The following is a 143,002-nucleotide window of genomic DNA, read 5'->3' as shown; positions in this document are numbered from 1 at the left end:
TCATTATATTAGTGCATGAAAATTCAGCTTGTATTTTATAGTGATATAATGGAGGTGTCCATTGCATTGTATGAGTTGATCTCTCAAACAAGCCTTATTCCATTATTTAGGTGATGGAGGAGAGGTGGGTTTTCTGTTTCCTGTGTTCAGAGTGCAGTGTTATCCTCTCCCCCTCCCCACTACCCTCCACAGGCCTCACTTCAGTATATAAGGGTAGAGCACTGGAAATCAGGTCATGTGCCCTTCCTATTGCCAAAATATCAGAAAGAACATTTGGCTTTTGGTTTGGGGGATTGGCTTACTTCTCTTAGCATGATATTCTCTAACTCCATCAATTTACCTGCAAATGCCAAAATGTTACCCTCTTTTAATGCTGAGTAATATTCTATTGTGTATTTATACCATAGTTTTTTTATTATCCATTCATCTATTGAGATATCTAGGTTGGTTCCACAGTTTAGCTATTGTGAATTGAGCTGCTATGAACATTGATGTGGCTGCATCACTGTAGTATGCTGTTTTTAAGTCCTTCGGTTATAGACGAAGGAGTGGAATAGCTGGGTCAAATGGTGGTTCCATTCCAAGTTTTCTAAGGAATCTCTATACTGCTTTCCAGATTGATTGCACCAATTTGCAGTCCTACCAGCAATGTATGAGTGTGCCTTTCCCCCCTCATCCTTGAAAACACTTATTGTGTATATATTCTTGATAAACTGCCATTCTGACTGGAGTGAGATGTTGAACATTTTTTATATATTTGTTGATTGATTGTATATCTTCTTCTGGAAAGTATCTGTTTAGCTCCTTAGCCCATTTGTTGATTGTGTTGGTAGTTGTTTTGTGTTAAGTTTTTTGAGTTCTTTATATATCCTTGAGATTAGTTCCCTATCTGATGTGCATGTGGCAAAAATTTGCTCCCAAAACGTAGGCTGTCTCTTCACCTCATTGTTGTTGTTGTTTTTTTTTTTTTTTTTTTTGCTGAGAAGAAGATTTTTAGTTTGACTCCATCCCCATTTATTGACTCTTTTAGGCCCCAACATGCACACTAATAAAACTATTCAGACAGATGTATTGTTGTAAAACATTCATGTTCAAGGGAAGGTGTATTATTCATTGAAAAATCCTGAAATTGGACCTCTTTATTATTCACTTCTTGACTGCTTTTGGAAGGTCATGAAATTACAATAACCTGTGCAGTCACTTATCATTTTATGTTTGTGCAATGTGGTGGGTTTCCTTCAATCCTCTTTCTCAGTCTTTGTATCATAATCTCCCCCAAGAAGTTTTCAAAATACTTGTTCCATTTATGGCACCCTTTTGTTTTATAGGGCTATTGAGTTTTCCTTTAACAAAAGGAGCATTTGTGCCAGTTTACAACAAATAGTCTTGGAGGAAACTAATGTTTTCTCTGTCTTCTGTCTGACCCAGTATTTGAAATATCAAATTTGAATTCATAAAATTAATGTATAATCTTAGTACATAGATGTAGTCTTTGGCATTGATGGATACACGACATCGGCCCATTGGACACCTATTCCAACTCCTTCTAGTGTGCTAAAATATCGTTTCCCAGATTTTCTAAGTTCCTGCATCAGGTTTGTCAACTAGATGGATTACTAAGAAATTTGAATTTGGAAATAAGCTAAATGGAGTGATGAAGTGAGAGATGGACAAATCATCTATTTGTTTGTTTGCTTGCTTTCTTTCTTTTGTTTTCTTTTTGTTTGTTAGTTGCTACCAAGGAATTAGCAACATGGTTCTGAGTGGAATATTCTGGAGGAGTCTTCTTAATTCCTGGTTATTGCTGTAAGACAGTGTGCTCTTTGGACATTTACTTGCAGTGGTGAATTTCTGTTCTTTCAATTTTGTGATTGTGACAGAGGTTTAAGGAGTCATTCCCTGAGCTTAATTAATCTTGAGTCTGTTCTTATATACCATTCTTTTGACATCCTTAGAAGTATTAGAACAGTGCCTGACACATGTTAAGCACTCAAAAAACTTAAGATATAATCATTAACTGCATTTTCGCTTCCTGCTTACCATATACATAGCCTGTATAAGAGCAAAGGACTAAATCTCATTTAGTATTCTACACAGACATTGTCTTGGTGAATTTTAAACACAAGAAACATGAAAGCTGACTCAGTCAAAATAATTGGCTTTACTCATAAATATATACTGTAAAAATTATTCTGAGTTTAAATTTCATATTCAAAATATACAACAGAGCTTTATTTCTCTGGATAACTTTGAAAGAATGTGTAACTTCCATTTCTGTAAAAGTAACAATATACTCATAAGAACAAACTATTGATCTAAAGCCCTGTAATAGAGAAAAACTAAATATCCATAATTATATTCACGCCAAGATAACAAAATAATTATCAAGTCAAACACAACGTGTATCATTTTTAGTAATGATAAACCTGTTGTAGAAATTTAAAAATCATTTTTCAATGATAAAAAAAATTTTAATAGAGAATATTTACAATGTTCTTGCGCTGATTAAACTCATTACTGGCAGCATAAGTATGGCGATATTTTAATTAGATTAAGAAAATTGTCTTTTCAAAGCAACTGAAGAGTAAAATATGGAATTGAGAATGAACCACACTTGAGAGGGCTCCTTGATCTTTAACTTTTCTATACTGTACATGTCTTCAGTAATTACAACCACATTAAACATTAAAAATAATTGGGGTGCACCATCAGTAAAGCTACTTCAGCAGTCTTTTACTGGGTACTGAGCCATGGGAGACTTAGGTCTCTCCTTGGGAAGGACCCTGCATTCCCATATGTAGACTTCTCTGTCTTTGCTCTACCAATGGAACAGCTCCTGTAACTCCAGAATTGGCATAACTCATTTGGTTTGGACAGCCTACTTCCTGCCCTATTTGGAGAAGAACGTTGTGAAGAAAACCTTTGAAATTCCCTTGTATAAATAAACCAAATGTTGGCTCGCTCTTTCTCTCTCTCCTCCCCCTCCCTCCAAGTATGGAAGCTGCACCCCTAAGATGGTAGAGCCATCCTGCCCTCGCTTTTCAAAATTACTTTCTGTGTAGTGTGGTTTCTTCGCCACCTTCTTTTTTCTTAGCTTTATTTCTCCACCATCCTGCATCATGAAGAGGAAACCCAAATTCCATCAACCATGAAGAACGTGGGTGAGAAATCAGATGCTTTAAAAGAGTCATGTAAAATTATAAAAGTGAGCAAGTTTTGTTGAAAAGTCAAGAAAGTTTTTTTTATTCCTTACACCTTTTGATCCTTTTATTTGTTTTGTGTATATATTAGTTTATAGGGGAAGCCTAACATCAGCTCAATCATAGCAAGATGTGTGTGCCAGGAGCAGGGCATGATGATGACATGTTAACTATAAAATATTTGTTATTTTCAAACACCTTGTAAGGGTGTGCATGTATATGCTCATATAAATGAATGGCTACAAATATCATATATTTGCACAGGTACATACTTAGATATTTATAGTTCCTCATTGCTTAAAGTTCGTCGAATAGTACAAACTATGCTGCTTGGGAATCTCATGTAAAAAAATGCATTAAAGTTATTATTATTATTTTATTTTTGCCATATGGTGGTGGATAAGAACAAAATTGCAGTGGAGAGGTCAAATCCAGCTCCATAACCTATGCATGCCTCTAATTCCACAAGGTCAGGCCTATTTCTATCTGTTTTGAATGTTGAGATTCATGGTAAGTTTTCATTGGAGAACGGTATTCTCCAATGAAAAGCGAAAAAATGAAAAAAAAAATCAATGAATCAGATATTTTAAAATGACCTTGATGAAGCTTTATATTTTCAGGTGAAGTAACTCAAGCCTAAAAGTATTCATTCTTTGATTAATGCCAACGTCACAATTTAAGACTAATTGCTCATTCATGAGCCATTCCTTGTTCTGCAATAATGCCACTTTGCTTCTCTTTGTGTTTTTCTTTATTCATTCAGGCTTTATTCAATTTATTTCAACAAACATACTGAGCTCCTCCCATATTCCATGTACAGTGTTAAGCCCTGGAGACAGGAAGATGAATAACACACACTTCTCTCTTACACATTCTCAGTTTACTTAGGAGATGGGCCATAAATAAGAATTTTCAGAATACAGAGGTAAATGCTGCTATGGTGTTCAGCATACTCAAGTAGAATTAAGATTTTTTTTAAAACAATTTTTTTTTGAGAAAGGGCCTTTATTGTTGGTTTTGTTCACTCTGATATTGAAATATTGATTCCAAGGTTCAGAAAATATTCACAAAGCTTATATATCAATATGCGACATACCTGAGTATTTTCAGTTTTGTTTTAACCCAGAAATTTTTAAAGTTGACAGAAGGATTTATTGAACATGATTAAATCTACATTCATTTATGAAAACTATATGGAATTTATTGGACCATTATTATATACAATGAACCCTAAAGGATTATAGTTTTTGTTATTAATTTCTAGTTCTTCTTCATTAAGTAACAAGTAATAATATTTAGCCTTTTTGTAAAAAGGAATCTATGGTCCAGATGATTTTAATTCCCTGCTGATGAACAACATGATGTTCTTTTCCACATTTTCTGGTTGATCTTGGAATGTTTATGTTTCAATTCAAAGCTCTTGTTACCAGGTTCTTGCAATGTTTGTTTTGTTTTCTGCTGTAGTAATTTATCTCTGTCTCCAATCAGAATAATTATGACTCTGGGGTCTCCATCAGCTGTATGTATCCCTCCAGGATTCAATTTCAGTCTGGTTGCTAGAGATGGGTTGTACTTCAAGTCCCTTTGGGTATAAGACTTTTTCTGCTCAACTGAAAAGGGAGCCTCACTTATCAGCTGATACGCCCATGAATCATCATGGAGAGCTCAGGATCTGACTGTTTAATCATGGACCAGTCACTGTCACATGCCTCATGCACAAGGAGAAGCTCGGTGTAAGTTTAAATTATCAGAATTTACAGCCAATTTCACTGGAAACTATGTACTACCAGGAAATCTCACAACCTGACAGAACTCTTTTTTTTTTGTTTTGCATTATATATAATGCTAGCTTCAAAAATCTTTAAGAAATTACTGAACATTTATTTTACTACCAGAGAGTGACTTAAGGCTTCAAAACCCATGGCTTAATATTTACTTATGATTGATTTTTCTTTACAGTGTTTCTCTGCAGTCATCTTTACTACTAGTATTTTTATGCCTGAAAAATTATTTTTGTCTCTGTAGCAGTGGTCATTTAATCTTTTCATTGAATAAATCTATGATCTCTTTGATGAGAGGCTGCTATAAACATACTAGAGCTGATTATTGTGAGACTGACATCTTCATTAAAAAATTCAGAAACCCTGAATTGAATATGTAATCATAGAGTCCAGTCAGTGAACTCACGAATTTAATAAATTAATTAGGACAAAGAAAAAACATTAAGATGATTTCTTTAAATTTAAATGGGAAAAGTTTTAGTTATTTGAGTATGCAAGTCCCAAATTTCTTTTATGATTAAAGAAATCAATGCTTTTTTACCATTGATATCCAATTTGCAATTTCCTTCTTTGATGTTTTACAAGCATCATGTTACTTAAATGAAGCAAATGTGCTCTTAGCTTTAAGCAGCTACTTAAATCTTTTGAAGTTCAGTGGAAAACAGTAGGGTGCTAGACTTGGGAAGTCCTGAGATTGAAATATCAGCTTTGCCATTTGGTGCTGTGTAACCTTGGGCAAGTTATACAACTTCTCTTAGTCTCCATTACTTCATTTATAAAATAGATGCAATAATATTAAACTAGAAGATTTCTAGTGATTAAATGAAATGATAAATCTATGTAAAAATGCAACTTATTTCTATTAAAATTAATAGTTAACTTAATGGAAACTATTATTAATTTTATTGCTGACATTCTCAATTTGCATAGGCAAATTTTTAGCATAAATTTATATTTAAAATCAACAATTTTTATTTAAAATATTCTACAAAATTTTAGTTTGTCTTTCAAATTCTTTTCTTCCCACGTCTCAATATTTTTTCAGTTGTGAAGTCTACTCCTTCCTCTTCACATTGAAAAATATTTGACTAAGAAGTAAAATCATGAATGCTGAACCAGCATCCTTAAACTACCCCAGGCTTAGGCAAAAGACAGAAAAAACTCCCAACTATCTCCTACAATTTAAAATTCTAGAGAATATATTTTCAGAAATACTCTTTATTATAATAAAATTTCTTTTGCTATGTATAAAATTCTTTTATTATAAAATGAAAATGAAATGAAATGAAAATGTGTAACTAATACTGATTATTAACCATACTTCTTAAAGATTTTCAGATGGCATAAAGCTCTGAGAATTTCTATGGGAAAGAAATCTAAGTCTCCTTGGACCAGCATTTTCACATTTTTCTAATCAGGTAATTATTTTTTGGAATAATTTTTTGGCATCAATAAAAACCTATGCAATTAGTGAGGTTTCCTTCCTGCCTTCCTTCCTCCCTCCCTCCCTCCCTCCCTTCCTTCCTATCCTCCTTCCTTCCTTCCTTCCTTCCTTCCTTCCTTCCTTCCTTCCTTCCTTTCACACACTGGAAACCCTGTCATGAGGCTTTGACACCAGACCATTTTTTTAAGGCCTTGAGATTGGATAAACAAGGCTGGACTACACAGACTTATGTCCCAAGTTTTTCCTCTACACTAGATTTATATTTATGGAGATGGAGTCCCAATTTTATCACTTTTAAGAATTAATAGCCAGGTGTGATGGCACATGTCTATAATCCCAGAAGCTCAGAAGGCTGAGTCAGGAGGATCTCAAGTTCAAAGCCAGCCTTAGCAATTTAGCAAGGCACTAATCTACTCAGTCAGACCCTGTCTGTAAATAAAATACAAAATAGGGCTTGACATGTGGCTCAGTGGTCGAGTGTCCCTGAGATAAATCCCTGAAACCAAACCAAACCAAACCAAACCAAAGCAAAACAAAACAAAACAAAAAAAGAGTTAATAGAATGAAAAATGTTCTCAGAGACATGTTTTAGCTTCCCTATTCTTGTACTTTCCTAAATGCTTGAGTATATCCAATTTAATTTACCTCAGAGATCAAAGCATAAACTAGTAAAATGGAGCCAAAAAGTAATTTCATGCATTGTGTTTTTTTTGGGGTATGAAATTTTGTAATTTATGCCTTAAACCTGTGCTTTAAAAATACAAATACAAATAAATAAATAGAACATAAATAAAATATAAAAACACAATTGTTGTTTATCATCATTACCAAAAATTGAAGACTCTGTCAATGAAGGAATCTCTGAATATATATGCATACAATATGTGAGGCACACACTTATGTAATTTACATATCTGTTTAAAAATAAATTTATAAGCTATTCCTACATTTTAACAGCAATTCTTACTCTTAGATTCTTGTTCTCTAATCTCTACCTCTACTCAAATTTAGGGACCCTTCATTCTTCACCCATGCAATTTCTTCATCTCAAGAAATGTAATAGCATTTAATTTTCAGAACAGAAATATGTATTGTGCTAGCAGTTCCCTTCATTTGAGTGTATCATTAACTTTTTCTTCTTGTTGATTAGATCACAGGAGCTAAAATGAGAACTGTGAATCTGTAAGAAAGAATCTGAGAAAGTAACTCGATTAACTCCAACTTAAGACCCAAAAAATGAAGACAAAAATCTTGGTGACAGAAATACATGTAGCCCAACCCTGTTCATCCAAGCTCAAGGTTTTACGTAAGGGTCTGGTGTCAAAGTCTTATGGCAACGTTTCCCAGTATGTTTTACCAAAAACAAAAAAAAACAAGGAAACAAAACCAAAAAACTCATCTCATTCATTTCATATTTTTAAAAAATTGATAGTAAAACATTTTTCCAAAAAACAATTATTTGGTTAGAAAAATAAAAAAAATACCAGGCCAAAGAGATTTATTTCCTGTAAAAATTTATCTCCATAGGAACCTTTGCAGAGAGAGCTATCATATTTGCTGGTGATTTTGATTTCTCATCTTTCCTCCCAAATAGCATCAGTTTCATAAATGGATCTAGCCTCTTAGATGGTTTTTTGTCATCAGAGATTTTTCGCTTGTCAATGTTTCTCTTAAAGTAGGACACACAGAATTAAAGTAGTCCAAATAAAGTTTGATTACGTGTGCATACTATAAATGTTGTTTTCATGACCTTTACAAAAGGCTTTTATTAATTTAAATTTTGATGGGGATTCTTGTTTTTAGATTACATAGTTGAATGATGTGAAAAACTTTGATTATGTGGGTGCATAAATCCTATATTATTCTGACTGCCCTTTCACTTAGATTTTGTTCATACTAGTCCCTATTTTTCTATAACTGCACAATTATATTTTAATAAGTATACACTTTTGTTTAAGACATAAGAAGCTGCAAAGAATGTACACACTAAAAATAAGAAAAAGATTAATAATTTACAAAATTAGTGCTTTTAATGAGCCCATCAGAGGCCTAGGTTTACAAGATAGCTAAGTAGAAACTAATTTCTAAAGAGGATTAATGAGATAGAAATAATCATTTCACTTTTGGCATAGTACAGAAGGACAAGGAGATCATGAGACAATTGGCTAAGACAAAACCATTTAAAAGTTTGAGAAATAATTAGAGGCTGAACATCAGTTAATGTGTTCATTTGGAATAGCCAGGAACTCCAGGAAAAAAACAATAGGAGTTCATAATTATTAGAAAACTTTGCTTCCAAGATTGTACCTTGTTCCCACAGGAAAGTTTGTGGACAAGCACAAGCTGGAGAGAGTCAATTTGTGGTGCAGATGTATGTGAGCTCTGGGATGATGGAGAGGCAGTGATGAGCTCAGAGTCCTGTTCACCTCCCTGGATTCTTCTCTCCTCATAAGAAGAAGACAAACCCCACTGTAGGAAGGGCATCAAACATCCATGCTGTGGTATAGGAAAAGATGTATTACTTCTGAGAGGAGAATCTCAAAAGGTTCTATCCCTCAGGGAAGGATAAGTAACAAACTTGGTTCCAAAATTTTGTTATCAATACCAAGCCGATATCTAGTAACTCTGTGAAAGACACAGGAAACATTCACCTAAGACCAATACAAGACTTATGGCAAAGTTTGGTATCCATAAGCCAGAGAAAAATAATGACAGAGAAAGACGTGTTCCAAAGTCCCATCTTGCATGGTAAGTCTCAGGCTCGGTCTGGGCTACAGCACCCCTCCCCGAACAATGGTCCACATACAAAGTACAAACTGTAAGAGAAAAGTTGATAACTGTAATGAAAATCTTTTAGACAGTGTGATGAAAATGAAAAGATAAAGATATGGACTTGGAGAAAATAATTTAAAAATCACATATTTATTAAAAGGATTAAACCAGAATGTATTAATAAGCTCTCATAATTTACTACTACTACTAATGAAGATAATAATAATAATAATTCTATTAAAATGAAAAAAAATTCAACAGATTACCAATAATAAGAGAGATGGATGGTAACTAGGTACACTTAAGAAGTTCAACAGTATTACTTATCAGGGAAATGTGAATAAAAACCAAAAGGAGCTTTTATTATGCACATATAAGCATGCCTAAAAGAATGGCAATGCCAAGAGTTAAATGCAGATGCAAAGCACTTCTTATGCATTGCTGCTAGAAATGTAAAACACTGATCATTCTGTAAAACAGTTTAGTATCTCATATATAACACATAAAATGTATCTATGTATGTAATATAATGAGCAACCATGCGATCAGCCTTCCAGGCTTCTTCCCAAGAGAAAGAATGCATATGTCCACAAAGAGACCCATATGCAAAAGTCTGTAGTAGTAACTGGAAGCAAGACAAATCTCAATAGAACACTAAAGGAATAAATAGTTATTGTGACATCCATGCAATGCAGCACTTTCTAGTGAAAAAGGGAACAGTATTTGGTAATATCTAACAAAAAAGAATCTCAAACTTATTATGCTAAATTAGAGATACATACACATAAAACTGCAAACTTTATGATCCTACTTATATTACATTCTGGAAAAGACAAAATATATGTGGAAAAAATCAAGTCTGTAATTTCTAGGCATTGGTTGTTTGGATGGACTACAATTATCATGTGAATTATTAAGTTAATGGAAATATTCTATATCTTTATAGTGACAGTGGTTACATAGCTGTATAAATTTTTAAAAACCCATGTAATTGTATTACAGGAAAATATTTACCAGTTGTGAATTATATCTCAATAACTATAATGTAAAGCAACCTAAATGTTCTTTGTACTCATTCCGGTTAAAAGCTTTCTCTATTACTCTCATGTCTTTCATATCTTAAAAAAATAATGTCTCTTAGTCTAATTATATGGTGACATTACTCAATTCAATCTATACAATTTTATTTTATTATTTAAAAAACTTTAAATCCACATAGACTATAGCTCTCCAATAGAGTGAAGCAATATAACAAGGGCATTGAAACCATAACCCTCTACCATGCATGGTGGCAGTAAGTTCTAGCAGTGAAGTTAACTGAACTATGGAGAGGATTGATGAAGTTATCTCAAACTAGCAACCTGTATCTTGAATTTCATTAAGAAAAAAAAAAAAAACCTCTGAGGCTAATCCATGTATACACTAATGTGAAAAATGACATCTTTTGACCTTGCGTCTTTGTCACACTTCATTCTTTTTTATTCTAAGGGTACATAAGTTCTTGATAATGGCACTTAGATTTGAAATTTAAATGATGCTGTTTGTGGTCTAGGATAAAGGTCAGCAAACATGTAAATCCATGGTTTCTCATAAATACCTAGGACATTAGTTCTTAATCTTTGAGGGAACTCTTAAAGGTAATCAAGTATTTGCTGAGTCAATAAGAAAGACATGGAACCTCTTTCCAGACACATAAAATACACACACGTTACTTTTGTAAAAGAGACTATGAATTTTCTCCACTCTTTCCTTAAGAGTCAAAAAAAATTAATAGAAAGCATATATATATATATATATATATATATATATATATATATATATATATATATATATATTGGTATATGAATACTTGCTAAGATCTAGGCAATAGTTTCATATTTTTAGAAAAGAGTTAAATTTAACAAAGCAATACTAAATTTGCTTATATTTTCATTGAAAAAAAATACAGATTGAAAGTATTTTGCTACCATATTTGCTACTAATGGTATCAAATACAGGTCTACACAAACTTTATGTAAGGATCTTGGGAAGCTTATTTAACATAGATTTTTCAGGATTTCACTTACTGGAACTGAATCTTTTTGTACAGTGTGGTAGAATTCACATTTTTAAAGGTTCTACTAGTTTCTGTTAAACAACCAAGTTTGGACATACAGTTCAAAAGTAGATAACATCTGGGCTCTCTTTTCAATCTTTATAAAGGCATATAATTACCTAACATGTTCTTAAACTTCTTTTCAGTGAAAAAATTACTGATAAATTTATTCCTAAGACCATGGAAGATGATTCCATGCCTTCCTAACTATTTCAAGCAGTGGTTTAGGGGAGAATAATTTATGAACGCCTTTAGCAATAATGAAGAAACCATTACCAAGTGAACTACTAACTTCAAAGAAATAGTACTGTTGTGCTAAAATAGAATTTAATTATCAGAGAACAGCACACAGCTCTTTTTTATTCTTGTAGTGGGGAAACATAATTGAAATTTACTAGTTATAAATCCCTCTAATAATCAGTACTGTTGATCAAATATTCAATTTTGTATAAATATTTACAACATTATGCATATGTGCTGTGTAAATCTTTAGATGCTTTCTCTTTATCCACTCTACAAACTATTTTAATGACTCTTACCTCATTTGACTCTGTGCTTCTGGTTTATGTGCCCCACAATGTTCCAGAGATTCATTGCCTATACTCCTGTTCTTTGTCACTACGCTAGACTTCTGAACAGATATTTGCCATATTTTACCTATGAGATATGACACAATTTCCATGATTACCTTTTATGTCTGACTTTGGTCAACAACAGTGCAATATAGTGTGATTCTGAAGGGTTCAATTTGCAACATACCCTCAAATCATCTCGGTTTTGAATGAGAACTCTCTTTCCATATTAATTTTTATATAGTCTCATCCTGTGTACCTAAATCTGTTGACAAGTCTATAATTATTGACAGACATGTTATAATTATTGACAGCACAGAAAAATAGACATAGTTATGTTATGGTTATTAATGCATATTTGTGAGATATGTCCATAATGTTTTAATATGAAAAAATATATATCTTATGTTGTGGATCAGTACATAAAATTTTGATTGTTCTCCAATATTTAAATGCCAATATTCTTGGAGACTCTGTAATTTTTACTCTTATCAGAGCACTCCTTACCTTTGCTCAAAATTAGCCTTCTGTATGTATGATTCAAAGTCACTACGGGTGCATAAGGACATCAGCTGTACAAGATAATTAGAAGTGAAGGGATAGAGAGCAAGGACAAGCTGGAACCTGGGGTGTCTCTCATAAATTCTAATGCTGACAAATTGAGTAACTTGCAGAAGAAAATGACGTCCTTGGAAGGGTCCAATTTGATTGCTACCAGTTGATTGGTTGAGATGGGTCCTTCAGAAATGGTGCTATTTTGTGAGCTAAACATTGGAGTCTGCTATAGACTGGTTGGATGCTCACCAAGTCAGACTGTACTTGTTGAGTAAAAGTCCACTTATTGAATCCATGCATAACATTCATCCATGCTTTTCATGTCTACATGTTTAAGATCACAATATGTAAAGACAGGGGGGGCTGGAAAAGAGGCTGATGGATAACTATATAACAGATCATCTTGTTTACCTTAATATGAATATCTTACTCTGTCAAAGCTATCCTTTGTTGAGAATTCATAGATTGAAGCCAAAGTATCTTTATGCTCTCTGTCCATTTAAACAGGTCTGTCCACATTTTTCTTTTCCAGCTCTTCTTGTCACCAGTTTTCTAATTGTATTTCTTCTCAGCCTATGACCTTTAGCCATAACCAATTATCAATGTGGGTTCTATCTCTAAAAATCTCTCACTTCAGAAAAAAATGAATGAACAACCAATTATCCTACTGAAAGATCTGCATATTCACCATTTTATGGGAGGTAACCCTTGAGTGGGATTATGAATTGTAGTTGTCAACTATTGGATGCTTCAGCCAATCCTACAGAACCATTTCAAAATAAATTTAAGATTTTCTTTTTCTTCCACAGTGAAGTAGTCATAGGAAACATCTAATGAATTTTTCAGGGTGAGGGTTGAAAGATAGGGGCAAGGTAGCTGGGGCAATAGCTGTAGCATCTGAAGCACATCCTCATATGACTTATATATGTCTTCAGGCACCATTCAAGACTAAGGGCATATGTGTTACTGTCATTTCCTAATGGACTCTTCAGTATACGCCTGATACTATGGTGTGTTGGTCAGACAGTCTCAGTTTGTGAAGGGTAGCTAATGTTGCATGATAACTTAATGGCTCGTGAAAAATGTTTAGTCTCTACTAGAGACCCATAGCAAGCTGGAAGCTACTCCGAAAAAGGAGAATAACCTGAAAACGTTTGCATAGTTTCACTCTCAAATATTTTGTAAGATGCAATTGTCTGTGATTATTACATACAATACAACACTTTTTAAGTACATATACATTATCAATCGTGGACTGGTTAAATATAATCAACAAAAAGTCTACTGTAATGTTAATAAAAGCCTGCCCAAAGTGTAATATGATATACCTATCTGCTATGATCATTTTAAACATAATTGGATTTGCAGTATCTTATGGTGCAAATGGTAGAGCAGCTTGTACAATATTCTGAACCTATTGCAGAATTTTCTCTTTTTCTGAGTCCTAATAAAAAATAGTAAAAGTTTATTTAAAAAAAATTTTAACAATGGGTTGGAATAATAAATTCTAAGTACATACTGTTTTCAAAATCCAGGGAGATATTATATTTCTCCCTGAATGTCAGGAAGGAACTGGTGCAGCAAATTATCCTTTATCTTCCCAGGGATATCTAGACATGCCCAGAAAATTGATCCCTTAGAAATTTCATCAAGTCCCTTGAATTTTCATAGAGATTTTTTTAAAACTTCATATATATATATACATATATGTATGTGTGTGTGTGTGTGTGTGTTTTACTAAGGTGTTTAGAACAATTCTGTCTTCTGTTCAGTAGGTCCAAACAACATATAGCTAATGTTATGGAGCATCATGAGATCTTGTGAAACAGAGGGGGGTGATCAAGGTCTCTTTAGACTAGATTATGTCACAGGGCTGGATATTTGATTTAGCCTGAGATATATGTGCATTTTTACCATTTCAGCTAAGAGTAAATGCATGTAATGTTTTGTTTTGTTTTTTGCAGTAAAATATTTACTACATATCAGGTGCCAGAGGATTGTTGATTAGCTCTAGCATTAGAACCATATTCAGGACAGTAGCTGCAATTAGATTCATTAGTTACTTATGTTTTTGATAATCCACTACAATTTGCGTGGATTCATCTGCATTCTACATAGGTCAAATAAGCAAGACAAATGTGCATGGGGTGAGAAGCACCATTCCCATTTCACCTTTAAACTCCTTAATGAACAAACATGTTGTGTTGTCTATTGTTTATTATATTGATAGATGAAAGTATCACTTGTTTTTTCCTGACAGTTTAAGGAAAAAATCCATATTATTCCTATTTTTATTATATCCTTGACAACCTTATATTTCATAATTGGAACAAAACCACATTTTGGGTTCAGGGTACTTAGGCTTGCTGTGAGATAGACCACAACTATAAGCCCAGTTATCCCTATAAGGCCCTCTAGTATGACCACTGCACCATAGTTGGTATTTTGGGCTCCCAGGAATTATTGACTGAGTCAGGGCCTCTACGTCTCTAAGTTCTGGTTATTCTCTTTTTACAATATCTAGTCACCCTGATAAGTGATGGCAGGATTCCTTGAGGGAAGACTAGGAAGTAGATTTACACATTAACTTTTGTCTGTAGAGTCGCAGTCTTCCTGAAGAAAACTCAATTTCCCCCACATTAGGAGTCTCTGGGCTTAGGAGCTAGATCAAGTTTTCAAATCGGTTAAGGAATCTGGATTTTGTTATGGTGATGATTTGAGTTGTATCTGTCTTTACCAGGACTAGTGAGATTTTTCCTATACACATCAATAAATCTCAGTGGACTGATCATCTACTCCAGTTCTAAGGACACATGATCAATTAGCAAACTGTCTTAGTTTTTATTTCTATAACAGAATAACCGACTGAGTGGCTGAAACAACACATATTTATTTCTTACAATTTTTTTAGGCTGGGGATTCCAAGATCAAGAGGCCAGCAGATCTGTTGTCTGGTGAAGGCAAATCTAGTTGTATCCGCAAGTGGCCAATAGAAATTCTATCTCTCCTGTTTCTTCTTATAACGGTGGTAATGCTATTCATAAGGGCTCCACCTTGAAAGCCTAATTATTTTCCCAATGCTCTGCCTCCTAACACCAACAAAAGAAGGTTAGGCCTTCAACTTCAACAAATATGAATCACAAGAAGTCATCAATGCCATAACATTGACTCAAAGGATCTCTTTAGGTCACACGTTAATGGTGTGTGTGGGTTCTGCTGTCCATTATTGCAGTCATACTTACCTTACCTCTGGTTATTCTGCCCCTTGGCCTCTGTCATCCTAGAATTTCACTATGCCCACGAATACAAAGATTCCATGGAAATCCATTATCCATATTGAATTTTGGGATCTGTTTGATAGCAATCTTTACCATTGTCATCGTTGGCCTATAGGCAGTGGCCTCAACACAACTCTTGAAGGATACAGGAGTCTCCTTCATGTATTCATTAAGGTTTAAAGAATATACATGGACAGATTCAAGGTCACTGGTTGTGGTTGGTTAGCAGGTCTTATAGGACCAACCCATTCTGATATCCTTTCCTTCCTAAAGCTGTGGATAACTACTTGGCAGTGCCAAGTACATTTAAAATTCATCACTGGAGGTTACTTTTGGTAAAGGTTTTGTCAGCCAGAAAGGTGAACTGGTATAGATGCTCTTACTTCCTTTATTTAATGTATCAAATCAGAATCTTTATTTAGTGTACTCACTCATTTCAACATATTTTGACAATCTGACACTTATAATTCTTCCACCCTGACCCAACATATTTAGAACCTATTTTCATATAATCTCCTTAGATATATGCCAATAGACTGGGGACTCTTTGGGTGTGTCTGGTACCTGCTTATGAGGACAAAATGAGACTTGATCACTATGAATGGTTTCCAAATACTGACATGTAGGTGTAGTGTTCTTTGGGGGACCAAAAGTTGTGGTGAGACAAATGAGGGAAGAAATATGCAAATAGAAGGAGGTTCTCTCTTTCCCTCCTTTTGAAATCTAATGGCTCTAGGAAATTATATTATTCTTTAGCTGCTAGTCAGTCATGTAAGTAGACAAATTATGGGCTATAAACTGGATGAGTAGGGAGTTAGGTATTGGATATGACCCATTCAAAGATGCCCTGGGGGCTACTATTTCAAAGGCGGTTCAGCTAGCACTGCATTTTAAAAATAAAATATATTAGGCTATATATGAGGTGAGTGAGTAATTGATATAATAAAGTTCCATCAAAACCTTGAGGGTTTTCATTAAATGTCAGGCTACAATAAATCTTCACGTGCTGGACCTCTTTCCTGTAAGTGTCTCGTATCTCAAACAGTGCTATATACCTGTGAAACATGGTTGCTTAAGGGTCATTCTTCAAAAATTCTTTCCCACTTTTGACATTTTTATGGGATGGCTCTTTAGAGTGAAATATGAAAGGTTTTCATGATGATGATACCCTGGTAGGTAGTCACAGAAATAACTGTGTTAGTTAACCTGAGAAGGAAAAGTTGGTGTTGGCGGAAATAAATCAAATTCATATGCAACTCAAAGGACACTGTCACATAGCAATTCAAAACATGGGCTCTGAAACCTAATGCTCTAGGTTCAAATATTACCTCTTGTCCTTATGTACTGTGGGACCTCAGAAAATTACTAAGTGGTAGCTCTTGATAATTGGATTTCTGTATCATGTCTTCTTTAATTGCTGTTATTTTGTATGGATCATCAACATTATTGAAAATAATATCAATATATAATATTTCTACATCACTTACTAGTCTACAAAGTGTTAGGCAAAAGTTATTTTGTTTGACATTTATACTAAAACATTTTGATAAGGGAAATGAAGGAAAAGGGGGAGACAGAAAAAGAAAAGACAGTGGAAAGACTCCTAAGTAATTTTCCAATGTACATATATGAGTATATCATAGTGAATTCCACCATTAGAATGGAGTCCTATTTAGAATAAGATATATTCCATCCTTGTATAATTACATGAAAATGAATTCTATAGTCATGTATAACTAAAAATAACCAATAAAAAGAATAATTGTCAATAATTATCATCTTCCTTCTGAAACTGAGAAATGTGAGATTCAAAGTGATATAATTGCCAAAATCAGGAAAAAAAATCATGCAGTAAGGATATAAGTTTATATTACTAAAATCTACTTCTGTTTCCAAGTATAACAATTATATCATTTAATTATAAAGGCATATTGCATAGTGCACATTTTATATACCTTATCTCATTATGTTACAGCAACTCTGCAAATTCCATACTAAAACTCTTTCTAGTTGGGTGCCCTGGCACAAGTTTGTAATCCCAGCAGCTCAGGAAGCTGAGTCAGGAGGATGGTGAGGTCAGCCTCAGCAAACGCCAGGTGCTAAGCATTTCAGTGAGACCCTGTTTCTAAATAAAATACAGAATAGGACTGGGGATGTGGCTCAGTGGTTGAGTGCCTGTGAGTTCAATCCCTGATACCAAAAAAGAAAAAAATAAATAAAATTCTTTCCATTTGCAAAGAAGATATTTCAATTATAGGAATGAGAAAGGTACACTCAGACATTGCTGGTGGGACTACAAATTGGTGCAACCACTCTGGAAAACAGTATGAAGACTCCTCAGAAAAAATGGAATGGAACCATCATTTGACCCAGTTATCTCACTTCTTGGCATATGCCCAACAGACTTAAAATGAGCATACTATGTTGACACAGCCACATCAATATTTATAGCAGCTCAATTCATAATAGAAAAGCTATGGAATTAACCTAGGTGCCCTTCAACAGATGAATGGACAAAGAAAATGTGGTATATATACACAATGGAATATTTCATTTACTCATTAACAAATGCCTATGAAGAACACTTTGTCTGTCATTAAGAATGAAATTATGGCATTTCCCAGTAAATGGATGAAATTGGAAAATATCATGCTAAGTGAAATAATCCAGTCCCAAAAAAACTAAAGCACAAATGTTCTCTCTGATATGTGGGTGCTAACACACAGTAAGGTGGGAGGGAATGTAAGTACAGAAGTTCATTGGATTAGACAAAGGGAAATGAAGGGAAGGGAGAGTGGATGGGGTGAGGAAAGACAGTAGAATGAATCAGACATAACTTTGCTATATTCATACATGAATACACAGCCAATGAAACTCCACATTACATAAAACCACAAGATTGGGATCCTAATGTGAATAAGTTATACTCTATGCATGTATAATATGTCAAAATACACTCTGATGTCATGTATATCTAAAAAGAACAAACAACACCCCTGTAATCCCAGTGGCTTGGGAGGCTGAGGCAGGAAGATCATGAATTCAAAGCCAGTATTAGCAAAAGTGAGGTGCTAAGCAACTCAGGGAGACCCTGTCTCTAAGTAAAATACAAAATACTGCTGGGGGTGTGGTTCAGTGGCAAAGTGTCCCTGAGTTCAACCCCTGGTACCCCCTGCCCCCCAAAAAAGAGAATGAAATATAATGTTCAAAGTATAGAGATAGTAAGTAGTATGGATATATTGTGATTTATTCCTTCTTTCATTTACTCATTAACAAATGCCTATGAGGAACACTTTGTCTGCCATTGGAGTGAGTATGGAAAAAGAAAGAAAGGAAGGCAACATCTTCAGGAGAGAGAGAGAGGGAGAGGGAGAGGGAGAGGGAGAGAGAGAGATCACACACACCCCTATAGAAGAAAGCAACCGATAATTATAAAAATATTTTAGGAGCAAAAACCAAATTTATGTTATAAAAAGTCTGATAGAAGGCCTTTTTTGTTGTTTATTTTCCTATCTTTGGTATGTAGAAGAGTGCTTGAAGTCCAGATGTTCTATGAGTATTTATTAAAATGATTAAATCAATGAATTATAAAACAGAACAAGTGTCAGGAAGGAGATGTGCTGAGTGCTATTAGATGTTGTAATTGGGCAGTTCATTTCAATTGGGAAACAAGGCTTCTTTGAGAAGTGCCAGTTAAGATGAGACTGAAAAGCAGACAAGAAGATCGCCCAATGAAGGATGAGAATTGAGGTGGCGTATTTCAGGTACAGAGGAACTATCTGCAAATCCATAAATAAAGAGGGGGCATGACGGTGAAGAAGTTAACGGAAGGCATTCTGCCTGGAACACCTTGAGAAGAGAGAGCTGTAAGGAGGAAGGGGGAAGGTTTAAAAATCATGAAAGTGCTATTTCCTTTTGTTCTAAGTGCAGTAGGATGTCATTGAGTGATTTAAGCAGAACAATGTTTTAGATTTTTCATTTGGTAAAAGGCCATTCTCACAGTTATGAAAAGAATAACTAAGAGACAACATTGGAAATGCAAAGTGATTGTAGTGATTGCCAGCCTTCTCACTGCTGTGACCAGAAGACCTGACAAGAACAATTAGAGGAGGAAAAGTTTATTTGGGGGGTCACAGTTTCAGAGGTCTCAGTCTACAGAAGGCTGACTCCATTCCTTGGGGCCTGAAGCAAGGCAGCATATCATGGTGGAAGAGTGTGATCCAGAAAAGTTGCTAAGGAAGGTGAGGGATGGAGGCTGGGAGGGAGGGGGGGAGAGAGGGAGAGAGAGAGAATTTTTTTTTCTCTTCACCAGGACAAAATAAAAACTCCAAAGGCATGACCACAGGGACACCCACCTCTTCCAGCCACACCCTTTCTGCCAAGAGTTACAAGCAAATTAATCCCTATCAGGGGATTAATGCACTGATTAGGTTAAACCTTTTATACCCCAATCATTTCATCTCTAAACTTTCTTGCATTGTCTCACACATGAGCTTTTGGGGGCCACCTAGTAAGCTATACCAAGCAGTCAACATAAGATTAGATGCTCACTTGGATTAATTAATGGGCAGTAGAGTTAGAAAGAAGGCAATTTACATAATACTAATAGTTAAGATTAGCATTTAGTGGCTGGGGTTGTGGCTCAGAGGTAGAGCGCTCGCCTAGTACGCGCGAGGCCCTGGATTTGATCCTCAGCACTACAGAAAAATAAAATAAATAAATAAAGTAAAGGTAACGTGTCCAACTACAACTAAAAAGTAAATATTTTTTTAAAAAAGATTAGCCTTTAGTATGTGTCAGGCACTATTCTAAGTATTTTATATATGCTAAATGATTCAGTTTTCCCAGAAACCATATGGGCATTAAGGTATTAAAAAGAGAAGTGAGCTTTCTATCATTACACAGTAAATAGAAGATCTTGGATTGAACACAGCCTGTCTTACTCATGAATCCATGGGTCCTATAATCCATTCACACTGGACAGATCAGAAATATTGAAAATACTTGGTGATAGAGTAGAGCATATGTATGTTGAGGAATATAATGTTGAGGTCTCTGGTTTGATGAACTGACTGATATAAATTTCCTGAAGCCCCAGAGACATTCCTTGACTACCAGTATCATTTGAGCAGATATGCTTAAGCTTTTACAATGGTACGTATAGATTTGGGACTAGATAGGGATGCCAAAGGTGACAGTGTGTTAGAAAAGAAAATAACTTATGTATGAGGAACACAAAATATTGAGTTTAAAAAGATAGGATAAAGACATAAAAAAAAAAGATTGAGAAATTTGCTAAAGGCTACTCAAAATATACAGGAGCATTTAACAAAGGGGATGGTCAACTGGAAGAACTGCAGATGAGGGATCTCACAAGATAAGAATCGAAAGCCTCTACTGGATTTAGCAGCATGGCAGCATTAATGGTGGAAAACACCAGAGCAGAGAGTTTGAAGAATGAATGAGAGATAAAGAATCAGAGAAGGATGGCTATTGAGGAAGGTGAAACTTAAAGGCATAGAAAACAGGGAGGTCAAGGAAGTTAACAGAACATATTTTAATGTTAGACATAAAAGCATATGTGTGTGTTTGTCAGAAAACCAGTAGAAAGGGGAAATAAATGGAGACGAATAGTGACAGAAGTTCAAATTCATAAAGTACAATGGTAATTATAGAACTTTCCCCAATCTCCAAAGTATAGCTAATAGGAGTCCAGAATTTGGCTTTTGATGTTAAGCAGCAATGGATCTGCAGCTTCTTAGGGCCTTCTCTTTTTTTTTTTCTTTTTGCTTCTGGTGGTTAGTGAGTCAGAAGCTATAGATCCATTGCTACCTTACATCAAGAACCATTTACTGGACTCATCTCGGTTATTTTCTAGAGGCCAGGCACAGGATTAAGAAGACTGACAGTTGAGGAAGAAGGGGTAGACAACTTCAATCTTTTGAAATCTCTATATGTTGACCCTCATCTCTGTTTTACTTTACTAATAAACTGCATAAACTGAAGTGGCTTGTTCATTAATTTTAGTCTTGGATATATATAAGTCAGAAAAATAATCTTTGTGATGTGATGGGAAAGAAAAATCACGAAGCAAGATCTGGAATTTGCCTACTTAGCGATGGGTACTTGAGACCTAAGATGAGGAATAGAGATCCCTATATAGCTCCAGAAATATAGAAAAGGATTAAAATCATTCATTTGCATATTCATTTAATTGTGCATTGAATTCTTATTCATTATACAGATATATATTGAATGTCTGTTTCATATAAGTAATTTCTTTGGACAAAAGGTTCACAGTAAAAATGAAATGGAAAAAAAATAAAGTGCTTGTGTTCATGAGGCTAAATTCTAGGGGAAAGAAGTATTAATCAAATACATACATAATAATGTGCATGATGTGTTATCATATTTGATAAGCACTAAGTGGGGTATCATATTTGATAAAATTTATCAAGCCTTCATCTATAAAATTTGAAAACAGAATTGGTGTTTTGGATAGGAAAACAGTTAATTTCTTAAAATATGTTTTTGTTTGTCTATGAAACAGATATGAAGCAATTGTTTTAGGAGAGACCACTACATGTACCATAATCTAGGGTAGACAAGCACTATACCTGATGATACATAATTAGCCCTCAAAAGTGGTAACTATTATTACATGCCATACATGTAACAGACTAGCATATAGTGTTCAATTAATGAAGACTTCTTAGAAAACAATGACCATAAACTTTTAACAAATTTTTCTTTTTAGTAATACATAGAAATAGAGTATATTTTGACAAATTTATATAAGCATGGAGTATATTATTCTAATTAGGTCCCAGTCTTTGGGTTGTACAGGATGTGAAGAATCACTGTGGGTGTATTCATATGTGTTCATAGTAAAGTTATGTAAGATGTATTACACTGTCTCTCCTAATCCTGAACCCCCTCCCTTACCTTCATTTCCCTTTGTGCTGAACTTGTGTTCTTCCCCTGCTCCTTGTTGTGTGTAAGTATTCACATGTCACAGAGAATATTCCACCTTTGGGTTTTGGGGATTGGCTTATTTTGCTTAGCATAATAATCTTCAGATCCATCATTTACTGACAAAACTCATAAAGTCATTCTTTCGTGGATGAATAATATTCCATTGTGTATATATACCACACTTTCTTTATCCATTCATCTGTTGAAGGGCCCCTAGGTTGCTTCCATAGCTTAGCTATTGTCAACTGAGCTGCTATAAACATTGATGCGACTATTTCACTGTGGTGTAATGAGTTTGAATCCTTCGAGTATATGCAGAGGAATGGGATAACTGAGTCAAATGTAGTATGAATTCCAAGTATTATATTCTAAATTGATTTCTGAGCAACTTTGAGAAAAAGAAAATTGGTGTGCACTGTGAATTGATAGTCATTATAACTAGATACAGAACCATTTAATAATCAGAAAGCTCCAGCCATCCAAAGGAAGAGGGAAGAGAAAGGTGACTTCAATAAAGTACAAAAAATAGTCGCCTGCTATGGAATCTGCCTACCTAACCCCTTCACTCACGTCAGAGGGCTTCTTGGTGGTGGCAATATCGTCAGTTTGACTCTGTAATTCTACGTCATGGGAGGACTTTTCTGTGAATTTAAGGTTATATCCACAACCCTTGCCTATATTCACTAGATATCATAGCTAACCCAATCCACAAGTGTAGCAACTGAAAATCCCTCCAGACACTGTCAAAATCCCATGGAGTCAAATGGTCTCCAGGTGAAAACTACTCCCACAATGGAAGTCAGAGAACTTTCTCCGGTCCCTTACCTACTTAGCAACTTTTGTAATTCTAACCTAGAATCCTGTAAGAAACCTGATATATTTTCCTAGATGTGTGCTCCTGTGAAACCCTGGTTTGCTTAATAAATATAACATACCTTATTAGCTTTATTCAGAATTTTCTGTACATAGGTTCTCCATTTCCTATTCCATTCTACCCCACAACTACAATTGGTTTATCAAATCAAAGGGGATAGACTGCTGGAATCAAGATATGGCTGATATATAAACTATCATTGCTTTTATCAGGTTCCAGAGAGATTAGATCTCTTTTACACAGTTTCCAGGAAAAAATAATTTAACTGCGACAGCAGAATAGGGTCCATTTCTGGGAAGACATATAAGAAGGAAAAATATGTATCAGATGAACATAGAACTAAAAAAAAATCAAGTAAATGTACGTAAATAAAAATATTGAAGAATATTTCAGCACAAAGTTAGAAAAACATAAAGATTTTTGGAAAATATAGGGAAGTTTCCTTTTTTCCAGTTCCTTATATTTATTAGAATAAGCAGGCACTTTGTTACTCCCCAAGGATATCTCCTTCACCTATCTTCTTCATTAATTTCTTTTAACTGTCCTCTGCATCTTCCAGTTACATATGAGAAGAGTTAAGAGCAAAACCTCATTAAGAGTTATTGATGGGAAGACTATCAACAACTGTTTCAAAACATTAGTGTTATATTCCCATCAATATGTGCCAAACCCTTACCTAATTTTAGGAAAATGCAAGGGGTGACTAGACAAATATTTGTTATTCACAATGTACTTCAAGTGAATTAATTCCTACTGAGTGGCTAATCAGATCAGTGAATTAGTGTGTGCATCCAATGAAACATTTAAATAATTATCCAGAGCACATTTTTAATTGAAATAGGAAAAAGGAAAGAAAAGAAAAACCCAAAACCCAGGTTTATATTTGCATTACATTTCATCTAAATTGCCTAAATTTATTTCTCATAGTATATTAAAATGGACCTTTATTGTTATGTAAGTAATTTGATATGTGCTGCTTTGATTAACATGCTTTATGGAAGAGAAAGATGCTGCTTAATTAACGTGAAATGGGAGAACAGGAACAAGGAGGTTCAACGAGCATCTTTCAGAAAAGTAAAAGGATGATGAACAAGAGAGGAAAGAAAAGTGTAGCTCTGTAAAACATCTGTTTATTCCAGGAAAGAAAAATCCCTAACCTTGTTATCCCCATCCAATTCCTTTAAGTGATTTCAGTGAGTGTAGCAACAGTTCCCTTACCGCTATGCACAAACAGTTACTTCTGGCTTGAACTGTTTGCTGGGAGACAAATATTCTCAAGTAACTAGGTGGTCAATTTCAGTTCAGCCATGAATCTGGCCAATTCCAGGTGGTTGTGGAGTGATTAATGAGGCATCCAAAGACCCCAACCTCAGGCGACTTCTGTGGGAAGCAGGGATTTAGCAAGGCGTAAAAGCAGAAGATGGCTGGGCACAGAGCCTGCTTCTCCACCACCACCACCACCACCACCGTCTTTGCCCGTACAGTTGTTCCAGCTGCCAAAGGCTTTCTGGTTGCCATGGCAACCCTGCGGCTCTGCTGGGAACTCAGAGCAGATCCTCTGAAGTTAGATACCACACACTGGAGCTCAATAAACGCCACGGCAACTGGGAAGGATGAAGAGAACGAGGACCACCCTCCTGAGGCTAAAGGAACCTTTCCACAATCAGAGTTTTTTTTTTTTTTTTTTTTTTTGAAATGAGATAGTTTCTTGCCTGCCATTAGTGTCATCCTTTGGTGCCTGGCGGGAGGAGCTGACTGTAAATCCTGTGGCCGGGAGGGGATAGGAGACATTGTCACCCGGAATGTGACAAGCCCTCTCACTCATTCATTCAATTACAGATTCAGCATCTCCCGAGAGCTCTTTTGTGCAGAGCACTGGGTCAGGTACGAGGTGTGCAAAAAGACGAGGCACCGCCCCACCTTCAAAATAAACAAATGATAATTAACCAAAATGAACCGAATTCTCCCTAGCCCTGGGGTGGGGGTGGGAGGGACAGGCGCTGCCTGCTTCCCCCGATCTCTCTTGGAAACAGATTCAGAAGCCAAACTCAGGAGAGGAAAAGAGGCATTTTCTACACACAGGAGGGAAGGCTGGGGACCGGGCGGCGGGGGAGAGGGAGGCAGTCTTTCCCTAGGGAGGAGGTCTGTCAAGGCCACTCAAACGTTTCTCTGCGGCTGGGAGGAAGTAGAGGTTTATTTTCTTTTAGAAAAACGGAGCCCTTTCCCCTACTGGGCTCGGTTTCTAGTAGGGGAAGCTCCGCCCCTCTGGGTCACTGATTGGTTCAACTCTTTTTAAGATAATTTATGCCAGCATCCTCGGGATTTGATTGGCTTCCCGGCTTAGTTCCGCTGGGAGTCGCATCCTACCTGGTTAGGAGGTGTATTGCCCTTCCACACTCTCCCAGCTCCTACTCTCTGGGCTGCTGCTGAGGTGGGAGGCAAAGTCCTGGTTCTGAGATTGGGCAGTGTTAACAGAAAAAGAGATCCCAATGGGTTCTTGGAAAGCTTTTCTCTTCTTCCCTTTTCTTCTGTGGAGTCAAAGTAGAGGGGTGAGGTTGATGTTCTTATTATTGACCCTGCATTTGGGAAACTGGTAAGTAAATTCAAAACTTAAAACTATTTTTTTTTAACATCTAACTCTTTCCCTGTATTTCTCTTTCTTTAAAAGAAATCATTCTAAAGAAATTGCATTTCCTGGGGGAACATGTGCAATATTTACCATCATTTTATCTTCTGATTGTATCTGCTCACTCTCAGCATGAAATTAGCTTATTTCTGAAGCACTGAGATTAGTTCAGTTGCTGCTTTTTTTACTTCAAGACAGTACAAACTAGTAAAGGTTCAGTTACTGGGAAGGGGTGTGGAAGAGTAGAAATGACTTTGCTATTAAATTTAGTGAATGAATGCCATTGATGAACTTTCTGGATGATTCTGCATTTTAAAGACAGAGCTATCTCACAAACTTCTTAACAGCATGCATGGTTTGTTTGTTCATTTTTTTTCCTGTATACAAATACTGTTTTTCTTCCTTATTATTTAATAACTTTCTGGAATAAATCAATGTTTTATAAGATTATAAATCTGGCTAAAATCTCTATCAAGGTTGAAAATGTGTAAATTTCAAGTCAGAAGTGACCCTGTATATTTTATTGAAACCAGAGTTGAGTGGGTTTTATTTTAGTTGGCTGTCCACTAGCAATTACAAAATGTAAGGTGATATGAGTATCTTGGCTGTATGTGTGCATGATATTACCAATCACAAGGCTCAAGCCTAAGAGGAACAAGATTAGGCGGCAATAGCTTTCAATGAAACTTTGAAGTTATTCTGGTAAGGAAATGAAATGCTCAAATGTCATATATGGATCATTTGAAAGAATAGAGGGTGAAAAGAATTAAAATGTATTCATTAAAAAACATAGGCACTATATATGTCTGGTCCACAACACTAAGATCATGTAACTTATTTTAAATAAGTGTATATATTTAAAGTTATATTATTGTATTATATAATTCCTCTTAGAACTTGACTAAGGAACTATGAAGATAGAAACATGTCTTTAAAACTGTAGCATCGCTAAAATGAATTATTATTATAATTTTAGTGTATAGCTAGAGTATTTGCTTTTGCCATTACAAGCAGATAGAACAAATACATTTTCTTTCAGAAAATTGAGATTGGATTAAAGTATAAGTAATATCAGCTTTACTGGAAAATTTTTGTCATTTGGTATTTTCCTGATTTCACAGTTTCAGTTTATATATACATTTCCCTTAGACTGTCAAATGTTCTATATAACAAACATGTTCATCAATGAATCATTCCTTATGTATGTTGCATCATGATGATTTATTTCTTTGACTATATTACAAAATTTTATAGAAGCTATTCAAATAGAACACACATCTTCATAGTACTACAAAAGTAAAGGCAAATTTACCTAGTGGTTTTCTGAAGTAACAACCTGTATACTCTTTCTGTTGTTGTAAGGACAACTTTCTCTTTCAATCTAACAGGCAAACCACTTAGGAAAAATCATGTTTTCCATTCAAGAAATCCTTTAAATAGTATACTTTGTTTTTAAGGATATTTATGTTAAAATAATTGCAATTGGCTCCTAAACTCCAGTTTCTCAGAGTTAAAGAACTCAGTGGTGTAGTGGACAAGGCACAGGCTTAGCAGTCTGAATACATAATGATGTGTGTCAAGCATCTATAACCTGTCTGGACTCAGTTGCTTAATCTAAGAAATGAGGGATAACCGTAGGCATTTATGTTTCCAGTGTTGGCATTCAATGCATGTAAGATTTGAACTGAAACATCAAATGACTCAAGGGCTGCTTCACTAGTTTATCTTAGTAGTTCTCAAAAGGGAAATTTGTAAATGTGAGTCCCATATACTTTTTTAACCATGTGCATGAGTGGCTGTTACACAGTTTGATTGATAAACAATTCATTTTATCATAATACTAGAGATAAACTGCATTATTCCATTCAATGAATATACATTAAAAAACAAATCTGTTGTTATAATTAGCTCTTAGAGCCTCATGAAAGTTTATGCCTTCCATTTTTAAAGTAGCTAAAGTTATGCTGAACTTTTCATGCTTTTAATACTTGGAGATACTTGATGTTAACATGCATAAACCACATACAATCATATTTACCTTTTTCTTTCTTGTTCTGAGGGATCTTTTCAAAACTGACCATAGGTAGTTTTGTTTGTAAGTATTTTGATGTCATAGAACAAATAAATGAATCTTCACAATCATCTCAAATCATCTGTTTTTGAATTTGCCAAATTGGAAGCTACTATTTTCTAATTTGTGTATGGTACTTGGGGGCTCTACCACTGAGGTGCATCCCCAACCCCTTTTGTTTGCTTTTTGAATTTTGAGACTGGATTTCACTAAGGTTCCCAGGCTAATCTTAAACTTTTGATCCTCTAGTCTCAGTCTCCCAAGTTGCTGAGATTATAGGGGAGCATCACTGTGCTTGGCTGACCTTTGTTGTTGTTTTTGGGGGATCAAACCCAGATTCTCCGCAAGCGCAGGCAAGACAAGCACTCTATTACTAAGCCAGATTCCCAGTCCTTGTTTGTTTGTTTAATTTCAAGACAATATCTCACTAATTTGCCTAGGCTAACCTCAAACTTGGGATCCTCCTGCCTTATCCTCCCAAGTAGCTGTGATTATGGTCATGCATCACCATGCCTAGCTGACTTTTTTTTTCCCCTGCTTTCTTGTGTGGTGGTGCTGGAGGTAAAATCCAGAGCCTTCTGCTGCTAGGCAAGCATTCTACCACTGAACCACATCTCCAGTCCTTATTGTTTCTTATATCTAATCAGATGCAAAACCATCTCTCTTTAATAGTTTTCATTAACACCTTCATTAAAACATTCCATTAATACTTTCTCTCTTTATTACTTTTCATTAAAAACATAAAGGAGAAACATTATATTGATTTTTATATTGGTAAACTGTGAACACTGATCCTTCTTTTATAGCTAAAACCTGTAGTCATGGATCCTGTGTTACATTCACCAGGAGACCCTATGGTTTCTGTTCAAGTTGGTTTAAATTTACTCAGCTTTCTTTGACTTCTTTGTAATGTTGAAAAAAAAATCTAGCTATAAGCAGGTTTTCAAAAAGAGTTTAAAAAGCGCCTTGAGGTTTTATGTGTTCGAAAATGTAAGCTATGATCAACTTTGATCAACAAGTTATATTTTGAGACAATCTCAAGGAAAATACTTGTTTTATATAAAAATTTTTCCATAAATCAATAATCATACAGTGTAGCATTCAACTTCCCAGATGAAAATATTCAAATATAATTGCTTTAAAAATATACTTTAATGATATTTCTGTGGGGGTGGTAGTGAATGAAAGATTTTTCTTTAGTTGTCTAGATTTTTGGTTTAAATTTCTAATATACTAAAGATAACCAAGAAAACTTGAGAAGAAAACGATCCTCCATGATAATTACATATTTAAAGAACTGTGAGACAACATAATTTTGAAAATAAAATACAAATGTCATAATTGACAAGTCCCTTGTTTGTAAAGTCTTTTAAATTATCGAAACAAGAAATACCTTTCTTCAAGTTCATTCCATTCTATATTATAAAATGCACATTTGACTAAGTAATAAAAGGAAATGCTTGACATTTCATTCAAACACTAAATAGATTAATACAATATTTTATAGTTTCTTAAATGTGATTAAAATTGCCTTGGGATACAAGAATGAAGATGGAGGCCCAAAGAGGGTAGACAAGGAAGGATACAAAGTTTAAAAGTGGCTTTTGAGATATTGAGAAAATGTCATTACTTATAGGCAATGACTGCTATGAGGCAAGAGGAGGAATGAACTCAAATGGAGTAGAGCAGGCCCCAAGTGGAAAGCCTGGATTATACCATCAAATTTAAAATCTAGTTTCAGCTTTACCATTTCCCATTGGAATAATCTCAGCCAAGTTTTGAGGCAGAGAGTTTTTATTTGTCATCTATGTTTCCAGATTATTTCAAGACCAAGAAAGAAAATTTGTGCAAAGAACCTATCACTTACTGTTTTGTCTGAAAAAGGCAGAATAGCATATATTATGTAAAATCACAGTAGTATTGATCTTTGTTAAAGTGATTTTAAGTCCAGTAGAATGAAATCCTTAAATCCTTGTGTGCAATTTAATACCCTTAAGTTTGGGAGAGATCTCTCATTCATGTGTTCAACAAATGTTTATTGAATGCCTGCTGTGTGTGGAACCTAGTGCAATATGCTAAGCTTACAGTGAAAAGAGTACACAGGAGCACTACCCATAGGGCGCCTATCTATCTGCTAAGATAGAAAACATCTTTTAGTTAAAATAAGTAGATATAGCTTGAGGATTTAAATTCTTGAGGCTAGAAGATGCTGAGAACAAATCATGGCTAAGAAAAGAGGATTGAAGAGCCATAAGATTTCTCATCAGCTGTGCTAGAAGACGATGGGGAAAATGTCTCTCAAATTCTTACAACAAATATCCAACCTAGATTATGACATTTAATCAAATTTCCAGTTAAACAGGAAGGGAGAATAAAGTCCAGATACTGTTACTTGCCTATTTTACACATGGAAAAACGGGCAGAGATTTTTTGAAAACTTAATACTCATTTTGGTGATAAGTGTTGGATTCAAATCTCAAATACAAGTATTCTATGTCCAAAGCCTGAATTTTTACACTTGATCTTAGCCAAAAGGCCGAGAAGCGATAAAGCCTGAATTTTTAAAGGTCAAACCACTCAGATTACAAATACAATATAAATCAAAGCAAGTAGGCTGACTGTGGATGAAGGGGAAGAAAAAGGAAGAGAAGGAAAGAGAAAAGAAGAGACATAGGAGAGAAGGGTAAGGGAGAGGAGAGCCATTCTGGGAAGGGCTGGAAAAGGAAGGAAAGATAATGTAATTATCTTTTCATTGATTGAGGCAGAGTAAGTAGAAAAATCTACTCTACATATACTTGTACTTTCTTGCATATCATGTACATTGCTAGAAAAATTATTTTAAGAAAAAAAAGTTGGATCAATAAAATAAGATTATAGTATAAAGAATTAAAAGCAAGATTTTTTTGTGTGTAAGTAAGTTTTGTTGAGGAATGGCTACTTTATTTTAAAGGATGTTACATAAAATCACAGTTGAATTTATTATGCATATTTGTACAGTCATACCATAACCAAGCAGTGAATGTTACTTGAAGGCAGATTTTCATGCCACATAGAGGTCCTTTAACAAGATAATGGATGCCTAATCACTAGGTTTATTCAAACAGAAGCCTGTTAGCGGTTTCTTGTACTCTGTAGGAGGCAGATAAATTTATGATTTTCTTTCTATTTTTAAACATCTGAGAATTGAATTGTCTCAGTATTAAAATAGTTTGGAAAAATCAAGTCTTGTGTTTCAGAAAATAGCCTTAGCTGCTAATGCATTCTGTAAACATACATTTAAAATTTGCCATTTATTCAGCAACTATTTACCCAGCAGTTTTTATGTAATAAGGTTCTTAGGACCTGCAGATAAAATGTTAAGCAAGATAAAGTCCTTGCCCTTTGTGTTTCTGTAGTACGAATAGGATATATATATATATATATATATATATATATATATATATATATATATATATACGACTTACGTGAGATGCACAGGACAGAGAAATCTGAGGCCTTGTTTCTGGTGAACTTAATTCTGGTAGTTTAGGTTGAGATGACTTATTAATAGAAATAAGAAAAGAGGTGAAATGTAAGTGCTACTGAGAATTCTAGATGAGGTGCCGTGAGAACACTAAGGAGGCTGCCATCAATGCAACTCTGGAAAAAGATTGTATGCTGTCAGTTGTCATATGCACAAGTTCAGGTCAATGTTAGTGAAGGGTGTAGAGAGACAGGTAATATAACTGTGACCCCTGGTCTGGTTTCAGAGTTTGGTAGTTTTTTGAAAGCTTTGTTCTCTGGTCATCTATTCTGTGGCATTAAAATAGTGACATCCTACTAAAGGCTATATAATTTAGTGTAATAGTGAAATTCTGAACTGTGGGAATCCTTTTCTCCCAGAAAACATGTACTCTAAAATTTAAGATTTCTCTTTATTTTTGGATAAGCATCAAATGACAAAGTAACGGAGACTGTGCTAAGCCATAGAGATATGGAATTAAACTAGATAGTTCCTGATCTTCAACCTATAGATAGAGTGGGAAGATCAGAAAATCTATTATCAGGATATATTTGGTTTAATACAAACATTTTAATGTTAGTGTGATTTGGTTCCCCGGATAACATTAATACTGCTAGAATGGGACTGTGCCTGTAGCCCAGTGGTAATGCACTTGCTTAGACCATGCAAGATCCTGTGTATGATACCCAGAATAGCAAAAACAAACAAACAATCAAACAAACTCTAGAATGGAAGATTCTGATCTCCAAGTTAATCTTTGAGTAGATTTCTAGGACTTCACTTATAATTATACAGTATGTGAAATGCCTAAGTACAGAAACTCATTCACCTCTCAGTCATCCTTGATGTACATGCCAGTATAAAAATTATTTTCCAGCGTATTTCACAATGTTTTGAGTAAGGAGTACCTATTACACAAATTGGCCTTCTGATTAGCAAAGTAGTAGCCATATTGGCTGGATTGGATTTCAGTGCTACTCATATTTCTGTATTCTATAATCTATTTTTTATTAGGTAAGTGTGGCTTATGAATATATGTTTTCTTCTGGGATTTATTTACTAATTCTTTTTTTTAAACCTTAAATTCATAACTCAAATAGATTAGAAGAAAAGGTTGGTTGTTTCTTCTGTCCTTATTTTTATTTTCTTCTTTTTAAAGTGGATGATCCAAGACTATCTTATGTTTCAGTCTGATTTTAAGATTCTGAGAGAAGAAAAAAATACATATGCTTCTATATTCAGAGGTATTAATTTCCATCTTTTTCACTTTTAAGGTCTTGTTATGTATTTTAGAACTTAAAGTCTCAATATGATGATTTAATTTTGCAAAATTTTAGCAGACTTAAAACATTTATCCGATGAATAAATGCATCAGAGATTTACAAAATGTGAATGTCATGAAAGGTTGAATCATTGCTTAATCTAATCTATGTGCTAGTAGGCTTTATGGATACAAACTAAAAAAAAAGAAAAGAAAAAACCAGGAAACAGAGGATTTTAAAAATATACTATAATGATATTGTTTTCTTTCTCTTCTTTCAAAAAATATCCACATAGAAGTCATTCCAAAAGAACATTTATTATCTCTGGATATTCACTACATCTCTGAAGACTAGTCATGGAATATATGGTTTGTGGTTTTCTACACTCTATTTTAAATAGCACAGTTGACCTGCCAAACAAAGTAAATAAAACAAAAACAAAAGTTCAAAGCTTGGCAAAGAATGTTGTTTTATTAGTAGTATTTGTTCTTATCCTAAGGATCAATCATTAAACTACAAAAGTTTCAACTGTATAACCAAAAACATTTAGAAAACATTTTAATAATTCTTTTTTACAATCTAAATATATGCTACTGTATCTACTAATTTAAAAAATACTCTGTTATTACACTCTCCCTTCTTATTAATGATTAGAATTTTATATTCCTGTGTGCAAATTGATAAACTATGTTCCAATAGACTTAGGAATTTCCCCAAATCCTTTTTGAAACCAATGAAACATTCTGTAATAAAATATAGGTACCTATCTACCTTTCTAGATCAGTAAACCTATTTTATCTTGTTTTTAATGATAGTGCAGCATTCTGCATTATAGAGGTATAATTTATGAAATCATTCCATAATAAATTATCTCACTTGCATTTTGTCTATTTTAAACATTTCATGTGTGTCTCCCATGCCTTTTATTTCAATATATGTATCAGTATTGTCAAATTACTTATCATAATGCCAATCTCACATTCTGTTGATGGTTATAATATATGCCATTTATCCATATTATTATCACTACTGGATGTAATGAATTTGTTAATATTTTGTCCATATAGCTAAAATTTTACATTTTAAATTTACATTCTCTTGCAGTATTAGCAAAATTTAATATATTTTTTGCTTTTTGCCCTCTGAATTATTGTATATTAGCTATATTATACATATATGTCAGCTGATGTTTTGTCTCTAGCATTGACTAAAGTGATCTATGCCATTCATGAATTCTTTTAAATTTTTTTTTCTGTTCCTAAGTCAGTTACTGATTATCACTAATGGTCCCCTCACCCCAAAGGTCAAAAAAGCATTTTCAATATCTTCTGTAATTGTTTTACACTTTATTATAGTTTGTTCTTAATTATACTATGTGAGTTAGGAACATTATTTTGATTTCTTCTGAATTAATCATCATTTCCATACAACTTGATGAATAATTTAATTGTTTATTTATAAATCAACTAGTAACTTTGATCCTGTAATAGATTTCTATACATTTAAATGGATTAGTACTATTATCAGAAATTTAAAAAATATGTAAGATTAGCTATCATAATTCTCCTATTATGCCCAATAGATATAATTGAAAATGTTTTAAATTCAACTGAATTTTACCTAAAAATAACACCCTGAGTTCTCACATCCTTTCCATCCATTCACCTATACTGTAATTTTTAAAATAATTATTAGACTCTTAGAGTGTGTTGGACATTGGCCAGATGCCAGTGATGTCATATTGAATGCCCTAGGCCCTTTCTTATAATTGCTTAGAGCTTATAGGGTTCATAAATAAATAGTTAACTAAGAGGCAATATGATCAATATTCTTAGTTTATGCTACCTGTGCCAATGAACTAGAAGTAATAATCTGGGCAAGTTACTTAAACCTCTCAGAAACTCAGTTCTATCTTCATTTATAAAATTTATAGGATACTTGTTTATTTACTCATTCATGCAACAAACAATTGTGTGCTCACTTTGTGCCAGACATTTTTCTAAGTACTGACATTGCATCAGAAAAAAAAAAGAGAGAGAAAAATTCCCATACTCATGGATCATGATGAGAACTAACACAATATGTTGAGAATGCTAGGAAAATGCTTACTTTTTAAGGTTATTGTGGAAGAGTGAATTTCTTTCATTTTAAACAAATTTTAGTATGAGCAAGGTCAGAAATTCCACATTTAGCTCCTACTTGATGAATGCATGCCTGGACCACATTAAGCAAGTTGACCTAGACAAAATTGTTTTCCAGTTCAATAGATTTAGCCAAACATCATCTTCACAGATGATTTAGTAATATATCTAAACTACTGACATCTTACTGTACATTGATAGAGCAGAAAATTTTAAAAATTGACTTAACCCTGGTAGGATATATTGTTTGTTTCTTTGTATAAGAAATTAATGTACAAATAGTTCATATTCTTAGTAATCATTAAATTTAAAATATTGGCTATCCTGAGCTTAATTCAGTTGAACAAAGGAGGACTAACTTGGTTTCCTAGCTTAGGAGTCATATATGAAGAAATTATAAACTCATTTCTCCCTGTAAGCTAAGTTTCCCTTGTATTATATAATTCTGAGCATTTTTTTTTCATTCCAAGCTTATCATAATCTTCCCCTAAGTATCTTCCCCAAGTATTTCAAATGGAATCAAAACAAAACTTTTCTAATGCTACTTCTGATAGATGTTTAAATATTTCATGAATGCTCAGAAGGCACTAGGAAACCTATTGGATTTCCATTATGTTGTTTAGAGTCTTATCTTTCCTACCATCAATATTTTTCTACCATACATCAATATTTTACCAAATATGGAATTAAATTTTTCATTTTCTTATTGGTCTTTCTTATTAAAATTGAATTATATCACTACATGTACAATATATTCCAATGATAGTTCAATTAAGAAAATAATGATCATGATTACAAGTCATTTTGAAGGTCAAAGCCTCTAGTAGAAATATTGCCCAATTGGAAAGTTTGTAAAACATGATATTTTTGTAGTTTTTGAAAACAAACTAATAAGATTACAGTATATCTAGACAACACAAAATAGGTTAGAGTTACTGATATTTCAAAAAAATCCTAGTGAAACTGTCATTTCTACTCAATGGTCCCAAACTCTACAATTTGGGATCACAGTCATAATTGCTTATATGAGATACAGAGCAGAAGAGTCAAAGAGAGAAAGAGAAGAAAGAAGGAAGTAGGGGAGGAAGGAAGGAAAGATGGAAGAAAAGAATAGGAAGATAAGAAATAACTGACAATGAGAGGGTATATGTGTGCATCTGTCTTTGTGTGTGTGTGTGTGTGTATGTATGTATGAAATTTAGAATCATTGCATTGAACTACTAAATAGTAACTTTTGCAATCAGGTTAAAACATTTTGCATTATACATATTGTTATGTATTATTAGGAGAACGTCACAATCCTTTTATTCATACTACTTAGTAAAGAATATTTAAAATTTAGCTGAGAAATAATGAGCTATAATGAATTTATAATTAATGAAAAGTGAAAATGAAACTATATTAAAGAATGCAAAGGGCATCAGTGGATGGTTTCGAAATTATTCAAAATAATGACATCATGGTGGCTACACTGGAACTGAAAAGATGAACCAGGTGATCCTGTACCATCATTCTTCCTCTGTCATCATTTTCACATTCAGCCTCATCACAAACTTGGAAAATGATTGTTTAAAATGATGTCTAATTATTTTATTTGACTTACAAAATCTTAGTTAAAAATTTTTCCAAGTTCAGATAATAAGGAAAGGAGTCATGAGGCGTAACAAAATAAATTCAGATACCTAATAATTACTGCATTAAAAATATTGGCCATCCTGAGCTTAATTCAGTTGAGCATACTAAGACCAAGTGTTCTTTCAGTTTTCAGCTATGACTTTTTGAGCTTTTATGTAAATTGAAAGTAGCAAAAGTGTTCTTGCTAGACTATATTTTCAGTCAATAAAACCTACTACTTTAAAATGTTGTTTGTTGGTAGACAAGGGTACTTTCTGCTAAGGAACGCTGCATGTAACAAGCTTTACCACTAGCTACCCCACCATATGTTAAATTTAGGCAGTAAATGGAGAATAGGAGGCATATTCTTTCTCCTGGTCATCTTGCCTCTTCCCTATCAATATAGAATGAAGCAAAGAACATAAACTCTGTTTGTCAAGAACTTTTGTAGTACAAGATACTTTTTATCCTAAAAACAATTAAATATTTTTTAAAAAGTGTGCTTTTTATATATTAAAAAAACTGTGCTTAAGCAAACTAACTAAACAAACAAATACACGAATGACTGACTACCTGAGCTCCAGTGAAGAATTGATCAACCAAACATCAGAAAAATTGGAAACAGGAAAGTCCTGAGGTCCAGGTAGCAGAAATCCCTGCATTTTCCTTCTTGGGCTAAGCCTTTAACTGAACTGCACTACAAACTAGCAATTTCTGCAATCATTGGATAAAATTCCCCAAGGGCAGAAGTGAATGACTGCCTCACTTAGAGGGGTAATGTGTCTACCTTATTCTAAACAACTTAGCCTGAGATATAGGTCCCTGGGCTACCAACAGGGCACATCCATGTGGGTTGTTTTTAGATGAATTCAAATTAAAGCAAAATAGTAAATTACACTCACAAGTGTCTATAAAACTAGCCATTTGTGACAAGAGAACTGGAACCTGGAGAAGAAAATAATTTTGGCCCATCTTTTGCTCAGAACATGATTTTATCTATTGGTTTTGTTTTTAATGATCATATAAGATTAACTTGGAAGTATTTTCAGCAATACTTTCTGAAACCAGAGATGTCTGTCTGAAGATAGATAATATGATACTGATCAAGCCATATTTGATATTTACATTAATTATGGCTATATCCATATAGTCAGAGGTATATGTTTGTGTAATATAGGAAGTTAAGTTTTTAAATTTAAAATATTCTCTCAAGTTAACAATTGCCTTTTTAAAAAACATTTCACTTTGTTTATTAATTATCACATACTCCCAAACTTTCCACATCACCATAATGTTCAGGCAGCCAAGAGAGAAAGCCATAGGACTCTCTGAAATGCAGAAACTCTATTCTCCTTCAATAAAAAAAAAAGCATATATATAGATGTATTATTCTGTGTCATTCTTCCTTCAGTCTCAGCAAATTGACCTAGGCTTTCATTTCACTTTGTTTTGTTTTTAGCAAGCCAGTTTTAAAAAAGGCCCACATCTGCAGAACATGCATCTTTTTTTTTTTAATTTGCTTTAAAAGTATGCCCCTAACTTCAGAAAGGACCATTCTTCTGGCTCCCTCAGATATCTATATCCATCTCTTTAATTTTACGATTTGGATTTTAGCATTTTTCTGGTTTATCATTAATGGTGGTTAGGACTTTATTTCTTCTCTCTTTGCTACTTTTGGTTGATTTCTGAGAAAGGAATGATAGCATGTCTACCATTTTCAGAATAAAGTCCTAAATTACCTGTTACAAAAGCTTTCTAATATTTGTTCACCATCTAAGGATTCACAAAGCTCTAAGCTCTAAAAGTTGAATGATAAAACTGTCTCAAAGATATTTATAGACTTATCACATGTTATCACACTATCATTAAAAGATTATTATTAATACAGAATTTAAGCTTCCATCTTCTATCTATGAGCTTTCTATCTTCTATCTATCTTCTATCTCTGGGAATTGTTTTATTCACTTTTGTTTCCTCAATATCCAGGAAGATTCTTGGTACACAATAATCACCTACTAGATATTTTTCAAATGAAGTTGAATAAAATTTAATGAAATTAAAAAAAAAACTAACTGGAATATAAATTTCATAAGGTCCAATGACCAATACATACAAATTAGCATTATTCTACTGTACTCACAGATTATTATCTATATTCTATTTTACTAACAATCAAGAAAATATGATGAAATAAAAGTTAGGCACTATCTCATAGCCATTAAATAGGAAAAATGAATTATGTGACTATACTTTAATAATTTACTAGTTATTTGTATATTTTGTGTCATTTAGGGATCCATATGTAAATCAAAAATATAATAATTAGCTATTCATACTAATGATTAAATTTACTATAATACTATACTGCATTCCTTACAACAGTTATAATCATTGGAAAGAGAGGTTTGACTCTTTGAACTGGGTGTTGGGTTCATAAATAGTTGATTATTGCATAATCCACTGTTTTGGAGTTCCTAAAATATTGCATAGTAACCTCTTTCTGCCACAACCTACCATCACATTTAACTAGAAGATATTCTTCTAAGTAACTATTAAAGGACCTGGTAAGTATGATCATTGATACACCTGAATTACTTAATTATGCTCATTTTACATGTGATATGATAATTATTTGGAATTTATTTTGTCATTAAGTAGTTGTGAGATCTTAATGAAATAATTTATCTTTTCAGAATTCCAGTCTCCATTTTTTTCTTTTTTGATGTAAGCAGTAGTACACAACAGTTTCTAATCATGTGAGCACTTAGAACATTGTATGTTCCTAAAGATGGGAGGGTTAACAATTTAAAGCCTATAGAAAATATCAAATTTGAGATTGTATACATACTTTTTTCCCCCAGTATAACCTCTTATGTGTGATTTTACTCAAGTGAGTAACAAACCCTAATGATGAAAACAAAGCATTCTGGTTAATTGTCTATTAATATTAAAATGACAGTACAAGCGAAATCTCCTACTTAACTAATTGTTTTCGATGGTATTAATATAAGATTTCTGTGTCTATATATATTCATTTTCTAAGTGTAAAATGGCAAAACTCAAGATTCCTTATTCAAGTGTGTTTCCCTAATATGTCAGTACTGAGTTAACCGATTAACTTGTTGTTAATATTTATTAATAGATTTTTTAGAGAATAAAACTAGGGTAACTTCAAAGAATAATAATGTAAAAAACAAATTCGATATTTTCTTTTTAATAGCATGGAAGAATTTTTCACCATGATGATTTAATAATCAATTAATATAAAAATGTCAAAATGTGAGTAAAAATCACAAAGTATTTATTATATTTTTCTCAATCCTTTTTAAAAATAATGTATCTACTTAGTAAAAGGAGCAGCAATTGTTTCTTTTTTCAAAGAAATCATCCTCCAGTGCATTTAACTTGCAAATATACGATGTTTGCTCAAACTATGGAGGAAAAATTTTTATCAATATTCCTTCAGGCTTTAGTCATATTCCTTAGGCAATTCATTAAGCTACTCTTGGTTTCATCACTGCTTTATTACCAGATTAATGGATGAGGCTCCCTCAAGTGTCAGAAACAGAATGTTTGCATTTACTTTTATGTGAACTATATACAGAGTGACTGCATAATTTGTCATACAAAGTAGGTCATTTTGTGGTGAGAAGATACTATTAAAAACTATTCCAGGACATCAGTTGTAAATCAGGACTGATTGGGCCAAACTTCAGTGAATATTTATCTTTTCATGAAAAATGGTCTATATTAATTGATTGACCTGCTTTAGACATATTTTCCCTCTAGTGGTAAAGATGGTTTCGCTTCATGTATGTATGGCTTAGTCCTCTTCTTGTTTTGACTTTACTTAAATTGTCTCTTAGCTATTAATTAAAAAACTCTTATTTGTTACATAAAAGTTAAAAGAGTCATTAAAGCACTTTTTACATCCCAGTGGTTCATCCCAGAGGCAGAGGCAGGAGGTCAGCCTCAGCAACTTAGCAAGGGCCTAATAAATTTAGGGAGACCCTGTCTCAATAAACAAACAGACAAATAAATAAAAAGACAAAGGTTGTGGAAGTGGCTCAGTGGTTAAGCATCCCTGGTACCAACAACCACTCCGCCAAAAAAAAAAAACAAACAAAAACTTTCACATGCAATAGTTTCTTATATCATCTGAATATATATATATATATATATATATATATATATATATATATATATATATAGTTAGAGTAATACCTAAGACAAAAATAAGTAAACAATTTATATGACTCAAAACTTTCTTTAATAAGTAGTTGCAAGTTATAATTGCAGAATGTAAAAGCAGAGGCTTTAAGAAGCTGCTGCCAATATGAAATTAGACATGCACGTGAAATTTTTTAAAAAAATGTCTAGGAAACATAGGAGGAAGAATGGTGAGTAGGCTTGAGAGAAGAGAAGTTTTGCTAATATGCATATCTGACATCTATGTAAGTCGAGGGTGCAGAAGGAGTTTGGGTCAATAGAGTCTCAGAGTGCAGCGAGCTTCTAAGAAAGTTTTGCCAGGCCAGTGGGGTTCCTCCAAGGCAAGTATCCTTTTAGAGTAGCCCTTATTGAGGCAGGAATGGATCTGCCCTACTGCTCCCTCCACATTCAGTTATTGCCTGAAAGCAGCCTGGGGCAGCTTGGGTCTGCACAGACTGCCAATCCTGAGCCCTGGCAGCCAGGCTGGCAGGGCAGCTAATGTTCCCAGTCCAGAGAACTGAATGGCAAATTTTCAGGGCTGCCATGATAATTTTCTTGACAGAGAATAATGCCCTGCCTCTCTCCATTAAAGTCTCTATTTAATTATTTATTTTGTATGATTAGATATTTATTTCAGAGCACTTTCTGGTATACAAAGAGCGGCAATTCATTTTTAAGGTAGGCATTCCTGACAAATTAACTCTTTTTTGTGTATTTATATTATAAAATGTATCCAGGAAAATTGTTGGCTACTATTAACATACAGAAAAAAATAAATTTTTCATAATGCCACTCAAGTAGAATATTAAGTGTGTACATTATAGTGTTTTCACATCAAGCATTTTAAATTATTTTACATAGATGAAGGAAAGAGATTATTTTGTTATTTTCATGCAATATTGAATTATGAACATAATTTCATGTTTTTAGAGACTTTTACCATCAATTGAATAGATGTATACATTCTATTATATGAGTATGTCATTTGTTGAAACCATACTCTTATTGTTTTAAAATTGTGCTATCACATTAAACTGTCATAAGCATTATTGTGTGTAATGTTTTCTCTATTGTTTGAGTAATATTTTCCTTTATTAGAAAATATGATCATCTAAGTTAAGAATATAGTGTTATTTGCCTTTGTATTCCCAGCACTTGATGCATTTTTAATACATGGTAATTCCTCCATAAGTGAATTAAAACACTGGGTCAGAGACTCAGCACATTAGAAAGTCATCTTCATCAGAAGTGTGATTCATTGAGAGGATTATTTAGCTTCCCAGAACACAAGGGCTGAGAGACTACGCATTCTAGCCACACACAATCCAAGTAATTCCCAAATACATACCATAACAATTTCTGTGTTCTTTTGAATTAGGAAATACAAAACCCAACCCCCTGTATTTTTCAATAAAGATAACATGAGATGATGCAGTGAGACTTCAAAGGGAAGAGAAACATGTCTTCAAATTAAAGCAATCTTGTTTTAAATCTTGATTGTATCATTAAATAACTGTGTGCCCTGAAGATTGTTATTTTTTTATCTGTAAAATAAGTATAAGGGCCAGGGTTGTGGATCAGTGGTAGAGCGCTTGCCTGGCATGTGTGAGGCACTAGGTTCCATCCCGGGCATCAGATAAAAATAAACAAACGAAATAAAGGTATTAAAAAATAAGTACATAAATATTTATTTCATGAAATTATTGTGGATTCAATATAATGTGTGAAAAAAAATGAACACAGTTCTTAAAACATAGTAGGTAACTAATGGTGTATTATAGACACACAATTGCTCATAACAGTGACGACATCAATCAATATAGGAAACAATATTTAAATTTGCATTATCAGGATTCTAAAAGTATTTCCATTTAAGTAGAAATAATACTAATTTATTTAAAATAAGTTGAAAATCATATTTATGAAATGAATAATTATCCAAATGAATAGTTATACAAAATATGTAAAAGTTATAAAAACTTCCCAGCCCTCTAACAGAGATCAAGGTATCAGGTGTGCTATAACAACTGTAGTAGCACAGTTTAAAATTTAAAAGTACTGGGCTGGGGTTGTAGTTCGGTGGCAGAGCACTTGCCTAGCATGTGTGAGGCACTGGGTTCAGTCTTCAGCATCACATAAAAATAAACAAATAAAATAAAGGCATCTATCCATTTATAACTTCAGAAAAAAAATTAAAAGTACTATTTAACCACAATAATAACACTAAAATAATAATAATAAAATAATTAAGTATTCTGAAGTTACTTTTGATAGCTTACAGGAAATTGTGGATGGAAGGGGCATGGGAAAAATGGAGGAACTTTGGACTGGGCAAAGGGGAGGGTGGGGACGAGTTTGGGGGATAGAAAAGATAGTGGGATGAGATGGACACCATTACCCTAGTACATGCATGATTGCGTGAATGTTGAGTCTCTACACTGTGTACAACCAGAGAATTAAAATGTTGCCCTCCATTTGTGTACGATGAATTGAAATGCATTCTGCTGTCATACACAACTAAGTAGAACAACAACAACAACAAAATAAATAGTATTCCATTGTCGTTGTGTATGGCAGGTGTCAGAATATGAGACCTGCTGTATTAGCAATGTTACTTTTCTTTGTTCAAGTTGAATAATTTCTCATAGATTGTTTCCTCATCTGTAAAGCTGTGAAATGTAATCATATGAAAGGCACATACCCTTGATAGTTAGCCTCAGGCGGTACCAGGGAGCTTTCCTGTGTTTGGATAATATGTACATCCTCTTTACTGAAATTACATCTTAGGAAAGATTTTACCAAGGTTATCTGTTCTATTCATGTGGCATTGGTGGGGGGAACTGATGAAATTTTGGTGTAGCTGAATAGAGGTATGTGTTAGTTAACATCTGTTGTTTGGTTTTCTCAATCACTAAATGAAAATACAAGGGACCATAAGAGAAGCTGTTAAGCTGTGGTAACAAACAACTCTCAAGCCTCAGAGGCTTATAACCATCAATATTTATTTCTCACTCAGGCTATATGTCCACTGTGATTCACCTGTGGTCCTGTTCATGTCACCCTCACTCTAAGAGTAAAATAATTGAGTAAACTTTCAGCACTATTGGTCTTTTGGCAGAAAGACAAAAGAGACACAATCAAATAAAATAACACTAAACCTTCTGCTTGGTAGTGACATGTGTCACTTCTTTTCTGGAAGCCAAAGTTTATCCCAGTACACAGCTGAATTCAACAGGTCAGGGATGTACAATCCTGCAGAAAAGGGCATTATAGGTAATATGACCGAGTTAGAAGTTAGTGGTGTGAGAAGTGAGAAGTATAATTCCCGGACAGGAATGAGAGGACTGACATGGAGAAAAATAAGACATATCCTTATCTGTTGATAATAATTATAGAATTATTGCAAAGATGAAATGAGAGTAAATTCTTTAAAATTATGTTTTCATTACTTTGTTAATACCTGGGTTAGACAGCTTTTCAAACTTAACAAATATCTGAGATAATCAGCTTACAGATAGAAAAGGTTGACTGGGCTCACATTGTGGGAAGTTTTAGCCCAGGGTCAGCTGACCTCATTACTTTTGGACTAGTGGCATGGCAGCAAGCTACTTGCCCCGTGGCATCCTGGAAGCAAAGAGAGAGGAAGAAGGCAATGGAGTCCCACCATTCCCTTCAAAGGCATGTTTCCGATATCCTAAATATTCTCCCACCATGCCATCCCTTTTAAATTTTCCACCACCTGCCGCTAGTGCCACAGGCTGAGGACCAAACCTTAACACATAGACCTTTAGGGGACGTTTAAGATCCAAACTATAGCAATACCTAGTAAGGATCAAAGGAGAAAGGGCTGCATTTCCTAAGATGTGTAGGTCTGAATGGATAGTGTAGAAGACCAACTAAAAATATTAAGAAAAGGGTTGGATATTTACTACTGGAATATACTTGAATATATCCATGAAATATATGTAAACAACCTAGTGGAATACAGATTTATTTGATTCTCCCAATGTTCACATTTAGTATTTTGGGCCCTTTTCACTGGGGCACTAGAGATTTACTAAAAGAGGGTGTATTCTAAGTCTAGGATAATATTTCTTAAATAAGGGTGAGGTTACTCACGTGTAATAAAAAAAATTGCTACATTTGATGACTCCTAGATTAATGTCTACATTACTGCGTATTTGTACCACAAATTGGAATTAAGCTGAATCTTTACACTTGATAAGTACACAGGTGCGGCAGGGACTATTAGCTGGGGAATCAGTTTTTTTTTTTTTTTTCCTTCCTCAGTTTTAGATTTGTCCTTTCATTTTCAGTTTTCTCATATACAAAATAAAGGCAGGGGGTAATAGGATCTCTTGGTCCTTTCTTCTAATTTTAGAATTTGATAAATATATTCTTCCTGTCCTTTAAAAGAATATGTGCAGAGGATGAGTCATTCACTTGTGATCTGATGATCATGTAATCTTTGACAAAATTCTTGGAATAAGATATTCTGTTTTTTTTTTTTTTTTCCCCATTTAAACTGAAAGAGCAGGAACATGAGAGTGTATAATGCTTCAATTTTTTTTTCCTTCAAATATTTCTTCCTGCATCTTTCCTTAATGTGTGTGTGTGTTTGTGTGTGTGTGTGTGTGTGTACCGGGGATTGAACTCAGAGACATTCAACCAGTAAACCACATCCCATCCCTATTTTATATTTTATTTGGAGACAGGATCTCACTGAGTTGCTTAGCACCTTACTTTTTCTGAGGCTGGCTTTGAACTCATGATCCTCCTGCCTCAGCCTCTTGAGTTGTTGGGATTACAGGCCACCACGCCCGGCCTCCTTATACTTTTATATACATGCATTTTTATATATTCTACTAGGCTATTATGACCTTTCCACTAATTTTTACTTTTTGTTTTAGGGTACTACACAAATCTAGGGGACATGATTCATATTTTTAGCCTGTAGTTTAGGTAGATTAAGGGTACTACACAAATCTAGGGGACATGATTCATATTTTTAGCCTGTAGTTTTTGTGAATTTTAATAGCAGTTGTGAGAGTAAAGATTCATTTTAACATTGAAATCAATATTGCACCTTATATTTTTGGCACCAAATTCTTAATTTTCAAATATTATTATATCAGATACCTCTTAAGATAAAGGCACTAGTCTTACTGGAAACATTTCTGTAATGTTCTTTCTCCTATTACTACTTCTTTATGCAATTAAAATAATCTTAAAACTATTCTTTATATAAACTTTTTGATTAAAATTTCTATCACCCCAATTTTTCTTTGAACTATTTAGTGTTGATAAAGCAGATGACGAAGATGATGAAGATTTAACAGTGAACAAAACATGGGTTTTGGCACCAAAAATTCATGAAGGAGATATCACACAGATTCTCAACTCATTGCTTCAAGGTTATGACAATAAACTTCGTCCAGACATAGGAGGTAAGTTTGAGTTTTCTTCAGAGATTTTGATGAGTATGAAAAATATCTTCATTGATGCTATTTAAAACATTTATCTCATATTCTTTTGAGTATCTCCTGTATGTCAGAGGCCATGTTGAGTTTGAAGGTTATTGGTTGAAATAGTCACTGTTCAGAAGTTTACAGTCTTGGGTAAGACAAAAGACAAACATTTACAACATAATTATTTTATAACTACTATCTTAAAAGTGCTACTTCACAGTTATGATAGAACTTTCTGAAATACTGAGCAGTATTTCATAAAAGAGTCAATGTTTGAAAATAATTCAGAATTCTGGTTTTATGCCAATTCTGGTTTTGTTGTGGGTTTCTTTGTTTGTTCTTGTTTTGTTAGAACTGACAATTGAACCCCAGAGTGCTTTGCCACTGAGCTATTACCCCAAACCTTTTAAAGTTTTATGTTGACACAGGGCCTGTTGAGTTCCTGGAATTACAAAAATGTGCCACCACACCCAGATTCCATGCCACACCCAGATTCCATGATTAACCTTTTCTTGAGGACACCTTAAGTAGAAGTAGTCAACTAGTTATTCAAGAGACTAACTAGTTATTACTCTCATTTCATTGTGATTTTGTAAAAATTTTATAACATAATTAATTTGTAAGTTTTCCTCCATAATGGTTTAAGACAGACAAACATAAATGAACAAAGACTTTCTTGAATTGGATTAAATTTGTAGTCAACAAAATAAAAATTGGAATTGTTACCATATTGAACTTTTGCCATGCTGTTACCGCTGTTGACCGGTGACGAGTCCTTGCTTCCCCAGTGTTGAAGAATAACACCAAAGAAGCACGCCGAGGCAAGGTCAGAGTAGAAATTAGAAGTTTATTAAAGGACAGCAGAAAAGACTTCTCCCGGAGGAAGAAGGGGACCCAAGAAGTGGAATCCGTGGAAGGGATGTTGTCTCCCCTTTTTATAGTTCTTTCAGTGATGGAATGTAGGTGGGAAGGACCCAGGGGTGGGACACAGGTGGGCCAAAGAAGTAATCTGGTCTGGAAGGACTTCTGAGTCAGCACCTTTTTGCTGGGGGCTGTTCATTAACATATCTTTGAGGTGGACTTTGGCCTAGGGCCTTTTCGGGACTTCCATGAGTTGTCCTGTGTTTTCCAGGAGTCATTCTCCTCATGGTCTCCATTTTAGATTTCACTCGATATTAGACCCGATTTATCTAACTACACTGACTACCTAACTTTAAATCTGGCTTCAATGCCAAATTCCTGAACATTCTATTTTTTTCTATTTATAGATTTAACTTTCTAAATTATTTTCTCATTAATAGTGTTAGCATTTTTGTTAGATTTAATTGTATATAATTGGAGGTTGATGCAAGAATGAACGGGTTCTTTAAAAAAGGTATATTCTAATTTTTAGTTTTTAGTATGCACCAACAGAGTAGACTATTTTCATATTTACTCTGATCTCAAGCCTTGCTAAATTTATTAATTTTAATTACTTATTATTGGGTTCCTGTGGATTTTGTTTTTTCAATTGGGAATTGAACCTAGAAGTGCTCTTCTTCTGATTTACAACCCAGCTCTTTTTAAAATTTTATTTTGAGACAGGCTCTTGCTAAATTTCCCAGGCTAGCCTTGAACTTGTGAACCTCCTGCTTCAGGCTTTGGCCTCCAGGGTTGCTGAGATTATAGGCCTGTGCTACATTGCCCATCTCATCCACTGAACTTTTTATAAGGTAGAAAATAGTGACTATTTTTGCCAATAGCTAGACTGTGGAACCAACCTAGATGCCCTTCAATGGATGAATGGATAAAAAAAATGTGGCATTTATACACAATGGAGTATTACTCTGCATTAAAAAATGACAAAATCATAGAATTTACAGGGAAATGGATGGCATTAGAGCAGATTATGCTAAGTGAAGCTAGCCAATCCCTAAAAAACAAATGCCAAATGTCTTCTTTGATATAAGGAGAGTAACTAAGAACAGAGTAGGGTCGAAGAGCATGAGAAGTAGATTAACATTAAACAGGGATGAGAGGTGGGAGGGAAAGGGAGAGAGAAGGGAAAATGCATGGAAATGGAAGGAGACCCTCAGAGTTATACAAAAGTACATACAAGAGGAAGTGAGGGGAAGGGGAAAAATAATAATATAAGGGGGACAAAAGAATGTCAGTAGAGGGAGCAGAGAGAGAAGAGGGGAGGGGAGGGGAGGGGAGGGGAGGGGAGGGGAGGGGAGGGGAGGGGAGGGGGGATAGTAGAGGATAGGAAAGGCAGCAGAATACAACAGACACTAGTATTGCAATATGTAAATCAATGGATGTGTAACTGATGTGATTCTGCAATCTGTATATGGGGTAAAAATGGGAGCTCATAACCCACTTGAATCAAATTGTGAAATATGATATATCAAAAACTATGTAATGATTTGAACAGCCAACAATAAAAAATTAAAAAAAAAAAAGAAAATAGTGACTATTTTTGCAAGTAGTGAATGTTTTGCTTCTTTATTTCAAAAATCATACATTTTCATACCATACTGTTCTGAGTAAGATTAAAGTACAAGGTTGAATATTTTCATTTCTTATATCAGAGAAAGCAATTCATATTTTACTAGTCAGTATGACGTTTGCTCTGGGCTTCTTTTTTAAACCATTCTCTGGTGATTACCTTCTGTTCTTATTTTGTTAGACACCCCCAAACCTCATGTTTCAAATACTTTCTGTGCAAGGATTGAAGTAATCATATTGGTCATATTTTGCTTTTTATTTCTATTTACTGTTCATGAAATAATTTTTCAATTTTAAAATTTTCATTCCTTTTGTAAATGACGTTTGATTCTGATATAGTAACTTTTAAAATTTATCAATAGGTTCAATTTGGTAATATTTTGCTTTGAAATTCTGTATGTTCATGAGGAATATGATATTATTTTCTACAATGTATTTTTCCTTTTGGAATCAAATTGTACAAGCATATACTAGTGAATTATGTGTTTCCTCCTTTTTTATCTCTGAGTTTATCTAAGATGGATGCTATTTCTTCCTTAAATATTTAAAAGAATTCTGGTTTTGTGCCAATTCTGATTTTGTCCTGGGTTTCTTTGTTTGTTTGCTCTTGTTTTTTTTTTTTTGTATTGAAAATTGAACTGAATTTGTCAGAGTCATGTTGGCTTAGAGGGATTTGGGGGAAAGATTTTTAACAGTTCATTATTTTAAATATATATAAAATATGTGAGCTTAATATTTTCCTTTCTCAATTGCAACAAGTTAAACTTTATAAGGAATTTAATCTAAAATTTTCAAATTTACTAGTATTGAATAGTTACATTATTTTGGGGACATATTTAATCTTATTATGAGTTTTTTTTCTTTGTTATTTGTTATTGGTAATCTGTTCCATCATTTGTGAATCAATCTTGAATTTTTTTTCTAATTTTATTTTTTCACAGAAACAAATTTTGACTTTTTCAATTTCCTGTGTTAAACAATTATCTTAAATTTCATTGTTTTATAATGTCTGGTTTATTATGCGAATCTCTTTTCATTTAATTTTCTTTTCCACTAGATTGCTTAAATCATTTTATTTGAAAATAAATTCTACACTGAGTAATGTAGTATCTGTACATGAACTTTAATTTTTCTGGTTTTTTTAAATGACTATAATAATTTCAAAGAGTACTGGCAAGTTGAGTGGCTCTGAATTTGAGTTTTTCTGATGTTTTTATTATGAGGATGAGGTTAGGCATTTTAACAAGAATACCACAGTGATGTTCTACCCTTTCAGTGTGTTACTGCAGGAAATCCATGTGTAAATATATTTTTTATTCCTTGTGACGTTAATTTGATTATGTGTTTATGGCTTCTTTTGGATTTCTCTACTGGAAATACTTATTTTTACCTCTTTGATTTTTAAATATATTTAGAGAAGATACTGTGGTGCAAATGTTTCTCAGTGTACTCTTGGCCACTGCTTGAGTGTTCACCAGTGTTTCTTATATGTGACATTTATTACTCTGTTGTTTGCCATCATTGTATTAATTGTACTTCTACCACAAGGAAGAGCTGTACTTTCTGTTCCATTTACATATTTGCATCATTAAAAACTCATGAACACTTGTTTTATTTTGTAATTTATACACCATTAATCTATTTATGTGGTTATACATTATTAGAGATTTAGCCTCTGGAGCCTCCTACAATTTAGTTCCTAGGTCCTTGCACACATTCTATTATTTTCTAAGCTCCTGCTGTCTTTCAGTACATCAGACCCTCCAGATTTATCTTGACCCATCAATACAGCTCACTATTTCTCCTAGAATATTTAGACTTCCCCCAACCCTCCCACCTTTTAAGAATGATATTTGGAATTCAAGATCTAAGATTTTATTTCATTCATTAAAACTGAGTGTCGTTGCTTTGTGACCTTCTCGGTGGACAGAATTGTGTAATAAAATGTGCTCTACACACTAAGAGGCATCTCTATTTCTCTTTTTTTTTGAATGTATACCATGAATCATGAATTTGAACTGATAGCTCTGATTCCATTTCAAACACCAAAGGATTCATTCCAGCCTTTATCATTTCCATATTTGTAAATCCCCTTTTCAGCATGAGAACTTGACTCTCTTGTATCCTATTTGCTCAATTCTAATAAATAAATAATATAGTTTTAGAACTTAATGTATCGATGTATATCATACATAATTATGAAGACAAGTTAACTAATGAATAAAATATTTATGTACGATTGTTTTTATCTTTTGTTTTATAGAATATAGTCAGAATACCGTTCCCCAAATTTAATCAGGTTAGTCTTCCTTCAACCTTCCTTCCAGTGTTATTATGTTCTTCATTTTTAACACAGTTTGATCCAAGTGTTACTGGTGATATTTAATTTTCAGCTCATACCACATTGTGGTTATTTTAAATTATTTTTATATGCATGGGGAATTATCATGGCTTTTATTCAGAATCATAAGTGAATATATAATTTGTGCAATGTCTCTGTCCTAATTTTCCTTCTATTTTGTTTTTATTTCTATAATGAACTAATTAAGGTCATTAGTTTGCACTCTCTGTATTCATTTGCACAAACAAGTAAATACAGTTATATTTTATATGCATTGTAATCCCATGTGGAATCATGACTTATTCAAACATTCTTCTATGAATGATTGTTTCCAATAGCTTGCAAATACCAAGAATGTGTGTATATATATTTTAATATTGTTGGACACTTAATTCATGTTAAATTCCTAGACCTTGTATGCATGAAAATATATATGCATATTTAGTTTTTCTCTGTATCAGTTGACAAATTATTTTCCCAAAGTCTTATGCCATTTTTAATTTCTATCTATAATATATGAGGATTCCTGTTTCCCAGCAGTCCCAACATCAGGACATATTGTCTAGCCTTCAGTTTGGGCAATCCTAAGAGCTGAGAAGTGGATTCTCATTGCTGTTTTAATTTGTGTTTTCTCTAATTGTAAGTGAGAGAGAATGTTTTATGTTTGAATTCCAATTTAATATGACTGTTGGAAATTTTATGTTCACTTTTTTTTTTTAAATGATAGCAAGGACACATTCTTTTTTTTTTAATATTTATTTTATTTTTTTTAGTATTTGGCGGACACAACATCTTCGTTTGTATGTGGTGCTGAGGATCGAACCCGGGCCACACGCATGCCAGGCGAGCGCGCTACCGCTTGAGCCACATCCCCAGCCCCTTATGTTCACTTTTATTTCCTATTTTTCAATGGATATTTGAGTTTTTACACCCACACACACCCACACACACACAAACGGAATGCAGTGGGCTCCATAAAAGATGTTCATGTCCTAATCCCCGAAACCTGTGCATGTAACTTTAATTGGAAGGATGATCTTTGCAGATAAAATGGAATTAAAGACTTTGAGATTAGGAAATCATTTTGAATTACCTAGAGGGCCCTAAATCCAACTACAAGAATCTTTATAGGATAGAATACATAAAGGTAGGAAACACATGCACAAAGGCAGACATGTAGAGGAGAAAGAGACATAAAAGTAGTCTGCAGAGAAATAAGGATTACTGCAACTACCAGAAATTGGAATAGATTCTTCCCAAAAGTTTCCAGAGGGATTGCAAACCTTGATTTTTGGTTTTGGCATTCACCATGAAATAACAAATCAGTGTAGATTTAAGCTACCAATATTTGATAACACTAACCACAGCCCTAGAAAACTAATTCAGTATTGCTTACCCTTATTTTGTGATATATTATGCAAACATTTTCCATCAGTTTTTCAGTTGTCCTTTGGTTTTGTTTATAGAAGATTTTTGTTTATTTCTTCTTATTATATATTCAGACTTGTCAATCTTTTCTATACTATACTGAAGTAAAAGAGGAATTCATCCATGTTCCTTTCTAGTGTTTGCATGCTTTTATTTTTTGTTCCATCAACTATTTGGAGTCTATAACTGTTCTCAGTGTGAAATCTAAATCTAATTTTATCCTTTCTAAATGACTATTCTATTGACTCAGCATCATTTATTAAAAAATCAATCTTAGCCTGCATTATTTGATATTTACTGAGTTATTTGTGCTACCATACTTTGTTAATGATAGAAATTCAATGGTTTATTTACTTTTTCAGTTTTATTCTGGCTATCCTTTTATATTTTTATAAACCAACTTTATTGCCAACAAGCTTAGTTCCTCATAATAAAGTGGTATCATTGTATTATATTTTGAAAAATCGACTTTGGAATGACAGACATCTTTATGGCATTCAGTGGTCTAATATAAGAACCAAGACTATCTCCATCTCTTCATATTTACTTTGTGTTTTACAGCAGTGTTTAAAAGATTTTTTCACACAGATTCTTACATTTCTTAAACTTATTCGTAAGTATTAAATTTTATTTTTTTCACTGCAAGTAATGTTTTCTCATCCATATATCAAGGACTATTGATTGATCGATGTTCATTTTATATTCTAGTACTTACTTTTTATTGTTAATTATTAATTCCCTAAGTATTCAAAATATATTATTATACCTCTGTTCCTTTGGTTGCTGTGACCAAAATACCTGACAAAAGCAACTTAAAGAAAGACATGTTTATTTTGGCTCTTTCAGAAGTTTCAGTTCATTGTCAGCTGGTTCTATTACTTTGGGCCTGAGATGAGGCAGAACATGGTGGAAGGGTGTGGTAGAAAGTTTCTTAAATCTTGGTAACTGGGAAGCAAAAAGACAAAGAAAAGAGATGGAGACAAATGATACCCTTCCAGAGAGTACCCCGAGTGACCTATCTCCTCAACTATGCCCACCTTCTGAAGGTTTCAACACTTACCAAAAATGACATAAAATTACTAATCTTTCAGTGGATTGATCTACTGATATGGTCATAGCCTTCGTGATCCAATCACTTCCCAAAAGCCCCACCTCTGAAGATTGGTGCATTGGTGATCAAGTGATCAACACATGAGTCTTTGGGAGGACATCCCAGATTCTATCCATAATAATAGCATATACAAACGGATATTTTTAGTGCCAACTGGTAATATTTATTAACAGTTCTGTTGCATAATTTTTTATTCTCTCTCATAATACATATTTGCAAATTAGATTTACATCATTGTGCTAATCTTTTAGTCTTTAATCTGCATCAACTAGTTAAAAATTTTCATCAATAGTCTTTTTTTCCTGAAGTTTTTTCAGTCATTTCTTCCTTGAGTAGATTTTTCACATTTTTATATATTGAAAATTATTTTTCTGTGAACTTGATCCTTGAAGGACAGATTGGCTGGATACAAAACCCTTGATTCATGCTTTTTATCACTGAGTTTCTTTTTTTTAATTTTTTATTATTGGTTGTTCAAAACATTACAAAGCTCTTGACATATCATATTTCATACATTAGATTCAAGTGGGTTATGAACTCCCATTTTTACCCCAAATACAGATTGCAGTTTCTTTTCAATATGTTAGTTCACTGGTGACTTGCTTTGTCGAGTTATTTTTGAGAAGTCTCATATCCATCCAACTGCTTAGTCCTGTTACCTTTGGCATTTTTCTTTTTATTTCAACTAAGTAGTTTTATAGTTATATGTCTCAAGTTGTTTAACTTGGGTAATCTTTTTTTCCAAATTTCTAATTCTTTTCATAATGTAATTTCAGGATTTCTTTCTAGTCTAGGAAATATTTACTTATTGATTTATTGATTTATTTTGCATTTCAGAGTGTAATATTTGTTGCAAGCTATTATATTGGTTTTCTTCATGGATTTAACTAAAAACTATTTAATCACACTCTGATTTACTTGTGTTTACACCACATGTTCTCTGGTCTTCTGACTTATGTTTTTCACATCTATGTGCTCTAGTTTTTTCCTGCCTATTACTACATTTTTGTGTGTGTGTGTATTGATTGTCAGTCATCTTGTAATTTTATCTTTTTTTTCCATTTCTTTCTTTCCTACATTTAATCAATTCTCTATTCATTTCTGCATTTTTGTTTAAGGGGTCAGGAAAGTATATTCTTCTTTGTTGCTTTCTAAAATTGATTTGAAGTCATTTTTTTTTCTGTCCCTAAGTGCATGTTTAAATACATTTAACCATTTAGAGCAGTTTTCTATAGGATGCTGACAAGAAAAGTGTTTTGGGGATTTTTTCCATGGTTGATTTGTATTGGATCTTGTTTTCTTACTTTGCAATAATAGTTTTATCATTTATTTTGTGATTCATAGGTGTTTTGTCAGATTATTAGTTGATTCATGCTCTTATGCCATAATAAGAAAGCTTGGATCCTTTGAATGGATATGTTTATTTTAATATATATATATTATATTATATTTATTTATATATATTTAATATATATATATATATATTTAATATATATATATATATATATATATATATATATATATATATATATATATATTAGTTGTAAATGTACCTTTATTTTATTTATATGTGGTGCTGAGAATCGAACCCAGGGCCTCACATATGCTAGTCAAATGCTCTACCACTGAGCCGCAACCTCAGCCCTCATGGATATATTGCTATGGTGGTGTGTGTTCTCTGATAGGTGCATATTATGTTTTTGCAGGAGCATAAAATCCACCTCTCTTTGTTTCTTTTTCCCATTACCATACAATTTCTAAAGTGGATTTTTTTTGATATTTCTCTTTGCTCAGAAAAATTTTTTTTGTTATAAATACTAATGTATCAATTGTATATATTAGTGGGATTTGCTGTAATATTTTCATATGTGAATACATGTGCATCGATCATGTCCATCACTCTTTCTGTCTCTGCTGCCACTTTCATCTCTTCCCACTTCTGCTGGACCTCTAAAACCTAGGATTAGACTCTAGTAATCTCTTTTCTACTTTTACATGGTGGTTTGTGCTTAACATGATACTTTCCAGTTTCATCAATTTCCTGCATACCAAAACCTGTAGAATACACAAAAAAACAACACCAAGAGGGAAATTTAGAGCAATTGGTGCCAGCATCAAATAATAGAAAATTTCAAATAAATAACCTAATGAATGTAGTTCAATACCTTAGAAAAGCAAGAATAAGTGAACCCTCCCCCCAAATAGAAGAAAAAATAAAGAGCAAAGCAGAAATAAATTAAATAGAGACTAAAAGATCAATAAAAAGCATCAATGAAATAATAAGTTAGTTCTTTAAAAAGATAAACAAAGTTGGGTGTGAAGATATGGCTCATTGGTAGAGCATTTTCTAAGCATGTCCAAGGTCCTGAGTTTGATGCCCAGCACTGGAAAAAAAAATAAGATGAATCATTATCTAGACCAACCAAAAATGGAGAGAAGACTCAAATAAATAAAATTAGAGATGAAAAATGAGACATCATTACAACAAGAAGAATTTGAGAAATCATTAGAGGTTATTTGGAAAAATTATATGCTCTAATTTGGAAAATCTAGAAGAAATGGACAATTCCTGGATGAATAGGACCTACTGAAATTGAATGAATAAAATATAAACATATCTAAATAGATTAATAACAATCAAAGAAGATGAATAAGTAATAAAAAGTCTCTAACAACAAAAAAAAACTCAGACTAGATGTCTTTACCACAGATTTTTTTTCAAACTTTTAATGAAAAACTAATATAATTCTCTCCAAATAATTTCATAGAAATGAAAGTGAGGAAACTCTTCCAAACTCACCCTACAAGGCCAACATAAACTGATACCAAACCCTGACAAGGACAAAACAGTAAAAAAAAAAAAAAATCTGTAGATCGATATCCCTAATCAGCACAGATACAAAAATCACCAACAAAATGTTGCATATTCAACATCACATCGAAAAGATCACACACCATGATCAAGTTGGTTTCATTCCAGGGATGTGAGGATAATCTGATACATGCAAAATCAATAAAAGCAATATGTAACATAAATAAGATCAAGACTGAAAAGTCACATGATCATCTCCATAGATACAGAAAAAGCATTTTATATAATTCAACATCCCTTCATGAAAAAACTTCTGAACAAATTAGGAATAGAAGGACATACCTCAATATAATAACAGGTGTATGTAGCAAACTCATAGTTAACATCATATTGAAACATCTTGTTTTGAAGACTATTCTTTCATAACACACACATTTGTATACTTCTTTTCTGTTAGTTTTTGTTCTGGTCTTGGAACATATTTTTAAATATTTTCAAATTGGCAATATGCTTCTTCTCTTTAGTGATCCTTTTAGATATATCACAGGCCTATTGCTGACTCCCTTTTTCTCTCTTCTGCACACTTTATTTCAGTCTGCAGTGTTGATGAAAAAGTCGTAGAGAGAGTTCTTGCCAGCATTTGATTTTCTTTTTTTCACTTTTTAATTTTTTATTTTTGGTAGTACTGGGGATTGAATCCCAGGCCTTGTGCATGCAAGACAAGCACTTTACTAACTGTGCTATATCTCCAGCCCCTTTTTACTTTTTTATAGATAGTCTTTTGGAAATTTGGGTCTTCTGTCTTCAAGCCACGCTGAGGATATAATTTTTGTGTACTTTTATTTTTCCATTTTTTGTTGTTCTGTGTGATTTTGGAAGATGGGGTTTAAGAAACTTATATGAATTTCCTTAAGCACTGCTTTAACCATTCATATTTTATTCCTTTGTAATGTCTTCTTGGGGACATGGATTAGTCAAATAAATATTCCTTAGTTTTGATAACTGGGCTTTTATTTAGTTTTATTTTATCACTGATACTTAATTTAATTCCATTGTGACTGGAGAACATACTCTTTGTAAAGTTTCTCTTTCTCCTAAGGAATAGTCATTTGAGTTGTCTCAACTGCGAGCTTAAGGTTGGTACCAGAAACCTCACACCTTGATTGTCCAGTTATCCCTGAAACAGTTGAATTTCCTCCACATTATTGTAAATGCTTAGACACCGTTTATATCTGGTTTGTCAGCATCACATCATACACATGAACACTGCAGGAATTAGCAAATACCTTCAGGGGAAGTTGCATGTTGAATGTTGAACTAAATTCCTTATTGTTTCCTTCCAGCCCTTATTCAGGTTTTTCTCTCATCCCAGTGAGATGATTGTAAACTGTGATGTTGGTCTGGATTTTTTTTGTTGGAAGATGTTTGGTTATAAATTCAATCTCCTTAATAAACACAGGTTTTTCTTTAAGCAAATAAAGATTTATTTTAATGTTTTTGAATTTTTTGGTCAATTTTACTAACTCATAACTTGGCTTTCATTCTTTCATATTTTGTGAAAAAAATTTCCTTAAATTTCTTTCTGCTTCATGGATTATTTTTAAATATTGCTTGACTTATAAATATTTGGGGGAATTTCCAAGATATATTTTATTGTTATTGATTTCTATTTTAAATTTGTTTATTTTAACCTCATATAAGTGTGGTACAACCATCAAAACCAGAAAGATGATATTGATATATTTACTACCATTGAATACTAATGTTCAGTTTTCACTTGTCCCAATAATGTATTTCAAGGCTAAGGATCCAGGTCAGAAATAGTCATTTTTTTTTTCTCTCCAGTAGTGAATTTTATCAGATATGAAAGAAAGAAGTAATATAAATCTTATAAAATAACTTTTAGTAAATGGAAAAATAGAGATTCCCAACTCATTTCACTAAATCAGTATAATTCACTCAATATAATTCTGATAGATAAATCAGACTGAGATGTTTTAAGAACTGAAATGTATTGATTAATCTCTGTCAATATATGAGTTGAATGAAATAACATACATTGAAGGAGTAACTATAATATCTATAATATCTAGATTAGTGGAGCTATTTATTTACTTATTTTTAACAACTATTCTTGGATGATAAGATAAAAACTGTAAAACTGTTCCTTATGATTAGAAATTTTAATTGACCTTATTTATTTTAATAAGTAAACATTACCAAAAAGCTATATAACTGGCTGGAAATTTCTTAAAAAGATCGTAGTAGGGTGACTAAGAAAACATGTTTAAATTGATTGAGGAAAAAAAATTAAAATATTTATATTTTCTTATTGATAAGCCAATTATCCACATCAAGGATTGGTTGTCCTCAGTTGTGCCTTAGTTACGGACTAACCAAATGTGGAAATTTTATTGGTCTCACTGTTTTCTTCTTTAATATATTAAAGTTTTTCTTCCTCTTCCTATTCTGTGGATGCTCAAGTTACTGTGACTCTATTCTTTCTATCTACTCACTCCCTCTGGGAGTTTATCTACTTACATTCTGCTGGTGTTCTTAAAGCAAAGTACTTAAATCACAGCACAGAAGGAGGTTTTGCAAAAATGATCTAATGTCATCTCTATCTGCCTTCTATATATTAAGAAAAATGTAATTTGCTGTAGCAGTACATGGGTTTTTGACTCATTGTTACACTACTGCAAAGAAGGATCTTTGATCTTATTGTGTATTGATGAATTAAACATAGTCTGTGTCTACTTTCAAGACATCACTAAATAGTCCTAAAATGACAATTCCTTTTCAGTTGCATTTTTCAAGTTTTGAATTAAAATATTGTGTTTTTCCTTTTTGAACATCATGAAGATCCTGCAGTTGAACAAACTTTATACTAAAAAAAAAATTATAGTACTGAGAAAAGGTATCTTCTCACCTTTTAAGAAGCTTTAATTTTAGTTTTACCCACAGTATTATCCATACCCTTAGTCAATCAAAGTGACAAGGACTCATTATTAAGGAGCAGTTACAAATTTCTTTTGGTTTTCTCTTAATTATATATTTTGTTGCATAAAATCACCAGCAATAGTTTCAAAATTAATCTGGGATATTTTGTTTTACTTTCAACTTTATTCTTCCTCAACTTTTGGGCATGCAGATTAAAATATAGATCAAAGGCCAGCAGCATAAAATTATAAAATAGGTTACAAAATAACAACATGATTCATACTTTGCAAACATATATTTATTTAATGATTGCTAATTGAGTATCTTCTTTATTGATAGCAGTGTTCGACCTTGAACTTACTGTCCCAGCCCAGGTGCAGTTGCTTCATGTTGATTATATCCCCATTGCTAAGTAGCTCATATATTAAGGCCAGAATTAAGGGTTTTCTGATATATGTAGCTTCATCCTATAGTTGGCTGGGAGATTTTGATATCCAGAAAGTAGGGTAACTCTCCTACCAAACTTTCTGCTCTGTAAATATGACAAATATGTCCTTTAACTAAAAATTTCCTCAAGAATCATTTATTTCTCAATGTAAACAGTATTCAGCCCTGAGTATTGAGCAATAAAATCAGGAACTTAATATTGTTGATTCGTCAGTATACTTGAAAAAAAATCTATGTAAGAATGGTATGCACTTACATCAGTTATAATTGCTTTATGTAAGTGAAATTAAAATACCTATTTTAGTATTTTTAATTGGCTTTTGGAAAAACCAGTAGCTGAAATTAGCTTAATTACAGATATTAATTGGCCACAATGTACAACTTGTCAGAAAAAAAGTAGAAAACAATTAAAACAACTCATCTCAGAAAATATCATCAACCTAAGTTAAATTATAAAATCCTTTTATTTACATTATCTAAGGGTTGACTAGCAGGGTGAGTTACCTTTTCATTTATTGTAAAAGTATGAAAGCTTAGTTTCACATACTGAAACTGTTTTTAAAAAGATTTTTAAAAACACATTTCTAGTTAATAAAATATGTATAACATGTAAGAATTTTTTTTTTTTTTTTGTCTGAGGGAAAAAAGTCATTATGTAATGTATGTTTTCCTAAAAGAAGTGTTTTTTTTTTTTTTTTATTGCAAGGGGTAAAAATAAATATTGTTTTAAAGCCATGTAAGTACTATTTTGCAAAATGTCTCTTTACCATGGAGCTTTGGTAGCTTAGAAACTGTGCCAGATTGGAAAATAACCAATAGAGAGAATAGGGCTGCAGAAACATTCAGACAGGCAGATTGGGCCATGTATTAAAGGTGGAGATATATCCTGCCAGGTCATTCGAAACCTCTGAATTATAAGTGATAAATACTAGACCAAAAAGAGAATACAGACAATTCAGCAAGGGGAATTGAACAAATGTAATTAAAACTCTACTGTAATACCAGAAAATTTGAACCTACAAGGTATTTTTTTTTGCTTTATCTCATTTACCTTTCTCTTTATAAAATTCTTTGTGAAATATGTGACAGATCATCTTCTTGAAATGCTCGTCTTCTTGTGGTTCACCTTGTAAATGCTTTATATCCTTCCTTAACAAGCATTTTCTGAATTAGAAAATGAATCCTTGGTATCTTATTGGGTGGTGATCATCAAGGGAGTAATAGAAATTATGTGAAAATGTTTTTCATAGCAAACAGAAAAATATATGGGTATAAATCACCATTACTCAGGTAAATTTCATTAAAGGAATCTGTTTTAGTCAGCTTTTTCAGTACTGTGAACAAAAGACCTAAAAAGAACAATGTAAAGGAAGAAATGTTTATTTGGGGCTCATGGTTTCAGAGGTCTCAGTTGGTAGATGGTAACTGCATTGCTCTGTGCTCAAAGTGGGGCAGAACATCAAGACCAAAGGGCATGGCAGAGGAAGACAGTTTCTAGACGTGGCAACAAGAAAGGAGAGAGAGAGAGAGAGAGCGAGAGCGAGAGAGCGAATGCTCTGCTCACCAGAGACAAGACATATACCCCAAATGCAGGCCCCCAGTGACTTACCTCTTCCAACCACATTCTACCTATTGTTACCACTCAGTTAATCCATTTCAATGGATTAATGCACTGATTAGGTTTAGAGTTTCATAACTCAATCATTTCATCTCTGAACTTTCTTGCATTATCTCACACATGAATCTTTGGAGGACACCTCACATGTAAACCAAAACAGAACCCAAAAATCTCATTGATCTCAAGAAGTCTAGAGCACCATCAAATAAGGCACTGCTGTGGATATTTGTTAACTATATCATTTGATAAGTGTTCACAAACCTGACAAGTTGTACACATTTTGATATAATATAAACGTATTGAATGTGCCTTTTAAAGACTAACTGGAAAAATACTAATGGTTACATACAATGCACAATAGATAAGGTCCATAGGGATGCGTGTACAATAACTGAGAATTAAGTAAATAGGTGCCTTACATTGGAACCTTGGAATTTGCTATCACCAATCTAAAAGAATGTTGCTAATAAGGGAGGGAGGAAGGGGGTATGCATAAATATTTATTAAGATCATATGAGTTAGACCTGGAGGTGATTTCTTTACAGACATTATGTCCTTTAATCCTAATAGCTGTATTACAAATTCCAATGTATGCTACAACTAGTTCTTGCTGGTTCACAATAGACATGTAACCATATATTATTCTAGCTCTGAATTCCGTGATTTCATATTGATATCTTTAATCAGGCATTGAGGGAGTATTTGCAACTTTGAAATCAGCAAAAACTACAAATTAGTGCATTTTTTCACCTCTCTGTGAGCAAGTTTGTTAAACATTTAGCAGAACACTATAGGTAGGCAATAAGGAGAGTTACATACTATTTAGGTTCTAGCATACCTCCTAATTCAAAATTCTACAAGTTAATTATCTAGCAAATATTTTAGTGAATTAGCTTTCTTATCTCAGGTAGCTCTAAATATCTAATTATGTTTTACACTAGAAACTTTATCTTAGGTTACTGGTTTAGATGTTTTATATTTAAATTATTTTCACAGGGGAATTTTTTAGTTAAAACATTTTTTTATATAAATCTTTGATTTTTCAACTGAAAAAATTTTATGTTTTTGAAATAGAGAATGTGTCTACATTTCATCATGAGGAATGTTTTATGATTGAAATAATAAAAACATGAGTTATCAAGATTTATTTAAAACTATGATTTCTTTAAGATAATTTCTGATAATATTCTCTTTATTGATGTTTTGCAGTGAGGCCCACAGTAATAGAAACTGATGTTTATGTAAACAGCATTGGACCAGTTGACCCCATAAATATGGTGAGTAATTCATTTTAAAATATAGAAATCCAAAATATATGCCTTCATAATACAATGAATACATAATTTCTGATAACTGATACAGAATGAGTTCAGATTGCCATATACAAATACTCCGTGGTAGGTATATAGAATTTGAAATAAAATACCCCTTATCTAAAAACTAGCATGTTATTCCAATATACTGAATTTGGTAAGACTATTCTATGGCACATATGAATGTCACCTGATCCATCAAGAATGTGTCTCTGAAGAAATCTGGAAAAAGAAAATCAAAAGCCCTTACAGGAAAGCAGTTAGTCTGAGTTGGAGAAGGACTTCATGACAGAGAAAGCAGAGTGCCCTAAGTCAGAGAAATGAAACAGCCTCAAAAGATCAGGAGAACTTCCACAAATTTAGTGTTAACTCAGGCAAAAGGAATATTTAAGGTCCTTCTTTAGTGTGATCTTGTAAGCCATCATAATAGGAAGTGCATGCATTTTGTTATGTTTGTATGCACTTGTATCTTTTGGGGTAAGAATGTCCAGAAGCTTTCAACAAGGGTATGTCGTGGTCAGATTGATATTTTCATTATCTTACTCATAACAGTACAGAAGATGGATGTAAAAGACCAAGATAAGAATTAGAGAAACCAGTTAAGGGGTTGTTGCATTAGTCTAGGCAATAGATCTCCAAGACTTTCAAGAGTACCAATTGAGCAAAACAAACAATACCACATTTAAGAAATATTAGATGAATTTTTCAGGTTTGATGACTCAGTGGTTGTACATGGGCTGACTGAAAGGTATTAAGCTGAATAATTTTGCAGATAGTAGTGGCTTCATTTAAGATACAGGCCTATGTGTCCCAAATGCAACAGGTACACTCAGGAGGAGTTGTCCAGCAAAGATTTGTATTATAAGCCTGCTTTTCTGGGAAGATGCTAGGACTGTACATTGGCATAGATCAGGAAGGAAAAGGGGGCAAGCAGCATACATTTATCTTAAAACCACAAGAATATGTGGGAAAATCCAAGGGGATAGTTAGATTAAGAAAAGCACTGGTTTGAGGATCAGACTGTATAATAAGATCAATGTGTGTAAAATACAGGTGGAATAAAGTTCAGAAAGGGGGCATAATCCGGTAAGTCAGAGGGGTAGAAGAACCAAGAAAAGAAGACATATTATTCTCTAAGGGGTTAAAAAGAACAACAAATAGAGGAATAGTAATGAATTGCCCATGTACCTTAAATTAAATGAGAAATAGATTAAATGAGGCCTACTGGAATTAACAATTAGGTGGTGTTTATCTCTGTTAGATGAAATTTGTTAAAATGGTGTATTAGTCATGGTTCTCTAGAGGAACAGAATCAACAGGAAGTATGATAATAAAAAGGGAATTTATTAGATTGGCTTACACAACCAGAAGCTGGTAGTCCGCAATAGCCATCTGTAGGCTGGAGAGCTGGAGGAAACAGTAGCAGCACAGTCCAAGATGCTGAAGCCTCAGAACCAGAGGGATCAATGTTGCTATCCTAGTCCAAGACTGAAGGCTTCTGGAGATTCCCTGGAGAATCACTGGCAGAGTCCACTTTGGAAGATTGAAGGAGTGAGAGTCTGACATCCTCAGGCAATCGCAGCAACAATCAAGACCCCATTCAAGAAGCATCTAGCTTGCATCTGCTGCAGCTTCCCTGTTCTTTCAACTTTCATTCTCATCCAAGCCTCCAACGTTATTGGATAGTCCTGCCCCCACTTAGGGAGGGTCTTCACTTCACTCTCCCACATGCCAATCATTCCTAGACACAGTCTCACTGACACACCCAGAAGCCTCTTAGTCTTCAGCATCTCTTTATCCAATCAAGTTGACCATTTAAATCAACCATGACATATGGTGAAGGTAGGGAAAAGAAACCCGTTGAATGGAACCTCATCTTCCATCTTCAGAACTGGTCCCATTATTGAATGTTAGTGCCCTGAGCACTGAAGATACAGATAGGTCCTGCTAGGACAGTTATGTAATCAGAAACTGGTTTGAGGTGCTGAGGAGGGAGTAGGATTGTGGATTTAATTTTATGAACAAATTATTCAAGAAACTTGGCCTAGAAGAGGATCAGATAAGAGTACAGGGGTAGACAGGAGGAATAAGTTCTAGTGCTTTGGAGCATGGAATGACTATAGTTTACAACAATTTATTATGTTTCATGAGGAACTAGAATAGTTCAAATGTTCCCAGTACAAGGGAATTATAAATGTTTCAGGAAATGGAACTCCTAAGCATCTTGATTTGATCATTATAAATTATATATAAGTATCAAATCACCACACTGTAGCTCATAACTATGTAAAATTATCATGTATTGTGTTAAAAATTTAAAAAAAAAAACACTCTTAAGAATATGGAGGTGGAGAAGGTACAGAGAATGAGAGAATAAGAAAATATAGAGAGGGACATTTAAGAAGGAAACAATGAAGTGCGCTATTTATTTTTTATACATAGAGTTTTATTATTATTTGTGATACTATTTGAAGGACTAATTTATAATAAACAACAGAAATTATTAAAAATAGACTGCAATGTTCTGCTTCAATTCCTATTACACCCTTTCTGTGATTTAAACTATAGGGTCCTATGTAATGGACTCATCGTGTTGTACTGTTCATCTCCTTTGATTTTTCTATGGGTATTATTAGTCTTCTAGGGTTGCCTTAACAAAGTAGTAAAAAATGTGACATTGAAGCAACAGCTCAGAGTGATGGCTGGCCTGGTTTCTTCTTAGGCCTTTCTCTCTGTAAATGGTCATCTTATTGAGCATCCTCACATGGCTTATCCTCTGGGATTGTTCATCCCTGGTATCTCTTTGTATCAAATTTTCAGTTCTTATTACAAGTCAAATTGGATTAGGACCCACCCTGAGGGCCTCATTTTAAAATAATATTTTCTTAAAAGGCCCTATCTCCAATTATAGTCGCATTCGGAGATACTAGATATGAGGGCTTCAGCATGTGAATTTTGGGGGTAACTCAATTCAGCCCAAAGAAAATTATCTGACATCAAAGATAATTCTCTGACATTTTGCTGATGTTCTTCCTCACTTAATTTATTCACTTATTACTAGAGTGAAAAATTATCTTTTTATTGCAGGCATTAATCACTTTATACCTGGGGCACCATCCTAATATACTAAACTCTGCCTGTGTTCCCTTATTCCTCTAGTATGATAGCCACACTCCATTTTTCTCCTCGTAAATATGATGCTCACGTCCGTAACTGGCATTCACTTTCACAGCTGTTTGCACTGATTTCTGTAGTGACAGCATGTGAGCCATGGCGTAACTGACATCTTTGTCACCATAATGTAAATGAATAGGAACTGGCTGTGGATAGATTGATTCTGAGAGGATGGAGGGATGTCCTGATAGTCTGGCCCAGAAGTTGCTCTTAAATTAGGAGCTCACACCATGGAAATATGGGGCTGAAGCCAATCTTTGTAAGAAATTTGCTAAACCTCTGCAAGAAAAGGGAAAGAACCTTAACAAAAAGGAAAGAGGAAGAAAAAAAAAGCAGGGGGGATGAATAGCAGACTGTAGGAACCCATCCTTTTAAGGATGTGAGAGCTGAGGTAGTAAAAGAAACAACAGATTTGGCAAGAAAATGAAGGTACAATAGTGCCAACAAGAAAGAAAGGGAATAGGAAGTTTCAATGAGATTTTAATGTGAGCTTTGCCCCAAATTCCTATACAATCTGTTGATTTTTATAAAGAGAAAACATGTTATGTACCTGTGTGTAATAATGTTAAATTTTTAACATCATGCAAAGAAGAGTTTCCTAAGGTAATACATTATTTAAATATTAATTTTTCTTTTGAATCCTAAAATATTCCGTTTCTAGGTAACCAATACCTGGAGAAGATAAGCCTATTGAGCATGTGATAAACTCTGCATTTTCCTGAATTAGGTATTTTTTTTGTTGTGAGGTTTTGTTTTCAACTTTCCAAAATTCATTAAGTAACAACTGTAGTTATTAAAATAAAGAGACGTAAGATTCAAAGCTCTATCAGTAATCTGGAAACTCTTTGACATGAATGGGTACCCAGAGGCTTCTATGATAATCTTCCTCTATAAAAGATTCATGCTAGTATAGGTTTTGTTTTTCCAGTAGGGCAAATTACACACTTGTAACCTTGGACAGTGATACTTTTTTAAAAAGCTAATTAAATGAAATTGCTATTGAAAATAGTGATAGTAAAACAAGTTATCGAAAACTCTATGGAACAGTTATAGTGTTTATTAAAGAAAAGCATTGTCAAAGAAGGAATTAATAAGAAGCTCACATAGTAGACTATTTTAACTAAACAATGCAGGAAAATTAGAATTCACTTTTCATAAAATGAACAAAATTGCTTTGAATGTGAGTGTAATCAAGCAAGGAAACTTGAGCATAATTAAGCAAGCAGAAAAGTAGTAATTTTTTTTTTTTTTTTTTTAGTTTCTCTTCTTAACTACTCATACAATTGAAGTGGCTGGAAGGAACAAAATTAAAATATTGGCTTAACTGTTTTCTTTTTTTTTTAAGTTAGCCAAAATTTCCTTTGTTGCAAGGTGGATGTTTCTTTTGAAGCTTGGCTACATAAAATAACATTTCTTTAAATTACTGATAAGCCTAAAACATCATTCTACAATAAGATTTGTTTTTCTTTTCTGTTTCCAGGATTACATTGATATTTTCAATCTCACTGTCCCTATCAAAAATATATTCAATAATTACATCTTAAGTGATGAGTGAATCAGTCAATGAGTCGATCATTTCTTTAATTCTCTTTTTAAGAATTTATAGTCAAAAAGCAAAAACATTTAATGAAAAAATGGAGTGACTCAGGGAGTTCCACTTTATGTTCCAATTAAATATATCTTACACACAAGTAGAAAAAAATATGCAAGTAGAACTGAAGGCGAGAGAGAGTTAATAGTATTAAGTTAGACTAGAATTGAAGCATGTTTTAATCACTTAGCTTTACAAGTTTACAGGTTTGTTGTAGTCTTTTGAGTACATGTCTTAGCAACTCCTTACTAACAAGTACACCGTTCAAAGTTATAATGATTCTTCAAGACAAGTCAAGAAGAATGAGGGCTCTAGGAAGTTCTAGATGATATTACAGTTATCTAAAATAGGTTACAGCACAAGATTAGTAAGTACAAACATAGCTATAATGGAAAAGTACAGGTATGATTTGGACATGGGTTTACTCATAGGGACTGGTAATCCTTATAACTATATTGGACTACCAGTTTGAAGAGGTGACTAACGCAGGAACTTTGAAAATGAGAAACAAGAGAGAAAAAGATTATAAAAACAAGAGAGAAACAGATTATAAAAATTGGTGAAAAATGAGAACTCAGTTCATATATGAAGAGCTTAATACTTGCCATTCTAATTATAAAAGTGACATGTCATATAGTCCTAGAATTTGCTTCTGAAGCTGGATAGACTCTTCCTGCTATAAATTCTAATTGGTCTTTGTAAGAGAGACAAATAGGACTGAGGAATAGAAGGGCACCAGCTATGAAGAGAATAATTTAAAAAGATATGGGGTACCAGCTGGGCTATACTGTAACTCCCTGACAAAAAGAGTGACAAAGGACCAGGAGTACAAACACAATTGAGTAAATTTAGTAAATAAATGAAGTAAGTTTATACTGGCCACAATATAAATATCTAACAAAAATAACCCCTTTCAGACTTCTTTTAACAAAAAAGGAAAATCCAGTTGCTCCCTATGAAAGGCAAAAATAAGTATATTTAGAGCTACAAAACTCATAAACATTATTCATTATTGAATGGTAATAAAGGATTTTTCTCAGCAATAATTTTTTTTTTGTTTTGCATTCATTTAAATAGAATGGCCAAACAGCAAAAATTAACTTGGGTTGTGTGTGTGTGTGTGGGGGGGGAAGTTAAAGAAGCTATATTAACATTCAAGTATTTGTATTTTGTTGTCCTTTACCTGTCTCATTTTGATAATAAACCCAGACATGCAACTTTTGTTTAATTATATATTGAGAAAGATACTGTGCAGAGGAAATTTTTTCTTCATATTATTTTTCATTGCAAGTGCCACATTTCTCCATCGTGGTTCATACAACTGGCTCTAATATTTCATAGGTTGAACGATCACTGTCTCTCTCCACTCTTTCACTCTTGGCTCTTTCTTCATTCCCTACCTCCCTTCCTCCAGAGCTCTCTCTGTTTTGCTTCTAGATTCACGGAGACAAAGCCTTAGACATAGCTTTTCTATATCAAAGAAAAATTTTTATTCCTTTTACTATATTAATAAGCGATAGTCACTCCCTGCCAAGTGCATTAACTTGAGGAATTAGGAACAGCAAGAGTTGCACGGAAACAAGATTTTTTTTTTTTCCTATCTAAATAATAGACCTACATCTGCAGCAAAAGAGAAAGATTTAAACCTTCTTGGAAGTGATGAATTGCAAAATTTGAAGAAAAGCACTTATACTTTACCATTTTATGTTTATTTTCTTAGTTTGTATATTTTAATAATTTTAATTTTTTATTTCTGAGTGTTAATTTTTCTTTTGTCACTTGTTGATATAAAATCTATTGCTTTTGACAGATCTTATTTTAAAACGACATGAAATTTAGTTATTCTTTGAGTCAACAGTAGCAGAGATAAAATAAAAAAAATAGGGAACATTAAAAAATTAAATTAAAAAAATTAATGGTGGTACATTCCTGTAATCCTAGTGGCTGGGGAGGCTTAGGCAGCAAAAGTGAGGCACTAAGGAACTCAGTGAGACTCAGTCTCTAAATAAAATACAAAACAGGACTGGGAATGTGGCTCAGTGGTCAAGTGCCACCAAGTTCAATCCCTGGTAACCCCCTCCCCCCAAAAAAATATAAGAAAATAGATATACCCTGTGAATATATAAATTGACCTCTATATATTCAAAAATTTTTTAAAAAATAATTTTATCTCTTTGTTTTAAATTACATTTGTTTAAATTACATTCAAACATTTATTTTTATTTAATGGTGTTGTCATATTTATTTACCCTTCATATGTGGCAATTGGTGTGTTGGTTTTTAAGTTAAAAAAGATAAGGCCTCCTTCTTTCAGATATGCATAAAGTCTATCAAGGAAGATGAGAAAAAAAATAGAGTATATAAAAGGGAAAGGTCAGGAAAATGTCTGTGTGTAATTCAATATAGATTTTAAATTATAAATGATGACTTAATGCTGTATTTTCTTTTTAGTTAATTAATTTATTTATTTAGGTACTGGGGTTTGAACCCAAGGGCATGTAACCACTGAGCTACATTCCCAGTCCTTTTTATTTTGCATTTTGAGAGAGGGTCCCACTAGGTTGCTTAAGGCCTCACTAAATGGCTGAAATTGTCCTCGAATTTGCAGTCCTCCTTCATCAGGCTTCTGATTCACTGGGATTACAGACGTGTACTATGGTACCCTGAAATGCTGTATTTTTCTAAAACAGAATTTCAGGAAAAAAAAAAACAGTGTTTTTCTTGAATCCAGTGAAAATAGAAGAGAGTATTTGTGGAGTAGAGAAAGGGAAGTGAGAGGGAAGGAGAAGGGATAGGAAACGGGAAGAATGGTGGAATGAATCTGATCAAACATGTATGAATATACCTTGTGAATTCACCTTTATGTATACTTGTAATACACTAATTAAAAGAAAACTATAAATAAATAGAAGAAAACAGCAGGAGAGATGTGAGGAGGAAAAGGGGAAATACTGGGAACCAAATTGGAGTAAATTATATTCCCTGCTTGTATAATTATGCCTAAATAAACCCAATAATTTAATTGTTTCAATAATATGAAACAATTAAAAATAAAAAACACATGCAATATAAGAAAATAGAAATTACATTTAGGTAAAGAAAAAAGTTAACATATCCTAGAGTATCTAGTGGCTACTATTGTTACTACAGTTTTAACTAATTTTATGTATATAGCTTTACCAAATGTTTCAATAACATATATATGGTTTTAAAACATTGCATCTTTCTATTTATTGTACTATGGGTATCATTTCACTTAATTACTTTTTGAGATAAGCATATATCTTACATAATATTAGAGATTATATTTGTACCATAATATATTTAATGATCTATTACTTAACATTTGGTTGTTTTTAATTTGTTTTGATTATGAATATTATTTATTAAATTCTTTTGTCCATTCAAAATTATTTCCTTAGGATAAAGTACACATTCCTGAACCTAGGATGATGTTTGTCTATTTTGAATTATTTTCTAGTAACATTTTTCAAGATGGAGTCCTAATATTGTTACAATCTAGAGTCCTATGGCTTAGTGCATGTAGAATAGTTCTGCACAGCATGGTAATTCTGGCCTCTGGCTACATTTGAGGGGGAAAGTGCTGGCAGAATATGAGCCTTATTTATTTCAGTTTATGATTTTTTCATACAGGTAAATTAAAGCCTGGTTTTAGCCTCACTTTCAACTTTACTCCTCCAAGCCCCTACTTCATATGTCAAGTGTTATAGTTGATTGAAATATATACTATGATTCCTTATTTTTTTATTTAAAATTGAATTACTTAAACTATTTGATAATTATCAAGGACTTTCAATGCTGAACTCAGTTATTATATAACCTGTTTGTTTCTTTTCTTAATATAAAATTTATTTATAGGATGAGAGTGACAAGTTATCACTTTGCTAATAATATAAAACACAGCAAAACTAATTCACATCTGGGAAAAAGGGGTAGTAGCATTGCCTTAGATAACTTCAGGCAGCTAATATTTTGCCCTAGGAGATTACAATCTGAAACTACATACAGGTTCATATATTAGTTGAATGTTGGAAACCAAATGTACTCTTAATTGTATGTACATATTCTCATATAGCAGTTAATATGGAGAGCGAGTATATATAAAAGAAGGTATCCCACATGATTCAATTTGAAGAATAGTGACCATTTATGAATATTAACTCTAAATTTAAAGTCTGAAAATTATGCAACTAGATTTCAGTTACTTGGAATTGAATTTTAATTGACTCAATTTCTTTCTTTACTATCCTTTCCTTCTTTCTCCTCTTCTTCCTCCTTCTTTTCTATTTCTCACTTTTTGTTAATTTATTTCTTCTATAAACCATCTTTCACTCTAATCTAGGAGGGAATTAGGCAGGATTAATTGTCAGGAGTCTAGTACATATAAAATTAATTAATTGTCAGGAGTCTAGTACATATAAAATCACTGAGAAGTTGATGGAAACTTAAAACAAAGTTTCAAATCTTAATAATCCCAAATTATAGATAAGAAAAAGGTAAGTTGTTCTTTAAAAGAAAAATCCAAATTCTCAGACAGCTGTACTGTAGATTTTGGTTTAGTAATCTGGGGGCAAGTTAATAAATCTGGCTATGAAGAAATTTAATTAATTAAGCTTGTCAGCTGCTATTTTTTTTTCTTGTTTTTTGAGGCATGGTCTTGCTATATTGCCTAGGACCTAAATTGCTGAGATTGGCCTACAACTTGTGATCCTCCTTCCTCTGCTTCCCAAATTGGAATTATAGGCATGTGCTACTGTGCCATGCCTGGCAGCCACTATCTTAAACCATCTTTCACTATAAAGTAGGAGGGAATTAGGCAGGATTAATTGAATGTGACTGATACATACAGATGGGAACTATTTTTGTGAAGAAGCATCACTGGGAAACACTAAACTCATCTTAGCTTTAAACCCCACTTATAGTTAGAACATTTTTAGCAAGATAATTTCCAACATTTTATAATGTTTCCATAATTAATCAGACTGGGAAAGACCATAGGGATGATCTTGCCTGGTTCCCACATTCTACCAGGGTGAGTGACATCGTCAGCACTATATTTTAGCACATGGCTAAATGACTAACTCAGAACTGGGATGTGATTTACTCATTCCATCCAACCCCTGGACTTTGCACTGCACACAACTTCTCACTACTGCACACACCTTTGATACATTCAGCCATTCATTGTCTCATTGCTTATCTAAAAGTTATTTAAAAGTGTGTACATAATTAAAAGGCAATGCCTAGTCCTTAATTCAGTGTTTTTTTTAAATCTATAACAACAAAGGTTTTAAATAACTTACCTAAGTTTTGGATCTTAGATTGGCAATGGATTTGAGACAATATTGGTTGTTCTGCAGTTTAATTAAAATAGGAAAGATAGTTTGTTTGAATGTCTTGACTTTGGACATTATAATGGAAGTTGTGAAAAAAATAATTATAGAAATACATCATGTATTATATATTATATAATGTATAAATTATGATAAGCCTTGGCATTTATAGTAGAAACACCCAGCATTGTGATACACATGATGGGATCCATACTATAAGACTGAGGTAAACACAGGAAGAAAAGCCTTCTAACAACCATGCCAACAGTGTCCTCCTGGTAGCAACCTACTGGAAGTGTTGGAAAATTCTTCATTTTCTGCATTGAGAATATGGAGAGTGGTAAGAAATCCATAAACTGGAAATAATATAAATAATTAATAACATGAGCAATGTGGGCTACTTCTAAATGTATCATTTCAAATATAGGGTTCTCTTTTGCTTAGGAAGACGATTTCAGACAGCAGTTAATGTATGTTGACTAAGTACAATTATGGAAATATTTTCTATAGAATATAGAGCAATTGATGCAGTTATCTACCACTGACTCAAACTATCACAGATGTTGCACATGTGGATGCAAATCACAATTTCCAACTGGTGATGTGGCTTTTTCAGGAAGAAGAGTCTTAACCAAAATATCAAGTATCCACTGCAGAAAATCCTTTACTGTGCTTTTAATTGGGGGCAATCTAGTAAGCAAGGTAGTTTCTATGCATGTATGTATCTGCTGTCTGTTTTAGTCAGTTTTGTGTCACTGTGTCAAAATACCTGAAAAAACAACTTAGAGGAGGAAAGTTTATTTGGGGTTCAGGCTTTCAAAGGTCTCAGTTCACAGACAACCAACTCATTATTCTGGGCCCAAGGTGAGGCAAAATGTCATGGAAGTGGGGTTGAGTGGCAGAGAAAGACAACTGAAGTTGCTCCCTTTGTATCAGCCAGGAAGCAGAGAGAGAGCAGAAGGGTAAGTGAGTGCAGGAAGAATGAATCTTTCCAGGACACATCCCCAGTGACCCACCTTTTTCAGCCATTCCCCACATTCCTACAGTTACCACCCAATTAGTCCATTCAAACTGGAAGGACAGGATGGATTAGGTGGCATCTCACACAATCTGATTATTTCACCTCTGAATAGTCCTGCATCAACACAGGAGCTTTGGGGGGACACTTCATAGCCAAACCAGAATACTGTTATACTATATTTTGTACTTAGGTAGTTTGCTACAAGCAGATTAAGCATATTCATTCATTCAGATATTCCACAATGATAACAGGGATATAAATGTCATTATAATTAAAAATATGATAAAAGAGAGGACAGTATGAAATAAGTAACCAGAACTAGTAATTGGGAAAATATGAATTTTATCTCTCTAGATTACAAATTTATGTCTCATGTGGATAATGTTATAGTGAAGAGGTTAAAGTTGTGGGATATGTGAGCAAAATTTCTTACGTGCTGTATGACCTTGGAAAGTTATTTCCTTATATCAGAGTGGGAAAATTCAGAATAGTATGAGAAGATAGAACTTGAAAATGTAATCATTTTGCAAACACAATTTGATCGACTCTAGAAAGCAAATGAGAATGCTGTGAGGAAAATTACTTTTAGCTTTATCTGCTTAAATGAAAGATTACCAAATGTACATTTGAATTTAATTAAAGTCTTATGAAAACATTTCTAATTTAGTAAAAGTAGTAGACTCAGAGTGAATCTCATGCTTTTGCTTAATTGTTTTATTTTTCTTTTATAGAAATGAAACACATGGTAGTTTTTATTAAGGCCTTATGAATCCGTGAATGTCCATTACTGCTGTTTTAGATCTGTGATGGTTAATTTTTAAGTGTTACCTTGGTGCCTCTGGTACTCAGATATTTGGTCAAACACCAACCTAGATTTTTCTGTTAAGGTATTTTTTATATGTGATTAACATTTTTCATTCAGTCAGATGAAGGCTTAAAATACTGACATCCTAAGAGGAAGAAAGATATTTGGACTTGCCAGCCTCCATCATGTTATGTGAGCCAATTCTTTAAAATAGACCAAGCTACTCTCTCTTCCATCTGTCCCTCTATCTTATTGGTGAAGTTTCTCTGGAGAACCCTGGCTAATATAAATTTCTAAAGGTAGTTCCCACTGCAGATCGCAGAGTACTTATTTTATATATCAGGAAGCTAAGCTTCTCTATTATGTTGTAAATTTCTTATTGATGTGAAGTTCATTTATTATTTCCCTCTTTTTTTGTAGGGTTTACTTGTTCTGTGATTATACTGTTCAATGTGTTCCCTTTGAAATTATACATGAAATATTGTAGAATATATATCCTGTAAAAAATTTATGACAAAGTATGATGAAGAAAAGTAACACATAAGGTTTTAGAACTTTCATTTTATAATCCTCATTTCAGTAATACATGAGTTCAAGCAATATCTATGTTTTCAGGTCAATTACTAGAAATTGGTAATTGTAGATAAAGTGGACAAAAACTCTTCCAGATGTTGAATATCCTATGTATTTGTGGAATGCACATTTCTTGACATACACAAAAGAATGAACTACATTTTTCATATGATTTGCATTCTTCAGTTTCCCCATTATGCCCTGTATTTCTTGTTCTTTTTTTCCTTCTTTCTTTCATTCTTTTTTTCCCCACCTTTTGGTACCAGGGATTGAAAATAGGGGTCCTTAACCACTGAGCCACATCCCCTTGTTTTTTTTTTTTAATTGTTTATTTTGAAACAGGGTTTCACTAGTTGCTCACAGTTTGCTAAATTGCTGAGACTAGCTTTGAGCCTATGAAATTCTTGCCTCAGCCTCCCTAGCCACTGGGATTACAGACATGCACTACCACTCAGCTATGCCCTGCATTGTACTGTTTGTCCCTCTCCATTTATTAATTAATCCTAGTATGTATCTGAATGTTCCTATGTCCTTCAAGGTTCTGGTCAAATACAATTTTCTTTTTTTTTAATATTTACTTTTTAGTTCTAGTTGGACACAATACCTTTATTTTATGTATTTATTTTTTTTTTGTGGTGCTGAGGATTTAACTCAGGCCCTTGCACAAGCTAGGCAAGTGCTCCACCACTGAGCCACATCCCCAGCCTAAATATAATTTGCATCATGAAATCTGTCTTAATATCCCATAACTGAAAATAATCTCTACTTTGATTTCACTTTATATATACCTTTCTTAAGTTTTATGGATTCCCAATTTTTATGTATAAATTCATACCAAGAGTTCCTATTGTTATCCATGCAAGACAAGCACAATGTAGAAGTAATTGGAACACCGGAAACAAAAACACAACACTTTATTAGCTGAATTCAGGGTTCATGGCTTTTTTTTTTTTTACTTGAGAAAAATAGAGATGATATTATGGACATTTGTAAAACTCCTTGTGCTGTGGATTAGCTACATTCTCTCTACATGTCTCTATCTTTAATATCTCATTTCCTGCTAACCATAATTTAGCCTACCATTCTAACTTTACCATGTGATTAGACAGTTTAGGGAGAGTTTAATGCAAAGTGGAAAAATCAGATCAGGGTCAATCAAACTTTATGATGAAAGTATGCATCTATGTTAGTTGGCTAAGCAAATCTTATATTTTGTATGAAGTTTCTCCGATTACTAAAAAGACTATAATATTGAGTTAACATTTTAAAAATGTGAGATGTAGTGCATAGTTGCAAAGCTGACAATGTATTAATAAAATGACACCATGAATTGTTCAGTGCTTATAATTTGAATTGGTTAACTTAGAGATCAGGATGACCCACTTCTCACATTTTTTTCACTAATGCTGTTTTGTCAGTTAACTTGCAAGGAGATAAGCAAAGCATATAAAGTGCATTGGATCTCAAGTTTTAAATGCACTATTTATTATTTCAAAACATTTACCCTAGGAAATATTGTGCTTGTTCTGAGTGAATAGAAGTCCCATTTCATATTTCCTCTTCTTATTTGTTATGTAGATGATTATAACCTCAAAATAGGAAAATAATACATGAGAACATAGTTTGATCATTTTCTGAAAATTCCCCTTAACACAAATGATTAAATGAAGTTGGATTTTTTGATTACTTACAAAAGAGTTCAGACTTGATTGACCTTCTTATCTCAATAAAGCATTTATTCAGGATTAGCAAGTTAAAAGGGCTTGGGTATATTAGCCTCTTCGAGGCTTTAGGAAGGATGGATTATCAAGACATATGCTCTGCATCTTTCACTCTTTAATCTTACATTGAAGAAATAACTGTGGGCTGAAAACTTCACTTTTCTTCAAGATGCATTGCTAAGGAAAATTTGACTCCTTGGAAGTTATAACCTTTCCAACAGTGCTGACTACTTTTAGAAGTCAGTGTTCTGAAGAAAGTCCTGGGCTGGAAAAATAACCAAGTGAAAGAATGCTTACCTAGTATGTGCAGGCCCCAGGATAGATCCTCAGCACAACATACATACATGCATGCATGCATACATACATAAAAACAAATACATAAATTTAATAGATTCTAAGCAGTATCCACAACTGCTAGTGAAGTTATACCTCTAGACAAATCAGTTTCAGAAACCACATTAAATGTCCTGTTAGTCAGGAAAACTGCAGTTAAATATACCTACCAAGTAAAATGAGGTTCTCTCTATCACCCAATATTGGGTAGTGGCCAAATCATAATCCTGACAGGTGTCTCAAGCGGTTTCTGCTGTTTCATCCCATCCAAAAATATGACACAATTCTGCCAAATATCATTAACTAATTGTTCTTTCCAGGATATTCAATAGAATGAATATTTTAGTCAGCTTTTTCTCTGCTGTGATTAAAAGACCTGACAAGCACAGTTTTAGGAGAGGAAACATTTCTTTGGGGTTCACAGTTTCAGAGGTCTGTGTCTGTAGATGGCTGGCTCTTTTGCTGTGGCTGGAAGTAAGGCAGAATACCACAGCTCAACAGTGTGACAGAGAAAAACAGCTCAGGACATGACAATCAAGAATCAGAGAGAGCTGGGTGTGTGCAAGTCTGTAATCCCAGAGGTTTGGGAGTCTGAGGCAGGAGGGTCAGCCTCAGCAATGGTGAGGCACTTGGCAACTCAGCGAGACTCTGTCTCTAAATACAATACAAAATAGGTCTGAAGATGTGGCTCAGTGGTTGAGTGCCCCTGAGTTCAATCCCTAATACCTGCCCCCTCCCCCCAAAAGAATCAGAGAGAACTCCCCTCACCATGGACAACATATAAACTCCAAGAACACGTCCCCAGAAACCAACCTCTTCCAACCATACCCTTCCTGTATACAGTCACTGCCCATTTAATACCTATTAGAGAATTAATGCACTGATAAGGTTAAGGCTCTCAAAACCTGATTATCTCACCTCTACATTTTATTGCGTGGTCTCACACATGAGCTCTGGGGGGACACCTCATATCTAAACCACAACAATGAGGTTTCTTTCTATTCACATTTACAACTAAAACAAAAGTCATGTCATTAGCATGGTTTCGCTGTTAGATTCTAAAGAGTTAATCATTTCTTTCAGATGAAGTGGCTACCTGAATAAATCATAATTGACTAAAAAAATTTTTAAATGACATCAAGCCTGAGAAGGGGGCCACAATAGGAATTATTGATAACATTAGTTACACCAGTGATACTGTATATAGTGATCCATTAGCCGTACTGAATGACGGCACACATTATATACTGCTACATTAATATTACTCAGTAAGATAATTAAACATCTCCTGGATAAATATGCTTCATTAGCATGTATTATGTCATATGTTTATGTCTCCACTCAAGTTACAAACAGTATATTAGCAAAATTGTGGCAATGGAAATCACAAAGCTTACATGGTTACAAAAATACTTTCAGCACAGTTGGATTCTGTGCCACACTGACATTAAAAAAAGTCAAAGTTTTAATTATCACATGACAACCAATAAAATGTGATGAGAGGGTCACAATGAAAATTTAATTTTGTGCACAGACTTTATGTCTTTACATCCACACAAAACAATAATCAGCATGCAATAGATGCTAAATATATTGAATAATTGCATATTACATCATTATATGAAAAAAATCATACATAATAGTTCATATACTTATAATACAGTTACTTACATTATATATATAAATTATTACATATTAATACATATAATACCATAATAAATAGCATATCACATTTAATTACATAATATGTGGGCTGTTGTTGGATTTCAGTATGTATTTGCTTTTCCAAATTGCAACATTGCTCATTGAAAATAGATGAAATACAGTTTCCCTCTCAATTTATCTCTATATTTCAGTTAAGCAAATTCCAAGTTCCATATTCATAAGTTGAGCCTTAGCCCTCACATATTAGTCTTCCTGACACTTTTAAAAAATGTTTTCATTCATTAATCAAACTCCCAATTATACTTCCATTTGTTATATTAAATATTTCACAAATTGGCCACTGATTGTAAATATCCTGTCAAGGGCAGGTAACTAGGCTCTCCCACAAGTAACTCATGTAATAGCTTATATTCTTCAGTTTATTTTTTGTTCTCTTAATTTCTAAGTTATGAACACACAGACACACACACACATCTTTTTAATTCCCTATCTTCATAGCACTATTACTGTATTCTTATTCATTAATTATTTTGAGTAACTTTTAATGCTTATAATATAGCAGACATTTAGGATACAAAGGTAAATAATACCTAGTTACCTCCTCCTGTTCTCTAACTGAGCGACTTTTTGTTAATAGTTACTTGCTGATTATGCCCAGTCTGTCCAGTCTTGGAATCATCAGCCTCACTTTTGAAGCACCATAGCATGTATGTGATATGGAGTTGAGCTTGGAATTCAGTCTTGCAATGGCTCAGTTTCTCTATCAGCCAATTATTAACCCTGTGATGTGGGTAGAATTAATCTGCCTTTATTTTAATCAGCAAATGTTACTGAAAAATAAAGATGATAGTAGTGCAAATTTCCTAGGTATTGAGAAAGATTTAGTGACATGCATGAGACAAGGAAAACTCTTAACATAGTGTTTCATGTGTTATAATTGCTCAAAGGACTTATATGTGGTAACTTGAAAACATTTGAAACCAGTGGACCTAAATAATTGGAGTTAATTTTTCAGACTAAAAACTTAATTAAGAAATTAGCTTTTTAGAATAAGCCTTCTAAATAATTTAGTAGCTATTTTCCTCTTAAATTTGTACTTAATTGTGATTTTTTTGTGATGTAATCATTATATAAATACCACAAATTAGTAACATTGCTGAAAAGATAAATTTATTTTTTAAAGCAAATTTGTGAGTTTACTTTTAACTTTAATGGCTACATCATACATATGACAAAAATTTGAATAACAGGTATAAACTAGAAGGAAATAAAACAATACCAGGCAGTAGAAATTGCCAGAAGTCTTGACTTTTATTTTATATAACCCACATACACAATTAAAGGAAAAGTTAAGAAAATGGCTATTTTTTTTTCCTCTAAAAATATTGAGCTTAAGTGCTATTAATTAGCAGGAACTTTATAACTTGAAAATTTAAACTTTTGAAAAAAAAACACCTAAAATGGTGGCTTTACTAATATGTTATTATTATTCTTTTTATCCCTTAGGAGTACACAATTGATATAATTTTTGCCCAAACCTGGTTTGACAGCCGTTTGAAGTTCAATAGTACCATGAAAGTGCTCATGCTTAACAGTAATATGGTTGGAAAAATTTGGATTCCTGACACTTTTTTCAGAAACTCAAGAAAATCAGATGCACACTGGATAACAACTCCGAATCGCCTGCTGCGGATTTGGAATGATGGGCGAGTTCTATATACTCTCAGGTAATATTGTTTGAAAAATTTGTAGTTGCTCTAATTTATTTTCAAAACTAATAATTAATTAGTGTCTGCATTTTCTCCTTCTTCCAACTTGCAAATTTAGGAAATGTGTAGCTCTTTTTCTTCTGCTAAAATCTAAAATCGTGAAATGTTTTGGCAGTATTTAATCTCAGGGTTACTATTATGTGAAAAGTAACCTGTAATGCAAATCACTGAGATTTTTCTCTAGCATCCAATCTTGCTATAAAACTGTATAATCTGAATTTCAAACAACCTCAATTAATAAAACATACTTAAGAAAGTACTAGAAATTCCTCAAGAAATGATTGACATATAAGTTTGCTGTGCAAGGTTCAAATATATTTAGTTCATTTCCTTGAAGATATCTACTTATTAAAAATCATTCTTGGGGCTGACGATAGAACTCAGTTGGTAGAGTGCTTGGCTTGAATGCACAAGGCCCTGGATTCAGTCCCCAGCACACAAACAAAACAAAACAAAACAAAAACATTCTTAATGGGAAAATATTCCCGATATATTAAGATGAAAAACTTCATAACACTTAACTATGTACAATTTGTTAATCTGGTGTATGTATGCCTGTATATGTGCATATGTATTGGTGAAGATCCTGAACTATAAATTTTTTAGCTATTATTATTTTTGTATTGGTTCTTTTTGGTAATACATGAAGTTGAATCTGTTTTAATATAATTATAAAAATATGGTGAAGTATGACTTTTTAAGTACCAAGATTTTATTAAAATATATACAGAAGTGATCTGATTGGCTGGAAAAGAGAACTTTAGAATTTTCATATTTAACTATGAATGTTATAATATCATTTAAGACTTTGAGATTTTAAAAAAGATTATTACATTCTAATCCTACATACTTCATTATTGTGGTCTCAAATCATGCTTTAAAATTAGACAAGAGAGTCTAATGATGGAAAATTGTCTTTATTTAATATTTATCTTTTCATCTAAATATAGATTGACAATTAATGCAGAATGTTACCTTCAGCTTCATAACTTTCCTATGGATGAACATTCTTGTCCACTGGAATTTTCAAGCTGTAAGTCAGAAAATACTTGATAATTTCATACAGTTTAGTCTCAAATATCATTTCTTTAAAAATGTAAAGCAAAATGAGAAAAAAAGACAGCTTTTAGAAGAGTGGATTATATTCAACTCTCTTAGATAAAACAATTACAAATAGTACATTAATTCCTTGCTTTTAAACTAAAAAACAATAAATAGGTAGTGAATGTATATACATTTTATTAAATCATCTTTACAACTTTCAGTGTATGCAAGTCTATATTTCTTAGCTTGAATAAATAAAGGAATTCTTAAGATAGGTTTGTTTTCACATATTTTTACAGAGTAAAGAAAAATTGATTCAAAGTATATTCATTTTGCTGGAGGCAGCATCTAAATTTATTGCCTTGGATTTTAAAATGTTTCAAAAATTATTTGGGTGAAGAGTATTTACTACATGAAAGTAAATATTTGAAAGACTTTAATGAGTTGGAGATGAGCTTTTTTAATTAAAGGGAATAAATGTAACACAAGAGTGATTAGAACTAACTAAATTGAACCTAAAATTTTATTCCAAAAAACAGTTATATATTTTTATTGCAATATTAATTTTATTTTATGCTTACAAAAATGTATTCTCATATATTCTTAGGAAAATACTGATCTAAAAAATAATTAGACAATATATATGACTTTTAAAAATGCTATTGCCTGTATCCACAAATCATTTAATGCTATTTTCCTTCCTTCACAATTGTATTTTTTTTTTACAGTTTACATTCTAGAACCTATTCTTAGTAGATTGTGATACAGGTATTTACTCATAAGTATTTCCCTACCTCTTCACTTAGTAAATTCTAAATATCTCTGTTGCCCTTTATTAAAGATTTTATTGGATTATCTTCATAAATTTTATTTTATTATATTAATGATCTTATATCTCACTCAATGTATAAAGACAGCTAAATCAGGGCAAAAGACTTGATAAATAGGAATTATCAAGGAAGAGTTGACATGTAAATATTGGATGATGTAGCATTTAGTGCACTTTCCCCTATTTGACATTTTTAAAATCTTGTGATTTGCTTTGACTTTGCTTGCCATTACTGGAAATGAATAATCCATCCCTGTAAATGCAATTGGGTGTCAATGACACAATACAATTATCCTAACTTCCTTTGTCAGGTATTCTGTTCAGGCTCAGTAGAAAATTTAGCCTCTACCTCTAATATTTCACAACAAAGATTTGTATAAGATTTTACTCTAGCCCCAATTTAAGGTCAATGTCTTGAGAGTCAGAGAGGTTAAGTATCTACATAACCATGTTTATTTGTACTCACATTCCTATATGTTATCACTTTTCACTCAACTATCTCTGTGATTATAATGAATAGGAACTGTGGAAAAGCACTGTAACCACAGACCTGGAGAGCAAAAAGGAAAACATTCTTAAATAGGTCAGCAGAGATGAAAGCAAATTTATTGTATTACCAATAGGAGATCCTGCAAAATAATATACTATTTTGGAAATATTAGAATATTTTTGAATTCTGATTTTGAAATATGGTACAGAACTCCTTGTGCTGAAACAATTAGAAATTTCATAGTATTAAAATATTTCCAAACACAGATGAGCAATCAAAAATAGGAAGTAATGTTTGTCCACCAAAAAAAAAATTCACATAAAAAGTTGTATTCAGAAGGATAAGTTTGCAGGCAATTGTGACCTAGGGACATTTTCAAAACATGGGAATTCTGTGCTTTGGTTTTGACAGTCTTGTGGGGTGAATTATAATATAATAAAATCTTTACATAAATCTGAGATATAAAATGTTATATACTTTAGATCACTGAAGAAGTGTCCCCACTCCCAAATTCCAAGGACTAAAATATAAGTTGGCTGTGATATTAATATATAGGGTGAAATAACTGTTAAATATGATTATGCTTTAAACATGCATATTTCATTCAGTTTTTTTTCTATATTTGGTATATCTTATAATAACACACAAGGGAAGAATCTCCAAGAGTTGGTTTTTGGATAATGTTGGTATTGCAATGTTAGCAGCTTTGGAACTTTCTAATCTATATATTTTTTATTTCAATTTTCCTTCCAGATGGATATCCTAAAAATGAAATTGAATATAAGTGGAAAAAGCCCTCTGTGGAAGTGGCTGATCCTAAATACTGGAGATTATATCAGTTTGCATTTGTAGGGTTACGGAACACAACTGAAATCTCTCACACAATCTCTGGTAAGGATAAAAAAAAAATTGGTGAATTATGCTAGTAGAGAATGACATTGGCATTTAAGTATATGAATTGAAATATATACTTTTATGCATTTTCTAGCCAAAGTAAAATATATATTTTTCTTCCAGGCGATTATATTATCATGACAATTTTTTTTGACCTGAGCAGACGAATGGGATATTTCACTATCCAGACCTACATCCCATGCATTCTTACAGTTGTTCTTTCTTGGGTGTCTTTTTGGATCAATAAAGATGCAGTACCTGCAAGAACATCACTGGGTATGATATATAATATTATGCTATATTATCAGAGGATTTTAAAAAAATATTCTAATAAAAGTCTACAGGAGAAAATACTAGAAATATTCCTCTAGACCATAATCAAGGGGAAAATGTACTGAAATTCTATTGAAATACCATTTGAAATAAATCTATAAAAGACAAGTAGAAAATAAAGAAAGTAAAGAACTTGAGCTTTTAGAAAATTCCTTATTTTTCATGCTGAAGGAGGTCAAAGGAAATACAGTTCACAATAAGAATTAATAAATGAAAATCTCTAAATAAATATCTAAATCTCATTTTGGTAAATATTTTCAATGATTTTGATAAGTTTTATTTTACCACTAATAATCAGCATGTATATAAAATTCTTTCCTCAAATGTTTCAAATGAATAGTCAGATGTTCCACAGGGCAGGTACCTAGAAGGATCAAAAAACTCCCTAGCTTATGCAATATATAAAATGAGCAATTAATCTGTGAATATTTGAAGGTTGCTGTTTAAAGAGTAATTTGTAATTCATACTGAATAAAATGGATTTTTTTCTCTTTTTATAGTAATCTATTGCAGCAACAAATAATTTAAGGAAATCAGGGACTAACTACCATATATTTTTGATTGAAAGTGATGATCTATATTCATGTATTCCTACACAAAGAAAATTTATTGATTTATTTTTAAGATCAGTCTAAAATATGAATCTTAACTGTGTGTGAATAATTATCCACTGATAATTATGTATTAAAAACATAAAGACTTTTGAGACAATTGCTATTTTTATGGTAGAGTTTTCATGTGAATTCTCTGATAAATGGCAAATAACTCCATTTAATAAATAGTGAACTGCAATTCACATAAAAGTGGCAGCAATAAAACCTGAAACATGTAGCTCTAGAAATGCCTTTTCCTTGAGACTCTAAGTACTTGTTCATAAGTGTTATTTCTTTCTATTATTTCAAATTATTTTGTTTTAAAGCACTTTCATTATTATAGTTTCTTTATATACTATTACAATTATAAGTTAACATAGTATATTTGCTTATATTTTCATATTGTTTTTCCAAAGAGAATTTGAGTGGATTGTTTCTACTATTGAATTTGTATTAAAAAAAAAATCATATGCTATGGTGTCATAAAAGAGCAGATCCAATTTTATGGATTTACGTGAATTCATATATTTTTAATACTAGCATTTTTAATACTAGCATTTGTCAAGATAGACATATCTAGATCAAACTTAAAGTATACCTCTTATAATTCTGAGCCCTATGAAGTTGTAATTAATTTTATAAGCGTTCATACGTATGTTTACATCTTGTTGAGGGACAATTTATTGAAGTAATTTATTCAACATTGCATTTTAATATTTATGAAATGTTTTCTGTGAAACAGCGTTCTTGGTGCTGTCCTAACAAAAAACAAAAGTTATAAAGTGTTTGTGTGAGTGGGACTTTTCAATGTACAAAAGGATAATGATCAAATTTGAAAAGAATGTAACATTTCAGTGAGTGATAAAGGCTATGAAAAGAAAGAAAATAAATGGTCAGAAAATTACAAGAGATGTGGGTGGACATGTTTGCTATACCATGGTGTGCTGTCCAGAGAGTCCTCTGTGGAGGTGGCATTTGAATAGTGATCTAATGGTGAAGTACTTGATCGATATTTGGTAGAAGAATAATCAAGGCAAGAAGAACCTGTCAGGGTAAGCTTGATGTTCAGAAAGATGACAGGTGTGGCTAGAACTGACTGAATAGTGTCAGAAGATGAGATTGGAGAGTGGACAGTGCTTGGATCATTTAAGTCTTTGTGAGCTACTTTTGGAACTTGGATTTTTTTCCACACTTGATGGGAGATTATCATAGGCTCTTGACCAGAGGAATCCATGGAGAAAATAACAATGATATCTGAATTGGTTTCTTCTTGTCCTGTTAATATTCCAAACATTTTTTATTAGCATAAGTTCAGAGGTACTTTAATAGGAAATCCATCATGGTCTTCTCAATTTAATCACTGTGATATTAATTGCTAAATTAGAGAAACACATTTCTGAAAGCTAAGTTGTACTGTGGTTTTTCTTGCTTTATTAAACAGAAATGTAATAGTGTTTTATTAAAGTAAAATTTAATATAATCATTGATAATAAAATACATGCACACATTGACTCTGTGACTTTTAAGTAGAGATGGGACAGAGAAATCTTCTTTTGTTTGATTATGGGGTCTTTGTAATTTACTACTCACCCCCCCCCCACCGCAGCAAAAAGAAGTGTGGAAGTTGAAGAAAAAAGGATACTTGCATTCATTGAACTTATTTAGCATTACCATATGCAAAACCTTTAGAATGCAGTTTTGGTTTCAAAATAATTGAAGTAAAAATTCTCAGGAATAATGAGAGAAATGGACAACTTTGCAATTGTAATTGGACATTTTAAGGTCCCCTTCTCAATTAGTGAAGAAAAAAAAATCATTCAAGATGTAGAAGATCTGAATGAGATTACCAACTGCATGAACTGATTTATATTTACTAGACACAGCAACTAACTTCAGTACATAATATATTTTCCAATGCATATGGAACATTAACCAAGATTTCAACATAATTCAAAAGATTCAAGTTTTCCTGAGCATATTTTTGAACAAAAATGAAAGTAAATTAGAAGTTAATAAACATAATGTAACTAACAATGTCCTCAAAGTTTTAAAATTTTAAAAAGAATGGACTTTTAGGTAACCTTTGGGTCGAGTAAGGAACAAAGGGAAGTTAGACAATATTTCAACCTGAATTTTAATAGAACATAGCATAAATTCAGGTGGGATATAGGTGGACATAATGTTTGCTATTATGCAGTGTGGTGTATATATAAATCTTTGTGCAGAGGTGGCATTAGAACCGTGATTAATGAAGTATGAGGCTGACACACTACTTAGATTAGAAATTATAGTTTTAAATACTAATATTAGAAATGAATAAAGATTTAAAATCAGTAACCTAAGTATCCATTTTAAGAATAAGTAAATTAATTACTTTTTATATATTGATTATAGGTATCAAGCAAGGTATTACTGTGCTAGTTTTTTAGGTGAGAAGCATAGGAGTAAGAAAATTTCCTTAAGATTACAAAGATAATAGGTGGGTCAAGGATTAATTCTGTATTCGCTTCCAACGCACTTGTGACATTTTCTGTTCCAATCCTAAGAACTGTTAAAACTAGAAAGATGGACATGTCACAGGAATTGTTACACAGCAACATGATGGAAAATGGTAGTTACTGCCTTCACCATAACAAAGAGGCTGTTGCTACAGCTTTATTGTTTTATTATCATGAATGTTGTCATTCTATAAATATTGGCCAAATTAAGAAGCATTTAGCATTATATGTAGTACTTTGAAGAGTAAACAGTGCCAACCATAGAGCCATATATAGTGTGCTAAAGAAGGGAAATTGTAGCAGTTTAGGCAAAGAGAGACCTAGAAAGTGCATCTGTGATTTAGGTGACCAAGGTGAGGCAGGACGATGGTTGAAGGACCTGGTGGGACAGCATTCATAGCATCCAGGAAGCAAAGAGAAAGAAGGGGCCATAGGGAATATGTACCCTCTGAGGGCTTCCTCCTAGTGACCAGCCTCCTCCAGTCATAAACCATCTGCCTACAATTCCCACTCAGCCCATTCAAACTAGGATGAGCTGATTAGGCTACAGTTACCACAGTCCAGTGATTTCACCTCCAGACATTCAGTGATTATCACAGGAGCTTTTGGAAGACACTTCATATGTAAACCATAATAGGACCTAAGATTAATGGCAGGAACCACAAGAAAGCCAATGGGTAAAGAGATGCAGTTATGTCCAAAGACAACACCCTGGGACACTGAGGTAGGGCTCTTGCACTTATTCCTATTCCACATGTTGAGTGCCTAAAAATGTAAATCTTTACCTCGTCCTTCTGAAGTATTCACTTTAAATAATTATGCCTGGATACTTAAACTCTGTGGTTAAAAAGTAGGTTGAAGTCAATTTATCAAATAAGAAGGCTCTATGTTCATTTAGATTCATTTTAACCACATATAGCAGAAAACCTTCAATAACTGTTCTCCAATTAGGTAGAATGGTATTTGTTTCTCCTGTGCAAGTCCAGTGGTAGGTAGTGCAAGGTGATGGTACACTGCAGTAGGAGGAATTCAGGCTCTTAGATTTCCTCTGAGTCATGGGTGATCTGAATTCCAAGGATCATTTGCTGGTCTAAGATAATGACAGGCTCTCCACCCATTGCATTCTGGCAGAACAGTTCCTGAGGGAGAGAAAGAAAGGCCTTTCCCAGTTCATTAATACCGTTTTTTTAGACTGCTTCCATTGACTCAGGTCTCCTTGGCTAGGTATTAGCCTGTGGTTACACTCTGTTGCTGAGAAGGTGGCAAATAAAGTTGTTCTTCCAGGCAACAACATACTAGTTTAAAACTTGGTATTTTATTACTATGGAGAAAGAGAAGGATGGGTATCAGGCATTAATTTGCAGCCCACAGTAATTTAAATGACTAAAATTCACAGACACAAAAAGCGCATTGAACATAGCGTAGTCATGGTTACCAGTAATTCTTTCTGTAAATCCCTGGTAATCATATTCTTTTGTTTCCATTGTTTATTTAAGCTCAAAATATTGCCAGATCAGATGGAAAAGTAAAGTGGTGTGTTAAATTGTTTTTAATCTATTTTTCCCCCTCTCTCCATAGGTATCACTACCGTTTTGACTATGACAACCCTGAGTACAATTGCCAGGAAGTCTTTACCTAAAGTTTCTTACGTGACTGCGATGGATCTCTTTGTTTCTGTGTGTTTCATTTTTGTTTTTGCAGCCTTGATGGAATATGGAACCTTGCACTATTTTACTAGCAACAAAAAAGGAAAGACTACTAGAGACAGGAAGCTAAAAAGCAAGGCCTCGGTATGTCACAAAAGATTTTTTCATAAAAGCCAGCTGACGTGGAGATGCTGTTTCAAATACTTATGTGGTATTTATGGTGCTAGGGAGTGTTTGAGGCACTGTGACAAAAGATACGTATGTAGAAAGATAAAAATGGAGAGCCCAACATTACCTGCCAATTTTTGTATCTATATTTCCTCAGTATTCCTATTGGATCTCCCATGCAGAGTAATTTCTAATACTGTAAAATCTTCCACAAGTGGTATGCTTTTTGCACCTAAAACAATTTTTAAGATTTGTCTTCGATTCTATTTTTGTGTTAGAATTTGGAATTCTAAAAAATTCAAATTGTTACATGTTTATACTCCCTTAGTCCCCCTTTCTTAGCATATCTACCTTAACTTATATTGTATCAGTTTATATATTAAAATTTATTTTACTGATCCTAATATACTTAAGTATTGGATAATTGATCATAAGTTCCTTTTATAATGACAATTATTGATCTGACATTTATATCTAACACTGAGTGTTTCAGGCACTCCTCAGAGCATTCTATATGCATGGTTTCATTTATTCTCAGAGCAAGAATTAAAGAATAAGTTCAGTGATTTGCAGAAGGACAGCATAGTAAGTGAGAGATCTAAGACTCAAATTCAGGTCAGTTTTGGTAGGAGAGCTCAAACTTATAACCCTTTCTTTGTATTTCCCTATTGTTAGAGAACTCAAAAAGGTAGACATTTATTTGTCCAGAATGAACAACAAAGATAATCATTGTTAATTTTAGTAAATGTTTTTAAAACAGATTTGTTCCAAAATACTCAAATAAATTATAACTGAATACACCAGTTACGATAGGTGTGAACTTAAAAGCCTGCTGTGTTATATATACCATGAGGCATGGAGTTTTCCATATTATCTAGTTAGTTTCAGGACTCAGTGATTTTTTTCTCCTTCTCATTTTTCATTCATTTTTTAATGAATTTTTGCCCTACATTTAAATTTTTAAATATTTATTTTTTAGTTGTTGTTGGACACGATACTTTTATTTCACTTATTTATTCTTTTTTTAAAAATTTTTATTGTTGGTTGTTCAAAACATTACATAGTTATTGACATATCATATTTCATACTTTGATTCAAGTGGGTTATGAACTCCCATTTTTACCCCGTATACAGATTGCAGAATCACATTGGTTACACATCCACTGTTTTACATATTGCCATACTAGTCTCTGTTGTATTCTGCTGCCTTTCCTATCATCTACTATCCCCCCTCCCCTCCCCTCCCCTCCCATCTTCTCTTTCTACCCCATCTACTGTAATTCATTTCTACCCTTATTTATTCTTATGTGGTGCTGAGGATCGGACCCAGGGTCTTGCACATGCGAGGCAAGTACTCTACCGCTGAGCCACAACCCTAGCCCCTTAAATTATAATTTACTTTTCAATTTATATTCCAATAAGCAAGCCCTGTTATATTTTGTTTTCTGACTCCCACAACATAAAAGCAAAGCATGTTGTTGGCAGTACAAATTTGAATATTTATGTTGTACAATGATCCTGTGACTCTCTCATGCTACATGACTTTAGCTTATACATGGGACATAGTGATGTTCCTGAATGAATACATCAGAGAGCAAGAATGTCAGCTTTAATATTCAGTGCTACTTTTTATTCATCCTAATTAGTTCTACATGACATAGAATGCATTTTTAAAAATTTGTTCTAATTAGTTATACATGACAAATAGAATGCATTTATGCACTTTTTTTACCATACATAAATGGGATATAATTTCTCATTTTTCTAATTTTACATGTTGTAGAATCACATCAGTCATGTGGTCATATGTGTTCATAAGGGAATAATGTCTGTTTTATTCTACTGTCCTTTCTATCTCTATATCCTCTCCCTCCCTTCACTCCCCTTTACCTAATCTAAAGTAACTCTATTCTTCCCTAGCACTGCCCCCCCTTGTTGTGAATTAGCATCCACATATTAGAGAAAACATTCAGCCTTAGTTTTTCTGGGAGTGGCTTATTTCGCTTAGCATGATAGTCTCAAACTCCATCCACTTACTAGCAAATGTCATAATTTCATTCTTATTTAAAGCTGAATAATATTCCACTGAATATATATATATATATATATATATATATATATATATATACACACACACACACACACACATACACACACACACACACACGCCATATTTTCTTTATCCATTCCTCTATTGAAGGACATTGGTTGGTCCCATAGTTTAGCTATTGTGAAGTGAGCTGCTATAAACATTGACATGGTTGCAACACTGTACTATGCTGATTTTAAGTCCTTCCGGTATAAACCAAAGAGTGGGATAGCTAGGTCAAATGGTGATTGCATTTCAAGTTTTCTGAGAAATCTTTATACTGCTTTCCATAGTGGTTGCTCCAACTTCCAGTCTCACAGCAATGTATGATTCACAATATTCTCAAAATAAATAAATGAAATACTTGGGAATCAATCTAACAAAAGAGGTGAAAGACCTCTACAATGAAAACTACAAAACAATAAAAAACGTAATTTAAGAAGACCTTAGAAGATAGAATGCATTTTGAATACATCATACATACTTGGAGTATAACTTTTCATTCTTCTGGTCAAACATGATATAGAGTTACACTGTTCATGTAATCATACATGCACATAGGGTAATAAGGTCTGATTCATTCTACTATCATTCCTACCCCCATATCCCTTCTCCTCCCTTCACTCCCCTCTGTCTAATCCAGAGTACCTCTATTCTTCCCTAGCACCTCCCCTTGTGAATTAGCATCTGCATATCAGAGAAACCAGAAAATCTGGTTCTTTGGGATTGGGTTATTTCACTTATTTTTAGATAAATAAAAATGAATGTTTTCTACTACATTCCTTTAATTAAAGCCAAGAATCTTTGCTAGATTTTTTAAAGTATGTTTGCTACTTTCAAAATTTTAGTTCTGGAAATTTTGATTGAAAATATTTAGAATAAAAATAACTAATGTTAAAAGACAGAATATGTATAATGTTGCATGTATTTTCTAATATCACTCTAAGAATATATATAACAAGTTCTATTATTCTATTACCTAATGACATAAAACTGAAAAGTAGGTATTGTAGGATAACAGTTGATCAGTTTGACTGCAGATCATGTACTCAACCACAGTTCTAGATGGCACAAATACTCAAAAGAGCTGAAATATTGGAAGAAAAATATTAAAATTATGGTGTTATTCAAACATAAGCTCACAAAATATGTATTAAAGTCTACCAGATCCTCTTCTAGTATAGTAATTTAAGGGAAAAAAAATCTATCAAGTATTTAAAATTTAATCCAGGATGCAAAAACAGTAAAGGTGGAAAAACCACAAATAATAATTAAATGACAGCTCTGAACCACTAAATGATGACAAATGGCAACATTTCACTTGACATAATTGACTACCTATGTGACAGAATTTTTTTTCAGTCATCCAAACTTAAATTCTTTAGTCTTTCTTTTTTTGTTCAGTTATGTGCTTAATGAGCTCTTTCAGTTCTAAATTGTGCTTTGAAAGGCCATGATCAGTAATCAAATTTGTTTTCCTGCCTGGTCCAGTGTTTAGCCATATGGTCTTCCTAATCAGGTAAAATATAATATACTTTATAAAGAATAGACTGCCTTTGATTCTTTGGAATTGGCTTATTTCAGTTAGCATGATAGTCTCTAGTCCCATTTCGTTTACCCGCAAATGTCATAATTTCATTCTTTATGTCTGAATAATATCCCTTTGTTTATATGTACAACATTTTCAGTATTAGTTCATATGTTGAAGGGCACCCAGGTTGGTTCCATAGCTTAGCTGTTGTGAATTCAGCTGCTATAGACATTGATGTGGCTATGTTTGGTATCATGTATATCTCAAAAGAACAAATAAAAATATATTTACATTAAAACAAAGAATAGACAGCTCTGTTTGCTTTTGTCTTAAATATCCTATCTAAGGGTTTTGTGGAAGCCACATGTTTCTTCTCTTTGAAGTAGGAAAACTAAATATGCCCTGGACTATAGCATCTTCTTGTCATTACACCCACTTGTGCTTTGGCCACCCCTTTTTACCTGCCTCTTTCTCTTTCATTTCATTTAATAGACTCAAAATTCTGAATAGTATGAAATCCAGAATTTCCCCTTGTTCTTTTCTCCAATATTTGAAGCAATGGTCAGTCCACTAAAGTCATGTGCTTGAGTCATTATAAGGTCAATTTGTGAGTTATTAAGTAGAACTGAAATCCCCTTTTTGACATCTCTTCAACTGCTTAACTAAGCATTATAGAAAGCCCTGAATTTTTTTCTTAGTAGAGATTATAGTCGAACACATCAAAATTTTAGATCTAGTAAAACCTTTAAGAAAAACATGAATTAATAAAGATGTTTTCTATTTTATTCTCAATATTAACTTACTTTCTTTCTCCCTTCCTTCCTTCCTTCCGTTTTTCTTTTGTCTTTCTCATTTTCATTTATTTTTTTGATCTTTCTTTAATTTGTCCCTCCTTGCTTCTTTTCCTCTTATTTCTCTATATTTTTCATCTTCCTTTTATATTGTGCATATTAATGACATTTTATTTGGTTCACATTCCCATTCAATATATGTTTATTTTTCTTTATTGCCACTCATTAAAAAATGTGATTTAGGTATATTGTTATACCTCTGCCAGGAACTTAATATGCCCATTTGAGAGTAAAAAAATATATTTAGGGTATCAACTTTATTAATATGTAAAATGATAGAAATTTATTTCCTCAGGCATGGACACAGCAATTTGTAGACAAAAAGAATGTGTTCTCTGAAGCTAGATGTGGTGGCACACAATTATAATCTTAGCAACTTGCTAGACTGAGGCAGGAAGATTGCAAGTATGAGGCCAGTCTCAGCAACTCAGTGAGACCCTCAGGAACTTAGTGAGACCCTGTCTAAAAATATGAAATAAAAATAGGGAGGTAGCCTAGTAGTAAAGTGTGCCTGGATCCAATCTAAAGAATTTACATTATTAAATAAATAAATTTAAAAAACATGTTCTCTGCTTTTGGGCATCATTAAATCTTGTTGTGGAAAAATAGACTAGAAATTCAAACATAAGATGATAAAGTGAAATATATATAATGGCATAACATAAAAATCCAAAGTAAAGAAACAAACTATTAGAGAGTTAATGATGAGATGGGTAGATTCTCATACGTTTTCAGAAGCAGAACTGTTTTTTCACAATGAGTATAAATAAGCTATAGGGCATTATATATATATTTTGAGGAGCTGTTTGTTGAAATAGATGCTTAAAACTTGGCCTATGTAGCCAATACCTAACATCCAAGACAGTCTTGAGATACCGTGTAATATGGTCTGCGAATCATTGATTTACCAGGCACACAGCGTTGAAAAGAGGCTTATGTCAATGTGGGTCACAGTGGAGTAGGAAGGCTTCCTTTAATTTCGAGTGTAAATAATTCATTCCCAAAGCATGCAAACCAATTCTTTCAAAGGATGTTTGGTAGAGAAAATTTCAGAGAACATATGACATCACTGAAGCAATTATTTGAAAACATAAGTTAAGAGTTTTCAGAAGAACCAATTAGGGATAACATTGTAGACAGAAGCATATGAACTGAGTGTAACTTACAAATGAGAATAAAAGGTAGACATTTATGTTCTAAGCAGTGATGGCTCATAGAGTACCTGCTGGTGTAGAAAATGGAAAACAGAACGTAAACAGAACATAAATTAACCCATCCTAAAGTTAAAAAAATAGTTTATGGCCAGATTGTTTAGTCCCCAGTTCAATACTAAGCAGGTAGATTTTGTTTTATCAGCACTGGTAAATCATACACATTTTTTTTTAGCAGGATGGTATGTTTACATATGTTTTTGAAAGAAAATTCAAAGTAACATAATATATTCTTGTATGGCAAATGAGTCAGGGAAATAAATTTGGAGACCATTACAATAGTAATATACTATTGAGAGCCAGAATAGTACTAGGATGGAGATGAAGAGAGATTTTCCACTCCAACCCCACCTCACAAACTCTTCTCTGCAAAGAAGAGATATTCTTCTTTAGTTGATGCATATATATATATATATATATATATATATATATATATATATGAACAAACATTTATCTACTTTTCAGAGTATGCATTAGAATCACAAAAAAATACATCAATCTACAATTTTACAAATTTCATAGATTTTTTTTTTTCCTGAAATGGCATTCGGCAAAGCTCCCAGGAGGGATTATGTGATATTGGTAAAATGTGAAATACAGCAAAATTATTGCTTAAGGAATTGTAAAAAGTCAGTGGATGGTGGAATGTTTTCAACAGACAGAATCACCATTTCATGTCAGTTGTGACAATGGTCTTGTGAAGCTCCTCTGCAGGTGTCTAGATACTACCAATGGCTTTTTTTTTTTTCCATTTGGCTTTTACATAAGATCCTTTCATGTTTTCCTTCCAACTTAAAGCACCATAGACTATTACAGCTGAAAGAAATCAGAATAATCATTGAGGAAAATTCATTTAAAAAAACAATGATTTTGAAACTAATACTAATATGAGTACATGGTTGAAGCAGATGGATAAATAGAACAATAATATAAAATTAGGAATAAAATCCTTTACCTAGCAACCTTGGTCTGAACTCAGAATGAACCCTGTTTTCACATTCTTCTGATGATTACTTTCCTTGTGCTTTTAATTCTTGGTATACCAAAACTCAAGGTATCAAACATAGAAAAAACATCAAAGAGTAATTAGCTCTTCTACTATTTCCTTATTCTCTCTCTCAGTATTTTATGATTTATAGTTACTATATTAATTTTTAATTTTAAGCTTTAAATTGATGTTTGTGACTAATTCTACTGCCAATCTGATTATTATTTGTAAGTAAACCTTTTTCTTAGCATTTCCAATTATGTTTGTCATGGTGTAAAATATTTTTTAAACATTAGTATTTTTGTTTACTTCAATACTTAATAGAACCTCTACTATTTTTGCGAATTTTTTTTTGAGTCTTTGTTCCAAGAGGTTTCTATTTTCTCCTCTAAAAACTATTGTTAGATATTTTTAAGCTTCCTGGGTTAACCGTGCATTCCAGATTTTTTTAATCCCTTTTTTCAGTGAGGTATTTTTTTTTTATATAGGATGAGAAATTTCCTCAAGATTTTATTTTAGATTTTTTTTAATGTTTTTAAAACTTACCCAAGCATGTTGAATTTCTTAGAGGTCTTATTTTCTAGCTGTTCTTCCTTTGCTTCTTCTTAAATGGATTTATCAGCTCAAGTACTTCTGAGTGAACTAATTACAAGAATTATTGTTCTTCTTTACTGAATTATTAGTCAGTACTTCTAACTGTTCCATGTCACTTTTTTCCTTTTGCATTGTTGGTTTATCTCAAAAGTCCTTGATAATTATTCTCCAATAGACCCTGCAAATGTGTTATCTAAGTGTCAAGTTCTTAGTTGTCAGATTTTATTTTCTTGTGTGTTTGGGAGCATACCATCTCTTCGCTTCCAAATATACACCCATACTCTATAAATGATAAATATTAGGACAATGAGGACATTACTAGAACATTCCAACACTGCCATAGGAGTTCTAATATTCCTTGAGGTGGTGGAAGGTTATTATTGATACTCTAAGAAGTTATGGAGTGCTCACAATGAGCAAACCACCACCTGTTAGCATCTGACTTCTGGGCATGCACAGTACAAGGGCTATGGTTCAAAACAGTGCAACTGATCAGGAAATTGAGGCATTTAGCTAATAAGATGTTTTAATCTTATTTAGCATCCCATTTTTTTCTCCCTTATGAGGAGCATCTCTAGTGTTTTGATGGGATGCCTTTTCTTTAGATATACTTTTTGATTTCTTTTCACCTCCTGTTTTGAGTATTGATGTGGATTTCATAATTTTTTTTTAACATTCTGGCAGATACTTAAATAAAATTTATAAGAGAGAGGTAGAGAAAACCAGTGCTTAGGTTGACATTCGCATGCATAGTGCTTTAGAAATGGAATTAATGAGAAATATTAGTATTTCATAATATTAACAAATTCATCTAATAATATTTGCTATTTATATTACTAATTGAATAGCATGCATGGTGTTAGCATATGGTATAGATACTAATTAAATAAATACATAACTTTATGTTTTAGTTAACTTTTGCATCACTGTTACCAAAATGCCTGACAAGAACAATTTAGAGGAGGAAAACAATTTATTTGGTTTACTGTTTCCGCATTTCATTCCCCGGTGTGCCTGCTCCATAGCTGAGCCTGAGGTGAGGCAGAACATAGTAGTGGAAGTGTATAGGATAGGAGGCAGCTGAGGACTTGACAGCTAGGAAGCAGAGAGAGAGAGCTCTGCTCCCCAGGAACAATAATATAAACCCCCAAGTCATACCCCCAATAACCTTCTTCCTGTGTCCATATTCTACCTGCAGTAGTTATTGTTCAGTTCGTTCATCAGGGAATTAATCCACTAGTTAGTTTTCTCCTCTCATAGTGAAACCATTTCACCCCTGTAAAGTCACCTCATGTCTCACACATGAGCTTTCGGGGGACACCTCATATCTAACGCAGAACACCAAGCAAATGTAACTTATACTTTAAATGATTTATCTAGTTATTAATATTTCACATTAGTACATCTTGGTGCTTAAAATGTTATTTTGCATATTTCAGTATATTATTAAGTATAATATATTATTAAACTAGCACTTGATGTATGTATTTTTGGTAGTGGGAATGGGATGAATTTCTGAAAATTATGTTTGACTCAAATCTTAGGGACTTTGTGAAAATAATAAAACATGGGATATCCTTTGAACTATCATCATAATAAAAGAATATCCTGTTCCAGTATGTTGTTTATTTTTATATCACTTTGGCTGATTTACTTTTATTTTTACTTTTATTTTTATGCTCTTTTGGAGGGCAGCCATGGTAGTGTAGTTGTACTTCAGAAAGTGCGGTTGGGAATGTATATATTCTTCCCATTAATTTTTCAGTGGTTTCCAAGTCAGAAGTCTGTGTGTCAGCAGTATTTTATTTTATTGATACTGTGTCAGATCTTTTGGTATTTTTTTCAGCTAGATAGAGACTACTTCTGTTCACTTTCATCATTCATTGAACTTCAGTCTCTTTCAATTTATCAATTTGGTTTTCTAGAGGGAGGGAAGGAGGAAACAGCAAGAAACAAGAAAATTATCCAAGTGTCATTACAAGAGAATCTCCATGACAGTGACCACATTCTTAAACTAAATTGTTTGCAGTTTTTCCCCATTTTTGTGCACTTTCACCCTTTATCATCCCTCTCATACACAACTGATATCTTCTGACACCATATTTCTATATATGACAATGCTGAGTGACATAGGGATGTGTGAAATGTGCCTTCAATCATATAAACTTTAAAAGTGCCAGCTTAAAGAAATGTATTTTAATCAGTTTTCACTGATTAGCATATGAAAATATGCTATTTAATATTAAATGACAAGGAAATGAATACCAGTTGGCCTCACTGTTTATATAATTTTAGTGCTCCACAAAGAGTCTAGTCAAGTACCCCAAGTGCCACCCTCAAAAGAGCTGTCATTAACATTACATAAAAACCACCTCTGGTTTTTACAATGTGTCTAGCCAGGTGTAGTCATGAATTTATTTGTGTTTAGGCCATTCATTGATTCTTATCCCTAAGCTGAATATTTTGATTCAAATATGGATATTGTGACTTGCATGTTTTCAACTTTTTTAAGTATCACTAAATTCAGTTGTTTGCTTTATTCTGCATATAGTGAATTTTTAATATTTACTGGCTTGAATTCTGTTTCTTTTTCAAAGTAGAATGGCTTTGAATATAGGTCCACATTTAAAGAAATTCTTTTTTTGTTTGTTTGTTTAATTTGTAAATTCTTTTCTATATTCTTTTCTATAAAGTAGTTAATTTGTCTTACTTTAGGAGTTATCTTTTTCAAAGTTCAAACTGAAAATAATTTGTGTTTTTTTTTTTTTTTTTTTTGTATTCTGGATTGAAATCAGGGGCACCTGAACACTGAGCCACATTCCCAGCCCTATTTTGTATTTTATTTAGAGACAGCATCTCACTGAGTTCCTTAGCACCTCACCTTCTTCCTGTGTCCATATTCTACCTGCTATAGTTATGGCTATAGTTATAGTTGCTGAGGTTGGCTTTGAACTCGCGATCCTCCTGCCTCAACTTCCTGAGCTGCTGAGATTATAGGTGTGCACCACCATACCCAGCTAAACTGAAAATAATTTTGATAAACATTTACATTAGAAAGAATTAAGATCAAGTTAAAAATTATGAAATGGCAATGTATTTAGTGTTGAAATAATAAAACCACCGATTATAATAATTTGTTAGATTCACAAATTATATAACCCTTGAAATAGGCAGAAGTTCTGAAGAATGAATAACTAAAACCGCTGACTTCATGTATATTTTACATGCCTTTTTATTGTTAACTTATTAGTTTGTTTTTTCTAGGAACTCTTTTGATTAAGTTCAGGAGTTTTGTTATTATTGCTTATTACTTTTTTGTTTTATTATGTATTTTATAGTTGATTGTAATATATCCTTGTCAGGGGTCAATGGTGAAAAGAACAATAACAGAAACAATAATTATTATCTACTGGCAATTGAACACTTGCTATGTTTCACATATTTTGTTGGGTGCTGAGGCTAGAGAGAAATTCAAGTTTCTACAATTCTGCTCAACCAGGCTAGAATTTCAGTCTATGTCTGACTCTAAAGGGCTTGCCTTAATGCTCTATAGTATTCTGACATTTCCTGATTTATGACACTTTAAAAACACTTCTAAGTATTATTCAAATACTGGCAATCATGAAATGTTAATTTGATATGTCTCCCAAGTAATCCTGATAATAGTGGTCACTATTATTACCAGGCAAGATGGAGCACTGATCATTCTACAGTAAGTTATCATAAAAATTAGGTGCTAATAATTCCAGCTATGATGATAAGTAGAGTGGTGGAATGAACAGGTTTTGAACACCAGTTGTTTCCGAATCTAGGTTTTTAGCTTGTGTACATCACTTCAAAATATGATGCTTTGCACTTATTCACTACAAATTCTCAATTTTTTTTCTGTCTATTCACAACTTCTTATGCCTTTTTCATTTTTGGAAGACCTTCTTTGTTATTTATTCTTATTATTATAAAAATAAATAACACATGATATGGCAAAGAAACATTGCATTGAAAATGTTTTAGTGCAACATAAAATAGAAATATAGGATTCATTCTAATTTTAGTATCCAATTCATGTTGACAGTATTTTGGTGGACCAACTTTCTAAAAGTTTAAAATACTTTATACTTTTAGGGTTATTTGTATTGTACATAATCTCTGGAAAGTAATGAAATTTACATGTTGTGATGTAAATTGTTATCTAAAACTACATTAAAATTGAAAATATTTAATTTTTGAAAATCATGATTACTTCTATTGCTTATCAGTCTCCCAGAGTTTTTCTTGAGGCACAAATTGATCTTTCTTTATTCTGTTTTTTTTTGTCTCAAAAACTAATTTATTATTTTGTCAGCTATCCCCTGGTCTCCATGCTGGATCTACTCTGATTCCAATGAATAGCATTTCTCTGCCGCAAGGAGAAGATGATTATGGGTATCAGTGTTTGGAGGGTAAAGATTGTGCCAGCTTCTTCTGCTGCTTTGAAGACTGCAGAACAGGATCTTGGAGGGAAGGAAGGATCCACATACGCATTGCGAAAATTGACTCCTACTCGCGAATATTTTTCCCAACAGCTTTCGCACTGTTCAATCTGGTTTACTGGGTTGGTTATCTTTACTTATAAATTCCATTCCTGAACAAAAATTCATAAGACATCTGGCTAAATCTGATGTAATCTGTTGTACTTCAGGAATAAGAGGGTCAAACTTAAAATGGGGAGAATCCAATGGTTAAAATCTGAATAGTATTATAACTATTTTAAGGCCTTCATAGGTAAATAAAATAACTACTTTTAAATTCATTTACATAAATTTACAGAAAATTCATTAGTTGTCAGATCCAGTATGTTAAAATATTAGTATATATATTATTAATTTATTAGTATTAAATCTTGTTAGGATTTTGAAAGCTTCATAAGTTATGTGATACATATTTTAAAGATGAAATAAATTTAGTATGTATTTTGTTTAAATATAACTATCATTGTATTGGGAGACTAATGCCTAATGTTTAATAACTATTTTGTCTAGAAACATTGCTTACTTGATTTTTTTCCTTGATTTTTATTTATCTGCACTGTTTGGGATGCAGTTTGTTAAAACAAATTTGTAATTTCTTTGAATTTATTTCCAAGATTTTTCATTCCCCAGAAGACACTGTTTTATTATTTTTTTAAAGTTATTTGTTGTGAATTGACAACTTGTAGTTGCATAAATTTTTGGAGTGAAAAATGTTATCATTATCTATGAATACAATCTGAAATAATTAAATCAAAAGCTAGTTGGCAATTACAGGTGACTTATGAAATAGCCAGTATGTATCTGTCATTTAATCCAGTCCATTTCCTGATTCAATATTAAACAAAACTCTGGCTACATTTAGTCTGAGGATCTATAAAATTAGATGGACATAGTCGCATTAGTTTTTTCATAAGCAAGGTGAAAAAAATTCAGGAAACATGTTACACTTATCCATTTTATTTTCTGCCTAATAATATTTATGAAGCATGAAGATGTTAACACTGAAATGCTAAAATCTGCTCACATTACAATTCAATGCAAAAGGAAAAGATAATTGTTTTCTTTAGGTGCTAGAAGAGTGTTACAGTCCCTGAGTTAAGAAGCATTAGGGAAGAGAGGTTACATGTATTCTTTTTTTTTTTTTAATTTTTTATTGTTGGTTGTTCAAAACATTACAAATTTCTTGACATATCATATTCTACATGTATTCTTAATGGTTAAAAGTTATTTAGAAAATTAGATTTCAAGTCATATTGAGGGTATGATCTTAAATACGTAGTATTAACATTTATTAGACCATACATATCTGGGAAACAGTTTAAGGCCTGTGTCACATATTGCCTCTTCCACCTCCAGGATTCTGGTCCAGTTTCACAACTACATTATAAATTTTCTAGAAAATGGGGCAAGCCTCAAAATCATGTTAAAGGTGGAGCTTTTCAGAGGCATCCTGAATGAACTTGAGTGTGGGAGCTCTTTAAATTTCTACAGAAAACAGTAGAAAAAGTGCCAATAAAGTCTCACTATATGAAAAGACTATCAATACTTGCCAACTGTCTCTAGTTAAGAAGGGAATTAAAGTTAGGCTCCAATGATCATATTCCAGTAAGTCATTTAGCATATCAATTTCTTATACAAGCTCCATATTCATTCACCAAAACCTGATTCTGGAGAATCACCACAGTCAGCCAGAAGATAAACTTTAAAAAGTGTTCCCATTGCCAAGAGCAAGATTAGAGTGAAGAGTTTTATGATTGAGTCCTTAAAAGAGTAGAAAATCAAAGGGAATATTTTCCCCAGAAGTCTCACTAAATATAAAGTTTTGATGTCACCTTCATATTTGACAGTTGAGATTTTAATGTGAGTTTCCTCTCCTACTTGGTCAGTGAGTGGGGTTCTGGCATGGTTATACTTGTTTTTGGAACATATAGGATTTTTTACCTGGCTAAATCTGATTTTTTTTTCACTTTGCTTACAAACCTCTGAGAAAAGAAGCAGGAATTAAACAGTAATGACAAATATCCACTGAGACTGCCTTTTTTTAAAAAATGGAAAGCCAATTAAACTTTGGCTGTGTATATATTCATTTGTAGATTATTCATGCATTCAGGTTTATAACATCGAGTACTGGTGGATATTCTAACTTGGACATTCATTTCTGGATAAATGAAAAATAAAGTATCCATGAAGAAATAAAGTACTTCATTAAATTTTTTATGGCTAGTTCACATGTTTTAAGCTATAGCCTGCTCATTATCATGGGGCAGTTTTGACTTTGGGGCTCTTTCAATTGTATCTGAGCATGACTACATTTTAAAATACATAAAATGCTTGATATAAACAGCCTGGATTTTCTCATTGGTGTTTTATTAACTAGACTTCAAATGTTGACAGTATTTAAAAGTGAAAATAAAACTGATGAAAATATAAAATTTGATTTTCTATTTATATTTCTTGTATATACCATAAAAATAAGCCCATTGTTTTCAAAGCTGCTATTATTTTGAGCAGTTTTTATTTAAATATTCAGATCAGAAAGAGAGGTATACAAACTGATTATTTCTAAAAATTAGCATGAAAAGGTCAAAGTACATTTAGACTCTTTTTACAAGAAATCAAAAAGAACTTATTTTCAAATGGGAGGCGATATAATCCTTCTTCCTTTCTTCTTTAAAGTATTAATTTTACCATTTTGGGAAATATGTTTTAAAAAGCTTCCTCTTTTTCTAGGTGAGTTATGTCTAAATTTACTGGGACTTGTGTACCCTGGATGGAAAAAAAAATTAACACTCATACCAAAACAGTGGATATAACAGATGAGAAAGATAACTGAAGCAGAAGGATTTAGTAGAATCATTTTTTTAAAAAAATGTTAATTTATGTAGATGTATCCTCTAAATATATGTCCAAGACGAAAAACTTCTGAAAGAGAAATGAGATTAGCACATTGTTTTTCCATTTAGATTTACAATAACATGGTAACATTTTATGTATCCTTGAACTGCATGGACAAAATTAGGCTCACTTGCAATCAATTACTACAATGTTGAGTTGTTGTTGTTGTTGTTGTTTTTGTTTTAATAGATAATTAGATTTCTGAGAATTCAGTAGGGAAAGGGAATATTTTCCCCAGAAGTCTCACTAAATATAAAGTTTTGATGTAAGCAAAAAAAAATCAGACAATTCTTTGAATGCATTTTATGTTAAGGTAAAGATAGATATCATTATGATGTTTTTAAAGCTGATCAATTCTGAACTAAAGCCCAGTAAATATGTGTAAATAAAGAGGTGACCGTCTGGGCTTTTCACCTTAAGTGTGTTCCCATATTCAGATATCTATGTAGTCATAAAACAAGCCACATCTTTCCTTAAGAACAAGGACAAAATTGAGGACTGCTTTTTATTTTTATTTTTTTAGTTATTGATGGACAGTTATTTTTTATTTATTCATTTATATAGGGTGCTGAGAATCGAACCCAGTGCCTCACATGTTCTAAGCAAGAGCTCTTCCACTGAGCCACAACCCCAACCTGAGGACTGCTTTCTTGACAATGTCTCAAGATCAAAAAGAATGACTGGTAGTATTCTCACACCATGGGGCCCATAAATAAAAAGGTGAAATTGTGTATCAAGTCAATATATTAAGACTAAATACATTCTATACTTTGACTCTATAATAGAAAAGCTTTATGGGATGATTTGTTTGAGTAAAATTGAAACTAACACCTAGTATTTGAATAAACACAGCGAAAGAATAAATATATGCATTACAGTGATCCAAATTCTATATCAGTGCTTATTCTCAGTCTTGTAAACTTTGTTGGAGAAATAAGCCACATCCACAATCATTTCATTGGTCTCAGCACCAGGATCAAAGAGACCCAATTGATGGTTTAATGATTTAGAATTTGTCCCATTTACACATATTATAAATATTACCTCTGACCAAGTATTTTTTTTAATCATTAAATTTATTCAGCTACTTAGTATCTTATTGTATGAAGGTCAGCTCTAATTGGTATTGTCTGTTAGCCATTCTTTGCCTTTTACTGCTAGGGAGGCCTTATCGTGCCACAATGAAGCTGCAAAAACCATTAATAAGTTTTTATTAAAGACATTCCAAATGGACTTTTCAAACACCATTGACCACATTGCTCTTGTAAACATAAGGTTGTCTCTGCTTTTTTTGTGTTTGTATTTTGGAAGTGAAGTAACCTAATTTAAATATTTATGCAGCACTTTCTATATGAAAAGTAATATTCTTTTTAATAGAAAATGTAAAGATGCACTCTCAAGAAAGAGACAATCAAATAGATAAGAGGATTACTCACACAATTCAAGAAAAGGAGAATAATATTGGGAAGATTTCATGGATATATGTTTATATATGGTAATAGGTGAGAAAAACAGAGATCACAACTTTCAGGTGAGAATACAGCTTGCATAAAGAAGCAAAATTATAGAAACAAATGAAAATTTCATTTTAATTATATAATATAGAGACACTTGAAGGTAAGACTGGAAATACAGGCCTTTTTTATGGTGGAGAAGCAAGAATACCAACTTCAGGAGACCAGACATTAAAAATTCATCAAGAGTGCACAGAGACACTTGAATACAAAAGACCCATTATTAAATTGGAGAACTTTCATCTTATTAGTGCATGATCTTGAGAATAAGAAAAATAAGGAAGCTAATAGATTTTAGAAGTGTAGAAGCTGAGGGATGAAGATCAGTTCTCAATTCCAGAAGTTTTCAGTGGATGGGGGAGAGATCACCTTGATTAAGAAAGAAAAGTGGCAGACTTTAAGCAATGATTCATAAGCAACATTAACTATAAGACCTGGCATGTGTTTGGGGGATCCTTTCTTTAATACTTGTCTGTGTGTAAATAGACACTAACACACTACAAAGAAATTCTACTTGTGTTACAATCTTGTTTGCTGTTAATCCTGTGATTATTTTTTTTTAAGGATCTGTGTTTTTTCCTGAAGTGTAAATCATAGGTGGTCTGTCCAGATTACTATTTTAATTAAATCTGACCCTTATTGAATGGATTTTCTCTTCAAGTAGACTATTCTGTCTTTCTAGCTGAGACACACACATACACATTTTATATATATATATATATATATATATATATATATATATATATATATATATACACACACACACACACACACACACACACACACACATGGGCAAGGAAAGGAAGAGACGAGAAGCATAAATAGAAATAAGCCACTCTAGTGCCATACAAATCCAGGAAGTTGATTTCTGATCCTCAAACAATTTCTGAAACATTTGACTTAATAAACAAATGAATATTTATTGTTGGACAATGAAATGTCCCTGGACCTTTTGACTTTGAGTAGTAAATACTGTGATAACTGGAATGTAGTCGAGCAGAAAGGAATAATGGACAGAATTTTAGGACACTATTGGCCTAAATGGAAATTTTTTCAATCTCAATAAATTGCTGTAATAATGGCTATTTGCATCCATTAAGTGTATGTAGTCACTTCACATAATAAAGTTTTACAGCTTGTGATGAAAACTGCTTTTGCTTTATTTCTGCTTCATGATTTTGAGAAGCATTTGTAAGTGTGTGGCAAAAATATTTCGATTTTTCCAAGTGTTCTGTACATTCATGATCCTAAGTACAAACTAAACTTAGTAACTTGTTGTGAAATAAAAAGTTACATGTTACCATCTCTTAAAATGTGTCCTGTTTTCATATAGATATCTCCCTGAGTTGTTTCAGAGGGTGTGACCATGACTTTAGCACTGAAGTTAATTTCTGATCAATGTTATTTCAGTTTTTTAATTAATGAATTAATTAAAATTTTTCCTTGATAGAGAGTTTTAAAAAGAAATTGAACCATAAGATGCTAGGCAAATATAACTAATACTTACATTTTCACTGCTCAGACCATAAATTTCTAGATTATTCCAGCAATTTGTGACTTCCTCCTAATCTGAACTGTCCAGTAATCTTACTCAGGTAAATTGATGAGAATAATATACATTAGGAAAAGCACTCAGAACATTGCAAATAACTCATGATATGAGAATGTCTGTTTTCACTTAAGAAAAAAGTTACTGAAGGAAAATTGAAAGCCAGAAAATCAGGAAAATAATTTATCTTTTTAAAATTTTTTTTAAATATATTTTTTTAATCTTCCCACTTCTCTCTTCCCTGACTCCAAAGTACAGTCTTAAAGAAAAAGTTGGTGGTCCTTTGGTAAGGTCCAAAGTAGCAGATATACTATTTGCATAAAAAGCTGTAGAATGAAGGAAATGACTTACTATTTCTTGAGTACCTGCTTGTTTCTGCAACCTTAAATGAATTAGTTGTTAATTATTTAGTCTTCAAAGAAAGGAACTCTGCTTAGCAAATAGGAAAATTGAGGTTCAATATAACATGTACGTTCTCCAAGCTCATATATCTGTAAGCTAAAATCAAATTTAGGTATGTCTAGCTATAAAGAGCCTTATCTTTCAGTTATAAAGAATTACTTGAATGGCAAAGTGATTGCTCATATTCATTTCAACAGTAGATATGCAATTCTTTCACAAATGGGAAGTAGGGAACTGAAAAACCACACAGTCCATTTCATTTAAAGCAAAAATTTACTATTCTATATGATTCATTAATAGCCTTTACTTATTCTTTCCAAAGTGGATTTTTATTTCACTTTTAACATATTCTAAAAGCCCTTTTAAAAGGACTCCTGATGGGCTGGGATTGTGACTCAATGGCAGAGCCCTTGCCTCACAAGTATGAGGCACTGTGTTTGATCTGCAGCACCACATCAAAATAAATAAATAAAAAATAGTGTCCATCTATAAATAAAAAAAATACTATTTTAAAAAAAGGACATCTAATATCCAATCGAAATATAAAGTGTTGGCTTTTTAGAAAAGGGATCCACAAACTATGGTCACATCAATGGTTATTGGGTAAGGGACACACCCACTATTAACATATTGACTATGGCTGCTTTTATGCTATGACATAGCCCAGTATGTGCAACAGAATCACATGACCTGTAATGCCTTAATATTGACTCTGTGACACATTACAGGAAGAATTTGGAAATATGGAGATGGTTTTAATTCAGAAAAACTTTACTATGCTAACTAAAAGGACCATATTTAAAAATATGCATTTTCTTATATATTTTAACTTTGAAAGAAAAAGGTCTTGCTTGAAGAGTTTCATGTAATGTAACAGAATTAATTGCTTTCTACTGAATTTCATACTCAATTTATTTCAAAAATATAGTAATCAAAACTATGTCTTCTTTTTTAAAATGTATGAAAAATTGTAAATCTGTCCTGTTAATGAAAATAATGGCTTTTTTTTAGTATTATTTCAATGATATTTAAAGTAGATAAAGTAGGTCAGTCTAAAGATAAACACAAGATTATTTACCACTAAAATTCTTTAAAAGATAAGTGGTAAATGTAAATATTCAAATAATTTAAAAAATTTTCTCCCTTGTGATAGCAGATTTCCTCATTAAAATTGTTTGTGTCTATAATCTTGCATTTAACATCATTTTTCAGAACACCATAACCCAAGCAGTCTTTTATGAATGATTCCATTGGAATAAATATTTAATTTACCTTGCCCATTACACATGTGCTTTCCCTCTCCATTTCAGTATGTGCATTTCAATTATTAAAATTTGCATTTCAAGTAATCACAAAGAATAATTTGTTAAAAATTGCACACATGGAATAAAGTATGCAACCTTCTTTGAGTTAACATTATACAATAGATTTATTTCAGTCATGATATACCCTTCATCCACTATAAATCAAATACCTGAATATAAATTCAAGGCACTACTAAAATTTTCTTACATTAATACTCAGATTTGAATTTTGAATTTTGAATTTTTAAATTCAAATCATTGTGCTCAAATTTCATTTTTTTACTTTGTCTTTAAAAAAATGTCTATCATAACAAAAATTTGAAATCTTCTCCTTATATTAATATTAATTACTAACATTAGCGTATTGTTCTTAAATATAAGCTTTTCTATATTAATGATTTCAGGTGAACATTTGCATAGTCTCTGGAATAGGAAGGAACAATATCAGGCATATTCCATTTAACAAAAAAAATTGTGAGCCAGAGAGCTAGGTGACCTACACATTGTGACATATATTAAGATCAAAATTTTTCTCATACCTTGTGTTTATAATGTAAATCCAGGCTTAGGATATATTATAAAGGAATTAGAACCATCTTCATATTATGCCTGTGGCATAATCCTTCCTGTCCTCCCTTCCTTTGTCTCCTTGAGCATCAGTGAGGAACACAGGAACACAGGAAAAGTCCAACCCAAAGGAGACTTTGATGTGATTTTCATTCATGGCCCCACAAGGAGAACAATAGAACATTGAAATAGTGTAATTTGCATTTCTGTAATTGCTAGAGATGTTGAAGGTTTTTTCATATATTTGTTAGCCATTTGTATGTGTTCTACTGTGAAGTGCCTTTTCCGTTCCTTTTCCCATTAATTGGTTGAGCTATTGTTTTTTTAGTATTAAGTTTTTTGAGTTCTTCATATATTTTGGAGATTAATTCTCTATCTGAGGTGCAGGTGTCAAAGATTTTTCTCCCATCCTATAGGCTGTCTCTTCAGTTTTTGATTGTTTCTTTTGCTGTAAAGGACCTTTTTAGTTTCACACCATCTCATTTATTGATTCTTGATTTTACTTCTTGTGCTTTCAGAGTCTTGTTGAGGAATTTGGTTCCTAAGCTGTCACAATGGAGAGTTGGGCCAACTTTTTCTTCTGGTATTCACGTATCAAAAATGAACTGACAGTATTCTCAGGTCCTGAAAATAAGTATCTTTAATACTACACGAGTAAACCATGGTTTGATTTTTAATTCAGACCACTTTTGACAGATAATGTAAAGAAGAATTTGAAGATGACACATGAAACAAATTATACTGGGGAAAAGACATGCTTTTCTAAAAGAACTTAGAGAGGTAATGGATTCTGAGAAGAAAGAAATGAACAGGGAATACAAAATATGATGATAAGAAAAAGTAGTGATAGTCAGTGTGTACTATTTACTGGGTATTGTCATGAGAACTTCAATTATAATAACTAATTTAATCCTTACAATATCCCTAAGAAATTGCTACCATTATCATCCTCAGTTTACACAGGAGGAACTGGGGCACAGAGTGGTTGATATACTTGTCCAAAGTCCAGAAGAAGTGAGTCCTACAAGTGGGATTAATCCCAGGCATGTCCATCTGAGAACCTGCCCTTGTGAGAGCTCTGCAAAAATTGCCTCTCCATAGATCCAGGCTCTGCTTTCCCAGCATAAGTCCAAAAGCATTACTATGAATATATCTTGTTGTAGTCACTAACATTAGAGGAGAGAGGCAGCAAAATGTGCTCGTCCAGTATGGGATTGAAAACAGAAGACTCAAATAAGGGTTGGCAAACCAGAGAAACAAGATCATCTACCTTAATTCACAAGGCTGAAAAACCAAAAGTCACAGGCTAATGATCACAAGAATGAAGGGGAAAGAAAAAAAAAAAAACAGTAAACCTCCAAATGATGTACAAGACATCATGTTTTAAATTATTTTATTAATTAAAGTTACTTTTACAATGATTCAATCGAAAGCAGAATGTGTGTGGAGGGGGGCAGAATTTCCAAAAGATATTTGAACACTTGACCCCCAATTTCATCACAGAATTATTCACAGTATCTAATTGGAAGCAACCCAAGTGTTCAGTAAGGAACGAATGAATAAGTAAAATGTGATAGATACATACAATTTACTATTATTCCACTTTAAAAAAGAAAGAAATCCTGGCACATGCTATGGATATGTTATGGATGCACTTTGAGGGCATCATGCTAAGTAAAACAAGTCAGTCCCCAAAAGACAAATACTATATAATTCCACTTTTATGATGGCTCTAAAGTAGTCAAACTCATAAAAACAGAAAGTAGAATGGTGGTTTCCAGGAGCTCAAAAGAGTAGAAAATGATGAGTTGTTCAGTAGGTATAGAAATTATGTTTTTCTTGATGAAAAAGTTATGGATTTGTGCTTACAGCCAATGTTTAAGATGATAAAGGCACTTTACATGTTTTACTACAGTTCATAGGGGTATGTACATGTGTGTGCAATAGGAATAGTCACTATAGTTAAATAAATCACAATCCTTGTTGTAAAGCAAAAAAGAAAGGATCTTAGAAATTAAGAAGAATCAAAACAGTAACTCTCCATTATATATGACCATGAATACATTATTTAAACTTCTAAGTCTTGTTTTTTTCCCCTGTAAACATTGAAACTAATACATCCTTCAGATTACTTAATAAAAATAACTTTTATGGAAACCTTTAGCATATCACAGGTGTCCTGGTTGGAAGCATCTTCTCCTAAAGTCTTAGTGAGACCAGGCTTAAGAAAGGGAGATTTCTTAAAATAATGACCTGGGATAGTAGTAGAAAGCAGCTTTTGTAGCAATTGAAAAATGTGTCTCTGAAGCTCAGCTTCCACCCCAGCTCTTTTAGCAACTGTGCATGTAGCTCTAGAAAAATGATTTAGTTGTCCAAGTTACTCATATCAACTGTAAAGCATAGATAACAATACGGCACTGTTCACACAGGATGTGCAGCAGACACTGCCAAGTATTTTCATCATGGGCCTTCACAGCCCTCTAGTCTTCCTTTGCTATGGAAGCAAAGGCAAAAAGAATAGTTGTCTCCTAAACTTTTTAATAATTTAGAGGTGGCCATAAGATCCACTCTCATTAAAAAACATGTAAGAAAGTGGCTGGGAGATGTTTTCATCAAGATTTTGTTATTTTTCTTAAGAAATAAACTAGGATGATATATGAAATCAGTTCTGAGATCTGTCAGCTTTTGGTCTTCCCTTTCTTCATTGCTGGAATTCAGACAAAAGTCCTGGAGGTACAAAAGTGGATGTATAAAATGAATATGGATTATTTACACTACTGCTGATTTGCAATATAAGCCCTAGAGGGTTTATCCCAGGATTTCTTGCCTTTATCAATTAAAAAAAAATACAACGAAAAAATTGTATTTGCTTAAAACACTATACAGATGGATTGCAAGATTAGAGTAACTAAACAGTGGTGATACTTAGCACAGAGACTTGCCTGCTACAAATTATTATTAACAGAGAGGGATTAGAAGATGGCAGCGAATAGAGTGCATCACCCCCATGTACCGCGTCACTGCGCAGGTGAATAACGAATTAGAACGACCAAAAGCTATCTTGTTAGGAATTTCCAGCAAAATTGGGGTGCACCATAACCTAGAGGAAGGATTTCCATCACCGAAGACTAGTTACTGGGTCTCAATCGCGAGGGAACTGTGCGACCGGAGTTCCAGGCTGATTGATCCGCAGCCCGCCCCGCGGCTAGAGACTGCGGGGCGCCGAGAAGTGGCCAGCAACGCAGAGAGAAACAATGCTGCGGATTCTGTGGAGTCCTGCCGGCTGTGCCCTCACTGAGCTCCGGGCTGAGTACGGGGTTTGAGATGGGGGAAGGAAGCGGTCCAGTTCTATCCCCCACACCGACAGTCCACCAAGGAAGCCAGCGGCCACCATCTTGGAGAGCTGAGGACACCATCGCCAGTTTCCGACAGATTGCAGCAATAGAACAGGTGTGTGTTATTCAGCCCATCTCCCATACAGTGCATAAAATCTGTCCCCGGCTTTCCGGGGGAGGGATTATCAGAAGGAGCCTGAAGAGAGACATGGGGAAAGGTAAAGGCACCTGACCTCCAACTTCCCCTCCCATCAGGAGTGAAACGAAACCTGTCTTACCAGCTCTGGGGGAGGGGCAAGTGGAAGAAATCAAAACAATAAGGTGCCGGTTCCCAATAGCCACCCTCCACACCCAGCAAACTGCAGGCCCAGAGTATAGTTTGAACTGCCGAGAGGCATCACACTGGGGAAGGCCTGGCTAGCAAGAGAATCCAGGGGACGAGAGGCCAGGAATAAACCTAAGCTAACAGGTTTTTGAGAGACAAGGGGGGGGGGAGTGGCCTCACACAGACTGTATCCTACAGCCAGAGGGCAAAAATCGAAGAAAATAGAAGCCTAACAGTGCCTTTTTTTTTTCTCATCTCATTTTTTCAATTCTTTAATTTTTTTAATTTAAAATTTTTTTGTTAATTTTTTTTCAATTGTAATTTTTTTCAATTGTAATTTTTATTTTACAGCATTTTATTATTATTATTATTATTATTATTATTATCATTTCTTTTCTTTTCTCTTTCTTTCTTCTCTCCCTCTCTCTTTCTTGGTTTGCATCCTTACCGTTTCCCCATCTTTCCTCTTAAGCATGAACACCCAGATTACATATAACTTACTAAATGCAAATAGATGAATACTACGAATAGGTCTATAGTCTGCCTAAGCCCTTAACTACCCCCAAGTACTCCTGTCTATTCTCTTGTTAATATCCGCCTGCATTTGAGCAAACCCCCAAAGAAGCTAACATATACTAACCTCCATACCATCAAATCGCCCAACCTTAACATAAAATCCTAAGTCCAAACCTCAATTCTCTATATGCCATCAAAATCTGAAGGCCTTTAAAGAAACTAATGAATTTACCTTAAATCACAATTAAATCCAACATCTCTAAACATTGTCTCCTAACACAAAGGAGAGATAGTGGAACTATAAAAACCAAAACAAATTTAAAGGAGAAAACAGAAACACAGCAGTCAAACAGAGTTGGAAAGTAACTTGAGCACCATGAAAAAACACGGGAAAAAAGGATTACAAACAATGCAGGACAACTTAAATACACAGGAGAATCTAGAGGCATCAAAAAAATGGACAGAGAAAGAACTCAAGGCATACCTAACTCAGATGGAACGGAATCTTAGAGAAGACATTAGACAGCAAGTTCAAACAATGAAAGTATATTTTGAAAATGAATTAAATAAGCAAATTCAAATGGCAAAGAATGAGCTCTACCAGGAGATAGAGATTTAAAAAAAAAAAATGAAACAGTAATCCTAGAAATGCAGGAAACCATAAACCAAATTAAAAACTCAAACAAGAATATTACAAATAGACTAGATCAAGTAGAAGCCAGAACATCAGATAATGAAGACAAAGTTTATCAACTTGAAAAGAATATACTCAACACAGAAAGGATGCTTAAATTTCATGAGCAATCTATCCAAGAGCTATGGGATGTCATAAAAAAACCAAACTTGAGAGTCATTGGGATAGAAGAAGGCATAGAGGTTCAAACCAAAGGAATGAACAATCTATTGAATGAAATAATCCTAGAAAACTTCCCAGATATGAAAGATGGAATGGATTGCCAAATCCTGGAAGCCTACAGGACCCCAAACATTCAAAACCGTAATAGACCAACTCCAACACACATAATTATGAAGATATCCAACATACAGAACAATGAGAGAATAGTAAAAGCTACGAGAGAAAGAAGGCAGATTACATTCAGGGGTAAACCAATTAGGTTAATGGCTGATTTTTCATCACAGACGCTGAAAGCGAGAAGATCCTGGGACAACGTATTTCAAACACTAAAAAATAATGGATTCCAACCAAGAATACTGTATCCAGCAAAATTAAGCTTCAGATTTGACAATGAAATTAAAATATTTCACGATAAACAAAAGTTAAAAGAATTCATAGCCAGAAAACCAGCACTGCAAGGCATCTTGAGCAAAACACTACAAGAAGAGGAATTTAAAACACAGCACCCAAAACTAACAGTGGGAGTTAACTCAGTAAAGGGAAGGAAAAAAAAAATAACCAAAAAGGAAAAACTAGCCATATTAAAATAAATAAATAAACAAGCATGACGGGAAGTACTAACCATATATCAATAGTAACCTTAAACGTTCATGGCTTAAATTCACCAATCAAGAGACATAGGCTTGTAACCTGGAATAAAAAAACAAATCCAACAATATGCTGCTTTCACGAGACTCATATGATAGGAAAAGACATACACAGGCTGAAGGTGAAAGGTTGAGAAAAATCATACCACTCACATGGTCCTCGGAAGCAAGCAGGAGTGGCCATACTCATCAAATAAAATCAACTTCAAACCTAAGTTAATCAAAAGGGATAAAGAAGGACACTATATACTGTTAAAAGGAACCATCCACCAACAAGACATAACAATTATCAATATGTATGCACCAAACAATGGAGCTGCAATGTTCATAAAACAAACTCTCCTCAAGTTCAAGAGTCAAATAGACTACAACACAATAATTATGGGTGACTTCAACACACCGCTTTCTCCATTGGACAGATCCTCCAGACAAAAGCTGAATAAAGAAACTATAGAACTCAATAACACAATCAATAACCTAGACTTAACTGACATATATAGAATATATCAACCATCATCAAGTGGATACACGTTCTTCTCAGCAGCACATGGATCCTTCTCAAAGATAGACCATATATTATGCCATAGGGCAACTCTTAGTACATATAAAGGTGTGGAGATAATACCATGCACCATATCTGATCATAATGGAATGAAACTGGAAATCAATGATAAAAGAAGGAAGGAAAAATCCTGCATCACCTGGAAAATGAACAATATGTTACTGAATGATCAATAGGTTACAGAAGACATAAAGGAGGAAATCAAAACATTCTTGGAGATAAATGAAAATACAGACACAACATATCAGAATCTATGGGACACACTGAAAGCAGTTTTAAGAGGGAAATTCATTTCCTGGAGTTCATTCCTCAAAAAAAGAAAAAAAAAAACAACAAATAAATGAACTCACACTTCATCTCAAAACCCTAGAAAAGGAAAAGCAAAACAACAGCAAATGTAGTAGAAGGCAAGAAATAATTAAAATCAGAGTGGAAATCAACAAAATTGAAACAAAAAAAAACCATTGAAAAAATTGATAAAACTAAAAGTTGGTTCTTTGAAAAAATAAATAAGATTGACAGACCCTTAGCCATGCTAACGAAGAGAAGAAGAGAGAGAGCTCAAATTACTAACATACGAGATGAAAAAGGGAATATCACAACGGACACTACAGAAATACAGGAGATAATTAGAAAATATTTTGAAACCCTATATTCCAATAAAATAGAAGATAGTGAAGATATCGATAAATTTCTTAAGTCATATGATTTGCCTAGATTTAGTCAGGAAGATACACACTATTTAAACAAACCAAAAACAAAGGAGGAAATAGAAGAAGCCATCAAAAGACTACCAACCAAGAAAAGCCCTGGACTGGATGAATATACAGGAGAGTTTTACAAAACCTTCAAAGAAGAATTAATACCAATACTTTTCAAGCTATTTCAAGAAATAGAAAAAGAAGGAGTTCTTCCAAATTCATTCTATGAGGCCAACATCACCCTGATCCTGAAACCAGACAAAGACACTTCAAAGAAAGAAAACTACAGACCAATATCTCTAATGAACTTAGATGCAAAAATCCTCAATAAACTTCTGGCAAATCGAATACAAAAGCACATCAAAAAAATTGTGCACCATGATCAAGTAGGATTCATCCCCGGGATGCAAGGCTGGTTCAATATAAGGAAATCAATAAATGTTATTCACCACATCAATAGACTTAACCATAAGAACCACATGATCATCTCGATAGATGCAGAAAAAGCATTCGACAAAGTTCAGCATCCCTTTATGTTCAAAACACTAGAAAAACTAGGGATAACAGGAACTTACCTCAACATTGTAAAAGCTATATATGCTAAGCCTCAGGCTAGCATCATTCTGAATGGAGAAAAACTGAAGGCATTCCCTCTAAAATCTGAAACAAGACAGGGATGCCCTCTCTCACCACTTCTATTCAATTTAGTCCTTGAAATACTAGCCAGAACAAGTAGACAGACAAAAGAAATTAAAGGCATAAAAATAGGAAAAGAAGAACTTAAATTATCACTATATGTGGATGATATGATAATATATCTAACAGACCCAAAAGGGTCTACAAAGAAAATACTAGAGCTAATAAGTGAATTTAGCAAAGTGGTAGGATATAAAATCAACACGCATAAACCAAAGGTATTCCTGTATATCAGCGACAAATCTTCAGAAATGGAAATGAGGACAACCACCCCATTCACAATATCCTCAAAAAAAATAAAATACTTGGGAATCAACCTAACAAAAGAGGTGAAAGATTTATACAATGAAAACTACAGAATCCTAAAGAGAGAAATAGAAGAAGACCTTAGAAGATGGAAAAATATACCCTGTTCATGGATAGGAAGAACTAACATCATCAAAATGGCAATATTACCCAAAGTTCTCTATAGGTTTAATGCAATGCCAATCAAAATCCCAATGGCATTTCTTGTACAAATAGATAAAGCAATCATGAAATTCATATGGAAAAACAAAAGACCTGTCGCGACCCCTTGCCCGCAAGGAAGACGCAACTCAGGAATCTTCTTTCAGCAGTTTATTCAGGCCCTTGATATTTCTTCTTCTCTCTCTCGGATGCCCCTCCCAGCCTTAATAAAGCATCCCAAGCCCCAATGCAAAGCTGCCGCGTGGAGCTTTCTCACAGGGTGGTGAAAAATCATGTGCCAACTTTCCCAGATAAGAAGTTGTTTGTCACAGACCACAGCGGAGCCAGCGTCATCTTGTAATGGCGACCATAGTCTGCAGAAACAGCAGAAGCGGCTCACCACAAAGACCCAGAGTAGCAAAAGCAATTCTAAGCAGGAAGTGTGAATCAGGAGGTATAGCGATACCAGATTTCAAATTATACTACAGAGCAATAGTAACAAAAACAGCATGGCACTGGTACCAAAACAGGAGAGTGGACCAATGGTACAGAATAGAGGACACAGAGACCAATTCACAAAATTACAACTTTCTTATATTTGATAAAGGGGCTAAAAGCATGCAATGGAGGAAGGATAGCATCAACAAATGGTGCTGGGAAAACTGGAAATCCATATGCAACAAAATGAAACTGAATCCCTTTCTCTCGCCATGCACAAAAGTTAACTCAAAATGGATCAAAGAGCTTGATATCAAATCAGAGACTCTGTGCTTGATAGAAGAAAAAGTTGGCTCTGATCTACATATTGTGGGGTCGGGCTCCAAATTCCTTAATAGGACACCCATAGCACAAGAGTTAATAACAAGAATCAACAAATGGGACTTACTTAAACTAAAAAGTTTTTTCTCAGCATGAGAAACAATAAGAGAGGTGAATAGGGAGCCTACATCCTGGGAACAAATTTTTACCCCTCACACTTCAGATAGAGCCCTAATATCCAGAGTATACAAAGAACTCAAAAAATTAAACAATAAGATAACAAATAACCCAATCAACAAATGGGCCAAAGACCTGAACAGACACTTCTCAGAGGACGACATACAATCAATCAACAAGTACATGAAAAAATGCTCACCATCTCTAGCAGTCAGAGAAATGCAAATCAAAACCACCCTAAGATACCATCTCCCTCCAGTAAGATTGTCAGCCATTATGAAGTCAAACAACAACAAGTGCTGGAGAGGATGTGGGGAAACTAGACTGTGGAACCAACCTAGATGCCCTTCAATAGATGAATGGATAAAAAAAAAAATGTGGCATTTATACACAGTGGAGTATTACACAGCACTAAAAAATGACAAAATCATGGAATTTGCAGGGAAATGAATGGCTTTAGAGCAGATTATGCTAAGTGAAGCTAGCCAATCCCTAAAAAACAAATGCCAAATGTCTTCTTTGATATAATGAAAGCAACTAAGAACAGAGCAGGGAGGAAGAGCAGGAGGAAAAGATCAACTTTAAACAGAGACATGAGGTGGGAGGGAAAGGGAGAGAAAAGGGAAATTGCATGGAAATGGAAGGAGACCCTCATTGTTACACAAAATTACATATAAGAGGTTGTAAGGGGGGAAGGGAAAAAAACAAGGGAAAGAATTAAATTACAACAGATGGGGTAGAGAGAGAAGATGGGAGGGGAGGGGAGGGGGGATAGTAGAGGATAGGAAAGGTAGCAGAATACAACAGTTACTAATATGGCATTATGTAAAAATGTGGATGTGTAATCGATATGATTCTGCATTCTGTATTTGGGGTAAAAATGGGAGCTCATAACCCACTTGAATCGAGTGTATGAAATATGATATGTCTAGAGTTTTGTAATGTTTTGAATAACCAATAAAACAATTATTATTAGAAGAGAGGCATGCTTATTTGAATATACCTCTCATGACCTTTCTCTTTCATATTCTATCATGCTGAGCACATGTTAGAGAATGCATTGGCACTGATCTACATGTAGGTCATAATCCAATATTTTTATCACCCCATTGAACTTTGTCAATAAATATATGATCGTAAAGAGCTCTTTGCACTACATGTTTCCTTTGTTTCTCAGAGCCAATTTTAGTAAATTCTGATAAATTTATTGAACTGTTAGGAAAGCAAGCATTCAAGAATGTGTGCAAATATATTGTGAGAACTTCCTGAGGAATTGGCAAAAAAATCATTTCTGGTACTGATTTCCCTGTTGTGTCAAAAACTTGGATACGCATTTGCTTTGAACTATTTTGATGAAGCTTAAAATATCTTGTGGGGAGTAGAATGCTTACCATATGCTCAAGGCTTAGTTCATTGATTAGTTTATTGAGCAATGCTGACTTCCTAGTGTAAAGCTGGCTCATTTTGTGATTAATCATAGGCAAAGCTAATAAGAAGCTAAAATGCTTTTTCTGGTATTCTAAAATATCCATGTTTCTTAATGATTTTTAAATGGCATAGTTTTCAACCATGACCTGAAGTTCTTAAACTATCAAGAAGAGAATTAAAATAGCATTTAAACTAAAATGTTACACATGTAAAATGGAGATGCTTCTATAATACTTTCAGAGTTCATTGTTTTAAAATATTTTTTTTAGTTGTAGATGGACACAATATCTTTATTTATTTATTTTTATGTGGTGTTGAGGATCGAACACAGTGCTTTACATGGGTGAGGCAGGTGCTCTACTACTGAGGTACAGCCCCAGCCCCTCAGACTTCATTATTTACTGAAGCGGATATGAGGCAGATTGCAATGTCCAGAAATGATTGTAAGGATATTTCCCAAAACATATGTTCTTACAATATGACTTTGACCTTCTTCCTATTAACAGAGCAGACCTAAATTATTTCTTGATAATCCAAATATGATTGTGACTCTGTTGGAAGCAATGTACCAAGTGTTCAAAGTGGAGTCATCAAATATAACACAGCCTTTGCATGCTTTTCTTATGTTAGTGGTCTTACATCTAGCCAACGTGCTATAAGGAAGCCCAAAACAGTCCATGCAGAGAGACCACATGGAGAGATAATGTGTAGTTGTTTTAGACAATAGGCCTTCAAAGGTTCCACTTGATAGACATGCTAAATACTAAACTTGTGATCAAAGATATGCCCAGAAAACGCCTGCCCCCCAACACTGAGCTTCCCCTTGCCTTCTAATCATCTCCACCAATATTCTAGATGTGGTGAAATCAAGACCCACTATCCCACTGTGCCACCTCCGAATTCTTGGTCTACAAACATTGAGCTTCTTCCTGTAGATGTTTAATGCAATAAGTTTAGGGCACTTTATTAGGCAATACCGCTTCTCTGCTTTAGAAGTTAAGGCACCCTAAGTGATGGTGCCCAGGATTCTTTAGTAATAGTAATGCTATTATAGTCTACATTTATATTATGTTGTTGCTCCCATTATGCTCAATAAGTACAGGCTCAATTAAGGGATGAATATACATTGATCCCTTAATTTAAATAATCATTAGGCCAATATACTACCTTAATACATAAGTTCTGGAGCTTCCTAGCTCACATTGGTGGTTTGATGGATCTGGTAGCATACTGAAAATTAAGGACCCCAACTATAGACATTTAAAGAAATATTTATTTCAAGATCTTGAAAAAAAAATACACACGGCGTGCCTTCCCCCTGATGATGTGTTTGTTTCTATTGTTCCACTTCATTTCTCTCTCGATCTACTGCTCCAAACTAGGGAATACCATCTCCATTGTTTCTCCTGAACTCCTGAATCTGCTCAACAATAAATTTTTCCACATCCATCCTTCTCCTTGCCATCATTTATTCACAAAGCAGTTTGAAATAGTTTTTTTTTTGCTTTTGTTTTTAATATTAGTTAAATAAATTGCTTATTTCCTAGAAATTCCTGTAGTATTTGGCCCTGCTAACATCTTCTAGAAGTTGATCTACTGCCAATTCAAAGACCTAAGGTATTCACAGCTAAGAATGTTGGCATAAGCTGTTATTTATGCTTAGAATTATCTTTATCCTGAACAGACATTAGCTAACTTAGAATAGTTGAACTGAATATTTATTTTTAAAAATACATTTTTAAAAAATCAAAATAAATTTTAAAATATTTATCTTTATTTAAAAACAATACCTTCATAACATTTGCACTTCACAATGTTATGAAGGTTTTTATTTTAAAATAAAAATAAATATTTTTAGATAAAAAGTAACCATTTAATCTTTCTCTTTCAGGATTGTATTCAATAAATTATGCTAGGTGTTCAATCTTTTAATATAAATTTGGCTTTGTGTAAAATGATTTTATCCACTTGTAGGCTAATATAAGTGTTGTCCAGTATGGTTAAGGCAGGTCTGTGTACCTCTTTATCTGGTTTATCTTTATCCTATTTTATCCTATATTAATAAACTAATAATCATAAGGAAAGCATTTTTCTGAGTTCCACAAGGTGTTCTAGCAAATTATTGGGACCTTAAAAAGGGGTTGTGGGATCCCTGATTTATAATCAGTAGGCCAGAGGTATAGCTTATAACTTACTATTCACAAGAGGTATCTGAAAAGCGGGCAGTTTATTGGGACTGAGCCATTTATTTGTGAGATCTGGCACTATCTCCAGGTAGATAGTATCAGAATTGAATCAAAGTGCAGGATACCAGCTGGTGTGGTCTGTTGAGGTATTACCCCACTAAAAAGTGGGGTAATACTCCCACACTTCTAATGTCACCAGTAGAATGTTGAGTGACTGTGTAAGAATGTGGGATAGCACTTGTATGTTTTAATATCTATTGACAGGCAAGTCTTAAGAGTAAAACGGAAAAATTACCAGCAAAAAATAAAAGTTTAAAAAATACATCTAATAAAAGCAAAGTTGGAAAGGTAAAAAAGATAAAACATTAAATAAAAACTTGACACATCAGAGAATGCTTTTACAATTACACAGTACTTTTAACAAGACAATGTGGAATATTCGAGATTGATATGACAACATTAGTTATAATGACAATGTGAATCAAGGAACAAAGACACCAGAGTCAAGAGAAATTTAATAGTCAATTATTTCAACATTTCAATGAGCAAAACTGACATAAACTTTTAAAGAACCATTCAATGTGACTCTCATAGAAAATTTATTTTAAAATATGAAAAAAAGGAACTAAGAAAAATACAGCCTTGTTGCATTATTGTGTATAGACAATATGTTCTTATATGAAATTCTAGCAAATAAAATTCAGCAAAGATGCTTTCATGGCTGACAGAGAATATCACTGGCTACATATTACTATAAGCTTCTAAAATGACATTCCAAGAGTTTTGTGATTAGCAATGCCTCACAGAAATCACAAAGATATAGCTTCACAGAGCATTTTTTGTGGTGCTAGATTTTCATTTGCACAGGCTGAATATTTAATATGACATCTCATACATATGACGATTTAAAATAATATTGTTAGCTCAAGGACTTAGAGGAAATGTTACAGTAATAAATCTGCTCATATATAAATATACTTTTAATATTTCACTTCAATAACAGTTCAAAAATAATTTATTAATTATTTCTTTCAGGAAATTTTACCATTATTGAAAAAGTTTCAGATCAGGTAAAGTAATGAAAGAACATGTTTTAACAAATATTATTTTCTGTAACTTATAAAAAACAATTCCAAGTGGGGGTTTTAACCATTTTTTTCCTGTAATTTATAAAAATTAATTCCAATTTGAATATGTAAACTTCCCTCTTTAATTTTCTTTCTCACAAGAAAATTTCATGCAACACATTTTTTTTTCACAGCCAGTTTTAAAGCTTATGAACTATTTTTATGGGAGCTTTAATTCTACTATTTGAAAAATTCCTGAATGGCAATGGGGCAAAGATGGAAAATGGAGCCAGGTCAGGGAAGAAGATCTTTGTCAACATAGGCTTAAAGAGTGTGGATTCTTGTTACATTATTTCATTACATTATTGCATTAATTCCATAAGTCCTCCTGTGAAATAGTTGTTCTAAAATTAGGTACTGAAAGTTCTGGTACTAGATATATCTGCTCAGGTCATGATGTTGGTAAATGTCAAAGTAAGAACTGAACTTGGATTGGCCTAGTGGCAAAATCCATGTTCTTTGCTCTATACTATTTCTTTCATTGAATAATCACCCTAAATTAAATACAGTGTGTGTGAGAGTCCATGCATATGTTTTAGTATATGTGTGTAGGCTTTCTTCTTACATAACTTCATATGGAAATAATAAGGAAAATGTGACTAACTCTATTAAAAGCCAAACAAAGTAGCAAACATTAACAGACACATTAGAAATATCTCAATGTCAAATAGAAATATAAACATAATGGATTAATTTATAAATCATATTTTTAGAACCATATTTTATTTCCAAATTACAAAATACCAAAAACTCAAACATACTATCATTTCAAAATTACATTAAGATAGTAACAAACTGAAACTAAATTTCTCTCAGAATTGATGAGAACAACTTTTAATGAAATAATGTCTTAAAAAGTCATAAAAGTAACAAGCAATTTTAACAAACTCCAAATTTTCTATTAAGCAGCAAAAATGGAAATAACACTTCTGTTATAATCACAAAGTACTTGAAGACTCTCACCATGGTTTCAATTCCTATTCCAATTGATTGGAGTCTAAATATGATTTCTTAGGCAATGTCTCTTAATTATTATAAGCCACTATAAACAAACAAAAAACTTTAACTCAGCTTTTCTCTTTTTATCTTCATGACTTTTCCAGTGATTATTTCAAATATTCAATTATTTTGAATATGAACTATCTCCACTAAAAGTGCTACTGAATTCAATGGTTGTTTACCCAAGGATACACTATTTTCATGTTTTATCATGTTTTCTGCTTGTCTGTTTCATGAAACCCTGACTACTAACAACAATATTCATACTTTCACTAATAGTAATCATTTCACATATATCACCCCTAGTATTTTCATAGAAACCCAATAAATAAGTTTAGTTAGAGACAAACAGAGCTCTCTATTCTATTCAATCACATTAAATATGCCATTCAGTTCTCATTTACCAGTTTCTGCACAATTGGATACACTACAAGTACTTGAACCTCATTTTGAAAATCTGAATCAAGAATCTTTCCAATACCTGAAAAAACATCTGTTACTCATTTCTGTTTCAGGGACTTCTTCCACACACACAGCATGACATCCATTAGTATCAAGAATTAGTGTAGAAATGCTTGAAGATAATGAGATTCAACTTTCAGAATTAAGAATGTTCAAACAATTTCAGATACAATTGATGTTTTTGAGAGTAGCAAGATAAACTCATCAAATAGAGGCTGATATTTTTCATTTCTATTACTACACTCCAAACTGTAGGAATATTATATCCATATTTTTAAAATTTATTTTGTAGTTGTAGATGGACAGCATGCTTTTATTTTATCTTATTTTTATGTGGTACTGAAGATTGAGGCAAGCACTCTGCCACTGAGCTACAGTCCCAGCCCTATTATATCCATTTTTAAATGTGACTTAATTGAAGTAAATACTGAAAGTTCATCTTTGAAGGAATTCATTTCTTGGTGCATATTCCAGGTGCCGGAGAAAACATATGGTGTGATACTTGGGTTCTTCAAGAAGTAGAAGCCAGCATGGGAATAGGCAGGGAAGAGATGTATTGGGGGTACTGCCAGAGAAAGATGAAGGGAAAAGAGCCAGAGAAGACAGACCATGATGAGTGTCTAATATCTGTGAAGAAAATGGAGAAGGAAGAATCAGGTAGGAAGATTCTTAGACTTCAGCAAAGTTCCAAGAATGATTTATCAAGGTCAGTGAACTATCCTTACATCATCTGTTAAAGTAATCCCGAGCCTCTCAATAATAGTGCTGTACTAGGATCCTACCATGCTCTACTGTTGAGGTGTGCGTTACCAAGACCTCCACACACAGAATTCGGCCAGGTTCATGAACTAAATGCTAACAGCTCATACCATTTGCTCATCACTTCTCAAATTCTGTAGCATTGATTTCTGCCTTGTCCTTACTTTCAGTGACAGACCATTCAAGTCCCTTCTTTGACTACACAGTATGTAAATATCACAAATTATTGTTTATTGGTAGTACCTCTCTGCCTTTGGAGAAGACTAGATAAGAATGTTTTAGAGTACATTTTTCTTTTTTGTTTGTTTATTTTGTTTTTCTTAAAAATATTTTTATTTTGATAAGGTTCACATAAAATAAAATTTATGATATTACCCATTTTTATATGACAGCAAAATGCATTTCAATTTATATTACACATATATAGCACAATTTTTTATATCTCTGGTTGTACATAATGTAGAGTCTCATTATTCATGTGGAGTACATTTTTCTATTATCTAGTTGGTAAAAAGAATGCAGAAATCCCCTATACTATAATGGACATTAAAGGTGTCAAGTATAACTCTTGTCACTCCTTAGACTTCTCCAAATGCAACTGGGTAGGAACTAGAAATGATTTTCTGATTCAAGGGCAACTATTCTATCACAGGATTTACAATCTAGGGTAATATTTTTTGTGTGTAAAAAAAATCTTGACAGTTTAATTCTCAATTTCAAGACTGTGAATTAAAGAAAACACATAAAATTATCTATTTTTCAATAAGTTTGGAGAATTACAAGAGATATTCCATATATTTTTTAAAAAGGCCCCAGAAAAATTAAGCTCCAATCACTCCTGGCAGTAAAAGTGTTTGTTTGTTTGTTTATTTTTAATATTATTTTTATTTATTTATTTATGTATTGAGACAGAGCTCACTAAGTTGTCTGGGCTGAACTAAAACTTGCTGTGCTCCTTCCTCAGACTTCCTAGCTGCTGAGATGACAGGCATGTGCCACCATGACTGGCAGTTCTTAATTTTTAAAATAATTCTCTTTGTCATTAAAAGTCCTGAGTTGGGGGATCATCTCCCATAGTCTTTAGTATTGAGAAGAACCCAGGTTAGTAAAATTGAGTACTTTTACTTTTCATCTAAGCTTGACAATTTCCCCCAGGAAAAAAAAAATGTCTTAATCTATTATTTGAAACTTAAACTAGATTTTTCCCACTAGAGTCTTTCACCTGTTATACTATAACAATTATCTTAAATTTAAATGGGACATTATTTTAGAGTACTTGTTGGATTGTGATATCCATAATGACAGAGACCATGCAATTTATCCATTGTATCCCCAGGACTTACAAGATCTGATGTGCATATAGGACTCCATAAATGTCCTGTGAAAAAATAATCTATATACACACATAAAATAAGACTGAGTAGAAACTACAGCTGAAGTTATTTATTCATTTAATGTACATAGAAGATGAGAAGGAGAGAGAAGCTGGCAGGAGAGAAGCTGAACCTTTCAATAATGAAGCACTGAAGACCAATGTCATCTGCTAAGAATTCCTCTCCATCCAATTAGGTTTCCCTAAAGTTGCAAATCTTCATGTGAATCATTCTCTTGTCCAACTTAGTTTTTTTTTCGTTTTCTGATTTCTAAACAGCTACCTTTTAACACACAGGCATGGACTATAAGGCATGAACTGTATAGTTTATACAGTGTCTGGAACAGGTGAATGGAAAAATATATGCCATGAACTTGAATCTCAGATCTTAACGGCCATGTATAAATCGGTTAATCGAATCTTCCTCATATTCTTAATCTGTAATATATTCTGCAAAGTGAATCTATAACCTATGTAACATGAAACACATTGATAGAATGTCAGAAAGTGTGGTTGGGAGGAGACTAGAAAAAGAAAGAGGGAACTATTAGAACCATAGGAAATAGAGTTGAAATGAAAGTGGAAATGAAAAAGAGGTGGGCATGAATTTCTATCATATGTAATTTAATAGATGGAAGAAGCAGGACAGAGAAAGTAAATAAAAATAATACATATTTAAATTCAAGTTATCTGGAGGATGTTTATGCACAACTTTAGAGATACCTTGATGAGCTTTGTTGGATTCATTTTAATTTTTGAAGCACTGATACATACAGGTTATGATATTCCAAACCCAGGTAAAAAAATGTGGAAAAGAAGTCAAAGCTAAAGTCTGCTAATACAGTAAACACATTTTTATAAGATTCTGCATAGAAATGTATACCTAAAAAGTAAATATTCATAATTAGTTATAGGTGAACTCAGTTAATATTTAATTCATTAAGTCATCATAATCTAGATGTTTATTTTTAAACATCCCTTAATATATTAAGATGTAAATATAAGGGACCAAACACTAATAAAGTTTTTATTTTAAAATAGCTGATATTTTTAGATATTTGCAGCAAGAATTCAGTGTGGTTTATCATGAATTAGTGTCTATGATGAACAATGGGCCAACTAGAGAAACAAGTCATAAAGTTTTACTCTTATAAATATTGTATGACAAAAATACTGTTTAAATGCTTAGTGAAAAAAATAATAGCATGAATAGTTACAAGTGAGTCAAACCAAATAATTTTAATTACCTTGGTCAGTAGTATTCCATGCTTTCTGCTTTATAACTCCTGTGCTGCTTTATAATTTTCTTGTTAAAATTATCAGTTTTCCAGACAGAAAACTAGCATATACTAGTATTTTCCTCATAACAACTTTCCCCTAAGATTTTAACATGGCACATAATATACATTTAATTAATCTTATTTCATTCTTTCCCTTCTACTTATTTTCTTTCTTCCCCATTCATGCTATTATTATCTTCTCTTACAGATATCTTCACAACAGACATACCTTTATTTTTAAAGGATTATCTGTGTTATGCAGGATGCCATTTAGGATTTATGAAATAGTCCCATACATATTTTATTAATTTTGAATCCTGTCAAGCCCTAGGTTACCCAAGGGCAGGAACCATGTGTGAGCTTCTTATCATAATTTTCCAAAGAAGAGTTTCTGGAACATGTCAGTATTCATTACTGCATAAATTAATGAATTTGGATCTTGCAAAAAGGGAGAACTGGCTAATGTTTATTTGTTTCATTTAACAGACTAATAGTTACTTCTTCAAATCTGTTTTTCCTTCTCTTTATCCTAGTTTATCTCTTCACTGTCAGCTTTTCTGGGAAATGTTCTTGCCCTTGTCAGAAGCTCTTTCTGAGTAGGTTCCTACATGAGGAGGGTGTTAAATCAGCCATCAGATATTGATGGAGGCTGGTCACACTGAGTTAATCACAGGTATCTAAGTACAAAGCAGCTATTTATTACATAAAAGCTACATGCCCATTAACAGGTAACCCATTTTATCTGATATATAATATTCTCATTTATAAAATGAGTATAAACATTGTATTAACATGGATAGACTAAGCTATGCAATGCCAACAAGCAGCTCCCAAACTTGGGACAGCAGGAGTTTATTTCTCACTTTCATTGCTTGGGATCCATGTGCATTATAGCTACTAAGGAACTCAGGTTCGTGGAATGGCCAAAATTCTAATATTTATTTTCATTATACCAATGGTGGAAAGATTAACTTTAGAGATTTGAACATACCTAATAAACAAAATTAATGACTACTATTACCATCTCTGCTTTGAATGTATTTTTAAAAATTTTGTAATTTAATAATACATTTTTACACTTGATTGTCACAATAGTTCAGTAAATTATAATGATGTAGCTCCTCCCCAACTAAAGATATCTCCTACCCCTTCCTGTTCTCTATGCCATTCCTTTGGACTCAGCAGTGGAGACGAGATCTCATTTTTGGAAAGGGTCTAGTAAACACTCAGATATCTCCTAATAAGGACAGGAGGTTTGCAGGGAGCCTTCATTTCCTTCTTTGGGCTAACATGCAAGAGTTTATCTGAAGTATAATATCCACTTGGATTTTCTATATGTCTTAATGTTTGCTAGGCACTTCAGGGAAACATTTCATTTGATCTTCATAATGCTAAGAGATAGTCAAAAAGTATCAATAGTTGTCATCCATGGGCTGGAGAGCTGGAAGAACTAACTGCACAGTCCAAGATGCTGAAGCCTCAGAACAAAAGAAGTCAATAAGGCTACCCCTGTCCAAGACCAAAGGCTTCTGGAAACTCTCTGGAGAGTCACTGTCAGAATCTGCTTTGGAGGAGTGAAGGAGTGAAAGTCTGATGTCCTCAGATACCACAGCAACAAACAAGAACCCATACAAGAAGACTGAGCTTCCATCTGTTGCTGCTTCCTTGTTCTTCCAACTTTCATTCTATCCGAGTCTCCAACCTATTGAATGGTGTTGCCCATATTTAGAGATATTCTCCACTTCAGTTCACTATCTCATGTGCCAATTATTCCTAGACACAATCTTATTGATCCACTGAGAACCATCAATCTTTGAAATCTCTTAAGCCAATCAAGTTGAGAATTCCACTTAACCATTACTCACAGTTAATAAAACAACGGTTAATTATTCTCTGAAAGTTAAAGAAGCAGTATATTAAGACCAAATATTTATTTGATCCCATGTTCTTGCCACAGTACCATTCTTCTTGGGTTGGTCAGCTCTCACTTTGACCATTGCAGATAATCTAGGCCTGTGGGATGTGAGGAAGGAAGAAGTGGTTTGGGGGGAGAGGGTTCTTGTGAGAGGATGGACTTGAATCACAAGAACAAATGCTGTTTAGATAAAGGAATATCTATGGTGGTGAAACTAGGTAAGAATTTAGAAAACAAAGGGGCAAAGACAATGAAGATACTGCATGGTGGGAAGGCATTAGACTCCCCAGGCACCATCTACTTCCTGTCACATGGTAAAATGGAAATATTCAAATGATTTATTAACAAATTTGACATTGTAATGAAGCTAATACTGCAAGATTGGACAGTAGAACACAATATATAGTCAGTTACCTGGGCTGGGGACAAAGCTCAGTAGTGGAGTGCTTGCCTGACATAAATGATGATGTGGGTTTGATCCTCAACATTGCAAAAAGAGAGAGAAAAGGTGAGAAAGGGGAAGGGAGAGGAAAGAGAGAGAGAGAGAGAGAGAGAGAGAGAGAGAGAAGAGAAATCATAATCCTAATACCTGTCAAATGTAGGACAATTCTTCAGTATAAATTAAAATTACACAAGGTTTGTATAAAACATAATGAATTTGTTCTGATAAAATATGTAAAAGAATAATTTACATTGTCAGTTCAACTGAGCTGCCAGGTATTGGAATAGGTGATTAATGTAATAAGCCAAAAAAGGAAAGAGTCAAGGCTTTTAATATTTACCATGGTAGTAAGAACGATAGTCTTAAATGGAAAAGACATCATCTACTCTCTTTTCCATTTTAGCACATGGAATGACACATTAGTGTATGACCATAAATGTGGAGATCTTCTTATCGCTGAAGGAACCTGGAACAAAAGGCTTCAGAAACTTTACAAACTGAGGGGTTAGAGGGGAGGGTCAATGATTAAGGGTCAGGAGTAGAAAAGTAATGCGATCTGAATAAGAGTAGAAGAAAGTGCCTTCAAGGATTGTGCTTTCTTGACTCCTGAGGAGACTACCATGGTTTGAATGTGTCCCCAGTAGGCCATGTGTTAGAAACTCAATCCCAAAATTTGTATGTTGGTGGCATTTGCAGGTGGGGCCTTTGGAAATAATTAGTGTTTGATGAGTTCATGGGGTAGGGAGCCCATGATGGGATTAGTTACTTTATCAGAAGAAAAGGCAAGAGCAGCCTAGTTTCACAGCTTGTTCTGGCTACGTGAGGCCTCCCATCATGCCATGGCAGGCAGGCCCTCAGCAGATGCTGGCACCTTGCTATTCAACCTCTCAGTCTCCAGGATTATACGAAGCAAATTACTCAATCTTAGATATTCTGTTATAACAGCAGAAAATGGATTAAGACAGAGGTCTAAGCACAGGCACCCGACTTCTTCTCACTTAGTAAGATTTATTTATGAAGGCTTTGGGACTAGGTCTGCAGATATTAGAAAGAACGTGACCAGTGAGAATGGCCTGAGTTTTTCAAATCCCTGCAGAGGCTGAGTGTATCAGCTGGATCCAGGTCCAAGTCTGATGGGGACATCTGCTTTCTTATGCAAGGCCTTCCAGACAAAGGCTTTGCTACTGCTTGAAGTCAGGCAATAAAAAAAAAAATCCAACATAACTTTTTAACTAGTAGCCAGATTAATTTTATAAGTTATTTTCTTTCTGTGCATCAAAAACATATTGTATTTTCCTTAAAAAACAAAATGAATGGCATTTCATAACAACTGCAAATACCCATCTGTATGGAAACTGATAGGTCTGGTGAAGAAAATAAAAACTTTTGTTACATTTCTAGAGCATAGGGTTTGGTATTTGGATCTCAGTCCTTAGACATATTTTCTCTACTAATTCACTCTTGTCCTAGGTGATTTCATCTGGTAAATGCTATATAAATGCCAAAGACACATATCTCCTTTGTGAACTCCACATCTAGTCTCCAACTTAACATCATTACTTGGTTAGCCAATGGGTATCATAAATTTTCACCAGCCAGGCGTGGTGGCCCACACCTGTAATCCATGCTATGAGGGAGGCTGAGGCAGGAATATTGCAAGTTTAAGGCCAGCCTAGGCATCTTAGAGAGATCTTGTCTCAAAATAAAATAAAAAGGGATTGGATGTATCTCAGTGTTCACCTAGCATGCATGAGGCCCAGGGTTCAGCATTCAGCACTGAAAAACTAAATTTAATTAATTAAAAAATAAACTTTCACCAAACTTTTGATTTTCTTCTCCTCAGATGTGCTCCTCCTTTTGCCTTCTCCATCTGAATGGAAGGCAACTTTATTCTTCAAGTTAATTGTTCAGAATAAACAACTCAGAGTTGTCCTTGAATTCTACTGTTGAGGGAAACTTCATAATCAATCAGGAAGTCTTGTTGAATCTACCTAAATATGTATCAAGTTTATATCTTCTTAGCACATCCCAGACTCTCTCTATGGTAACAGGCTCCTATGTCTTTCTGGTATTAAATGGACTCTTAAATTTCCCTTCTATTCTAATCTCCAGGTCACATTCAGAGAGATCCTTCTGGAATACATATAAATCAGATCATTCCAATCCTCTGATTGAAACAGTTTAATGGCTTCCTACCTCTTTCAGGTAAAAATCCAAGATGCCCTTCAATAGACGAATGGATTAAAAAAATGTGGCATTTATACACAATGGAGTATTACTCTGCATTAAAAAATGACAAAATCATAGAATTTGCAGGGAAATGGATGGCACTAGAGCAGATTATGCTAAGTGAAGCTAGCCAATCCCTAAAAAGCAAATGCCAAATGTCTTCTTTGATATAAGGAAAGTAACTAAGAACAGAGTAGGGACGAAGAGCATGAGAAGAAGATTAACATTAAACAGAGATGAGAGGTGGGAGGGAAAGGGAGAGAAAAGGGAAATTGCATGGAAATGGAAGGAGACCCTCAGGGTTATACAAAAGAACATACAAGAGGAAATGAGGGGAAAGGGAAAAATAATACAAGGGGGAGAAATGAAGGTCAATAGAGGGGGTAGAGAGAGAAGACGGGTGGGGAGGGGAGGGGAGGGGGGATAGTAGAGGATAGGAAAGGTAGCAGAACATGACAGTCACAAGTATGGCAATATGTAAATCAATGGATGTGTAATTGATGTGATTCTGCAATCTGTATAGGGGCTAAAAATGGGAGTTCATAACCCACTTGAAGCAAAGTGTGAAAGATGATATATCAAGAACTATGTAATGTTTTGAACAACCAACAATAAAAAAAAATAAAATTAAAAAAAATTAAAAAAAAATAAATAAATTTCAAAAAAAAAAAAAAAAACAAAGTTCTTAAAATCTCCTACAAAATTGCAGGAACTGGTCTCTCACTGCCTGCAGTCCTCAACCACTTCCACTCCTGTCCCTATTCTTCTTATCTTGGTTGCACTGGTTTTGGGGAATTTGCTCAAACATACCACATATAAATAGGCCAGGCCTTGTACTTAGCATTCTCTGTTTTTGAAAACATTCAAATATCACTTTAAGATAAAGTATAATATTCTTATCAAGTCAATATATGGAACAAATAAAAATGTTGTGTAAAAGTAATTATTATAGAGTCAAAACTAATTTATGAGATGTTTTGTTAAAGTGAAATAAACTCCTCAAACATCTTTATTCATTCAACCATTTATTCATTCATGAATAGGTAGAAAACTTTCATTTTATTCCTTTTATAACAGGATCTAGGTTTATCAAAGGTAAATTAAAGAAAATCCTTGATTTATCCTTTTCAGGACTTGATTTAACTAGTCTTAATTGTGATTAAGCAATAATGCAATCTCAGGTAAACTATCCTTATAGGACAGTATTATTTAAAGTTAATCCATATTTTATGTTCCGTATAGAAGAAGATGATTGTTTGGAAATGAGTTTCCTGTGGTTGTGAGTTTTCAATTCAGAAAGCAGTTTCTGATTATACAATAGTTATGTTTGATAATATGGTTTCTATTTCTTCCTTTCAAAAAATTGCTTTGAGGTAATGTAGAAGAAGATTTATTTGTTTTTACAATACCTTACCAAGATAACTGGCAAAATTTTCTTACATTTGCGTTGTCTATAAGGTGAATGTACTCAAATTTCAAGGAATTAAACATACAATATTTGCTATACTTGTTTTATCATGAATAACAGAACTGCTTGCATTGTTTTTTAAAGAAGGACTAAATTCATATTCAGTTGACTTCGGGGATATATAGATATATCAGAAAATGTTAGCAATTCCTTCGCTAATCAGTTTTTCTGTTCTTCTCCAACACAAGACTTTTTAAAGCAGGGACAAGTTCTGACAACTATATCACATAATGCTTGTTACTATAACCTACAAGAAGAAAATGAAGTTCTCTAGGTAGATGTTTCCTAAAGTACATGTTCTAGTTACAGAGAATCAATTTCAAATGCATTGATGTTTGACATTCTTATTTCAGAGAAGAAAAGTGAGTTTGATAAATCAAGGAATGATTTAGCAATTATAATTTGATCCAGTTAAATCCATGAAGAATAGTCTTTTTTATTCTTTGAAATGTGTCAGTTTGTATCTGCAGCATTTAGAGTTATCTCAGATTAGATCTTTAAGTATTGATGAAATAAATGCTTGTTATGACAGGAAACCTTTCTATACTAAGGTTTTAATCACATCATTCAAAATTTATATATAAAAGCATAACATATATACATATAATATAAATGTATATATGTGAGATATACATTTCAAAAAATTGCAAATGAATTTGGCTTTTTCCATTACAATATTTAGTTTTTAAATCTCAAATCAAAATTTTCTTGTGGGATTATAATGCATACTTATATCTTCTGAGAAATTAAAAAAAGGAAATAAGAGATATTAAAAAATAAACCTCTTAATTGTGGAATTACAATGTCATTTGTTCTTATGAAGAAGAATTCTGCTAAAATATTATGAATGACCTTACAATGAAAAAAATTGCATGATCCTGTTAGTCAGCATTATAAAACATGTTCAACTTGAAGAATATTGATAAATTCAGAAAAGTGCTGGTAGGCAATTAAGATTCCTATTGTTTTTTATAGGTTTCCAACTTGATTTTTACCCACTTATCATATATAACTATTTTTAAATAATTAAAATGATTGTAATAGCACCATATATAAAATGGTTAAACATGATATATATAACCAAAACAATTAAAGAAATGTTAGAAATCATGGAATGTGTAGATCAATAGTCACTTTTATACTTTGATCCTAGCACGGTTGGTGGAAATGATACAAAAGGTAAAATTGGAATAGAACATTGGTATATTAGAATTCATCAAAAAAAGAGTTAATGACTCTGAAGATTAGAGATATCGGTGGAGAATAAGACATCTAATTTAAATATTTGGTTAAAAGTCACATTATGAAATCCTAAATATTTTTTAGAAGAAAAAATCAGCATTGCTACCAAATATTCAACAGAATTCTTCTATAAAAATATGTTTTAGTTGGGTCTTTTCAGTTACACATGATAATATGGTTCATTTTGAGATAATTTTAAGATATAATTATTCTAATTCAGTCCCCAGTATATCCCCTTCCCTTCCCCTCTTTCCTCCCACTGTTCTCTTCCCTCTTCTCTACTGATCTTTCTGTTATTTACTTAGAGTTTTGTTTTTAATTAGTGCCTTGTGTATATACAAAAGATGAGATTCACTATGGTATATTCATAAATGCACATAAGAAAGTTAGATCACATTCTTATTCTTTATATTTGTGTGAGCTCTGTAATGCAATTATCATTCACAGTTTCTCATTCAATGAATTAAGGTATCGTATCAGTTAATATAAAAAAATACTCTGTAGTATTCTTGGTTGAATTTATTCTTACTACAATGGTGGTAGAATGGTAATTTTCTGATTCTATCATTTTCTCTCTTTTTTTTGTATTTTTATTAGTTGACATTCTACCGTGAATAAAAATTTTCCTTTATTTCCTTATTTGCTTGATTTTTACTGCTAACATGAATTATTTCAGAGTTCTAAGACTTGAGAACCAGGAAAACCAATTTTATGAATACCAATCCAAATGTAAACTGCCCTAACACCCAAGAAGAACCAAATTTGAAGACCAGGAAAAAAGAAAAAAAGGAAAAGAAAAATTGAATTCAAGTGGTCAGAGGAGAGCAGGTCCCTCTTACTTGTGGGAGGTTCCACTCTTTGTTCCGTTCAGATCTTCAGCTGCTTGGCTAAAGCTTACCTAATTAGGGAGAGCAATCAGATTTACTCAATCTATAGATTCAAATGTATCTCATCAAGAAACAATCACATCCACTTCCCAACCTACTCCAAATTGTGTTTGACTCTGGGAACTCTGTGGTCATGTCTAGTTGACTCATTCACCCTCACAATATAAGACACATGAACTTTTTTACCTTTAATGTGTTATAGATCATAAATATTCTTATTTATTGTAAGATTTAGTTGCTCAGGTTGGACAGTAAGATATTTATCAAATGGTTCTTGTGCCATTTAGATATGGCTACTTATTTTTGAGTAATTATATAATTTTGGGAACAGTAAAATATTCTAGAATTATATTGTGTTGTCCCTTTAATCACCTTTTTCTTCAAGTATTCCTATTGTGTTTTTAATGGGTAACTGGGTTTAAAACCCAACATATAAACCAGGTCCTCTAATGCCAACAACTTGGGAGGTTGAGGCAGGCGGATCACAAGTTATTGAGACCCTGTATCTCAAAAAATTTTTTTAAATAAATAATAAACAGGATGCGGGATGTAGTTCAGTGGTAAAGTGCCCCTAGGTTCAATACAGTACCACAAAAATATAATAAAAATAGAATCCAACACACAGTTGTGAGGTGTGGTCATTTATAACTGTTTTTGCTTTGCTTCTACATCCTTTTAAAGTACTGAAGTAGGAATTTTTGCTGTGTGCATTATAGGACTGAGGAGATTATTGAATCAGTCATGTTAAAAGAGGTAAGGGTTTTCAACAAGGGAGAATAGATAGATAAATATACAGAATGGAGAAAGGACAAATCTTAAAACACGGAGATGCATTCAATTTATCCGTGTAAAGTAGTAATTGTACCATTGGAATTTTTTTCTGTAAAAGAGAAACTTTAACTTTTGAACTCATAATTTTTCTCAACAAATAACTTGTCATTCTTTTGCTTCCATTCCCATTGGCATGGATCAGATTTTTCTAAGTGATTTTTAACAGAACACTATTCCTAAGAGATGTTTTATTGTTGAGAAAGATTTTCTAGTCAGTGAATTTGGAAAATGTTGTATTCTGTATTTCTCCTTTAAAGATAGACAATGAAGAGTAGCCTTTTTAAATTAGTAAGAGGTTTAACAGGAAAGAAGTTGTTTACCCAGATCCTCTAAAATATTTGGTCTCTAAACTATTTCCCCTGTACAAAGGGGAAAACCTAGTGTTCCACAGAATGCATTCTGAGAAATGATTTTTAGATACTGTTTGCAGAGGTATGCTCTGGAAGTGTAAAACTTAAGGGAACATCAATTTTTTCACATTGCAAACTAGACAGAAGGATTTCATGCTGCTTTGACAAAAAGAAATATCCAAGGAACAGTTTTTCTGGAAAGATCCAAAGGAGGGTAGTGTGCTAATAAGGCTCTTTTCTGACTCCAGTTTACAGAATGTAGATTGTATTCATATTAGTATTAGGCAGTCTTAGTCACTGACTGAAAAATTATTTTTATAAGCCCTTTCATTTTAAAACCAAATCCAGGAAACAAATTGTTGCCTCCTGAGTCTCAAAGCATTTCTTTTGCTTTATGTAACAACAATGATTTGGTGTATAAGGACTTGAAATTACAATGTGACATACCTAGGAAGATGCCTAAAGTTGCTTCCACTATACCTCTTTCTGATGTGTGAAAATTTTATTTCAAATTTTAATGAATATGAAGTAGTTGAAGATGTAGAGATTGAAGTTAGTATACATAATTGTTGCTAGAGGCCATGTTCACTGTGTCTTACACAAATGAAAACTCACACAAATTCTTTGCATAACCTAGATAGATATATTAATTCTCTTGTTGAGTATGAGAGATGAATTCTAGCTAATGTTGTTAAGACTATTCTATCATTAAATAAGAGGTTACATGACTTTAATTATCTAGCCCCTTTTGCTGCTTTATCTATATGTTGCTGTAATATAATGAAATTTGGAATACTTTGAAAGTTGCATAAATCATTCCAATTTTTCTCAACCTTCATTAAGCAACAATATTTCTACAATTAAAATATCTTAAAGGCAATTTATTTGATATAGCTACCAATGCATGCTTATTTAAAACTGTCTTTAATAGAGGTGACACTATCTCTTTAGTTTAAAAACAAATTATGTCAGGCTGGGGCTGTAGCTCAGTGGCAGAGCACTTGCCAAGCATGCATGAGGCACTAGGTTTGATCCTCAGCACCATACAAAAATAAACAAATAAAATAAAGGCATTCTGTCCATCTCTAGCTAAAAAAATAAAAATAAACAAACAAAAAACAAAATATGTATTCAACACAGCCTTTATTTGTTTGTTTCTTTTGCAAAATATAGTGTTAGATATTTGCAATACAAAAATGAAATCTGGATCTCTGGCATCAAGATGAGTTATTATATCAAATGAAGTTTGGAATGAAATGACATAGGAGTAGTAATGTTAGAGGAGCCACAGAAAAATAAATAATAAAGAATTATAGGGACACAAATAATGACAATACTTATACAATGTTAATTTTATCAATAATTCCACCTTAAATACACAGGTTAAAATTCTGTGATGATGAGACCAGAGCGTATTCTAAATTTCAGGAAAAGTCTAATACATAAATTAGAAAATTTCCACAGAAATAGTATACAATTTTTGTGCATGGACTTCAGAATGGTGGCAAAGATGATGCATTCACAGTAATAGAGGGGTAAATATAATAAAAGAGATTCTTTCAATATTATGATTATTGGTATTGGCATCCCTTTTCTATTTTCAAGTTCAGGAAGAGAAGGCAGGGAAAGCAACATAAAGATGTTGGATTATTTGGTTTCCCAAAAGCCTTCAAGGGTATGATTTCTACATATCTAATCATAACTATACTGTGTACAAGGGCAGAAGGCAAATTGGTGTGCCCAAGTCAGGGGTTGTCTGGCCCCAAGGATCACTAGAATGAAGAAATTTTAACCTTGTAAAAACAAAGTGTAGTGATGACCCCTGGGGAGGAAAGAACACAAATGTCAGCAGATAGACAGAATTGAGGGAATAGAATACCATAATTGCTGTGAGTCATGTAGCTCAGAAATCACTCCAAGTCCCAGTTTTGCCCAAATTGAAGAGTCTTTATTACGACCGGCTGGAAATGCTTCATACAGGACCAATTGTCTCTGAAGAAAACAGCCTGGAGCTTCAACATTTTAGGGTACTTAAAAGCAAAAACTACATTTGGGTTGACATAGTTGCAAGCACACAAGGGTATATACAGAAGCTGAATGGAGCAGTTAGTGAAACAATGCAATGGATACATTGGTATTTCCCACAGGACTTTCCAGGTTGGCATAGCAGTAAGCAAGCAGAAGGGAAATGGTTCAAAATGACCCTAGTTGAGTACAAGTTAGAATATGGTTACTAACGTCTAGACAATCAATCTCTGACAGGGTACATTGCCCGAGAAAAATGGGAACAAAAGAGAGAACAATTCTATATTGTATAAGAATTTCCATTTTGTGTTGCCAAGTATGCTATGCTAGGTAACTATGAATGGGTACAGAGGTGGGGCTTTCCCATGGGAGAAGCAATTCTTACATGATATGGAGCCTCAGGGTAAAATGGAGTCTGTATTGTCATTGCCCATAGAGCCTGGCCCATAACAATAATAAGAAGGCTAGATGGGAAGTTGTATCAAATTATTTCTCCATTACCATTAAAAATTGAACGAACCTAGATGTTATGGTTTAGATATGAGGTGTCCCCTAAAAGCTCATATGAAACAATGGAAAGAAGTTCAGAGGTTTGGAATTCAGAGGTAAAATGATAGGATTATGAGAACCTTGATGTAATCAGTGCATTCATTAACTGATATGGATGAAATGGGCATAATTGTAGGCAGGAAGGATGTGGCCAAGAAGTCGGTCACTGCAGGTATGATTTGGGGGCTTATATGGTGGACAGAGATCTCTCTGCTTCCTGGTGTCTATGTCCTGAGCTGCTTTCCTCTGCCATGCCCTTCCACCATGATGTTCTGCTGCAAACCCAGAACAATGGAGTTGGTCATCTATGAACTGAGACCTATGAAACTGTGAAACCCAAATCAGCTTTTCCTCCTCTACATTGTTCTTGTGAAGACATTTTGGTCATAGCAACAAGAAAGCTGAGTAAAACACTGGATATTCTTTCATTTGCTATTAAAAAAAAATCTTTGCTCTAATTTTCATGCACCAACACAAGAGGGTCAAACAACTACACATATATCTTCACTCCTTGTTAAACTGTACACACCAGAGCAAAGGAGCTGAAAAAATTGACCTTGAGGAAAGAATCCTCTAGACATGTAATAGGTCTCCCTTTTGGCTTTGATGAAAGGTTACTAGGCAAAGGAGAAAGCATTGCACAAATATGAATGAAATCCCTTTGGTATGAAATTTGTGCATAAACTTAGAAGGAGGCAGTTTTCATGTGGTTTGGAGCTTTCTGACGAAAATTTCACACTCTTCTAGTTTCTTCCCTTCCCCTAGGAATCCTCAGAAATGAGACTGTGTGAAGCAGTTCCCAGCAGACAGACGTTTCAGTTTATTAGCTTTCCTTTCTTTCTCTTGTGGCTGCTTTTTATCTTTCTCTTTCAAATTCATGCATCCTGGACTCTCTTGCTATGTGTTAAATCAAATTTTTATTGCATTGCTCTTTGAAATTCTTCCTAAGGATGGGATGCTCTTTTCAGTGTACTCTACCAACTAAACACTCTGGGGTCAATTTTTTTTTTTTCATCAGAAAGGTAGCTTGAGTTCATCTAGTCAACATCTTTATTTGCCTGAAGACCAAAGGGAAGCTCAGAGAGTTAAGTGAAATTGATTTCTCTATTGCAAATGACCCTAGTGACTTGATGGTTCCACATCTCTTTCCTTGTTTACTGCAACACCTACCAAATTGGTATCATTGCCTTTGGACTTGTCTACTTTAATCCACTCTCCATGCTGATAAATGAGGAATCAGACTGAAATGCAGTCTTCATGGTATAAAATCTTTATGTGACTTCCTTTCCCCTTAAAATAACTCTCATTCTCCACTACATGGCTGAGTTATCTGGTTACTTCTGATTGTCCAGCTTGAACTCCCTTATCTCTCCTATTTTTCTTCCTATATAGATTCCCCTACCACCTTGTTCATGTGTGCCTCTGGGCCTTAAAACTGCAGATATCCCTTGCTCCACATGGACTATCACCTTCACCTTAAATTTAACTACTGAAAACTATAGGTCAGAACTCAAATGTCACTCACACCTCCTGCATAGTGCCTTAGTTCACTGCAACCTCCACAAAATATTCCTTAGCCATTAAAATTATGTATTATACGTTTTTAAAATTTATGTTTACCCACTTGACTTTGAGCCCTATTGCAATGAGGTTTTTATCTGTTGTTTCTACTTGCTGGAAACTGTAAGTAGCACAGAATTCAGCACACAATGGGCTAACAATATTAGCCGATCAATTGTAATGAAAACTGGAAACTGATTTCCCCTTTTTTAGTTTGATGGTCGTTTTCTCTACTCCATACATTTTAATCTTATTTGAATTGCCTAAACTATTTCAAATTCATTTCCCAGCCGCATTTACTCTGTATTGAGCATACTGTGGTTCCAGTTTATAGGATTATCTGCTGCTCCTCTAAAGTGCAACCTGATCTGTGACATTCTTCCTCTACCTTTTTAATTCATTAAAATGGTATTCCTAGGTTACCCCCTCCATGAAGCCATCCCCTGGCTCCCTAGGTTGAGTTTCTTGTGCTTTGGCTACCTTTCGATTGTAACTCTGTGCATACTTTTTAGATGACCTTTATTACATGTGTTTGGCACATACCTTCCAAATATATTTTCTTAGTTTGTTCATATAGTGACTTCAAACTTTCATCCTAATAACTTCAAACTTCATGAATTCATTGTTATATATTAGTCAACTTTCTGTAATTGTGACAGAATTTCTTGACGGATCAACCTAAAGGAGAAAAATTTATTTTGGTTCATGGTTTCAGCCTATGATTATTTGGATCTATTGCTTTTAGGCATGTGGAGAGATAGAACATCATGTTGGGGAGCCTGTGGTAGAGCAAAGCTGCTCAACTTATGTTAGCCAAGAAGCTGAGAGAGTGAGGAAGGGAAGATGAGGCCAAGGTCCCATATCCCCTTCAAGGACAAGTCACCAATAATATAACTTCTTTCCAGTAGGTCGTACATTCTAAAGGTTCCACTATCTCTCAAAAGGGCCATTAGTGGGAGTTTAAGATTTTAACACATGAACATCTGGGGGATATTTCTGAACCATAACAATTTGCATCTGCCTTCCAAAATCTCACTTCTCATAATGTAAAATGCATGTAGTTTATTCTCTGAGAGCCCCAAATTCTGAACTGTTCCAGCATTGTTGGAAAATCCAAGTCCCAGTCCAAAGTTTCCTCTGAGACTCAAGGCAAACTCTGTTTTGAATCTCAGTAAAATAAATAAATAAATAAATAAAAAATCGAAGAACAAGTTGTATACTTTCAAGACAGTATTATTCCTCAGGTTAAACATTCCCATTCCAAAAGGAAGGACTAGCAAGCCAGAAAGGAGGGATCAGACTAAGACAAGACTAAATCCCTGAAATTCCTACAGCTTTATGTCCAGCATCCAGGACACAAGGTGGCATAATATAAATTCCAAAATGCTAGACAACCCATCCACCACTACTGCCTTGCTGGCTGTAACACA

General features: G+C 33.4%; 1 protein-coding gene and 1 pseudogene across 1 annotated transcript; one reads left to right on the top strand and one right to left on the bottom strand.

Moving 5' to 3' along the window:
• The first annotated feature begins 25,903 nt into the window (after positions 1-25,903).
• Gabrg1 (gamma-aminobutyric acid type A receptor subunit gamma1) lies at positions 25,904-103,419 on the top strand. The gene is made up of 9 exons (XM_046442379.2): positions 25,904-26,139; positions 46,270-46,418; positions 62,833-62,900; positions 80,680-80,900; positions 81,893-81,975; positions 84,059-84,196; positions 84,323-84,475; positions 89,202-89,413; positions 101,044-103,419. Exons 1-9 carry the CDS (start codon positions 26,036-26,038, stop codon positions 101,311-101,313), a joined length of 1,398 nt encoding a protein of 465 aa, XP_046298335.1. The 5' UTR covers positions 25,904-26,035; the 3' UTR covers positions 101,314-103,419.
• On the bottom strand, positions 30,587-30,791 carry LOC124075652 (U2 spliceosomal RNA; annotated as a pseudogene).
• Positions 103,420-143,002: the final 39,583 nt, after the last annotated feature.

This window comes from Marmota monax, unplaced genomic scaffold, assembly GCF_021218885.2.
Source record: "Marmota monax isolate L192 unplaced genomic scaffold, Marmota_monax_Labrador192_F-V1.1 WCK01_AAM20220418_F8-fsc00025, whole genome shotgun sequence".
NCBI classification, from domain to species: Eukaryota; Metazoa; Chordata; class Mammalia; order Rodentia; family Sciuridae; genus Marmota; species Marmota monax.
This window is presented reverse-complemented; position numbering and strand designations above follow the sequence as displayed.

Bases quoted from the DNA above. Each gene is read 5' to 3' on its own strand.
- Gabrg1 (XM_046442379.2), top strand. From the start codon at position 26,036: ATGGGTTCTTGGAAAGCTTTTCTCTTCTTCCCTTTTCTTCTGTGGAGT. The intron at 62,901-80,679 runs GTGAGTAATTCA...TTTATCCCTTAG, and splicing joins CAGTTGACCCCATAAATATG to GAGTACACAATTGATATAAT. The intron at 84,197-84,322 runs GTAAGGATAAAA...TTTTTCTTCCAG, and splicing joins AATCTCTCACACAATCTCTG to GCGATTATATTATCATGACA.